The sequence below is a fragment of the Panthera pardus genome, unplaced genomic scaffold, assembly GCF_024362965.1.
Source record: "Panthera pardus isolate Hobbes unplaced genomic scaffold, ASM2436296v1 HiC_scaffold_10, whole genome shotgun sequence".
Taxonomy (NCBI): Eukaryota; Metazoa; Chordata; class Mammalia; order Carnivora; family Felidae; genus Panthera; species Panthera pardus.
In genome coordinates, this window is record NW_026526655.1 from 6,579,602 (window position 1) to 6,696,526 (window position 116,925).

The following is a 116,925-nucleotide window of genomic DNA, read 5'->3' on the forward strand; positions in this document are numbered from 1 at the left end:
ATAGGAAAATTTCATAGCCTAAAGATGTCAATCTTTCTCAAATTAATAAAAGCATTTTATGTAATATAAACATAGCCCTAATGTTTTCATTTTTATTTTTGGAACTAGATTAAGACCTTTTTTTTTTTTTATTTTAGAGAGAGAGTGAGATCAGGGGAGAGGGGTAGAGGCAGAGAGAGAGAACCTTAAGCAGGCTCCATGCTCAGCCCGACTCAGGTTTAGATCCCACAACCCTGGGATCAGGACCTAAGCTAAAATCAAAAGTCAGATGTGGGGGAGGGGCCAAGATGGTGGAACAGCATGGAAGGTTTTTTTGCATCCCTCGTCCCTAAAATGCAGCCAGATCAACACTAAACCATCTTGCACACCTAGAAAACTGATTTGAGGATTAACACAACAATCTGCACAAACTGAACCACAGAACTCGGCAGGTATGCGATGCACAGAGGTAAACTGGGGAAGAGAGAAGCCATGGAGGGCAGGGAGCTGTTTTTGCTTATGGAGAGAGGACAGAGACGGGGGGCAGGGGGAGAATATGGGAAAAGCACCCCCCCCCAAAAAAAATCAGCTGGAGAGAAAGTAGAAGACTGGAAACATCTGCAAGGGACTGAACAAAAAAGGGAAAAGGAGAAAGGAGAAAGGAGAGGGTTTAAATTCCATTAAGACTCTATAAATGGGGGGAGCGCAGAATCTGAAACTCTGCAGTTAGATACCTGGTGGTGCTCTGGTGGCAGAGGCGAATCCGCAGGAGCAGAGAGCAAGGTCCAGGGGTCCTTGGGCCACACAGGGAGTGGTGGTTCCCCTCCTTGAAGGACATTTGGTAGAGGCTGTGAGGCCTCCCCACCAACAAAGGTCCCAGTGGACCCTGGAGAACAACCACATTCACTGGTGCTGGAACGAGGACGTTAAGGGTGAAGCCCGGCACCAGATGTGTGTTGTGATTTACCACGATCCCTGAAACGATCACCCAAACTTTTTCTGGAGCAAACTGGCACCCAGCCACAGTCTCTGGGCATTGGCAGCAGCATGGCCCCGTGAACGTTCCTAGGGGCAGGCCAGAACCTGGCCACTGCTCAGCGAGAACTTCCCCCAGATGGCCTGAGCAGATCAAAGCCACAGTCCCTCAGAAGTGAGGGGCTGGGAAGCACAACCCCATCTGAGATCAAACTCAGCAGGGAGGTGCTGCATGCAGCCTGACAGCTTCCCGGATGGAAGCTGAAGACAACGGAGGGGTGCTTGATTGCCAGTTAGGGAGAGCACAGAGTTCTGATACTAGAGACTGGGCAGCTGGGCGATGGCACTTTCACCCCTCCCGTGCATGCTCATATATGCCTATACGTGCCACAGCAATCCATCCCAGTCAGCTAAACAGTGGCATCTATTGGAGAATGAAGCCATTACACTAAGTCCCTCCCAACTAGGCCAACACAAGTCTCTCCCCCTGCTTAGTTTATGAATATAAAGTGCTTCATAGTTTGACTTCTAGGGGAAACTGGATGTAATTTCGATCGTATTTTATTCTGTTCACTGGTCCATCTATTCAGTTTTTTTCAATGTGATTACAATGTACTTTCAAAGTACTTTTGTTGCATCCACACGACTCCTGAAACAGAATGCTATGGGCACCAGTGACAGTCACAACAAAGTTTATTACAATGAGAGGCAAGGCCGACCGATCGGGACCAACACTCTTGATACGAGTGCGGCCCCGAACAGCTGGGGTACAGAGTTTTTAAAGCTGATCACATCATTTTATCATTACCTGGGAACAGAACAGAGAAACAGTTCCCAGATGAGTTAGAAACAGTTGCCGAATGAGGTGTTTAGACTTTCTGCAACCAGTGGATCTCCTTGACCTTGTCTCTGATGCTCTTTTCTTTGAGCTTCTGTTTCCTACATTGGTGAAGCCTGATTTACAAGAGTATGAAGCGTGATTTACAAGAGTAAAAACAAGGCTGTTATCTTTTGACCTTCAGTGTCAGAACAAAGCTGTTATTTTTCAAGCTGAGCGTTAGCCCTACACTACAATTTAACCCTTACACTTTCACATTGAAAGTAAGGGGATGGAGAATCATCTATCATGTTAATGCCCACCAGAAGAGAGCTGGAGTAGCCATACTTATATCAGACAATCTAGGTTTTAAAATAAAGACTGTAACGAGAGATGAAGAAGGGCATTATATCATAGTTAAGGGGTCTATCCACCAAGGAGATCCAACAATTGTAAACATTTATGCTCCAAACATGGAACACCCAAATATATAAACCAATTAATCACAAATATAAAGAAACTCGTTGATAATATTACCATAATAGTAGGGGACTTTGACACCCCACTTATAGCAAAGGACAGATCATCTTAACAGAAAATCAACAAGGAAACAATGGCTTTGAATGACACACTGGACCAGATGGACTTAACAGATATATTCAGAACACTTCATCCTAAAGCAGCAAAATACACATTCTTCTCGAGTGCACATGGAACATTCTCCAAAATAGATCACATACTGGGACACAAATCAGCCTTCAACAAGTATAAAATGATTGAGATCATACCGTGCATATTTTCAGACCACAATGCTATGAAACTTGAAATCAACAAGAAAAAATTTGGAAAGATAACAAATACTTATAGACTAAAGAACATCCTACTAAAGAATGAATGGACTAACAAAGAAGTTAAAGAGGAAATTAGAAAGTACATGGAAGCCAATGAAAATGATAACACCACAGCCCAAAACCTCTGGGATACAGCAAAGGTGGTCCATAAGAGGAAAGTATATAGCAATCCAGGCCTTCCTAAAGAAAGAAGAAAGATCTCAGATACACAACCTAACCTTACACCTTAAAGAGCTGGAAAAAGAACAGCAAATAAACCCAAAAACAGCAGAATACAGGAAATAATAAAGATTAGAGCAGAAACAAATGCTATCAAAACAAACACACAACAAAAGAAAAAACAAAAGCAAAAACAAAAAACAGTAGAACAGATCAATGAAACCAAGAGCTGGTTCTTTGAATGTACTAGCAAAATTGATAAACCACTAGCTATTTTGATCAAAAAGAAAAAGGAAAGGACCTAAATAAATAAAATCAAGAATGAAAGAGGAGAGATCACAACCAACATGGCAGAAATACAAACAATAATAAGAGAATATTATGAGCAATTATATGCCAATAAAATGGGCAATCTGGGAGAAATGGACAAGTTCCTAGAAACCTATAAACTACCAAAACTGAAACAGAAAGAAATAGAAAATTTGAATAAATCCATAACCAGCAAAGAAATCGAATTAGTAATAAAAAAAAAAAACTCCCAAAAAAACAAGAGTCCAGGGCCAGATGGCTTTCCAGGGGAATTCTACCAAATATTTAGGGAAGAGTTAACACCTATTCTTTTGAAGCTGTTCCAAAAAATAGAAATGGAAGGAAAACTTCCAAACTTATTCTATGAAGCCAGCATTACCTTGATTCCAAAATCACAAAGACCCCACTAACAAGGATAACCGAAGACCAATTTCCCTGATGAACATGGATGCAAAAATCCTCAACAAGATACTAGCCAACTGGATCCAACAATACATTAAAAGAATTATTCACCACAACCAGGTGGGGTTTATACCTGGGATGCAGGGCTGGTTCAATATCCGCAAAACAATTAACGTGATTCATCACATCAACAAAAGAAAGGGTAAGAACCATATGATCCTCTCAATAGATGCAGAGAAAGCATTTGACAAAATACAGCATCCTTTCTTGATAAAAACCCTCAAGAAAGAAGGGATAGAAGGATCATACCTCAAGATCATAAAAGCCATATATGAACGACCCAACACTAATATCATCCTCAGTGGGGAAAAACTGAGAGTTTTCCCCCTAAGGTCAGGTACAAGACTGGGATGTCCACTCTCACCACTGTTATTCAACAGAGTATTGAAAGTCTTAGCAAAGGCATCCAAATCGGCCAGGAGGAAGTCAAACTTTCACTCTTCGCAGATACTCTATATGGAAAACCCAAAAGATTCCACCAAAAACTGCTACAACTGATCCATGAATTCAGCAAAGTCACAGGATATAAAATCAATGCACAAAAATCAGTTGCATCCCTATACACCAATAATGAAGCAACAGAAAGAAAAATCAAGGAATTGATCCCATTTGCAATTGCACCAAAAACCATAAAATACCTAGGAACAAACCTAACCAAAGAGGTGAAAAATCCATACACTGAAAACGATAGAAAGCTTATGAAAGAAATTGAAGAAGACACCAAAAAATTGAAAAAGATTGCATGCTTTTGCATTGGAAGAGCAAACATTGATAAAATGTTGGTACGACCCAAAGCTGTCTACATATTCGAAGCAATCCCTATCAAAATAACACCAGCAGGAGGAGCCAAGATGGCGGAACAGCATGGAAGTTTTTTGTGTGTCTCGTGTCCATGAAATACAGCCAGACCAACGCTAAACCACCCTGCACACCTAGAAAACTGATTGGAGGATGAAAACACAACAATCTGCACAACCCGAACCACAGAATTCAGCAGGTACGCGGCGCGGAGAGGTGAACTTGGGGAGAGAGAAGCCGCGGGAAGGGAGGTGCTTTTGTGGGTGGAGAGAGGATGGAGACGGGGGGGGGGGGGGGGGGGGGGGGGGGGGAAGACTATGGGAAAAGCACCCCTCCCCAAAAGCAGCTGGAGAGAAAGTGGAAAATGGGAAACGGCCACAGGGACTAAACTAAAAAGGGAGAAAGGAGAGAGTTAAAATTCCATTAAGACTGTAAACAAGGGGAGCGCAAACGTTGCAACTCCACAGCACGATACCTGGCGGTGCTCTGGTGGGAAGGGCGAGTCCCCAGGAGCAGAGTGGGGTCCGGGAGGTTCTCGGGCCACACGGGGAGAAGCGGTTCCACTGCTGGAAGGGCATTTGGTAGAGACTGTTGAAGCCACCTGTTACCAGCAGACCCCAGAAAACGGCCACATTCGCTGGTGCCGGGGCAAGGTCGTGAAGGGTGAAACCTGGTGTCAGAAGTGTGTGGTGCTTTTCCATAATCCCTGAAAAGCTGCTGCTACGCTATCTCGCGAATTTTTTCTGGGGCGGGCTGGCACCTGGCCGCAGTCTCGGGGCACCGGCAGCTGCAGGGTCCCAAGCGTTCCTGGGCGCAGCTGACATTCGGCCATTGCTCATTCGGCCGGTGCTCGGTGAGGCCCTCCCGCAGAGGGGCGGGACGGGTCAAAGCCGCGGTCCTTTGGAAGTAAGGGGTCGGGGAAAACAGCCGCGTCTGAGACAGGGCTCGGGAGAGAGGTGCTGCCTGGGACTAGGTCACGGACAGCGAAGAAGCCGGGAGTGGACGAAAGCTGAAGACAGAGGACGGTTGAGCGATTGCTGATCGCAGAGAAAAGTTCGCATACTAGAGACTGAGGAGCTGGGAGACGCCATTTTCAGCCCCCCGCGCATGCGCATACGCACCTAAGAGCGCAGCTACCCTCCACCCCAGTAGGGTAGCAGCGCCATCTAGTGGAGAACGGAGCCAATACACTGAGCCCCACCCAGTTGGGTCAACCTCGCTCTTCAAGAACACAAGTCTCAACGCCGGCTTAGTTTATGGACTATAAAACGCTGCATAGTCTGGCTTCTAGGGGAAAACGAAGTAATTTCAGTCCTATTTCAATCTGTTAGGTCCATCTATTCAATTTTCTTTCTTTCTTTTTTTTCTCTTTTACACTACTTTTCTTTGTCTTGAATACAAAAAGAGAAAAAATTCATTTTTATTTTCAATTGTTATTAAAATATTTTTCTTTAATTTTTCTACTATAGTTTTTACTTTTGTGTAAATTTTTTTCAAATTCTATTTTACTTCCATCATTTTATTTTAGTCTACTTCAGTGTATTCACCTTTTCAAATTTTCAAATGATTTCTTTTTTCTTTTTCTTTTTCCTCTTTTTCATTTCTTTTCTTTTTCTTGAATGCAGAAAGAGAAAAACTTTATTTTTACTTTCAATTTCTATTAAAAATATTTTTCTTTAATTTTTTTACTATATTTTTTGCTTTTATGTAAATTTTTTCAAATTCTATTTTACTTCCATCATTTTATTTTAATCTACTACAGTGTATTCACTTTTTCAAATTTTCAAATGATTTCCTTTTTTTCCTCTTTTTTATCTTTTTCATTTCTTTTCTTTTTCTTGAATACAGAAAGAGAAAAAATTCATTTTTATTTTTTATTTTTATTGAAAATATTTTTCTTTAATTTTTTTCTACTAATTCTTTACTTTTGTGTAAACTTTTTCAAATTCTATTTTACTCCCATCATCTCATTTTAGTCTACTTCAGTGTATTCATTTTTTCAAATTCTCAAACAATTTCCTTTTTTTTTTTTCTTCCCCCCCCCCTTTTTTTCTCTAATCTGTCGAACCACTTTCAACACCCAGACCAAAACACGCTTAGGATCTAGAATCATTTATTCTATTTCTGTGTGTGTGTTTAATTTTTTTAATTTTAATATTTTTTAATTTTAATTTTTTTACCTCACTAATTCCCTCTCTCCCTTCAAAATGACAAAATGAAGGAATTCACCCCAAAAGAAAGAGCATGAAGAAATGACAGCCAGGGATTTAACCAACACAGATACAAGCAAGATGCCTGAACCAGAATTTAGAATCACGATAATAAGAATACTAGCTGGAGTCAAAAATAGATTAGAATCCCTTTCTTCAGAGATAAAAGAAGTAAAAACTAGTCAGAATGAAGTTAAAAATGATATAACTGAACTGCAATCACGGATGGATGCCACGGCGGCAAGGATGGATGAGACAGAACAGAGAATCAGTGATATAGAGGACAAACTTATAGAGAATAATGAAGCAGAAAAAAAGGGGGAGATGAAGGCAAAAGAGCACGATTTAAGAATTAAAAAAATCAGTGACTCATTAAAAAGGAAAAACATCAGAATCATAGGGGTCCCAGAAGAGGAAGAGAGAGAAATCGGGATAGAAGAGTTATGTGAGCAAATCATAGCAGAAAACTTTCCTAACCTGGGGAAAGACACAGACATCAAAATCCAGGAGGCACAGAGGACCCCCATTAGATTCAACAAAACCTACCATCAACAAGGCATATCATATAGTCAAATTCACAAAATACTCAGGCAAGGAGAGAATCATGAAAGCGGCAAGGGGAAAAAAAGCCCCTAACCTACAAGGGAAGACAGCTCAGGTTTGCAGCAGACCTATCCACAGAAACATGGCAGGCCATGGCATTCTCCTTCAAAATAGAAGGAGAGATAAAAATTTGCCCAGAGAAAACAAAAATTAAAGGAGTTTGTGACCACTAAACCAGCCCTGCAAGAAATTTTAAGGCAGACTCTCTGAGGGGAGAAAAGATGGAATAAATAAATATATAATATATATATAAACATATATAATATATATTTATACATATTATATATATAAACATATATAATATATATATTCATACATATTATATATATATTTATATATATATTATATATGTGTTTGTATATATACTATATATATTTATATATATATAGCAACAAAGATTAGAAAGGACCAGAGAACACCACCAGAAACTCCAACTCTACAAGCATCATAATGGCAATAAATATATATCTTTTAGTACTCACTCTAAACGTCAATGGACTCAATGCTCCAATCAAAAGACACAGGGTAACAGAATGGATAAGAAAACAAGATCCATCTACATGCTGTTTACAAAAGACCCACTTTAGACCTAAAGGCACCTTCAGATTGAAAATAAGGGGATGGAGAACCATTTATCATTCTAATGGTCAACAAAAGAAAGCCGGAGTAGCCATACTTGTATCAGACAATCTAGACTTTAAAATAAAAACTGTATCAAAGAGATGCAGAAGGGCATTATATCATAGTTAAGGGGTCTATCCACCAAGAAGACCTAACAATTGTAAACATTTATGCGCCAAATGTGGAGCACCCAAATATATAAATCAATTAATCATAAACATAAAGAAACTCATTGATAGTGATACCATAATAGTAGGAGACTTCAACACCTCACTCACAGCAATGGACAGATCATCTAATCAAAAAATAAACAAGAAAACAATGGCTTTTAATGACACACTGGACCAGATGGACTTAACAGATATATTCAGAAAGTTTCATCCTAAAGCAGCAGAATGTACATTCTTCTCCAGTGCCCATGGAACATTGTCCAGAATAAACCATATACTGGGACACAAATCAGCCCTAAGTAAGTACAAAAAGATCAAGATCATACCGTGCATATTTTCAGACCACAATGCTATGAAACTTGAAATCAACCACAAGAAAAAATTTGGAAAGGTAACAAATACTTGGAGACTAAAGAACATCCTACTAAAGAATGAATGGGCTAACCAAGCAGTCAAAGAGGAAATTAAAAAGTATATGGAAGTGAATGAAAATGATAACACCACAACCCAAAACCTCTGGGACACAGCAAAGGCGGTCATAAGAGGAAAGTATATAGCAATCCAGGCTTTCCTAAAGAAGGAAGAAAGATCTCAGATACACAACCTAACCGTATGACTTAAGGAGCTGGAAAAAGAACAGCAAATAAAACCCCAAACCAGGAGACAGGAAATAATAAAGATTAGAGCAGAAATTAATGCTATTGAAACAAACAAACAAAAAAGCAGTAGAACACATCAATGAAACCAGAAGCTGGTTTGTTTGTTTGTTTGTCTTAATTTTTTTTTAATGTTTATTTATTTTTGAGAGAGACAGAGACAGAATGCAAGTGGGTTAGGGGCAGAGAGAGGGAGACACAGAATCCGAAGCAGGCTCCAGGCTCTGAGCCGTCAGCACAGAGCCCGATGTGGGGCTCGAACCCACAGAGCTGTGAGATCATGACCTGAGCCAAAGTCAGGCGCTCAACCGACTGAGCCACCCAGGCGCCCCCAGAAGCTGGTTTTTTGAAAGAATTAACAAAATTGATAAACCACTAGCCAGTTTGATTAAAAAAAAAAAAAAAAGGAAAGGACCCAAATAAATAAAATCAAGAATGAAAGGGGAGATTACAACCAACACAGCAGAAATAAAAACAATAATAAGAGAATATTATGAGCAATTATATGCCAATAAAATGGGCAATCTGGAAGAAATGGACAAATTCCTAGAAACATATACACTACCAAAACTGAAACAAGAAGAAATAGAAAATTTGAACAGACCCATAGCCAGTAAGGAAATCAAATTAGTAATCAAAAATCTGCCAAAAACAAGAGTCCAGGGCAAGATGGCTTTCCAGGGGAATTCTACCAAACATTTAAGGAAGAGTTAACACCTATTCTCTTGAAGCTGTTCCAAAAAATAGAAATGGAAGGAAAACTTCCAAACTCATTCTATGAAGCCAGCATGACCTCAATTCCAAAACCAGACAGAGATCCCACTAAAAAGAACTATAGACCAATTTCCCTGATGAACATGGATGTAAAAATCCTCAACAACATATTAGCCAACTGGATCCAATAATACATTAAAAAATTATTCATCACGACCAAGTGGGATTTATACCTGGGATGCAGGGCTGGTTCCAAATCCACAGAACAATTAACGTGATTCATCACAGCAATAAAAGAAAGGACAAGGACCATATGATCCTCTCAATAGATGCAGAGAGAGCATTTGACAAAATACAGCATCCTTTCTTGATAAAAACCCTCAAGAAAGTAGGGATAGAAGGAGCATACCTCGAGATCATAAAAGCCATATATGAACGACCCAATGCTAATATCATCCTCAATGGGGAGAAACTGAGAGCTTTCCCCCTAAGGTCAGATACGAGACAGGGATGTCCACTCTCACCACTGTTATTCAACACAGTATTGGAAGTCTTAGCCTCTGCAATCAGACAACACAAAGGAATAAAAGGCATCCAAGTCGACCAGGAGGAGGTCAAACTTTCACTCTTCGCATATGACATGATACTCTATATGGAAAACCCAAAAGATTCCACCAAAAAACTGCTAGAATTGACTCATAAATTCAGCAAAATTTCAGGATATAAAATCAATGCACAGAAATCGGTTGCATTCCTATACGCCAACAATGAAGTGATGGAAAGAGAAATCAAGGAATCGATCCCATTTGCAGTTGCACCAAAACCCATAAAATACCTAGGAATAAACCTAACCAAAGAGGTGAAAAATCTATACACTGAAAATGACAGAAAGCTTATGAACGAAATTGAAGAAGACACACACACAAAAAAAAAAAAAAGAAAGGAAAAAGATTCCATGCTCCTGGATAGGAAGAACACATATTGTTAAAATGTAGATACTACCCTAAGCAATCTACATATTCAATGCAATCCCTATCAAAATAACACTAGCATTCTTCACAGAGCTAGACTAAATAATCCTAAAATTTTTATGGAACCAGAAAAGACCCTGAATAGACAAAGCAATCTTGAAAAACAAAACCAAAGCATGAGGCATCACAATCCCAGACTTCAGGCTATACTACAAAGCTGTAATCATCAAGACAGTATGGTACTGGCACAAGAACAGACACTCAGATCAATGGAACAGAATAAAGAACCCAGAAATGGACCCACAAACTTATGCTTTGACAAAGCAGGAAAGAATATCCAATGGAATAAAGACAGTCTCTTCAGCAAGTGGTGCTGGGAAAACTAGACAGCGATATGCAGAAGAATGAACCTGGACCACTTTCTTAGACCAGACACAAAAATAAACTCAAAATGGATGAAAGACCTAAATGTAAGACAAGAAGCCATCAAAACCCTCAAGGAGAAAGCAGGCAAAAACCTCTTTGATCTTGGCCACAGCAACTTCTTACTCAACACGTCTCAGGAGGCAAGGGAAACAAAAGCAAAAATGAACTACTGGGACCTCATCAAAATAAAATCTTCTGCACAGCGAAGGAAACAATCAGCAAAACTAAAAGGCAACCGACAGAATGGGAGAAGATATTTGCAAATGACATATCAGATAAAGGATTAGTATCCAAAATCTATAAAGAACTTATCAAACTCAACACCCAAAAAACGAATAACACAGTGAAAAAATGGGCAAAAGACATAAATAGCCACTTCTCCAAAGAAGACATCCAGATGGCTAACAGATGCACGAAAAGATGTTCAATGTCACTCATTATCAGGGAAATACAAATCAAAATCATGATGAGATACCACCTCACACCTGTCAGAACGTCTAAAATCAACATCTCAGGCAACATCAGATGTTGGTGAGGATACAGAGAAAGACGAACCGTGTTGCACTGTTGGTGGGAATGCAAATTGGTACAGCCACTCTGGAAAACAGCATGGAGGTTCCTCAAAAAATTAAAAATAGAACTACCCTACGACCCAGGAACTGCCCTACTAGGTATTTATCCAAAGGACACAGATGTGTTGTTTCAAAGGGGCATATGCACTCCAATGTTTATAGCAGCACTATCGACAATAGTCAAAGTATGGACAGAGCCCAAATGCCCATAAACTGATGAATGGATAAAGAAGATGTGGTATATATATATACAGTGGAGTATTACTCAGCAATCAAAAAAATAAAATCTTGACATTTGCAACTACAGGGATGGAACTAGAGGGTATTATGCTAAGCGAAATTAGGCAGTCAGAGAAAGACAAATATCATATGACTTCACTCATATGAGGAATTTAAGATACAAAACAGATGAACATAAGGGAAGGGAAGCAAAGATTATATAAAAACAGGGAGGGGGACAAAACCTAAGAGACTCCTAAATATGGAGAACAAACAGAGGGTTACTGGAGGGGTTGTGGGAGGGGGGATGGGCTAAATGTGTAAGTAACATTAAGGAATTTACTCCTGAAATCATTGTTACACTAACTAACTAACTAACTAACTAACTTGGATGTAAATTTTAAAAATTAATTAATTAATTAATTTTTTTAAAAAATGCTCAACTGACTGAGCCACCCAGCCGCCCCTACACAAGACAGTTTTTAATTTTGTGAAAGAGAGTAAATTATGAGACTCACCAAGAAAATTTAGAAAAGTAGTGAGTATGGGGCTTGCCCTACCACATATTAAAACCTACTACAAAGCTACTATAAGCAAAATATGATACTGGCACATGAGTAAACAAATAAATTGACAGAATAAAACTGAGAGTTCAAAAGTAGATGCAAGGGCACCTGGGTGGCTCAGTCGGTTGAGAGACCAACTCTTGATTTCAGCTCAGGTCATGATCTCACAGTTCATGGGTTCAAGCCCCACACTGGGCTCTGCCTGTCAGTGCAGAGCCTTCTTGAGATTCTCTCTCTCCCTCGCTCTCTGCCCCTCCCCCACTCTCTCTCTCTCTCTCTCTCTCTCAAAAAAAAAAAAAAACTTTAAAAAGTAGATGCTTAATAAATATGGAAATTTAAAATATGATAAAGGTGCACTTCAGCTCAACAGATGAAGAATGGATTTTTTATTAAATGATGTTGGGACAATGGACTATCCATTTAGAAAAATAATGAAGTTAGATCCTTACACCACGTAAATTCCTCACTGTAAAAAATATAACTATGAACACTGGAGGAATTAAAAACACTAAAACATATTAAGGAAAAAACTTTTCCAAGGTCGTCAAAAACAATGAAAGTCTGAGAAACCTGTCACTATCTAGAGGAGCCACTAACTATAATATTTTATTCTGGAGGTATCTTGGAAAAAGAAAAGGAAATTAGGTAAAAATTAATGAAATCTGCATATAATACAGACTTTAATCATAACTTATCAATATTGGTTCATTCGTTGTGACAAATGCATCATAAACAGAAGTTATTAACAATAGGAACCTGGACTCAAAATATATGGGAGTTTTTTCAACTACTTTTTGCAACTTTGTTGTAAATCTAAGTCTATTCTAAAATTAAAATTTTATTTTTAAAAAAGGAGACTCCACAGACTGGGAGAAAATATTTGTGGAGCATATGTCTGATAAAGAACTTATGTACAGAATATATAATATATACAGACATCATTAGTCATTACAGAAGTCAAATTAAAACTATAATTTATTTGCAAACCTATTAGCATGGTTAAAAATTTTTTTAATTAATTTATTGTTTCTAATTTTTATTTAAACCTAGTTAGTTAACAAACAGTGTAATATTGGTTTCAGGAGTAGACTTTAGTGGTTCATCACTAACATATAACACCCAGTGTTCATCATAACAAGCTCCTTCCTTAATGCCCATCAATCATTTAGCCCATCCCCCCACCCACCTCCCTCGACCAACCTTCAGTTTGTTCTCTATAGTTAAGAGTCTCTTGTGCTTTGCTTCCCTCTCTCTCTCTCTGTTTTTTTTTTCCTTCCCATATGTTCATCTGTTTTGTTTACTAAATTCCATGTATGAGTGAAACATATGAGTTATTTGTCTTTCTCTGACTTATTTCACTTAGCATAATACCCTCCAGTTCCATCCACATTGTTGCAAATGGCAAGATTTCATTCTTTCTGATGCCTGAGGAATTATATATAAATTATATATAAATTATAGATATATATTCTTTCTCCCTTCATCAGTCAATGGACATTTGGGTTCTTTCCAGAGTTTGGCTATTGTTGATAACGCTGCTATAAACATCAGGGTGCATGTGTCCCTTCAAATCTGTATTTTTGTATCCTTTGGCTAAGTACCTAGTAGTGCAATTGCTGGATCATAAAGTAGTTCTATTTTTAACTTTTTGAGGAACCTCCATACTATTCTCCAGAGCGGCTGCACCAGGTTGCATTCCCACCATCAGTGGAAGGTGCATCCCATCAGGTGCATTCCCACCTTTCTCCATATCCTCGCCAACGTCTGTTGTTTCCTGTGTTGTTAATTTTAGAGCATGGCTGAAATTTGAAAGATGGACCACACCAATTGTTGGTGAGGGTGCGAGAGAGCTGGACCTCTTGGATGCTGCCAGTGAGAACTTGCCATAGTTTGGCAGTTTCTTGGGAATGTAAACAAACATACACCTGCCATATAACCCCAAGTTTGCCATTCCTAGGTATTTATCCGTGAGAAAAGAACGCATACTTCCTGAATTGCTTATATTTTCCATTTTCCATATATGGTGAAGTTTTGACATCTTAAAAAACCTTCTGGCTGGGGAGACTACCCCTTCCCACACTTTCACTAGCACTAATTCTTAGAGATAGCAACGTGCCCAGCCCAGTGCGTGCCTTTAATATCCAAAGTAACCAACCTAGAACCATAGCAGGCAATATTCCCCTGCCATAATCATCCCAGGGCTAGAGACCAGGTAACCAAGGAATACCCCTATAGCTTATAGCCTACCAAAAGTATTCAAACTAGGCAGTCCTAAGCTGTTTGCCCTGCCCTGCCCTGCCTTGCCATTCCATGGCCTGGGTCCTCCCCTGGATCTTCTGCCTCCTGAACAAACCCGGTACTTCCCCCACGTAGCCCTGCATGGCATGCCTGTTGTCTGTAGGACTTGTGAGTATAATACACTTTGTTTTCCTGAGCTTCTCCTGTGTCTCCTCTTGTGGCCGCACCTAAGGGAACACCATATAAGAGGACGCAGAACTCTGCCATACACAAACTGGCATATCGTGGAGTCATTTCTAGAGCCCTGTATCATGAGCCCTGGAGGGTGAATGGGGTCATAGCTGAAACGTCAACAATATTCTGGTCTCAAGGCTGTTGAACACAATACGCGACAGTGTTATGAGATACGGAGCCCTACGATCCCACAGAGGACAGTTAGATCCAAAACCCTCTGTAACTTCCTGACACTCCTGGGAGTTGCACATGCCCCCTGCATGCTTTCACTAAGATCCTTTGTGTTCTCTTCCAAGACTTTGACACCCTCTAATACTTATATCTGATAAAATATAAAATAAAAGCTACATACAATCTAATGCTGCTGCTGCTGCTGCTGTCTCACAGGGGCAGCCCTGCATGCCCGCTCAGTCTAGTGTCTGAGAACTTTGTCTTCAGTGCGCGGCCACAAGTGGCCCTCTAACAGGGACCAGAAGAGTCTGACTGGTTCCTGGCCACGTACCTCGTCTCTCAAGTCCGAGGAAGGGAAAGGACGTCCACTCATCCAGGTGGGAACTATGGCACTCAATGCCTGCGATGAGATGATAAGAGCATCCCTAATCTCTTCTGTTCCAATCAGGCGTGCAGAATCCCTTGTCTTCTTGTTTCTTTTACTTTCTCTTTCACGTCTGAAATTCTGCTCCTGCTCATCTGTCCAAGCTGACAGGCTTGAGCTCTTTCTCTGCCCTCTGGCCTTTTATCCGCCTCCAGGCTTCTTGGCAACACCTCAGCTCTTCTGCCTTCCCCTCCCCCTCCACCTGTTTCTACATCATCTCAGGTGCCACCTGCATAACTCACTCCTCTGCCATCTGGGTGTCTCTGGCACTGTGGGTTCCTCCTCTTTCTTCCCCCCACTGTCCAGGAACAAAGAACACCCCCTTGCACCTACACCGCCCACTTCAGATCTCCCCACCAATGTCCCGGGTAAAAATTGACAATGGTGAACAAATTTCTTGATTTTTAAATGGACACAAATGCAACATATTTGGTATTGTATTTAAAGTAATTTAAGTTTGTTGGTTTAACTAAGACAGACCTGTCTTTCGAATTATCAACATTAAATGTAAACCTTTTTCCACCTATGTTTACTGAAGGTCAAATAAGCTCGTGTTATCCCTGTTGCAATTTGTTAACAAAAAGATGACTTAAAATGATGGTTAATTCTGTCTCAAAAGTTTTCATGGGTAATTGTTGAGATAGCTTTCAAGGTTTTTGGTAACCTGAAACTTTACGGTTTTGTTTGGATGATACACTAGATTAAATTCATTGGACATTTAGGCCTTTTCCAAATTGGATGGAATGCTGAAACACTGATTATTAAACATAGGTTTGTATTTTTAACTTATTGCAGAAAGACTAAGGATATTTGCATCTTCTAAAAAACATGCTTTGTGCTTAATTGATTCAGAAATTTGGCATCTAAAAAATTCTAATGCAGCAAACAGTTCACTATTTCACTGGAGACTAAGGTTTCTAAGAGTTAAAATTCTGCCAAATGTAATTAAGACTGACGGAAATAAGGAAAGCAACTCTGCATGTAGAAAAGAAGGAGATATGTAAAAAAGATATAAGAAATGGGAACACATTTTTGTTGAAGATAAAAGAAAGTAATTTTGTCCTAAATGAGACTGGCTATTTGGAGAGAAATGGCTTGGGACAAAATCTAAATGCAAAGGAAAGTTGTAGACGTTTCATGAAGGGAAATCTTTGGGAAAACTTTTTTATATGTGGTTCAGATGGACTAGGGTTGACTTTATGAAGCATGGAGCCATAAAGCCCCTTGGAAATATTGGCCCAATACCTTGCTTACTGAGTTCCCAGCAGCCTTACAAGGTGATAAAGAATGGCACTTCCTGGCAGGTGCAGAAACCTCAGGATATCTTGGTAACCTCATGAAGAGAAATTCACCCAAATCTACAGGTATTGCAGTCACGTCTGATGGCAAGTATTTGGCTTGGCTCCTGGCCTGGAGAGACTACTAAAAGTTCAATCTAGAGATTCCTTATAAAAAGTTCCAGCAAAGCAAACATTAAAAGATCTATATGACCAATCACTGTTCTTGCTAAGCTTATGTAAACAATGAGGCTGAGTTTGTTAAAAACTGAACTTGTCCTACAAACAAATTAGTCTTGATTTGGCTGTCTCTGGAAATGAGGGTTTTTAGAGAGAAAAACTATATCTCAATAATGCACATTTATGGATGTTACATTCTAGTTCTGATTGTCTTTAAATGTTTGTTGTTTGCCTAAACTAGACAGCTTGAGGTAAACTTCAGAAAAATATCCCCAAACTCACAGATAGACAATCTTTGTGCCCGTTGCTCTATGGGCCATTCAAACAGATCACCACAGACATTTGAATCACAAGACCCCCCCCACAAAAACCCCAAGAACCAAAAACCAAAAAACAAAACCATCTAATTACCTCTGCCTACTCACATGCCATCTGAGGATGCTTCAATACTGACATCTAAAACTCTTCTCGCTGGCAGACACTGGGTTTATAATTTTGCTCTAACCATTAACCCCTATTGTTCTTGTTTCTATTAAAGTGTCTCTTACTAATTACTTGATTGTTTACTAAACAAGACAGTCTATATGATGGTTAACACCACCTATTACACAATGAAGGCCTTAAATGATTCTCAAAATAACATTCTATTATTAAACACTAAAATAACTCAAATGCATTAAACAGCCCTACAAAATAAAATGGCATTAGATGTTTTAAGTGCTACACAACACGGAACTTGTACTCTCATAAAAACAGAACACTATGTACACATTCCAGATTACCACAAGAATACGTCTAAGGTTTTAACTGACGAGTATATAAATCGGTCCTTTAAATGATCCCTCTCTTTCCTTTAATAATTGTTTAAACTCCTAGACTAAAGAAAAATTTTTGCAACTGTCAAAGGACTCTTGTTTGAGCTTTTTCTTTTTGTTATTTTAATCAGGTTTTGCTGTTTTTTCCCATGTCTCTCCACCTGATGCCAAGACTCCTTCACTGGCACAACTTCAAGCCAACAGATGATCCTTTTGGCTCAAGAGAACACTCATATATTATCAAGTCTAGATACAGCTGCCTGAGCCTTTCCTAACTCCTGTTAAATTCTCAACTGGCCAACCTTGGCCCATAGGTAGGGACATTTCTACACCCGCTATTCAGCAGAAAGAAGCTAAAGAGGATGAGACCTTCCACGGTTGACAGCCTTAAAGATTTAAGGGTCAAGGTTGTTCAGGGGGCAGAAATGATGAGGGAAACAAAGGCAAGAGAAACGTAACACAAATCAAATCTCCTTATAGCTCGCACCCCACTGATACATGCAGAGTGTGACCTTGCTCAAAGAACTCATGGCTGCCTTACTTCCTTAATGTTTTTGTTTTTTTAGAGACTAAAAGTAACCTTATCTTAACATTAGCTAGCCCCTCAAGATCCTGAAAACCTTGCTTTCAAATTCCTTAGAGACTTATGCTATCCCCAGCCCCCACTTGATACAACAAGTCCTGGGATCAAATACATCGATATCTTAATCGGGTACTCGATTCACCCCTAAATGTCTCCATTGATAACCTAAAAACTAGGTTACAAAAACAATTACGAGAGCTTCAACGGGAAAACCAACAAGCAGTGATTGATGTTGTCAATGACTTTTCTCATTAGATCAACCCCAAAAACTGGTTCTCTGCGTTCAATCTTCATTCTTGGTTTACTACTATTATAGTATTAGTCATGATTTTGTTTCCCATTGCAGTCTTCAAAATGATGATGTCTGTCTGCTCCAAATCACCTAAGGTGTTCTGTGTCGATACCCAGATGCTCGCCCCTTCCTCTGCAACCCCTGTTCCTACAACCAAAAGACAAAAGCGGGGAGACGTGGAGTTATTGCTAGAGAATATATTGTGATCCCTGGAGGGTGAATGGGGCAGTAGCTGAAACGTCAGCGATGTTCTGGGCTCAAGGCTGTCGAACGCGATAGCGTTGAGATACAGAGCCCTATGATCCCACAGAGGGCATTAGATCCAAAACCCGCTGTAACTTCCTGACACTCCTCGGAGCTGCACGTGCTCCCTGCACGCTTTCACTAAGATCATTTGTCTTCTCTTTCCATACTTTGATACTCTCTAATACTTATATCTGATAAAATAGAAAATAAAAGCTACATGCAGCCTACTGTTGCTGCTGCTGCTGTCTCCTGGAGGCGGCCCTGCATGTCTGCTCAGTCTAGTGTCCGAGAACTTTTTCTTCAGTGCACGGCCACAGCATGTGAATATTCACAGCCACTTTATTTGCAGTGTAAAGAGCTGGAAACAGCACAAAGGCCTATCAGCAGGTGACTGGATAAACAAATTGTGGTATGTCCATAAATGAACTGCTTCTCGACAGTAAAAAGGAATGACTTCCTGATACATGAAAGGACAACTACTCTTTTATCCTAGTATTTCAACACACGGTCTTGTCCTCTCCACTTTGGTGACCACTGGCCCACTCTGTATAAAGTGGGCATAAATGGGGGCGCCTAAGGGGCTCAGTCATTTAAGTGCCCAGCTCTTGACTTCAGCTCAGGGTTCGTGAGTTCAAGACCCATGTCAGGATCTGTGCTGACAGCATGGAGCTTGCTTGGGATTCTCTCTCTCCCTCTGTCTCTGCCCCTCCCCTGCTGGCTCTCTCTCTCGAAATAAATAAACTTTTAAAAATTAAAAAAAAAAGTTTGCACAAATGTTTTCCACGAGGTCAACAGGTGGTCGAAGACAGTGGCTTTCAAAGAATTTGGGTGAGGATTCACAGAGATAATTTATATATAACATTCAAACAGTACACAGATATGGATCTCCTCATGACTCTGTTTTTTTCCATCTAATCCCATCCTTTGCTATTTCTTTTCTTTTCTTTTACCTCTGTCTCCTTTTAAATGCTGATTACAATCCCCTCTGGATAGATTTTATAACCCACTAATAAGACATGACTTTCAGTTGGAAAGAACCTTTTTTAAAAATTTTTTTTAATGTTTTATTTTATTTTTTGAGAGACAGGGAGAGACAGAGCATGAGCACAGGAGGGGCAGAGAGAGAGGGAGACACAGAATACAAAGGAGAGCCCAGGCTCTGAGCTGTCATCACAGAGCCCGATGTGGAGCACAAACCCACGACCCGTGAGATCGTGACCCGAGCTGAAGTTGGACACTTAATCAACTGAGCCACCCAGGCGCCCCATTGTTTGAAAAGATTCTTATTTATGGCACCGCATAACAAATACATTGTACAGTAAATGACACGGTGTAGATAAGGAAACTCATAATATGTTAAATAAAACTATAAGTTTTTCAGGTCAGGGTCTTTTACCTGATGCCAACCATTTGGGGCAAAAATCCCAGAGTATTTGTAAAAGTAACTATGAACCTTGACAGAGCTGGCCTTAAGCAATTACTGCTTGTATCTGTTACTATATCTGTGGGATCTCTGTGCAGTTTCTGGCCGGGGTGGACCTCTAGGTGTGGTGTCATTCCACTGTATTCAGGATGCCCTGTTGGAGAATGTCTGTGGGCAGTACCCAAGAGGAAGAAAAACTTCCACCCAAGCGCAGAATCAGGAATCTTGGGGGTTGGACCATAAATCGACTAACCTGGTGTTCCCCAATCCATGAACCCAAAATTCTCCATCCTCTCACACCCAGGTCCCTGCCTGTCCCCTCCCTAATAACAGCACTTAAGATCTAGTTCCTGATCAGTAGGATCTATGGAAAAGGCCTAGGTACAAACATCTATCCCAGCGCTGTCCCCTAGAAATACAACATGAGTTATATACATAGTTCTACATTTTTTAGTAGTCACATTAAGAAAACAAAAGGAACAGGTAAAATTAATTTTAATCATATATTTTACTTAACCCAGTATATGCAATATATGATCATTTCAACATGAAATCAAATAGGAATGAGATGGGTTTTTTTTTTATTTTTTTTTTAACGTTTTATTTATTTATTTATTTATTTTTGAGACAGGGAGAGACAGAGCATGAACAGGGGAGGGTCAGAGAGAGGGAGACACAGAATCTGAAACAGGCTCCAGGCTCTGAGCTGTCAGCACAGAGCCCGACGCGGGGCTCGAACTCACGGACCACGAGATCGTGACCCGAGCTGAAGTCGGCCGCTTAACCGACTGAGCCACCCAGGCGCCCCTAGGAATGAGATGTTTTATATTCCTTTTTTCATACCAAGTCTTTTAAACCCATGCTGAATGGGGAGCTTCCTTGGGATTCTCTCTCTCCCTCTTTCTCTAATCCCCCTACTCTCTCTCTCCCTCTCTCTGTCTCTGTCTCGAAATAGATAAATAAACTTAAAAAAAATTAAAGTATTAACTTTTAAAACATCCTTTGCCACTATTTAAAGTTTTAGTGAAGAAAAGATTTTAGATGATTACTTGAAAACAAGTATGTAGCTTTGTACCTCTGCCCATTGCCTGGACGTCCGGCCGACACGTCAGCTGTTCAACCCACCCTGGAGACAACCTGTTCCATCTGTAGACATCCCAGACTTTGGGGAAGCTCTTTCTTATGAAAACAACTCAAAAACTTCTCCCTGGTCCTGATCTATATATTCTGGCAGTACAGATTAGACTCTAATGGCATTCAGATGCTACTTCACTAGCTTCTAAAATTTAGTCTATCCAACTCTCGATTTCCCTACATGACCTCTTCCTTCTCTTCCCAAGTTTCCAGGCTCAGTAATGATATTTCCATCTACCAAGTACTTCAGGTCACAAAGTGTACAAGCCCCACCATTCGCCCTATGTCAGACAGGGCTCAATCAGAGAAGTGAAGCCACCAAAGATATATATGGTCAAGGATTTGTTACAGGGAATTGATTTTATACTAAGTGGGAGCTGGTTGGACGATTTCTATAAACAGTCCTCATGTCTGATGCTGGAGCTTAAGGACAGCAGGGTGGGTCTTCAGAAGGGGTGGATGGGCGTGAAGTGAGGGAAAGCAAAGACAAGCTGGGACACACAAAAATGGGCTGAAACCCAGAAGAAGGGACTAGAAACCTGCAGTGTGCTCAGTGCCTCCAGCCTTGATGACCGGCGGTCCTGCAGGAGAAGCTCACGCTCTTCCTCACAGAGCTAAACACACCCGTTCAGGTGTAGGAGGAGCCAGGGAAGGAGCTCACAGATAGGCGACAACTTGTGGGAGCCACAAAATCACCTGTCCTGAACATCCGCACATAAGAAGACAATAATGGCTTCTGTCTCCCTTCCACCCTGTAATTTCAGGCAAAAACATCGGGGACACATCCTAATCAGGAATATCCAAGGAAGGGAATTCCAAGAAATGAAATCCAGCCTGACCCACCTGACTCATTACAAAGCCACCACACAACCCATCGCCGCGTCCCGTCCTACCTCCAAAATAGATCTCCGATCTGCCCTCTCTCGACCTCCACCTCCACCATTCTGCCACCATCACTTGCTTGGATGCCAGGAGTAGCCTCCTGACTGAAGGTCCTGCCTTCAGTCTCACCCTGCAGACAGAAGCCAGAGGGGTCTTTTCCAACATCGATCACTAAGCTATCTCTTGCATAACACCATTGAATGCCTTCCCTTGGCCAAAAGGTGCTGCATGAGCCTGGCTCCCATCCACCTTTTTTAACCAACTCCACTTATTCCCTCCACTCAGCCTCCTTTCTGCATCTGGAACACGACAATTTCTTTCCCAACTCAGGACCTTAACATTTGCTTTTCTCTCTGCCTGGAGTCATCTTCCCTGGGCTCTTCATTTGTTAGCTCTCTTCCAAGAAGTCTACTCTGAGGACGACATCAGAAACAGCCCCCACCCTCATGCCAGCCACTCACTTTGTCACATCCCTCTATTGTCTCCCTGGAGCCACTTATCACCGTGCACAGCTCTCAAATAGCCTTTTCTCAGTTTCCTCCACTCAAAATTGAGCTCCATGAATGTAGGCACCTCAATATGTCAATCTTATTAATATTACATCTTAGATATCGAGCTAGCCCTGTGCTTGCTAGTGAATGCTTATTAAATATAGTTGATGCTTAGGAAATATTCATTGGAGAATGAGTGAAGGAATGAATGGAAAAATAAAGGGCAACTCATCTCTCCTTGCCACCCTACCCTACCCCCACCGTGCTCTTTCATATCACTCGGTCTCATAACACCTGTTGCTGTCTGATGTGATCATGTTTGCTAGCTTTCCCAGTACTCTCGGCGGCCCAGATAATGTCAGCTGCAGCGAGAGCTGACCTGTCAGGTGTGTCCATCGCTGGAGGCCAGCACACCTGCAGCCATGCCCAGCACCCACAACCGCCCAGAGCGCACCTGCTGAGTGAAGGCTGAACTGTAGCGTGTGGGCCTGATCTGTGCAGGGGCGTGGAAACAGGAGATCAAATCTAGTATGGGGGAGCAAGAGCTGGCAGGACTGTGGTTTGAATGGGGTGGAGTTATAAGGACGGGTGTAGATTCAAGAATGGCTTCTGGGTTTCTTGCACAGGCAGAGGGAGAGGTGATGGGATCACTCACTAACACAGAAGGGAAGTCGATGGGGGCAGGGGGAATGGGGAGATGGATTTAGATCCAAAGGTGTCCGCGAGGTTTGTAATTGGAGGGTAACTGCTGCAGGGGCGACAGGGCAGATACGGCGCAATCCTTGAGCTGGAGACACTGACAAAATGATCATACGTGACTTTGCGAGATTCACGGCTTACAGGAGTGTTACATATAATCCCAAAGGCTTAGTGAAAGAAAATGTCATGTCGTGTCTAGAGAGATGTGGAAAACTTAAAGGATGAGTCAGGGTTTGAGATGGGTTTTCATTGGAAGGGAGTGAAGGGAGGATCTGAGAGGACAGATATCCCTCACAGAGAGGACAACGTGAAGCAGGTCACGGAAGCAAGAAAGCAGCACATCTGGAACACTTTAAGTAGAAAACAGGTGAGTAGTGAGAAATACAGCGTGAAGGGTGCTGGGGCCACAGTGAACTGCGAACAATGAGGAGTTTCTAGAGTAGACACTGGGGAAACGCTGAAGCTTCTCGATAGGAAGTGTGACCTCAGGGTGGGTCTCCTAGCGACATGTAGGATGGGATGGATGAAATGAGATTCCACTGAAAAGGCGGTCATCCTAACGCAGGTGAGGCTCAGGGAAGGTCTGATGGGCAGAGGGGGAGCATAGGAAATGAACGAAGTATTGTCCAGGCAACACAAATGGTCGGGTTCATGGACAAAAGATGAAGTTTCAAATATAGCTGCAAGACTCTGATGCTGTATGAGAAGGATGATGGTGTTAAGAAATCATTCATTTATTCAACAAATATTTATTAAAAGCCTGTGATGAGCCAGGCACTGTTGAGGTGGCTGGGATACACCTCTGCGGAACCGAGAGCCTGTGTCTTCACGGAGCTGACCTTTAGGCGTTCATTCTGGGTCAGGGAATGGAAGTTTGAGGACTATCTACTTTTAGGAAAAGGAGGATGAAGCACAGCAGACAAGGGAGAAGGAGTCAAAGGGCAGAATATCATAGGATAGAATATCATGGAACCAGGGAGCAGAGTCATGAAGAGGAGGCTATCAAGGGGGCAAGGTTACCCAGTGATGACTGATGATAACAGGGAACGGCCATTCCCACTGTGGTTTCCTAATCTAAACCTTTAGCTTCCTCCCGCTGGTCCTCTGCCTCTGGTTCTTCCTCTACGAACACTCCCTGAATAGTGCAGCCACACTCATCTCCCTAAAATGTTCCAAGTACAGGGGCACCTGGCTGGCTCAGTTGATCTCTGGGTTGTGAGCTCTTGATCTCTGGGTTGACTCTTGATCTCTGGGTTGTGAGCTCAAGCCCCACGTTGTGTTTCGAGATTACTTTAAAACACTAAAATCTCAAAAAAAAAAAAAAAAAAAGTTCCAAGTACAAATCCCTTAGGATTTACTTTGACACTGCTTTGCCATTTTATCTATCACTATTGCTGTTCTCAATCTCTCAGACCTTCCTGCTGATGTAAAAACGGTGTTCTCCCTGTCTTCCTCGTTGATTCCTGGATGGAAGCTGGATAAGAGAAAGATGCCAGAAGTAGAGCCTGAACAGGCTATTGAAATAGTCCACACTGAAAGTCTCCAAGGGGACGAGAGGGAAATTTTGAGGTTTTTACGTACTCCTGGGTATGCTACTTAGAGTTGGTACAGACAAAATAAACACTGAGGATGTCATAAAGGTTTACGGTTATGTGAAACATTTTTCCGTGAAAGAGCGTGGCAAACTTGAAGCCCTACAGTTTCCAATGTGCAGGTAACTTGGAAATTAGCCATGCCAAAAGATTAGTTTGGATTGCGAAAAGCAGTCAATATAAGCTCTTAAAACGTGAACGCACGCGTGGCCGGCGGACCAAACTGACCCGCGCACCCCTGAACAGATGGCATCTCCAACGTAGCCCTCCCACCACGACTCCAGAACTCTGCGGGCAAGAGACTACATTGCCCATAAGGCGCCGCGCGGCGGGCCGGCGCTCTCGCGGGGCGTCCTGGGAAGCGTAGTCCGCGCGTTGCATAAATCCCTCACGCTCCGGGCCGCGGGGCAGCTGCCCACGCAAGCATGGCTGCGCGCAGTAGGGGCGCGTACGTTTGTTTCGACCGTGGGTCTGGGCCGGCTCGTGGGGCTGGGCTTTAGGCAGTAAGTGAGGCTGGCGGCCGGGGTTCCCGGCGTGGGGACGTGGGAGGCGCACGGACGCTGTGGGTGGCACACCTGAGGACGGCGAAGCGAGGGACTGCCCGGGCGGCCTCGGGACGCGGCGCCCTCCTGGCGTGGCGTCAGCGGTGCGCGGCCGCGGGGACCCCTGTCTCTTCGCGCCCCTGGGCTCCGTGGTGGCGTGCAGGGCCTGAGGGCCTGGCCTCGGGCCCCGGCGTGGGGGAGACCGGAATCCAGACCACGAATTCGAGGCCGGACGTTCAAGTTCCATTTTTTTTGTGCTTTTTTTTTTTTTTTTTTTTTCTTCTTCTGAGGAACGGGTTGAAAAGGAATATATTGCATTTCAGCGCTTCCTGTCCCTTAGCAACTGTGCTAGGCACTTTATATTTCTCATCTCCAAGTGACCCTCCTCCACTCTCGAGGTGAGACCTTGAGCGGGTCCTGTAGGTTCCCAGACCTAATGTTGGCATCACTGGATACGTGTTGGGGGGGCCTTTAGGCTCGTTGGTTTTAATGGCAGTTTTTTCTCCCAGTGAACCTCCTTCCCGCCCTCTAGCTTTGGGACCATGTCCTAAACTGCCGTAGAGATGAATTTGTTCCATTTAATTCCTTCGAGTGGCATAACTTGGCACAAGGAGTGTGAGAAGCTGAGATTTCAGGAGGTGGTTGAACGTCCCCAGGCCCTTATTAACTCGCAAGAGTCTAGGATTGGCTTTGCCACCCCAGCAGTAGGTAAGGGTTAATGAAGGGTTTTCTCTCTTTTTTCACTAGGGATTCCAGTATGCCTTTTTACTTTTTTTATATACATGTTTTTGTTTATTTAGAGAGAGAGAAAACAAAACGTGAGTGGGGGAGGGGTGGAATCTCCAGCAGGCTCCAGGCTGATCGCTCAGGGAAGAACCGACCTGGGGCTGGATCTCATGACTGTGAGATCATGACCTGAGGCGCAGTCAAGACTCACATTGAACTGACTGAGCCACCCAGGTGTCCCTCAATATGCCTCTTTTATTTAAAAAAAAAAAAATTTTTTTTTTTTAACGTTTATTTATTTTTGAGACAGAGAGAGACAGAGCATGAATGGGGGAGGGTCAGAGAGAGAGGAAGACACAGAATCCGAAACAGGCTCCAGGCTCTGAGCAGTCAGCACAGAGCCTGACGCGGGGCTTGAACTCAAGAACCGTGAGATCATGACCTGAGCCGAAATCGGACACTTAACCGACCAAGCCACCCAGGCGCCCCAATATGCCTCTTTTAAAACAGCTATTATTTATTGCGAGCCAAACCCTATGCACCAAGTGCCTTTCTTAAATTCTCTCAATTGGTTTAAAGGACCTTGAGTGATAGGTGGTATCCCATTGTATATCTAAAGAACACAGGTTAGGTAACTTGCCTGCGGTAACACAGGCAGGGTGTCCTAGCAAGGATGAGAAAATCCAGGTCTTGCAGTCTCCAAAACCCCAAACTACTGGATAAATTTTGTAAGGAACGATTTAAAAGAGACATTCCCAAGCATAAGATAGGGAGGTGTGTGGAAAATGTGTTTTAAAAATAAAAGCATTTGTATAACCTGTCTTTTTTTTTTTTTTTTTTTTTTTTAAAGGGTAGTATTTAGTGTCACGATGTTTGGGGATCTGTTTGAAGAAGATTATTCCAGTGTGTCAAATTATCAGTATGGAAACGAGAAGAAATTAAAGACCAAGGTTTTGGAGCCACCGGCTCCTAGAGAATTCACCAATTTAAGCGGAATTAGAAATCAGGGTGGAACCTGTTACCTCAATTCCCTTCTTCAGACTCTTCATTTCACACCCGAATTCAGAGGTATGCTGTGTTACATGCATTTGATTAGTCAGTAATATGTACCCTTGTCTCTACTTGTAATCAATTGTGCAAAATTACAAAAGTATCTTAAAGTTGTATTCCACAGCATGGGTGTATTACTGCTGCTGAAAGACGTAAATTGGTAATTCTCTCTAGAGAAATGTGAAGCTTACATTATCTTAAATATATTCTGTGTGATCACGGTAGTTTTTAGTAACAAAAATAAGACGATGAATTGCTTTTCTGATTCCTATAATTTAAAATACCACATAAAGACAATTTTGTCGTGAGTGCCAGCCTTCATTATTGTTATGCTATTTGTATTTTTAAAATAAAAAAAAAATTTTAATTTCACTAAAGTAATAAACACTCAAGTTACCTAAAACAATTAAATCCTGCCTTTTGGAGCAAGGACGGGATGTCCCATTATTTATACAGTCCACAAACGTTTATGTGCAATTCTGAAATCCAGAATATTCCAATAACCTGGTCTGAACTTGTTTAGCCTCAGAACCCAACCACATGTGAGGCCGTTTATAGTCTTAGCTGTCTCACTTGGGTGGATATTCATACATTTATTCCAGGAATGTGAACTCCTTAATTAATGGATACTGTTTATCCCAGATCCTTCTGGGGATGTAATGTTAACATATATATAGCTTTCTTCTTATTACCTTTCTCAAAGCTGGAAATTCCAAAGACCCAAGATGTTAGACAAGGGACTATGTGCAAGGAACAGAAACACACTCAATTAGGTCAATTAAAAGGGGGGTTTACTACAAGAATATAAGGGAATCTCCTTGAAACCGCTTACAGGGAGCCAGCCTGACCTCACTGGACCCTTGATTTCTTGCCACTGTATTTCTCTTTATGTTTGTACCATTCCCATCTCTGCAAACTAGCTTCCTCCACAAGGGTCTTAGTCTCTTGGTTTCAATATGAACATTACCTTCACGTGGCCCCTACTGGGGCCTTGAACCACACAGCTGCATGACTGTGCCTCAGCTCTCCACAGTGTCCCCTCATGCTGAGGACAGACAACCTGGCTCATCCTGTGTCCAGTATCTCATCCCCCACTTCCCATCAGTACCGAATTTAGCAAAATTTTTTGACATTTTCTGTTGCTTCTTAGCTTGGAAACACTTCCTGCCTCCAGAGATTTAGTAAATATTTACCATCATCCCCTTCCCAGGGCCATTCTAATGGATGAAACTGCATGTGGGATTTCAGAGTGAAGCCGTTTGTCCTTGGCTCCATCTTGTCCGTAAACATATCTCCCTAATGTATGCAGTTATTCCACCATTAGAGATTTTCAGCATAAATTTCAGCAGATTCCTAGGAGATTAAAAGTCTTTCAAACTTTAATACAGTTGCAGTAGAAAAGTAGCCTTGAAAAGAGACTGAGGAAGGTGATTGGTGGCAGGCAGTCCAGGTCATAGAGAGGGCACCTGAGCAAAGATAGGGCTGAATGGAGATGGCCACTGAGCAAAAGCCCAGGCCATCTTATTCTCAGCAAAGGAGGTCACTGGCCAAGCACATATCTTAGTGTGGACCGTGCATTCCTTATACGGCTTAGCATGGATCCTGATGCCGACTGAAGAGGAGATACAGTTTTAGAAGGGGTAGGAATTGGCAGAGTACTGGGGGGAGAATAATTTTGGAATCTTCTGGCACAGTACCTTGAGTAGGGCTGGATTGGTTTCCACTGTACTGGTTCAGGGTGACGGAGAGTAGTGGGAAATGATCGTAAAAGTCCTTGTATGGTTTTATGCTTTAACCTTTAGATTGGTAGCTCGTTTCTTCCCATTTCCTGCCTGGAGCTCAGAAGGAGTGTAACATTCGTAATAGTAATCACCTGGGCAGCAGTGGTCTGCAGAGGGAAACAAGACCCATCCCATCCATTCTCTCCCTGGAGTAGATCAAAGTGTCCTAGTAGGGGTTCCCATGTGGTTTGAATGTCGACTTCCCATAAGATTCAGATATGCCCCATTGAGCGACATGCCTAGACTTGGGAGTATAAAACAGTTGTGGAGACTAGCACTCCAGGTAAGGTCACTACCATCTGTTACTACCCTTAACACAGAAAAGACATTGTTATACTAAAAACGAAGGGTGTGATCTCAGAGATCAAGGTGGTCTTTCTCTTCAAAGATGGTTGAAAGCTTCACATGTGGCTTGTAATGAACATGTGATACTTTTATATATTGTATGTTTCCTCATGTGGCTTTTGGGACCCACTGCCATAGGCAATAGAAAACCCTCAAAGATTTCTGATATTACTGTTTGTACTTTCATAAGCATCGTTTTCCTTGTGTAGATCTTCCCTACTGAAACCTTAGCATGCCACTTTATAGAGTCAGTGGTTAAAAGTAATGTTATCATGGGGCGCCTGGGTGGCTCAGTTGGTTAAGCGTCCGACTTCGGCTCAGGTCATGATCTCGTGGTCTGTGAGTTCGAGCCCCACATCAGGCTCTGTGCTGACCGCTCAGAGCCTGGAGCCTGTTTCAGATTCTGTGTCTCCCTCTCTCTGACCCTCCTCCGTTCATGCTCTGTCTCTCTCTGTCTCAAAAATAAATAAACATAAAAAAAAAAAATTAAAAAAAAAAAAGTAATGTTATCAGGAAATAAAATGTATGGAGTCACAGTATAAACATTGCCACAATCATACTTCAGAATCTCTAACTGATTTTATTTACTGGAGGCTTTGGCTTTCTAAAACAGTTTTCTAAAATGAAATAATGACGTTTCTCTATCACTGATTCTACCTTTTTGTTTAGAAGCCTTATTTTCCCTTGGCCCAGAAGAGCTTGGTTCATTCGAGGATAAGGATAAACCTGATGCAAAGGTATTAAATCTGTGATTTACAGGTGTTTTTGTGGGGTTTTTTTTTTTTTTTGGAGTATTGAGGAAATTTTTTTTTTAATGTTTATATTTATTTTTGGGACAGAGACAGAGCATGAGCAGGGGGAGGGGCAGAGAGAGAGGGAGACATAGAATCCAAAGCAGGCTCCAGGCTCTGAGCTGTCAGCACAGAGCCTGACGCAGGGCTCGAACTCGTCAACCATGAGATCATGACCTGAGCCAAAATCGGAGGCTCAACCAACTGAGCCACCCAGGCACCCCTGAGGAAATGTTTTTCTGAGTAAGGAATTAAGTTCCTTGCTCATAGAAATCCATAATTTTATTAATTACTGAATATTAATCTTTATTTTCAGAAAAGTGATTTGGCTCATACACCGTACTGGTAAGGGAATCTTCCTCCCCAAAAAGAATTATTTCTCCAAATATAGTGCTGGAGCGGCTTTATAGACACAACCTGATCAAGAAGATATTCGCAAATGACCCACACTAGCCTACCAAAAAATCTACCTAATACTCACATATGTAACGACAACAAAACTTAGACACTGGTGCTGTTTTAATTTAGTAGTCTGGAAATAAACCACGTGAGGAATTGGTTTATTAAAAGTGCATTTCTAATCGTGTCCCTCCTTGCCTAAACACCATTCAGAAGTTTATTGCTTTCAGGCTAACATCTGCACTTCGTAATAGTAGTCTTCTGTGATCCAGCCCAGGTCTTCTGAGACCACCTGTGTTGCGAAGAGGCAATTTTTACCTATTTCCTTTTCTTCCCCATCTCCTGCACGTCATACTTTGTAACATGTAATAAAAATGTGGCGGCAATGATGTCGGATTGCCATAAAGGTGTCTAAAGTCTTACTCTCACTTTAGATACTTAAGTCCAGTCTGCCCACGAGGCTCTGAGCAACATTCTCTGCCTGCCCTAACCCGCCCCACACCAGATAAAGCAGGAAGCAGGTGAGGTGTCCGGACTCCAGAGTGAGTGAAAATCGTGACTGGAAAATTCCCCATGGGGAGTGTGTCTCTGAGAGATTTTAGAGAGGGAGCGAACTAGTAGAGACTGAAACCACTGTGAGTAATCGGGTGGTTTCTTAGAACTATTTGGGTGTTAGTAATGATCGTGTACCGTGTCGAGGTAGAAAACTCCAGATAGCTAAAGCTTTTTGGATTGAATTAGAATCTTAATAAAAAAGTGAATCTTAGTTCACCCCGTGTAATAGTTATAAACTTCCTCCTGATTGAAGTGAATGGACTAGGAGAAAGGAGAAAACTGGTTTGCCGTTCTTTTAAAGCTCCCTGCCCCCACCGACACTTAAAGGACCTCATTTAGAGATGCACACCTCATTTGCTTCTCTTTCAGGTTCGAATCATCCCTTTACAGTTACAGCGGATGTTTGCTCAGCTTCTGCTCTTAGACCAGGATGCAGCGTCCACCACGGACCTCACTGACAGCTTCGGGTGGACCAGCGATGAGGTACGAAGGTCAGCTTCTCCAAGGAACAGAGTTATCAGCAATAAAGAGTAAATGTTGGTTTAATAACAGTATCTGACTTCCTTTCATTTTGTCTTAGGGTCTCAAGAAATAGATGAAATATTTGCTTTTCACGTTCAATAATTACAAGCCAGAAATCTATTTCTAGACACTTGCTCTATGCGAGATTTTATGAATGGGTGTGATTTGGCTTCGGAGAGAGGGTTGTGGACGCAGGGAGAGGACACAGGGAGACTTGTACAGTCCCTGTCCTTTATATAGTCTAGTTGAGATAACGGTGTCTATTACATGGAAATTCTCATTTATGTAACAAATTGCTAACCAGCTTAAAAAGCGGCCGGCAGCAATTCTGTCTACCTTGATGACATGCGTTTGTGTTTGAATCTGGGTATTCTCATTGGAACATTTGCTTCAAGGAAAATGGTGAAAACATTCTTAGCTGGTCTTTTCATTTTTCTGTCCTGCTTCCCTCCTGACTCTTCATTTTCTTCCCGTATCCTACTGTGTGTGCACGTTCTCTCGTTTTCTGTTGGAGTTTCTAAAGGGTACTTCACTACATGCAAACACGAAACATGTCAGCAGCGAGTAAAGGTGCTTGTTGTCGATATTGATGAGCTGTGATTTTTTAATGGAGTAGATGTATTCTTACAAGAGACAGGTGTGGGAGACTATTGCAGAATTTAAAGAGGCAATGACCAGAAAAACGTAACATTGCCTTCAAACATAAACTTTGAACTGTGGTCTTCTAATGACGAGCAACTCCTAAACCAGATGATGCTGTGAGGTTGAAGAGGTACGGCTTGGGTTTTGAAGTGAAGTGGGGTATTACGCAGTTAAGTTTCTGGGTTAGAGCAGGCGCTTAGGGTCAAGTCCTTCTTCTTTCCTTGTTTTAAAAATGACAGCTTTGTGGGACGCCCGGGTGGCTCAGTCAGTTAAGTGTCCTACTCTTGGTTTTGGCTCAGGTCATGATCTCTCAGTTCGCGAGTTTGAGCCCCACATCGGGCTCTGCGCTGACAGTTGCAGACCCTGCTTGGGACTTCTCTCCCTCTCTCTCTGCCCTCTCCCGCTTATGCTTGCTCTCTCTCAAAATAAATGAATAAACTTAAAAAAATAATTATTATAAAAACATTTAAAAATGACCACTTCGTTGAGCTGTAATTCACATGCCATAAAATTCACTCATAAGGGTACGAGTCAGCAGCTGTTCAGTATGTTCACAGACTTGTACAACCATCACTGCGGTCAGCTTTAGAACGTTTTCACCACCCCAAAAAGAAACCCCATACCCATTAGCAGACACTCTCCCCCCAGACCCTGGCAACCACTCATCTACTTTCTACCCTTATGGATTTGCCTGTTCTGGACATTTCACAGAAAGGGAGTCATACAATATGTGATCCTTTGTAACTAGCTTCTTTCACTTAAAGCATGTCTCCGGTTTCGTTTGTGTTGTTCACATCAGCACTTCATCCATTTTTATTGCCAAGTAATACTGTACAAGAGGGATATGCCACGCTGTGTTTCAATCTAGTCATCTGCTGATGGATTTTCCTTTTAGATCATGAGCTGCCACTGAGTTGCTGATTTCATACTCTTAAAGCACTGAAAACATTATTTATTACTTTCTAAATAAAACCTCTCAGGAAACCCTCTAGGACTGGTAGAGAGGGACTCTGAGGCACCTTTTGCAGCCTCAGAATTATTCAGAAACAGAGCCTGCACACTTCCACACGGTCCCTTCAGAGCCAGTGATACTGGAGAAATTTACATGCTCTAGTATCTCAAAAAATCAAGAAAAAAGATCCTGAAGCCCACTTCTTGCTCCAGCTTTCATCCACTTTATCAGCTTCTTTTCACTCCCTCATGGTCTCTACTTCTGCATCTTTCATTTGTCCCTCTACCTCCTTTCTACCTTCTTGTCCAAGTCACTCATGACATCCACGGGCCAAGTTCCAGGAGACACTTCTCTGTTCTGAGCGGGCTCTCGAGAGCACTCCCTGCCTGCGCCCCCCCCTTAACGCACCAGCTTCTGCTGCTTCCTGTGACTCTCCCCCGGCCCTGGCTCTTCCTCCTCTGCTCCACTTCTGAGTGTTGGCGTCCCCTTGGCTCTGGATTATCAGTTGTGCTTAAGGCGCTCGGTGTGTTCACACACAGCTGCATGACCCCTGGTGGAGTGAAGCAAGTTGCTTCAGAATTTTTCTCAGCGCTGTGTTAGTCGGTCTGCATGTGCAAACAGTAAATTCTGGTTCTTTTCAAATGCTGGTAATTTGGATCCCCTGATGTAAGGGAGATTTTGCTGTGCATGCACTGCCGGCTCTTATACACTGCTCTGTGCCTGCTGTGTTCTCCCTCCTCTCCTGTGGTGTGGCCGTGTGTGGTTTCCCACAAGAATGAAAGCACTTTCCAGTTTTCAAGTGAGTTGAGTTATATGTACACACTGAACACCCCTGTTCATGTTTTCATTTTGTAGTGAAAGTAAAAACAGTGGTGATCTCTTCACCTGCTCTCCGTTTGCTTAGCCCAGTCATCCTTGTATTTGATCAAGGCTTAACTTTGGATTTCTAGATAAATCTTATGTTTTGTAACTAATACCACTTTAAAAATCTGTTTTTAAAAACCTGAAGCACAAAATCACATTTAAAAGTTACCTGTTTTATAGGAAATGAGGCAACATGATGTGCAAGAACTGAATCGAATTCTCTTTAGTGCTTTGGAAACTTCTTTAGTCGGGACCTCCGGCCATGACCTCATCAATCGTCTGTATCACGGGACCATTGTTAACCAGGTTGTTTGTAAAGAATGTAAGAATGTCAGTGAAAAGCAGGTGAATATATATACAAGAGTGTTTTAGTAATAAGTTATATCATAAATTATAATTCACATAATTAAATCTGTGATCTGTAATGCCACATGAGGATTAAAGCGTTTGTTACTAGAAATAACTTTATCAGTTATTTTCTTTTACTCCACCTACACCTAAATCCTGAGTTTATGATTCAGATTTCTTCATATAAACTAAAAGAAGCAAATATCTTAAAACGTAGCTTTAATCTTTTCTTCAGTACTCTAATCTTTAGAAAATAGATTTGGGGAATGTTTATAGGTAGAGATCTGTGGCCTCATGAGCAGACCCAATTTCATGGTTGGTTGGAGTATTGTAACAAAAGTTAATTAAGGAAGTGATAGAAATAGAGAATACTAAAGAATGTTTACATTGACAAACACCTATAATTAAATATTGGATTTAGTTTATTAATATCCTTTAGAAAATTCATTTGTATGTGTGAGCTTATGTTGTCCATTTAATCTACTTGAAAATTAGATATTGGAAATTTGCTCCTGTAAATATAATGTCTCTGCTTGCTTTATAAATCTTACCCAGCACATAGTTGCATCACTGAACAGTTGTCCCTTAATAGCCTCTTTTTATTATGGCAAGAGTTCTAGAAAATTGCTGTATTTGACTGTATGAGTAAAATATTAAATGCCATTTTCTAAATGTTGCATTAATTGCTTCTTTGGATATATGTATATATTCTTTTCCTTTTTTTTAATGAAAGAGTTGGGGTAAAAGAAAAACTTTTTGGTCCTTTTTGCCTGTGCTGATAGAGGATTTGGTCAGCTTAATTTGGAAATATTAAGACGTTGTGTGTCTTTGGATTACCATATGATTGACTTAACTACACTGTAATAATTCACAAAATAATTTTAAGACATAATGTACATGAAGGCACCTAATAAGTTATAGACATCAACTTTTCCTAGGTACATATTATAAACTACATATAAATGTTGCTTCTGTTCCTTTAGATTTCCACCATGAGCTAGTTAGTAGTTATTTTACAGTCCCTGTAATCCCTTAGGGCAATGCTGTTACACCCACAGAACTATGTATGATTGAAATTGATCAGATTTCACGTGTTTAGAAGTTATAAGTTGCAATTGAAATGTAGTTACAGCAGACTTGACAGACTGCTGTTTGCAAAATACTGTCCTCTTTTCAGAAAAATACCTTTTTATGCTGGCTCAAAATAATTAATTTTCTTACAACTCCTGTAAACCAGCCCTAGCAGAGATGAAGAAGCGGGGTTTACATTAGAGGGTCCAGCCCTGCCTGTGCCGTTCTAGCCTAGAGACGAGACAGAACTCGTAAGCACTGAACACATACGCTTCTCAGTCCAGATGTGTGTTCAGTGGCTTATTTCCAACTAAAGTAAGTTTTACTGTAGCTGCCGGGAACTTACAGACTAGTTCGTGACATATTTTAGGCCAAATTACAGTTTGATTTAGGGTAATATTGTGTGATGAATTTCACAGTATCCAATCAGGCCATCTGTCCCCTCATACTACATCCAGTGTTTTAGGGAAAAGTTATCTGTTATTCCCAACATATGTAGGAGTTGGTGATGTGTTTGTGAACCACTGTGAGATTGTTTTCTTTCAATATGACATTCATGTGTGTTTCAGGAAGACTTCTTAGATCTCACAGTAGCAGTCAAAAACGTATCAGGTTTGGAAGATGCACTCTGGAACATGTATGTAGAAGAGGAAGTTTTTGACTATGACAACCTGTACCACTGTGGGACTTGTGACAGGCTGGTTAAAGCAGCCAAGGTAAAGACAGACACCTGCCTTCTCTTGGGCGCCCCCTCCGCACTCGGCAGCACCAAGGTTTGTCAAGTGAAGCCAACTTGCGTGAGAAAGTGTGGAGGATACACAGGAAGCCCCTAATTGCAACCGAGGAGTGAAAACACCTTTCCATTCCACAAATCTGTATTTTAATTTTTTACAGTAAAGCATTTTTTTAAGTTTTCAACCCAACAGTTCTCACAACTTCTTTCCCTCCCAAGAAAAATATATCTGTACCTCAGCATTTCTTAAAAACACTTTTTTTTTTTTTTTTTTTTAAATAGACTGCCCATATCCTTGCTTTTGGCAAAGTACCACTAGGAAGAAGGCGGTATGTTTTTGTTTCTGCCAAAAAGCTCATTGCGCTTTTCTTTCTTTGCCTCCTGCTGTGACAACAGACGGCCTCATTTCCTGCACATGTGGTTATTTTACGATATTGACAGATAACACCTCCCTGACTCTAGCAAATCGAATAAGCCCTTTCCTCCTCCCACAGAGGAGGGAAATACTCAGCCAGAGTGCTTCCTTTCTCACTGTGGGGATGACAGGAGGGCTAAGCCTTAGTGACTAAGCCACTGCTGCCAGATGATGCCATCGGCTGCCCGGTCAGTGGTTACTGAGCACTGGCTTCAGGAGCCACCACCGAAGATGGGTCTTTGCAGGTATTTTGTGTGACAGAGAGCACCATCCCTAGAGCTGACAGTTACTAAATTTTCCAACAAAATGAGGACTGATTTCGATAACACAGAATACTGATTTAGCTCCTGGAGGTTGTAGGTGAGAATGTAAAAAACAAATGAAAAACGAAAAACAAACTCCACGCCTGTAGCTTTTCACAATAGGATTTGAAACCAGTGCGAATGTGACATTCTTTAGTATGCATTTCCATCCAGCCTTTGCCTTTTGGTGACACACGGAGAGGTTCATTGTTTTGCTTATTTATTTGGTATTTCACCTTTGGTATCACAACTACAGTCTAGTAAAATAAATATAAAATTCAGAGGATGAAAGGTCTCAGAAAGATACATAAACACGTTCTTTGTTTTGGTTGAACTTAATTAGCACATTAGTAAAACAAGAACCCTGAGCTCAACAAAAGCAGTTCTTGTATGTCAGTGGTATGTCATTGGTTTAATTTTTTTTCAATGGAAATTTTTTGATCTTGATATTTTTTAAATTGCATCCTAAATTTCAGTTTGGTCGTGCTACCTAAATTAATGTAGATTTCCTTATTCTGAGCACAGTCACTTTTCTCAGCCTTGTTGTAGATGAGATACTCGGGTTTTTTAGGTGTATTTTTTTTTTTTAAACTTCTTGGAAAATCTGCCATGTCATGTTGCCATTTTCTCACTTAACTTTTTTTTTAACCCCCAATTTGTGGAATTGTCTTAAATATATTTTTAAGAACGTTAGATATTTGTATGTAAGGATGATAATACCATTAACGATGATTTAACAGATGAGAAGGTTTTTTTGCCACCCCCTAGCCAGCATACCATTAGAGCTAAGACACTGGGGGGAAGCTGATGACTTTAAATAAAAAGCAGCTTCATTTAGTGCTTTGTCTTAAAACAAGGAAACAAAAATATTTTTTTTATCTGCTTTAAAGGGCATTCATTATAAAACCCCAATCATTGGGTCCTTTGTCCTGGGCAAAGGAGGAAGGTGAAACGCCAGGGCTCATGCAGGGAGGGAGCACTGTTAGAGTGGGGAGCACCAGTTACAACATGTTTGTTGGACAGCTTTGATTTTGGGATATCCGCGCTAAAAACATGAACTCGGGTTGTAACTTTTTAGTTGTAAACATAAGTAAGTGATAAATCACCTTTGGTCCCATGAAATAGATGAGTTCACGTCAGCTGAATTGAATCCAAGGTGATGAATTTATGTGATTTAAGGACATTATTTCTCTTAAAACTGCATCATGGGTTGCCTTTTCAGATCTTAAGATATCTTACATATTCTTTTCTATAACTCTGCTTTTTAAAAAACTGTAAAAATTTTTCTTTTAACAGTCGGCCAAATTACGTAAGCTGCCTCCCTTTCTTACTGTTTCATTGTTAAGATTTAATTTTGATTTTGTGAAGCACGAACGATACAAGGAAACTAGCTGTTACACGTTCCCTCTCCGGATCAATCTCAAGCCTTTTTGTGAACAGGTTTGAACTCTTTTATTTTGAAATTTTTTCTTTTACCCTGTCAGGATTTAATCTTTATCGGCCTGGTTTTCAGTTGACTTACTGCAGAATCTTTCAACCTGGCTCTGTTAACATTTTGAGTTGGGTCATTCTTTGTTGTGAGGTCTATGTCCTATGCATTGTAGGATTTTAAGCCGCATCCCTGGCCTCTACCCACTAGATGACAGTAGCATCCCACCCTCCCACCCCACCCCTAGTAGTGACAAAAATGTCTTCAGACCTTGCCAAATGTCCATGTCGCCTGGAGGGAGAGGGTTGGTAAAATCAGTCCCAGCTGAGAACCACTGGTTTATTACAGTCCTTTTGAATTTCTGAAGTATGGTTTGTTCTCAGTTCTTTTTATTAAACTCTCCTTGGAAGATCTTTGAAAGGAAAATTTAAGAACGAAATTAGAAATGACCCTACGTTAGGAGAGATTACCATTAATTAGTACTTTGCTATTTGGATTTAGTTTACATGAGATGCAGTAATGAATTACACATGTAGAAAGTGAACAGGTAATGGGAACTTCGCTAGAGTTGATAATCCTTGAGACACATAATTTAAAAACAAATTATTACAAGCAACCTACTTTATAAGCCATTTTAAACTATTGTCTATATAATCACTATACATGCCAACATCAGAGCCACGAGACTGCTGTGTTTCTTATTTACAAATCATTATATGTTCATTAAGACCAGGACATTTATTAACTACTGAATTTCTATGTATAAAAGTAATATTTCATTTATTCTTAAATTCAGATGGGCCTTCCTCTACTTCAAGCCTAATTTCTGAGCTTTTTGGGTTTTATTTTATTGGGACATACGGAATGAACAGTTTTTCCAGCATAAGTTAATATACTTGTCCCCCTCCATTTACTGCCTGAATAAAACAGGATAATTGAGTTAATTCTTTTTTTTTATTTTCCAGTTTTACTGAGAAATAATTGATAGACATCACTCTGTAAGTTGAAGGTGTATAGCATGATAAGTTTTGATTTACGTATATTGTGAAATGATGGCCACCACAGGTTTAGTTAACAGCCACTGTCTCCTATAGAAAAACTTTAGGCCCTTTTTAAAACAGTAGTTTGTCCCATTATTTTAACATGCTTTGAAATAACAGAAGTGAAATAGGTAAAACATTGAGCACTTAGCTAGGAAATTGACCATAATTTTACTTTTCGATTTCTATATTAATGAAAAAAATTATCACTTTGCATCTATTTGTATCTCTCATCTTTTGCCTGAACCAGAAATACTACTTTCCAAGTAAATAAGTTTCTCAGATAATTGGCACCTTTCAAGTAAACTATCAATGTTTATGCTCTTTTCTCTTATAGAGTGAATTGGATGACTTGGAGTATGTTTATGACCTCTTTTCGGTTATTATCCACCAAGGTGGTTGCTATGGAGGACATTATCACGTGTATATTAAAGATGTCGATCATTTGGGAAACTGGCAATTTCAAGTAAGCATAGAGATTAGTTTAGAAGTATCTTTGCACTTTTTCCCTTTTTTGGTCTTACTGTTTTGGTGAATATGACCTTTTGCCATTTATTATATGTATCTACCCTAGAAAATTTTTATAGGGAAGCAAAGTTAATAGTTAGAAGTTTTAAATTTTTATTTCTAAAACGTTTCATACAGAAGAAAAACCAGCCTAGTACAAACACTTTCTATATACTCTTCACCTGGATTCTTTAGTTGTTAACAATTCACCAAATTTGGGACACCCGACTGGCTCAGTAGGAAGCACACGTGGCTCTTGATCTCAAGATCCCCACGTTGAGGGTAGAAATTACTTAAAGAGGGGCGCCTGGGTGGCTCAGTCGGTTGAGCGTCTGACTTCAGCTCAGGTCATGATCTCACAGTTTCTGAGTTCGAGCCCCACATCAGGCTCTGTGCTGACAGCTTAGAGCCTGGATCCTGCTTCAAATTCTGTGTCTCCCTCTCTCTCTGCCCCTCCCTCACTCGTGCTCTGTCTCTCTCTGCCTCTCAGAAATAAAGAAAACTAATTAAAAGAAAGAAAGAAATTACTTAAACTTTAAAAAACAACAACAATGGAGCACTTGGGTGGCTCAGTCGGTTAACCTTCTGACTCCTGATTTCAGCTCAGGACACGATCTCGCAGTTCGTGAGATCAAGCCATGTGTCGGGGTCTGCGCTGACTGGAACTTGCTGGGGATTCTCTGTCTCCCTCTCTCTCTCTGCCTTTCCTCCCTCCCCGCCGCTCCCCAGCTGGCCTTTTCTCTCTCCCTCTTTTTCAAAAATAAACAAACATTTTAAAAACAAGAGCAATTTGCCAAATTTGTGCAAACACACAGCTAACATCTTAGGAGTGCTGAACCATTTGAAATTAAGCTGAAGACATTAGGCCCCTTTACTCCTAAACACTTGAGTATTTATCTCCTGAGAACAAGGATGTTCCCTTACACAAGCATAGATCACAATCAGAAACTTTAACATTGAAACATTTCTACTCTCTAATAAAGAGTTTATATTCAGATTCTACCAGTTGTCTCTTCCGGATCCTTTACAGCATTTCTTCCCACTCTAGCGTCAAGTGCAGGTCCCACGTTATACTTAGCACATCTCTTAAGTCTCCTTTAATTGGTAACTGTTCCTCGGCTTTTCTGTCTTTCATGGCACCGACCAAAGATGATAAAGATTTTCTTCTTGTATTGTCTTCTAAAAGTTTTATAGTTTTGCCTTATATATTTAAAACTTCTCAGTCTTGCGGCACTTGGGTGGCTCAGTCACTTAAGCATCGACTTCGGCTGAGTTCATGATCTCACAGTTCGTGAGTTCGAGCCCCACGTCAGGCTCTGTGCTGACAGCTCAGAGCCTGGAGCCTGCTTTGGATTCTGTGTCTCCCTCTCTCTCTGCCCCTCCCCGCTCACTCACTCTCTCTCTCTCTCTCTCTCTCTCTCAAAAATAAACATTAAAAAACTTAAAACTTCTCAGTCTTCCCAGAATGGTTTCCTGTGAATGGTGTGTGACTTTTCCCCCCATTTAGGTATCTGGTTGCCCGTTCCCATTTATTGAATAATCCATTCTTTCCCCACCAATCCCCAGTGCCAGTTTTGTTCTGTCAGCTATTTGCGTATGAGTCCATTTGGGCATCTATTGTGTTCATTGTTCTTTTTTCTGTTGGTAGGCAGATACCACGTTGTTAATTTCTGTAGCATTATCATTAAGTCGTGATCCAGGCAAGTCTCCCTGTATGTTGTTATTCTTCAGGAGTATTGTTACTGTTTTGGCCTTTTACTCTTCTGCAGACATTCCTAGAACCAGCTTGTCAGTATTCTCACACATGTACGCACCTTCTCAGAAGTAGTAGAGTTTTGAATCTAGATATGTAAACCAGATAGATCTTTTCATATTTTAGAGCTTCTTACAAAAAAGCTTTGTAATTTTCTTAAGATGTTCTGAAGGAAAGCACTAACTGAAGTCTTAGTTCCAATTAATTGCAGTGGGAAAAGTAAGGTGTAACACACCAACCCCAGCCTCTTGGCCAGCTTTCTAACGTGTAACTAGAACACAGTGAAATGTCAGTATGTAAGTTACAAGCCATCATGGTAGGAATAGGATGCTTATGACAGCTTCCTGACGATCAGACAATTGGGGTTGTTCGTGAATAGTTGGCCACACGCAGTGGTATCGCTTCTCTTGGTGCCAGCAGTGTTGCAGATGCACGTTCTACCTGTTGGTGTTTGCTTTCCAGAGCACCTGTCTGCATTTCTGATGCTCTGTCAGTTGTACTTGGATATTAAAAAGCATTTGGATGTTTAAAAAGTCACACTGTTCCACCAAGAAGATGTTCTGTGGGGCTGTGGCCGTACTTTGTATTTCTTGGACTATTTGTGGCTAGCATACGAAATGCAATTACCATTAGTTTATTGATTTTTACAACCAACCATCTCGCTAAACGCCTCTTATATTGCAGACATGTTTGGAGAAGGACTGGTTTGTGTCCCCCTTTCCGGTCCGTTACCTTCCATTTCGTTCTGGGCCGAGAGCGCCACGGAAGCATCACTCTCGGGTGCTTGTGCCACGTTTGCCAAGACGTTAGGTGTGGGGCACATCTGCCCTCATCTGCTCTAATTCAGCCCTCAGTGTGTCCGTACTTAGTTCGCGCCGATTCTTATCACACTACCTTTCTTCATGCTGCTGTCTTTAGTGTCCGGGGTCCCGTAGCAGAGACCTCTGGTTCTCTAAGCAGCCGTTCTCCCCCCACCCTTTTCAGACGATTAAATTAGCTCAGTTCCCTTCTCTCTAAAAGATGATGTTGAAGGTTTTTCTTAGTTTCTGATACAAGCTTGAGGACAGATCCAATAAATACCGGGTTGTTCATTTATTTTTTTTCTCTTTGCCTTGCCCGCCGTGGTCTTGACTTCTTTTTTCCAGCTCCGCCCTCGTCTGTGTAACCTTGTTTTCCAGTGTTGCCCTGTCTCTTCAGTCCGAGAGAGCACTCCCACTTTCTGCACCGGTCAGATGCCAGGGCAGGGAGCGTGTCTCCGCTCCCCTCAATACCCACCGCAGATTTTCTTCAGCCGCTGTCTGATTTCCGGCATTTTTATAGTTGATGAGATTTATCATCAGTCTTTGTTCTTCTGCAGTTTCATTTTCAAGTTTATCGTGGAGGTCACACACACAGGTGGACCCCTGCAGTGCTGCGGTAGTGCGTCTCAAGCATCGATTCTGTCTTCCGTGTCTTCGTTTTGGGTTGTGCTTCCTTGGATATCCCTGCCCTTTTGTGTTCATTTCCTCAGAGTTAATTAGCTCTTTTCTAGCATCATTGGGCTCTTCTCCTGGTTCTGTTATGTGACTGGGGAAGAGAGACAGGCATTCTTTCGTTTGGTTTTGCTCTCTGCACTGCCTCTCTATGCTTGACGCTTTGTTACTTTAGCAAGGTCTTTCTTGGGGCTTAAAGAACAATCAGAATGCTTCCCTTTGTGCTTGGTATATTTTACTATTCATGCCTTCTATGAAGCATCCCGTTTGTTAAATTTTTTCCTTTGTTCTTTCAGAATCACTAGTTTTTTCATCCAGAGCTTTGTGATGTTCAAATAATGATTAATGCTTTAAAAATTTCAACCTCAATACGTACATCTGCACACTGCTTATCTTTGTATTGCCATTATGCTGAGAGACTGCTTGTGCCTAGAGACATAGGATTCCAAATATTCTAATCATAGCTACATGTTCTTTCTGCTTATAGTTTGGCAATTTCTTCTTCCTTTCAAGGAGCCGTTCCCTGCGTTCATGGAGTTCTTTAGTAGCTGCTGTCTGCAAAGGAATAACTTTCATGACCAATCTGACATAATTTTCCTGAGTTTAAAGTCAGCTTTCCAGGGGTGCCTGCCTGGCTCAGTTGGTAGAGCATGGGACTCTTGATCTTAAGGTTGTAAGTTCAAGCCCCACGTTGGGGGTAGAGTTTACTTTAAAAAACAATAATTATGTATTATATGATATAATATAGTATAGTGTATAAAGGCAACATTTTAGTCTCCTTAGTGTATCTAGAAGATGATCCCTTTTCTTCTAGTATGGAGGCCATTCACTGCAAAATGTGACTCTAGATCTGGTTGTAAAAAGGAGCCTGATCTTTGCTTTCTGCTTCCTTTTTTTTTCCCCCCTGTTTATTTTGAGAGAGAGGAGGGGAAGGTTAGAGACAGAATCCTAAGCAGGCTCTGTGCTGGTAGCACTGAGCCCAACATAGGACTCAAACCCACAAACCGTGAGATAATGACCTGAGCTAAAATCAAAAGTCAAATGCTTAACCGACTGAGCCACCCAGGTGCCCCTGCTTTTTGCTTCCGGAGAGACCTTTTGCTTCATTGATGGTTGTTGACATCACTTTGAATATTACCTTGCACATTTGAAGAAAGGGGTCAGAGAAGCCTTCACAACAACTCCCAGTAGGCAGCCCAGAGCTAGTTCCTACTGTCCGGACAAGGCCAAGGTTGGACACTGGCAGAGTGGAGGAGGACTGGGCCTAGCCTGTCGGTTACCCACACCAGCGAGACACGTAGGGGCAGTGCTGGCCTGCCTTTCCTCTTCTACCATTTTTAAACCTCTTATTCTTTAGTCATGTCTTTAAACATATTATTTTATTATTCTGATAATTGCAGTATCTGAAGACTTTGTAGGTCTGCTTGGATATCTACTGCTTCTATTTCCTTGGGATTTTGTTATTTTAGACTGTAGTCTTGCTTGATTGGTGGTTTTTTTAAGAACATGATTTACTGGAGTAATTCATGGGCTAGGTTGAAAGTGCCTTCCTCTGAGAAAGATAAGTTTTTGTCTCTACCACATGCCTAGGGTCCCTTCCAACCCTTAACTTTGACCTAGTGGTTTTGGAGCCATACCATGTGGGCCACAAACCCAAGCGGGGACTTGTGATTATAAATTTAGAGGAGGTGTTTTTCTGCCTTCATCTAGTATCAAAGTAAAAGCAAGTTTCTCATTGTTTTTTATTGTGGGGTGGATTTGTCTAGGCCATGTTTATACTGAGAGGGTGGCTCTTTTCAGGTTTCTAGCATTTTGCTGAAGTCTGTCTATGTGGTATAATTAAAAAATACATATTTATATTCTGTCTTTGCCCCAGGTTCCTGGAATAGAGCTTGAAATTTCCTGAGTGATAGGCTTGTCTTTTGTTATTCATAACGAACCCCTTTCAACCATACCCGAGTTCATGCTAATGGGGTGACTCTTGGTGGGAACCTAGATACCTTCGAAATGAGGGCTGATCAGCAGCAGAACCAACCACATGCTTAGAGGGTTGGTGTTTTTAGCCCCAGTCCCTGACCCGGGGAGGGGCTGGTGATTGAATTCAGTCCATCGGTAATGCCTGCATACTGAAACTTTGATTAAAATTCTGAAGCAAGGAGACTAAGGGAGCTTGTGGGCTGGTGAACACATCCATGTGCAGGGAGGGTGCCCACCCCGACTCTACAGGGACAGAGGTTCCTGCTGTACTCAGGACCCTTCCCGACCTCACCCTGTCCACAGGGTGTACAAGTTCCTGAGTTCTGTGAGCTGTTCCAGGAAATTCTCAAACGTGAAGTGGGGGTTGTAGGAACCCTAGAATTTGTAATCAGCCAGGCAAAAGCACAGGTGGCCTGGACCCTGCGCAGGACCCCGTTTGTGGCTGTTGTCTGAAGTGGGGACAGTCCTGTGGGACTGAGTGAAGTTCGTATCAGAACTGGACTGAATTGTAGGACACCCAGATGGTGTCAGAGAACTGCAAAACTGGTTGTTTGGAAAACCAGTCATTCAACTCCGTACTTTTGGAGGTCTTGAGGCTTTGCCTCCCAAACCATGTCCTGTATGAGCATCAAAGTGGAAGCTGCATCGGCCAGGTTGGACGGCTGGAGGCCTCAGCTCTGGATTTCCTCCCTGGATTCCCGTTTCACTTTTTCCCTCAGGATTTCCCTGATACTCTCTTGCTAATTCAGTGTGTGTTTTAAAAAGATGCCTTTGCTTTTTATTGTTGAGTTTACTTTATCCAGCATTTTTAGTAATTGGTAAAGATGATTATACTTAATGTACCATATTGTTTTACTCTTTCTGTATTTTGGTCTTGTGTTAATTGTTTAGGTCTATTTGTATTTATGGTTTTAAGTCAAATCAAAATGCTTTTGCAAGATGGCATGTACCAAAAATTCAATCAAAAAAAATACCTTATTTTGATATGTTCCCAAATAACTTCATAGAATGGGGTGAAAACTTAAGACGACTGGGAAATAGAAGGGAGCCTGAAGCTGAGCTTGCTAGTGATTCACACACAACCTGTCAAGATTTGTAGGGTGCAGCTGGGGTGGTGCTTACTGGGAGAATGTCAGAACCTGCCGAGCGTGTGTTGTGCTGGAGGCTTATCTCATAATTCCATTTGCAGATAATGATCTGCAGAGATTAAGTAGCTTATTCAGGATTATTCAACCAAAACTGGAATTCAGAGCCAGGTCTGCCTGATTCCAAAGTATATATAAGTTATTACGATGCTGTTACTATCCCTTCTCCCTCTTGAAACTTCCGTGGCACAAACATTTCTCTTTTGTTAGTTACCTTTTAAGGGAGTAATGATAGAAACCTTTTTATTGTTTTCCTTTCTAGGAGGAAAAAAGTAAACCAGATCTCCAGAATAAAGAGGAGATTGACGATGATCCATTGATAATTCTAAAAGCAATCTTACTACAGGTAGAGTTTATATTTTCGTGTGTGTATATTACAGACATGCACATAGATACATGAAATTTCATTGATAGAACTGATTCTGGTACTGTTGACAGTCTTTTTCCTTTGGGACATTCTCTGTGTCTATTTTTATAATTTTTTTATTGGAGACTTTCTGGTTATAAAAAAATTCATATTTGTGGTAGAAAATTTGAGAGAAAAAATACTAGGAAATATATCAAGATAATAAAAATATAAATCAAATATCCAGTTATTGTTAATACTTTGATGTATATTTTTTACATTCTGCTTTTTCTCTGTGTTTATGCATATATATATGTTGGGATTGGGTTATGGGGTTTTTTGGTACTACTGTCCTTTTGAATGGAATTGGGATTCACTTTACATATTGTTTTGGAATTTGCTATTTTCCCACGTTACCCTTCCTAATGCCTGTAATACCTGAAGTTATGTCCTCTTTTTCATTCCTAATACTGATACGCTGATAATACCTCAAGTCTGTGACTTTTAACGTTTGCTTAGTGCTGTGTTGTAAAGGTGGTAGGTCTCCTTTTACGTATTTATTCATTCCTGTGAACAATTTTTCTTAATTCTTTACCACGGACCTAGTCTGAGTCCTTTAACTGCATTGGTCTGTGGCCACTGTATTAGTTTGCTAGAGTTGCCGTAACAGAATACCACAGATTGGGTGGCTTAAACAACAGAAATTTATTTTCTCACAGCTCTGGAGGCTGGAAGTCCAAGATCAAGGTGCCGGCAGGTTTGTTTCCTCCCGAGGCCTCTCTTCTTGGCTTGCAGATGGCTGCCTTCTCGCTGTGTCTTCACATGGCCTTTCCTCTGTGCATGTGCATCCCCAGTGTCTCTGTGTGTCCATTATTTCTTCTTCTTATAAGGACACCAGTCAGATTGGACTAGGACGCACCCTAATGACCTCATTTTTAACTTAATCACTTCTTTAAAGGTCCTGTCCAAATATAGTCATAGTTGAAATCTTGAAGGTTCAGGAGTCAATGTATGAATGTGGGGGTGGGGAGGGGGTACATTTCAGCCCCAAACAGTCACTTCCTATTCCCTTTTAGAACTGGTTTATATCTGGAAACATTCAGAAAAGATATTGATAATCCTTTTTTGCGCTTAAATATCTCTTATAAACATCCCATAAAATATCAGGAATTTACCAAACCTCAGAATACTCTTTGGATATTGGCTCCTTAAATGTTTGAACTTTGGCACAGGAAAGCGCAATTCAGGTTTTCTAAACTGAGGCTTAATCTACTTGTAAAAAACTTTTTTTATTTTAAAGTAGTTATGGTTAATCCACTTCCATGTTCAGCTGTCATAGGCACATTTAATTAGATATAATCCTATTGGCCCCTTTGAACTTGTAAATGTTACATTTACATCTCATCAAATTTACCTAAATGATCTTGTGTTTCTTTCACAAGGAGGAGAGTAATCTGATTCCTGTTGATCAGCTGGGCCAGAAACTCTTGAAAAAGATAGGAATATCTTGGAACAAGAAGTACAGAAAACAGTATGGACCACTGCGAAAGGTAATACATGACATCTGTATAGGAGGTCCCATCCCGGGAAATTTTATTATGATCGCTTTGCAAAGGAAATTTGAATTAGGTGAAAATAAAATCACTTTTTTTATTTAATGGTTAAAATTCAGTTAAGTTACTTATTAAGTTATCAAATCAAATAATTTATAGAATCAAGAAGTAAGCAGAAAAAGAAGGGCTTGTAATACAACAGCATCATCACAAGTGCCCTCCTTAATGCCCGTCACCCATTTAGCCCATCCCCCACACAACACCCCCTCCAGCAACCCTCAGTTTGTTTTCTGTAGGTAAGATTCTCATGGTTTGCCTCTTTCTTGTTTTCATCTTATTTTATTTTTCCTTCCCTTTCCCTGTGTTCATCTGTTTTGTTTTCTTAAATTCCACGTATGAGTGAAATCATACAATATTTGTCTTTCTCTGACTGACTTATTTCACTTAGCCTAATATACTTCAGTTCCATCCACGTCGTTGCAAATGACAAGATTTCATTATTTTTGATGGCTCAGTAGTATTCCTCTGTGTGTGTGTGTGTGTGTTTGTGTTTACACCACATCTTTTTTATCCATTGATCAGTCAGTGGACATTTGGGCTCTTTCTGCAGTTTGGCTTTTGTTGATAGTAGTGCTATAAACATTGGGGTGCACGTGCCCCTTTGATTCAGTATTTTTCTTATCCTTTGGGTAAATACCTAGTAATGCAATTGCTGGGTCATAGGTTAGTTCTATTTGTAATTTTTTGAGGAACCTCCATACTGTTTTCTAGAGTGGCTGCACCAGTTTGCATTCCCACTGACAGTGTAGGAGGGTTCCCCTTTCTCTGCATCCTTGCCGATGTCTGTTGTCTCCTGAGTTGTTAATTTTAGTCATTCTGACAGGTGTGAGGTAGTATCTCATTGTGATTTTGATTTGTGTTTCCCTGATGATGAGTGATGTTGAGCATTTTTCATGTGTCTGTTCGCCATTTGTAGGTCTTCTTTGGAGAAATGTCTATTCATGTCTTCTGCCCATTTCTTAACTGAATTATTTGTTTTGGGGGTGTTGAGTTTGGTAATTTCTTTATAGGTTTTGGATACTAACCCTTTATCAGATTTGCAAATATCTTCTCCCATTCTGTGGATTGCCTTTTAGTTTTGTTGATTATTTCCTTTGCTGTGCAGAGGCTTTTTATCTTGATGAAGTCCCAAGAGCTCATTTTTGCATTTGTTTCCCTTGCCCCCAGAGATGTGTCTAGTTAAAAGTTGCTATAGCCAGGGTCAAAGAGGTTGCTGCCTGTGTTCTCCTCTAGGATTTTGATGGTTTCCTCCTCTCACGTTTAGGTCTTTCATCCATTTTGAGTTTATTTTTTGTGTATTGTGTAAGAAGTGGTCCAGTTTCATTCTTCTGCATGTCGCTGTCCAGTTTTCCCAACGCTGTTTGTTGAAGAGACTTTTTTCCATTAGATATTCTTTCCCACTTTATCAAAGATTAGCTGACAACATAGTTGTGGGTCCATTTCTGGGTTCCCTTTTCTGTTCCATTGGTCTGTGTGTCTGTTTTTGTGCCAATACCATTGTGTCTTGATGATTACATCTTTGTAATACAGTTTGAAGTCCAGAATTGTGATGCCTCCAGCTTTCGTTTTCTTTTTCAACATTACTTTGGCTATTCGGGATCTTTTGTGGTACCATACAAATTTTAGGATTGTGTGTTCTAGCTCTGAGAAGAATGCTGGTTCTATTTTGATCGGGATTGGGTTGAAGGTGTAGATTGCTTTGGGTGCTATCAACATTTTAACAATATTTGTTCTTCCAGTCCATGAGCACGGGATGTTTTTCCATTTCTTTGTGTCTTCAATTTCTTTCATAAGTGTTGTAAACTTTTCAGAGTACATATCTTCTACCTCTTTGGTTAGGTTTATTCCTAGGTATCTTATGGTTTTTGGTGCAGTTGTAAATGGGATTGATTCCTTGATTTCTCCTGCTGCTGCTTCATTATTGGTGTATAGAAATGCAACAGATTTCTGTACATTGATTTTATATCCTTGCAACCTTGCTGAATTAGTTCTAGCAGTGAAGTTCTTGGTGAAGTCTTTCAGGTTTTCCACATAGAGTATCCTGTCATCTGTGAAGAGTGAAAGTTTGACTTCTTCCTTGACAATTTGGATGCCTTTTATTTCTTTTTGTTGTCTGATTGCTGAGGCTAGGACTTCCAGTGCTATGTTGAACAACAATGGTGAGAGTGGACGTCCTGTTGTGTTCCTGAACTTAGGGGAAAAGCTCTCAGTTTTTCCCCATTGAGGATGATACGGGTCTGTTGTATATGGCCTTTTATGATGTTGAGGTATGTTCCTTCTGTCCCAGTTTTCTTGAGGGTTTTTATCAAGAATGGATGCTATATTTTGTCAGATGATTTTTCTGCATTTATCGAGAGGATCATGTGGTTCTTATCCTCTCTTTTATTAAGGTGTGTATCACGTTAATTGATTTGCAGACACTGAACCACCCCTGCAGCCCGGGAATAAATCTCACTTGATTGTGGTGGATAATCCTTTTAATGTACTGTTGGATTTGTTAGGATCTTGTTGAGAATTTTTGCATCCATGTTCATCAGGGAATTGGTCTGTAATTCTCCTTTTTAGTGGGGTCTTTGTCTGGTTTTGGAATGAAGGTAATGCTAGCCTTATAGAAGGAGTTTGAAGTTTTCCTTCCATTTCTATTTTTTGGAACAGTTTCAGAATAGTAAATATTAATTCTTCTTTAAATATTGGGTAGAATTTCCCTGGGAAGCCATCTGGCCCTGGACTCTTGTTTTTTGGGAGATCTTGTATTTCTGATTCAGTTTCTTTGCTGGTTATGAGTCTATTCAAATTTTCTATTTCTTCCTGTTTCAGTTTTGGTCATTTATATGTTTCTAGGAATTTATCCATTTCTTCTAGATTGTCAAATTTGTTGGCATGTAATTGCTTATAATATTCTTTTATAATTGTGTTTCCGTGGTGTTGGTTGTGTTCTCTTTCATTTGTGATTTTATTTGTTTGGGTCCTCTTTTATTTTTGATAAATTTGGCTAGGGGGGTTATCAGTTTTTTTAATTCTTTCAAAGTACCAGCTCCTAGTTTCATTGATCAGTTTGTTCTGCTGGTTTTTTGGTTTCTGTATCATTTGTCTCTGCTCTCATCTTTACTTGCTGTTCTTTTTCCAGTTCTTTTAGGTGTAAGGTTAGGTTGTGTATTTGAGACTTTTGCTTCTTGAGGAAGGGCCTGTATTACAATATATAATACTTCTTATGACCACCTTTGCTGCATCCCAAAGGTTTTGGACTGTCATGTTTTCATTTTCATTTGCTTCCATTTATTTTTTTAATTTCTTCTTTAATTTCCTGATTAATCCATTCATTCTTTAGTAAGATGTTCTTTAACCTGCATGTATTTGAGGGCTTCCCCAATTTTTTCTTATGGTTGACCTCAAGTTTCATAGTGTTGTGGTCTAAAAATATGCATGGTAAGGATCTCAGTCTTTCTGTACTGGTTCAGGCATGATTTGTGACCCATCATGTGATCTCTTCTGGAGAATGTTCCATGTGCACTCGAAAAGAGTGTGTATCTGTTGCTTTAGGATGAAATGCTCTGATTATATCTGTTAAGTCCATCTGGTCCAGTGTATCATTCAAAGCCTGTTTCCCTGTTGATCTTCTGCTTAGATGATCTGCCCATTACTGCAAGTGGGGTGTTAAAGTCTCCTACTTTTATTGTGTTGTTATCAACAAGCTTCTTTAAGTTTGTTATTAATTGATTTGTACATTTGCTTGCTTTCAAGATAGGGGCATAAATATTTAGTAGTTAGATCTTCTTGTTGGATAGCCTCCTTTATTATGATCTAGTGCCTTTCTTCATCTCTTATGATAGTCTTTGATTTGAAATCTAGTTTGCCTAAGTATGGCTACTGCAGCTTCCTTTTGATGTCCGTTAGCATGAGAAATGGTTCTCCACCCCTCACTTTCAATCTGGAGGTGTCTGCGGGTGTAAAATGAGTCTTTTGTGAGTCAGCATATCGATGGGTCTTGTTTTTGTGACCATTCTGATACCCTGTGTCTTTTGATTGGAACATTTTAGTCCATTTACGTTCAGAATAATTATCAATAGATATGAATTTAGTGCCATTGTATTACCTGTAAGGTTTCTGATTCTGTGGATTGTCTCTGTTCTTTTCTAGTCTTGGTTGCTTTTGGTCTCTCTTTCCCTGCCTAAGGGTCCCCTTTAATAATTCTTGCAGAGCTGGTTTCGTGTTCACAAACTCCTTTAGTTTTTGCTTGTCTTGGAGGCTCTTTATCTCTCCTTCTATTCTGAATGACAACCTTGCTGGATAAAGGATTCTTGGCTGCATTTTTTTCCCATTTAGCACATTGAATATTTCCTGCCACTCCCTTCTGGCCTGTCAGGTTTCTGTGGACAGGTCTGCTAACCTTATGTGTCAGCTCTTGTAGGTTAAGGACGTTGTGTTCCTAACTGCTTTCAGAATTCTGTCTTTATCTTTGTGTTTTGCAGGTGTTACTGTGGTATGTCTTGATGTTGACCTGTTTTTTGCTGATTTTTTTTTTAACGTTTATTCATCTTTGAGAGACAGAGAGAGAGACAGAGCAGGAAAGGGGTAGAGAGAGGGAGACACAGAATCCAAAGCAGACTCCAGGCTCTGGGCTGTCAGCATAGAGCCCAACGCGGAGCTTGAACTCAAAAACTGCGAGATCATGACCTGAGCCCAAGTCGGACGCTCAACCGACTGAGCCACCCAGGTGCTCTGAGTTTTTTTGCTGATTTTTGAGGGGAGCTCTCTGTGCCTCTTGGACTTGAATGCCTCTTTCCTTCCTCAGATTAGGGAAGTTCTCAGCTATAATTTGTTCAAATAAACCTTCTGTCCCTTTTTCCTGCTCTTCTTCTGGAACCCCTGTGATACGGATATTGTTGCACTTTATGGATTGCTGAATTCCCCAAGTCTGTATTTGTGATGTAGTGGTTTTATTTCCCTCTTCTTTTCAGCTTCATTATTTCCATAGTTTTATCTTCTGTGTCACCTATTCGTTCCCCTGCTGCTTTGATCTTCCTTGTGAATACATCTAGTCAGTTTTGCATCTCAGTTAGCATTTTTTATTTCAGCCTGATTTTTAGGTCTCTTATCTCTGCAGCAAGGGTTTCTCTGGTGTCTTCTATGCTTTTTCAAGCCCAGCTAGTATTATTATGACTGTTGTTCTAAATTCTTGTTCAGATATATTGCTTACATCTTTTGTGAGCAAATTCCTGGCTGTGGTTTCTTCTTGATACTTCTTTTGGGGAGAATTCCTCCACCTTGCCATTTTGTCTAGGTTTCTGTTTTTTGCATGTTACAAAAGCTTACATGTCCTGCTCCTGAGAGTAATGCTGTGTTAAGAAAAGGGGTCACGTCCGGGCTGCCCAGGCCTAGCGCTTCAGGAAGCGCTCCGGTGTATGCTGTGTGCTCTCTGCTTTGTGATTTGGCTGCTCTTTCCCCCAGGTCAGTCCTACGTAGAGTTCATCCTTGTTTGCAGTGGGGAGCATTTGGACCTTTAACTAGGTGTGCTTTGATTTGTTTGTTAAAATAAGACTGATTTTTTTAAAAAGCCTGATTCAAAAAAGGAAAAGGAACAAAAAAAACAAACAAAAAACTGTAAGCCTAGTTCCAAAAAAAAGAAGGAAAGGGGAAAAAAATAAAAAGCCTGATCCAGACAACAAGAAAAGGAAATGAAAAAACAAATGAACAAATAACTATAAGCCTGATTCAAAAAAAAAAAAAACAACCTGGTCCTATTTCCCCCAGAACTGAAGGTGATGCTTCAGAGCACTTTATGTTCCATAGACTTGGTGCATGTGGAGCTGGGGGGCGTGCTGGTCCTCTGGGGGAGAGTCTTGTCGTGCTGGCTCACAGTCAGACCTGCCCTAGTAAAGCTGCACCTGCAGGGGCACCTAGGTGGCTCAGTCAGTTGAGTCTCCGACTTTGGCTCAGGTCATGATCTCATGGTTTCAGAGTTCAAGACCCACATCAGGCTCACTGCCGTCCGTGCAGAGCCCGCTTCAGATTTTCTGTCCCCCTCTCTCTGCCCCTCCCCCACTTGCACTGGTTCTCTCTCTCTCTCAAAAATAAAGCATTAAAAAAAAAAAAAAAAAAAAAAGATGCACCTGTAGGGGACAGGGTGTGTGGTTTGGTGTAAGCAGTTGCACCTTCCGCTGGTGGGGGCGCTGTGCTGGCCTTGCTGGCAGGCCGAGAAAGATGGTGTCACCTTGCTCTCTTCCCCAGAGAGGAGAGGGGAACTCACATCTGCCACTGTTCAGGGAGTCCTCACAGACCAGCGAACAATCTCCCCTTCTGTGTCCCAGGTTTCTGTCAGAACCCTGCTCTCAACCCTTCTGTGCCCAGGCCGTCAACACACAGCCTTTGGTTTATCTCTTGTGGTTATCTTTGGCACGCAGCTAGGATGCGGAACTCCAAATTTTAAAGGACCCTGCACACGCTGGATCCACTCCCCTCCAGGGAGCGTCGCATTCTTGCAGCGCTGCGCCTGGTGCCGGCCTGTCCCAGAAAAGCAGTCGCACGACCGAGCAGGTGCCTGGAGTTTATGGTGAAGCACAGCAAAAAGCTGCGGCCAGGTTATCTACCCTCTGTTTGCACCTTTGTCCCCTGGTGCTGAACGGCTGCTCAAAGGCGCCAGCCAGGTCTTTTGTCCTTGAAGAGGCAATATATTCTCTTCCTAATGCACTCCAGGGAATGGAACGTTCTCTCCCAGTATAACCTGGGGCATCCCCACACTCCACTGTCCTCTCCCAGGCCTTTGCCCTCCTCCTCCCCAGGAGCACAGCTGCCCACCGAGATCAACTCCTGTGAATGCTGTAGACTTTGATAACCTCCAACTTTGAGTTCCACTCTGCAGAAGCTGCTGATATAGTCCATTCCTCCTGATTCCCCAGTCACTGTGTTTGGAGGAGTGCTTTTCTTGCACGAACCCCATGACGTCTCTCTAACCCCTCTCCCTTTCCTCTCCGCAAAAAGGGCTTCCTCCCTTCCGTGCACCACAGCTCTTCTGTCCCCTAATTCATGTCACTGCACCTGCACCTGCCACATTTTCTCCCTCAAGATGCGCAGAATGTTCTCTTAATCCTCCGATTGATTTTCTAGGTGTGAATTCAGAATCATTTGATGTTGATCTAGCTGTTTTCGAGGAACAAGGCAAGGCCAGGTTCCCCCTACTACTCCACCATCTTAACTCCCCCCACCCCCCAGGTTTTCCTTTAAAACAATTGGGTAAGGGCCCCTGGGTGGCTCAATTAAGCTTCCAACCTCTGCTTAGGTCATGATCTCATGGTTCGTGGGTTTGAGCCCCACGTCGGGCTCTGTGCTGACAGCTCAGAGGCTGGAGGCTGCTTCAGATTCTGTGTTTCCTTCTCTCTGACCCACCCCCCCCCTTGTGCTCTGTCTCTCTCCCTCTCTCAAAAATAAATACTAAAAATTTTTAAGAAAACAAAAAATAATTGGGTCAGTGTCTCGGTATTTTACTCTTGAGTATGATATTAGTTGTGCAGATTTTTAAAAAATATAAATACCCTGGGGCACCTGGGTGGCTCAGTCGGTTGGGCGTCTGCCTTCAGCTCAGGTCATGATCTCATAGTTCGTGAGTTCAAGCCCCACATTGGGTTCTGCTTTGCGCACAGAGCGCCCTTTAGATCTTCTCTCCCCCTCTCCCTCTCCTCTTTCCTCCCTCCCTCCCTCCCTTTTCCTCTCTCTCTCTCTCTGTCGAAAATAAACAGAATACTTAAAAGAAAAATATAAATACCTTTTGTAATTTTGAGGGAGTTAGCTTTTAATTCATAGTTGACTGATCATTTCATCTTGAGTAGAGGTTGGATTTTATCAAATGTTGACTCAGTTTTGTGGGGTTTTTTTGTCTTGTACACCTTTTTTTCTGTTAATGTGATGAATTCCATTGATTGACCTTTGTAATGTTAAACAAGTCTTATATTTCTGAGAATAATCCCACTTGGTCATGATACTCTCTATATTGCTGTCTTCATTTAGCTCATATTCGGGATTTTCGTGTCTGCATTTATGAGAGATACGAGTCTTGATTTTCTTTTTTTTGGAAAGTCTTTGTCAGATTTTAGTATCAAGGTTATATAGGACTCAGAAGTTGGAAAATACTCCTTTTTTTATATTTTTGGAGGAATTCTCTCAGATTGATAATTTTTTTCTTAAATGTTTGATGAAGCTATTGAGACCTGAAATTGTATTTTATTTAATTCCAGTGTAAGTAACATACGGTGTTAATATTAGTTTCAGCTGTGCAATATAGTGATTCAACAGTTCCCTGTATTCTCAGTGTTCATCATAAGTACACTCTTAATCCCCTTCACCTGTTTCACCCATCCCCCCAGCCACCTCCCCTCTGGTAACCACCAGTTTGTTCACTCTCATTAAGAGTCTGTTTCTTGGTTTGTCTCTTTTTTTCCTTTGCTCATTTCTTCTGTTTTTTGTTTTGTTTTGTTTCTTCAATTCCACATGAGTGAAATCGTATGGTTTTTGTCTTTGACTGACTTCACCTAGCATAATAGCCTCTAGCTCCATCCATGTTGTTGCAAAGGCAAGATTTCATTTGAATAATATTCCGTTGTATAGAAGTACCACATCTTTATCCATTCGTCTATTAATGGAGACACTTGGCTGCTACCATAGTTTGGCTCTTGTAAATAACACTGCAGTCAATACAGGGGTGCCTATATCCCTTTGAATTAGTGTTTTCTTATTCTTTGGGTAAATACCCAGTAGTGTGATTACTGGATCGTAGGGTAGTTCTGTTTTTAACTTTGTGAAGAACCTCCATGCTGTCTTCCACAGTGGCTGTGCCAGTTTGAGCTCCCACTAACAGTTTACGAGGATTCCTTTTTCTCCACATCCTCGCCAACACTTGAGATTTTGATTTTAGCCGTTCTGACAGGTATGAGGTGATATCTCATTGTGGTTTTGATTTGCATTTCCCTGATGATGAGTGATGTTAAGCATCTTTTCATGCATCTATTGGCCATTTGTATGTTTTTGGAGAAATGTCTGTTCGTGTCTTCTGTCCATTTTTAATTGGATTATTTGGTGGGGTTTTTTGGTGTTTGCATTATATAGTTTTTTAATATATTTTGGATATTAACCCTTTATCAGAGATATGTCAGTTGCAAATATCTTCTCCCATTCGGTGGGTTGTCTTTTAGTTTTGTTGGTTTTCTTTGCTGTGCAGAAGCCTTTTATTTTGATGTAGTCCCAATAGTTGATTTTTGCTTTTGTTTCCCTTGCCTCAGGAGACATACCTAGAAGGATGTTGCTACAACCAGTGTCAGAGAAATTACTGCCTGTGCTCTCTTCTACGATTTTTATGATTTCAGGTCTTACATTTAGGTCCTTAATCCATTTTATTTTTGTGTATGGTGTAAGAAAGTGGTCCAGGTTCATTCATCTGCATGTGGCTGTTCAGTTTTCCCAGTACCATTTGTTAAAGAGACTGTCTTTTTCCCATTGCATATTCTTGCCTCCTTTGTCAAAGGTTAATTGGCCATATAATTGTGGTTTTACATCTGGGCTTTCTGTTCTCTTGAGACCTGAAATTTTTTTGGAGTAAGGTTTTTTAATTATAGTTTAAATTTGTTTTATTGTAGAGTTCTTTAGATTTTCTCTTCTTGCATTATTTTGGAAAATTTTCTTGTTTAAGGAGTTTGTTCCTTTATCTGTGATGTCAAATTTATTAGCATAAAATTATTCACAATATTTTGTGTTTTCTGTAGTGTCTATAGAACCTGAAGTTGTTTCCTTTTTTTCATTCCTAATATTAGTAATTTGTATTTTCTCACTTTTTTCCATCAGTCTTGCTTGGGGTTTACCAGGTTTATTAAACTTTTTCAAAACCTTTTGCCTCTTTTGATTTTCTCTATGGATCATCTCTTTTCTATTTCATTGATTTCTGCTCTTGTTTTTAATTATTTCCTTCCTTTTTCCTCTGGGATTTAATTTGATCAACTTTTTTCTAGTTTCCTGGGTTGGTATCTGAGTTGCTTTTAACCTTCCTTTTTTAAAATGTTTGTTTACTTATTTATTTTGAGAGAGTGAGCGAGCATGAGCAGGGGAGGGGCAGAGAGAGAGAGAGAGAGAGAGAGAGAGAGAGAGAGAGAGAGAGAATCCCAAGCAAGATCTGCACTGCCAGCATAGAGCATGGAGCACAACTTGGGGCTCAAACCCATGAACCCATGAGAACATGACCCGAGCCGAAATCAAGAGTTGGACCCTCAACCGACTGAGCCACCCAGCCGCCCTTAAACCTTCCTTTTAATAGATGCTTTTAAAGCTGTCAATTTCCTTCTCAGCACTAATTTAGCTGCAGCCAAATTTGACATGTTTTCATTATCATTCTGTTCAAAATATTTTGTAATCTCCCTTGTGGTGTGTGTGTGTGTGTGTGTGTGTGTGTGTGTGTGTGTGTAAATGTGTTGCTTAATTTCCAGATATTTGGGGATTTCTTTTTATCTTTTTGTTATATCCATAAATTGATTTCTAGTTAATTCCATTGTACTCTTGAGAACATGCTCTCCCTGATTTTAATTCTTTTGAATTTATTGAGATTTGTTCCACACCTCAGAATATGGTCTGTGTTGCTGAATATTCAGAATTTACCATAAAAGTTATTTTCTGCAGTTGCTGGATATATTTTGTAAATGTCAACTGTGTCACTTTGGTTGATAGTGTTCTGTTTTCTTCTCTGTCCCTACTAATTTTTCTGTCTTTTGGTTGTGTCTTTTGGTTTAAATATCCAGCTACAATGGTGGATTTCTCCCTCCCCCTTTTACTTTGGACAACTTTACTTCATGTACCCTGAAGTGACACCATTAGGTGCATACACATTTTGGATTTTTATGGCCTGCTGACATACAGTGCCCTTCCTTTATCTCTGCTAATATTCCTTGCCTTGAAATTTACCTTGTCTAGTATTGATGTAACCTTGCAAGCTTTTTTATATAAGTGTGTCTCTTGCAGTGTGAAGTTGGCTCTTTTTTATTTGGGATAATTGTGATTTTTAAGTAATCTCTCCTTTTATTTAAAGCATAATTTGTTAGCATAAAGTTGTTTGAAGTATTACCGTGTTACCTTCTTACTGTCCATAGGATCGGATGTTCCCTGGTTCATTTCTGATCTTGATAATTTGGGTGTTTCGGCTTTCTCTTTCATCAGTCTTGCTAGGGGTTCATCACATCTGTTAAACTCTTTAAGAAAGTAACTTTGTATGTGTTGATTCTTCTATGCTGTTTGTTTTCTATCAGCTAATAGTTTGATAAGTTTCTTTTAATTAGAATGTGTAGTCCATTTGGTTTTAATGCATTAATATGGTTGAGTTTGAATTTACCATCGAGGTATTTGGTTTTTATTTGCCACCTGTTTTTTGCTCCTTCTTACTTACCTTTTAGATTAATCAGGTGATTTTTAGTATTTCATCTTTATCTCCTCTGTTGGCTAATAGCTGTATTTCTGTAGTTTTTTTATTCTAGGGATCATATTATACGTAAGTTCGTATTACCAATTACAGATTCATGGCACACCACTTCATGAACAGTGTAACATGCTCACAGTGGTGTAATTGCATTTCTGCTGTTGTCTTATGTTTTACCATTACAGGTAAACTCCACTCTACGTTATTTATTTTTATTATTATTAAATTTTGCTTTAAACACTCAGGCAGCTTTTTTTTTTTTTATGTTTATTTTTTTGAGAAAGAGACAGAGCACGAATGGGGGAGGGGCAGAGAGCGAGGGAGACACAGAATCCGAAGCAAGTTCCGGGCTCTGAGCTATCAGCACAGAGCCCGATGTGGGACTCAAACTCAAGCACTGTGAGATCGAGACCTGAGCTGAAGTCGGAGGCCTAAGTGACTGAGCCACCCAGGCTCCCCAAGCAACTTTTTAAAAAACTGAATGAAAAAATCGTGTTTTATGCTTATCTATTCTGGTGTTCACTGGTTCTTGCACATTCAGCCGTGCATCTGGTATCACTGCCCTGGAATGTAATAGAACTTCAAGTCTTTTGAGAATGTCCCTCTTCGAGTCTTGGTGAAAATATTCTCGGCTCGTTTGATTGAAATTGTTATTTTGTCTTCAGTTTTTTTAAGGGATATTTTTGCAGGATATAAAATTCTGGTTTTATAGGTTTTGTTTTTTGTTTTTTCCTTTCAGTACCTTAAAGGTGACACTCCATTATGTTTTGGCTTCCATTATTTTGGTTCCGTGACTTGAACGTAATGTGTCCTTTTCTCTGCCAGCTTTTAAGATTTTTTTTCTCTTTCTTTGATTTTTAGCAGTTTATTTTTTTGTTATTTTTAAAATTTATTTTGAGAGAAACAAAGTGTGAGTTGGAGAGGGGCAGAGAGAGAGAGAGGGGAGAGAAAATCCCAAGCAGGCTTCACACTGTCAGGGCAGTGTTTTATGGCTAAGCTGAAACCAAGAGTTGGCCCTTACCTACTGAGCCCCCAAGGCCCCCCATGGTTTTAGCAGTTTAACAATAATGTGTCTCAGTATGGTATTCTTTGCGTTAATTGCTTTGTATTTGCTAAGTTTTTTGTATCTGTAACTTAAAGTCTTTCTTCAGTTTTGGCCACTGGTCTTCTTAATTTATCGTCTGCCCCATTATCTCTCTTCTTCTAGGACTACAGTTACATATGTATTAGAACATTCTGGATTTCCTCACAGATGTTAGATAACTGGGGTTTTTTTTTTCTTTTTCTGAAAATTTTTACCTCTCCTTCAATTTGGATAATTTACATTGCTTCATCTTCAAGGTCATTGGTTCTCCTGCTATATCTAGTCTTCCATTAAGCCCAGCTAGTGAACTTTTTGTTTAGATACTGTGTTTTTCAGCTTTAGAATTTCCACTTAGCTGTAATGGAGAGTGTCCGTTTCTCCACTGAAACTCCCTATCTGAACCCACTCTGTTCATCCTTTCTTATAAATTAAATACATTTTTTTTTGTTTTGTTAAAATTTTTTTAATGTTTATTTATTTTTGAGACAGAGAGAGACACAGCATGAACGGGGGAGGGGCAGAGAGAGAGGGAGACACAGAATCGGAAGCAAGCTCCAGGCTCTGAGCCATCAGCCCAGAGCCCGATGCGGGGCTCGAACTCGCGGACCGCAAGATCGTGACCTGAGCTGAAGTCGGACGCTTAACCGACTGAGCCACCCAGGCGCCCCACATTTTTGAAAGTCTAATTGGCTTTATTAAGCTATATAAATTAAGTATTTGTAATAATTTCTCAGTATCATAATGTCTGGATCGTTTCTGGGTCTATTTCTATTAACTTTTTTTTTCTCTTGTGAATTGACCGTGTCATCTCTTGATTATGAGAAACACTGTCCTGTTTGCATGTCATTTAGTCTTATATTGCCTATGGGTGCTGTTCTCTAAAGAGTTTCACAGTATGTCATACCAGGCTGTTAAATTACCTTTGAATCGTCTTGATCCTCTGGTAGCTTCATTTTACAGTTTGTAGGGTGGGCCTATTGCAGTGTTGCTGTTAGTCCTGAGACACGCCTGGTCCTCCCTCTTAAGACAGAGGTTGCCAGAATATGGCCACTGCCTGTTTTTGTACAGCCCTGAGCTAAGAACTCTCTTTGCATTTTTAAATGGTTATTTATTTTAAAAAGCTATATAGGTGCCCACATAATGTCCTCAAGTTTGCCTCTTAAGTTCACAAAGCCTAAGGTGTTTACTGTCCAACCTTTTACAAGTTTGCCAGCCCCCAGCCTAAGGTATGGCCCTTCTAGGATTTCAGTGGAAAGCCTGAGATGTTTGTCATACTCCTCTAACTTGCCAGGACTTTAGTTCCACGTTCTTCTATCCAGCAGCAGGATGCTAAAGTCTGTGCTCAGATAGAATCTACCAGCTGTTGCTTCCTGTGGGGTTTTGTGCATCTTGGATTGTGCATATACTGTTCAGAAGTCAGCCAAGGATTCTAGGGGGATTTGGAGTAGATTTGAGGCTCCTTTATACGGCTCTTTCACTTTCTAGCCTCTCTGGCATGTTCAAATTCTGTTTCCTTGGCTCAGTAAGACTCCTGCCCTTTGCTTGAACCCCTCTACCGCTACAAACTGGGAAGCAGTAGGTTAATGTAAAACTCATCGAGTTTGCTTCCCTTTGAAGGATTATGTCCCCTGTTTTATGCCTGTTTTTGGTTACTCTCCGAACATTTGTTTTCATTATTTTGTCTAGAGTTTATCATTTCTTATCAGGAAAGTTAGTCCAATAAAAGTTCTCTGCTGTTACTGGGACCAGATTGTGCCAAGTTTGAGGCTTAAAAGAATTAATCCTCAATTATTAAACAAAGAAAAAAATGGCTAACCAGAAAGTTCATTACTCCAAGTTTTCCAACTGTTATTTGATTGTACCTAAACAAATCAGCTACAAAACTCTTTTACTGTCTTTTATACACAGTGTTAACAACACTGTCTGGGTCATATACTCATTCCCTTCTGTTGGTGATACCATCCTACTTTGATGAGAGAGTTGGCATTGCTGCACATTCATTCTTCCAAGTGGAAAATGAGAGAGTCACCTTTCCATATTGACTGATGGACTAAGCAGATGTTGTGCATACCTCCCAGGTGGTTTCCTGCATAAAGTAACTTCGTGCTGTGAGGCAAGAAGACGCAAGGCCACACAGCAATCAGGCAGTGAGAAGGGACAAGAGTAGGGCTGAAAGAGGGGATAGGCAACGAGGAAAGAGTGGTTTTTTCTTTCTACCCTTTAGCGAGAACTTGATTAATAGTTTTTAGGATTAAGACTTAAGCCTTCTGTGCTTTGATTGCCTGAGCTAACCTGTCAGCTTCCTGGACAGGCAACATTCAATTTAGTCCATGTTAAATGACAATTTCAGCTTATGATTATTACTTTATTCCTTTATTACTTTATTCCTTTATTACTCAGACAGAGTTTGTCTGAGTCACTAGTTTTGAAATTCTCTTCCGTAACGTTTCACTGTTGTGATTGCCTTTGTTTTATGCTCTGTTTTTATTCTGTTTGAAACATCTCAAAAGTGTTTGTTCTGCCTAATCTATTTTAGTAAAGTACTTTTCAAAACTAGTGTTATTGAGGTATAATTAAAGTATTTTTTGGCTTGTGGCACGGCAGCTTTCTCCCTTGATGTGACTATTAGACTGTTTAAAGGAGAGCACTCTGATTGTTATTAAATGTCTCATCAGGACTCAAACGGATTTTTTTTTCCCTTCTTAGCTGGGTAGGCCAAAAATAAAGGTGAAGTTCAAATATTTAGTCACAGAAAGGAAGATGTAGTTTTTTATTTAAAAAATATTTTTTTTATTAACCTTAGTATTTGTTTTTTGTCTCTCTGTAGTTCTTACAGCTTCATTCTCAGATATTTCTGCTCAGTGCAGATGAAAGTACAGTTAGTCTCTTGAAGAATGGTTCTCTCCAGGCTGAGTCCGATTTCCAAAAGAAGGATCAACACCTTTTCCAGATGCATACTTCAGAATCCCCAGGATTAAATGACAGAAACTCCTGTCCCCACTGGTTTGATATAAATGATTCCAAAGTCCAACCAATCAAGGAAAAAGATATTGAACAGCAGTTTCAGGGTAAAGAAAGTGCCTACATGTTGTTTTATCGGAAATCCCAGTTGCAGAGACCCCCCGAAGGTATGGAAAGAAAAATGTTCTATTTGTTTAAGTTGATGACGTTAGGTATAAATATTTAATGCTGTTTGAATTTTTACCCTTTTAAAAGAAAGTTTACTCTTGGGCACCTGGGTGGCTCATCGGTTAAGCATCCGACTCTTGGTTTCAGCTCAGGTCATAATCTCACGGTTTCGTGAGTAGGAGTCCCACATGGGCTCTGCAGTGACAGCGAGGAGGGAGTCTCCCTCTCCCTCTCTCTCTGCCCCTCCCCCACTCATGCTGTCTCTGTCTCTCAAAATAAATCAATAAACTTAAAAAGTTTACTCTTGGGGCACCTGGGTGGCGCAGTCAGTTAAGCGTCCGACTTCAGCCAGGTCACGATCTCGCGGTCCGTGAGTTCAAGCCCCGCGTCGGGCTCTGGGCTGATGGCTCGGAGCCTGGAGCCTGTTTCCGATTCTGTGTCTCCCTCTCTCTGCCCCTCCCCCGTTCATGCTCTGTCTGTCTCTCTCTGTCCCAAAAATAAATAAAAAACGTTGAAAAAAAAAATTTAAAAAAGTTTACTCTTGGAACATTTTTTTAAATTTTTTTTTTTTAACGTTTATTTTATTTTTGAGACAGAGAGAGACAGAGCATGAATGGGGGAGGGTCAGAGAGAGGGAGACACAGAATCTGAAAGAGGCTCCGGGCTCTGAGCTGTCAGCACAGGGGCCCGATGCGGGGCTCGAACTCACGGACCGCGAGATCGTGACCTGAGCCGAAGTCGGCGCTCAACCGACTGAGCCACCCAGGCGCCCCTACTCTTGGAACATTTTTAAATATTTTCAAGATTAACAGGAGGAAACACATTATGCAAAAGATATCTAACAGTCATTTTATAATTATATATTTGTATTTATTTTTTCTCCTTTAATAATATGAGGCCATAGTTAGTGTTTCAAAATCGGGTGCTTGGATCACATAATGGGTTCTTGTTGTGTGGACTGACTTGCTTGTGATTGCCCTGTGCTTAGGCTTGGCTGTGTCGTTTGGCCATGTGTTTGTTGCCTTTGAGTTGTAAGGGGCCCTAGTCTTGTTTTCATATGTCCCCTTTTTACTTCTTTTTTCCTTTCCCTCAAGATAATTAATGTAGTCTCTGAGCAATTGAAGTATCTTCAAAACATTCTTTGTTAAACCTTCTAAGACAGCTCATAAGACAGGGAGGTTAAACACTGAGACCCACAGTGATACATTATTTTAAAGTGTTTATTTGGGGGGGTGGGCAGAGAGAGAGAGAATCTAGTGCTCTGTCAACATAGGGCCTGACGTGGGGCTCAGTCCCACAAACCGGCAGATCGTGACCTGAGCCAAAATCAAGAGCTGGACACTTAACCGACTGAGCCACCCAGGCCCCCCCACAGTGATACATTTTTAATTGAAAGCACTAACATGAATCAAAGTGTGTAGACTTTGGTCACTTCCCAAAGTCCACTCAAAAGTAAAAATCCTAACCAGGGAAGTTCCTTGGATTGAGGCAAATCTGTGGTTGCAAATGAGGACACTGTTCTTAGAGAATGAAAATAGTAATCGTTTTTATAAAGAACAAGAAGAGAGCAGTTACCAATTTGCACATGAGTCAAAGGAAATAAAATTTCTGGATCTAAAACTGTTACACAGTTATTCTGTTTAACCAGAAATTCTAGGCTTTATTTTTTTGAAGGGGGAAAAAATACGGTAATGGTTCTGATAAAAATACTGTGCAGGCAAAATTCACAGTTCTAGAAATATATATTAACAACAAAAAAGAACGTGTTCAGATGGAGTATTTCTTTTTCCCCAAATTGAATTTTAGTATGTGTGTGATTTGACTAGGTACTAAATGATAGTTTTCTAGTTAGCTTATGAATTGAATAAAGATCTGGCTGAAATCTTAATGGACTTCTGGGGGGAGTAAAGGGATGGAACATGGCAAAATGATTCTAAATTCACCCAGAGAGGTGAGTTAACGGAAACTGACGCAGGACCTACTGAAGGGAATTTACTCCATCAGTAAAAACCTGTTTGTAAAAGCTCCAGCAGTTAGACAGCACAGTGCTTAATGTGGAGAGGTGGGCAGATCACTGGAGTAGAGCTAGCCCAGATACCCGTCCAGGGTTTTTAAGGTTTTAACCCGTGGTAAGGTAACTTTTCAGCTAAAGGGGAGGAAAGGGAAATCACTCAAGAAATAGAGCTGGAGGTAAGCTACTAATCACTTGAATTAGCAGTCAGTGTAATCAAGTGACTGTATTCGTCGCTTGAATGAAATTCGAGTTCCTTTAATGTTTTTGTTAAAAGGGAACCTTAAAATGTATAAGCATATTTTCTTTTTCTTTAATTTTTTCAATGCTCATTTATTTTTGAGAAAGCAATGGAGTGCAAGTGGGGGAGGGGCAGAGAGAGAGAGAGAGAGAGAGAACGAGAACCCAAAGCAGGCTCCACGCTCTGGGGTGTCCACACTGAGCCTGATGTGGGGCTTGAACTCGTGAAACGTGAGATCCTGACCTGAGCCAAAGTCGTTCGCTTAACTGACTGAGCCACCCAGGCACCTCATATATTTTCTGATCTTAAGGTAGAGAAGACCTTTCTAAGCTTAAAAGGAAAAAAAGAAAATTTAAGGAAAAATGTTACAAACATTTAATAATCTAAAAGGCAAATGACAAGCCCTGTGGGAAACAGGAAAATATAGGACATTTATTTCCAGTCTGCAGAGTGCTCTCGTGTATATTCCATTGTGCTTAATAGAAAATTGGGAAAAGGCTATAAATAAGCAAATGTACAAAAGAAGAAGAGCAACCAATAAAGTGAAGGAAAAACAAATTCAGCCTAACTCATAATCAAAAACCAGGCATTGAAACGGCAGTGAGACGCCACTTTTTTCCTGCCAAGTAAAATGTTTCTGCTAATCTTGTTCTCGATAGTTGGCACTTGGTCTGGTTAGGTATATAAAGTAGTATAACCGATTAGGTTATGTGTATTTAAAAACCTTAAACCAGTAATTCTACAAATTGGTCTTGAAATAATCAGAGTTGCGTATAAATATTGATGTTCAAAGATGTCAGAGATGTTCGTTACTCCCATTATCTTATAATAATGACTAGAAATCACCCCAATGTCTAACAGAAAAGATTGGTAAGATTAATTCTGCTATTTATAGAATGGACTACTGTGCAATCATTTAAAACTTTGGAGAAACACAAATGTGAAATGAAAAAGCATGTAACAGATTTGTTAAATACAGTGCCAGTCACTTTAAATAAGCGTGTGTATGTGCGCACATGCGTGTGTGCACGTACAGACACGTTGCGCAGGTACATAGAAAGAGACCAGAAGTATATATAATAAATTTTAGGAGTATCTCTTGGGAATGGGATTACAGGTGATATCTATTTCTTTTATATTGGAAAAATACTTTCCAGAATTTTTGCAGTGACCAGTTACTACATTTGTTGTCAGGGAGAAGATAGTGGGTGTTCTTTTTTAAAAGTGTATTTAAAGAGAATCAAAGCAATGGACTCCTTCTACTAGCTTGGCTTAAAGAGCCATGTATCTTTCATTGGTCGTAATGTTTTCGGTTTTCAGATGGGAGAGCTTAGATCCATGAGAAGTTCGTGTTCACAGAGATAGTTAGTGCAAGCTTTCCTAGCTTCCAGCACTTTCTCCTTTTCTCTGCTACCAGGTGTCCAGCAACCAGAGTTCGTGTAGTCAGCCCAAGTTAATGACGTTTTTTCCACAGCTCGAGCCAATCCAAGGTACGGGGTTCCAGGTCATTTGCTGAATGAAATGGACGCGGCCAACATTGAACTGCAAAGAAAAAGGTGAGTTTGACCTACTTTTAGAGTTCAAATGGTTTTTCTGGAGAATGAGGATCTAATTTAGGTCTTAAGTATTCAATCAGAAAAATTAAAAAGAAAAAAAAAGTCAATTAATGCCAGTGTCTGTGTAGCTGCTGAATTTTTATAGTGAGAGTATCTTCTACTTTGAAATGATCCTTCTCTGTGACAGCGAATGCAATCATGTCACACGAATGGCCGTTGCTGAGTAGGGATGAAGCCTGGGAACACTGGAGAACTTGGTAAACACACAGGACGCTAAATGAATTGTATCCTGGCCTGTCAGGTGGTGCTCTAGGTACAAAGAGCCCGCTGTGAAAATCACCCCTCCTTATTTTAGTTGTGGAGAAGTGACACGTAGTGACAGAAGACCGAAGGTGGGTAAAAGGAAGGAATGTGGATTCTTCAAACTCTCTGGCAAAAACCCGTAACGGGTTATCCCAAGCACGGTTTGTGAGAACTTGATGATTTCCTGTTCTCTTTTGAGGTGTCAGCTTGGACCCTGAAAAACTGGATCTTTAGTTGCTCTCTGACAGGGTCAGTGGGGTATTGGGTTAGGGAAGTGGATGTTCTCGTGGCCTCCACGTGGCTGGCTCATTATGTAGCAGGGATGTGTTCAGCATTTTTATCATTGACTTGAAGCTGGGGGGAGAAAAGTGGCAAATGGATTGAATGGCAAACCGCTGTCAAAGGAAATCAAGACACTAAAAATATACAACCTAGAGTAAAACATCTTGAACAGGAAAGATAACCTGCATGAAGGGGTGCACATTAGCAGTGGGTGTTCAGAGCAACAGCAGCAACAACGTAACGGGTTTAGCCAGCCAGCACTAAGCTTTTTTATGTGACCATCAGAAAAGTTAGTGCTGTCTTTGACCACATTAGTAGAATTGTGTCTGGAGAACCTGAGCAGTGGCCTCACCCAGCTCTCCCTTGGCCAGATTGCCAGGAGTGGAGTAGCCAGCACTGGCCTTAGGGGAGCCGAGCGGATTCAGAGAAAAGCAGCCAGCACCAGGCTGCAGCTGAGGACCTTCGACCTGGGGAGAGTAGACTCTGGAGGATCTTGAGATCCACTCTGAATATTTTACGGAAGAGTCTACGGGGTCTAGTGAAAGTAAGGGTGAGACAGAAGTTTAAAAATCTGGCACTTAACGCACTCAGGAAGAGGTTTCTAGCATATTTGTAACTGTAGTCTCAGGGTTGGAAGATTCTGAGCGTGGATACTTTTTCAGAATAATATTGCACAGTGTGTCTTAAAATTCGTTTTCCTTGGAATTCACGGTGGCAGAGCTGAAAACTTGCTATTCATTGAGAGACTAAAATGAGTTACTTTTGGAGCATGGAGGAAAAGGACATTAGTGATAATTAGGTAGAATAAAGAACTTATTTATATTGTAAATCAAGTATTTTTGTTTGGGGATGAAACAGTGTTACAAAAACTTAGCATTTGTGTATTTTTTATGCCTCTTTAAAGGGCAGAATGTGATTCTGCAAACAATAGTTTTGAATTGCATCTGCACCTGGGCCCTCATTATCATTTCTTCAATGGGGCTCTGCACCCGACAGTCTCTCAAGCAGAAAGCACGTGGGATTTCACCTTTGATAAAAGAAAAACTTTAGGAGATCTTCGACAGTCAATACTGCAGGTAATTTAGCCCTGCTTCCTCTTACTAATTTAGACATTAAGGTCCGTCTCAAGCTGGACTCTCCTTTTCAAAAACCCTGTTTGGGAGACAACTATTTCTTTTGCAAAGCCACTTAAAATCCTACAGCTGCCACTTCATGAGGGTTGCCCCAGATGTTCTCTCTGTGTACATCTTTCAGAGAGGCTTTTCTGCATGCCGAGACCCACACTGTCCTGCCAGCAGGTTTTCAGGGGGAGAATCAAGCCTGGTATATTTTATCTGGGGAGAAAGAGTATAAGACTGTCCCTTTTTTGGAAAATTATTTGTTAAAAGAGGAGAAAAAAATAAAGATGAGCATGTTGCCCAAAACCAAGAGCTAAGCGAACAAAAGCATCTAACACTTCTCCCTTCCCTAAGTAGAGCGGAGCGTTTTGTTGTTTTAAATTTTTTTTAAGAGAAAAAAAAATTAAGGAAAAAGAGAAAGCCAGACAGTGCGCAAGCAGGGGAGGGGCAGAGAGAAGTGGGGAGAGAGAATCCCAAGCAGGCTCCACACTTGTCAGCACAGAGCCCGATGGGCTCAAACCCATAAACCGTGAGATCACGAACTGAGCCGAAATCAAGAGTCGGATGCTTGACAAACCGAGCCACCCAGGCGCCCTGAGAATAGCATTATTACTAAAGCTTTTCAGTGAAGGAAAATCGCTCCTGGTGTGCAGTACAAACGAGCCTTGTCGTCCGTCATTTCCTCTGAGTAACCGGTCCAGGTGTGCTTTACTGAGAACAGTGCTGCTTACTTTACTTCCAGTGCCTTCATGTAGATCATGTCCTCTGGTTCTTAATCTCACGGCAACCCAGGGTAAACTAACTCCATATTACAGGTGCAAAAATTGTGGTTTGGGGACATCTAATGGCTTGTGTACGGTCGGGCTTCTGGTTGTGGTAGAACTAGGCCCTGGTCTCCTTACTCTTTCCTTCCTTTTAATCACACCTTTTCACCTTGTGCTACTTCCTACTCATACTCAAGGAAAAGGGAAATAGAAAATGTAGGCATTAATTTCTTGCAGGAATAAATGAATTTTCTGAAAAAATGTATCAATTCCCAGGGCACCTTGGTGGCTCAGTCTATAAGCATCTGACTCTTCAGCTCAGATCATGATCTCATGGGGCTCTGTGGCAGCGTGGAGCCTGCTTGGGATCTCTCTCCCTCGCTCTCTGCCCCTCCCCCACTCACGCTCCCACTCTCACTCTCTCTCAAAATAAATAAAATAAAAAAAACACTTATCAGTTCCCAAAATTATTCACTTTCTCTTGATTTTCCTCTTGTACAAAGAAAAGCAGGCCAATGTCTTTTTTAACTTTAGTGGATTTGAATGATATTTAAATGTTGGATTCGTATCAGGATTTCTGAAATTTCCTAGTGTTTCTGAATTTTTGCATTAAAAGTTCACTCCTGAGCCAGTCCAGGCAGTGTTGTTACAGGTAGGTTTGGGAAGGGGACCCCGTCTAGGGGGACCTTTCAGATCGAAAAGACCTCTTCACCTTCGTAAGTTTCAAATTTGCTGCAGTCTGCTTTCTGGTGTTTTAAGTGCACATCTCTGTTATTCTGGAGGTAAGACATTGGCAAGAAGCTGCAGGGTTGACTCAGTTAACTAATCACCTGTAAAGAGGAGATTTCTTTTTAAGGGAGCTACCTTGTGGTATTGTGGAGAGGAATGAAGTAGGACTGACCCTTACAGGCGATGTTATCCTGGTGAGATGACCAGTCCCCAGAGTCTTAGATCTAGAAACTTAAAAAAAAAAAAAAAATCCATGGTGATACTATTCTGTAAACTGGCAATGCTACTTTTTGAACTTATAGTGGGAAACATTCCTTTCAAGTTAACAAAAATGTTGGTGTGTGCTTTTCCCTGCACAGTGCTAGTGAAACGAATGATTCTTGCTCTTTGGACAAAGATTTTTGGGCTGGCATGCTGTCAGTGTGCCTTCCCGAGGAAGTGGCCTTCCCCGTGAATTAAGTACAGTCGTTGGGGTGGTCATCACATTCACTGCGTATGCAGCATTCTCCGGTCGCTAATGGCTGAGATTAGCCATCTTTGGATTTGGCTTATTTAGCAACGAGTGATGCCTTCTTGCCACATCTTTGGTGCTGGGTGGGATGGGTGTATTCATTCGCTAGCTCCCCGTTTCATCTAAACACATGTAAAATTGCACAGTGTGATTCTTCCACCTGGAAATGTGAAATTAATGTTACTTCCCATCATTCTGTTTTCTTCCACTAATATTCTGTAGCTGTTAGAATTTTGGGAAGGAGATCTGGTGCTTAGTGTGGCAAAGCTTGTTCCTGCAGGACTTCACGTTTATCAGATGCTGGATGGTAAGATAAACAACTGAAATACAACAACTCATCGCATATATTTATATTTTGATCATCTCCTCTGTGATTGTCTTCTCTTAGCCGGTCTCTCCCCCTACGTGCTACTTCCTTAACTAGGCTATCATCACATTGTCGGTTTTCAAAGAACTAATTTATCTGATTTATGTTCTATGTGAATTCTGCTAGCATAGACGTGGTTTATATTTTTTTTTCAAATTAAGGGCACCTCTCCACCAAAACAAGTTTTTGAGAGGCTTTGGATTTTTTTTTTTTTTTTGTATTACCACAGATTTTGTAGCAAAGCAGACAAAAATACTTTGAGAACTTAAAAGTATTTGCTACCTGTGAATAACAACAAAACAATAGTAATAGTAGCTGCAGTGACATTTATTTTGGACTTCACTGTGCTAAACACTGAGATAAGTTTTCTGTAAATTGTATCCTTTGATTTTCACAAAATTCTTTTATCTCCATTTCCTAAACAAGAAAACTGACGCTTGGGGACGAGGCACACAGGACAGATAGCTAATTAGTGCTGGGTCCCGGGCCATGTGATGCTTAAGCTCACTCCTGTACGGTGTTCATTACGGTCAGTGCTTCCCCTGCTCTCGTGCTCGGGAGGCTTACATAACAACAGTGCAGAAATGCTTACATAAAATGGAAAAAAAAAAAACAACCGTAAGAGTATGATGAGAAGAATACAGATAAACGTAACATCGGGACACCTGGGTGGCTCAGTCAGTTAAGTGTCTGACTTCAGCTTGGGTCATGATCTCAGTGTCTGTGAGTTCAAGCCCCACGTCGGGCTCTGTGCTGACAGTCAGCTCAGAGCCTGGAGCCTGCTTTGGATTCTGTGTCTCCCTCTCTCTGCCCCTCCCCTGCTCGTGCTATGTGTCTATGTCCCAAAAATGAATAAATGTTTAAAAAAATTTAAGATAAAAGTAATAGTAAATAATACCAGTATAATATTATGACTGCCTTTTCCTTAATTTTCCTTTATGAGAATGCTTTTTCAAACAAATATTTAAGTGTCTCAGGTTTTTGTTTTTGTTCGGTTGTCTTTGGTGATCATGACAGATGGTCTCACTGATGGCCTCTTCTTCCTAGGAGATAACCTGACACTGTGTGAAATGGAAATTGAGGATGGGGAAGACATCTTTGTATGGAATGGGGTGGAGGTAAAAACACATTAAAGAAATATTTGTGATGGTTCTGTTTTTTTCAGTTGTTGAATAAAACTTTATTCAGCATATGTGAAGGCAGCTAGATTTTAGAAAAAGTCTGAAATGTCTGATAAATTGTAGGTATAATCAGTGTTAGTTATATGCTAAAGAGACGTTTATTGAGTGCCTCCATCGAGCCAGATGTTCCATTCAAAAGTAAATAGTCCTTCATGCGTTCTGTGTAAATAATTGTATTGATCCGGGTGCTTAAGTAGGGATCTGTGCATATTCCCTGAGGGAGTTCAGACGGGGGCAAATACTTACACTGAGTTCTAGGAGTTACCTACAAGAGCAGAGTGAGTTTTCTAAGTCAGGAAAGGGGCAAGGAGCCTCTCACCCACTCGGTGGACTGCCCTTGGTTCATCTCCTGTATTTCCAAGGCTCTTTTTCTGTTGTTGTTTTTTCCCCAAGGCTTTATTACCACTACTGGGGACTTGTCCGTCTCTGTCTCCACTCCAGATTTGTCTCCTAGAAAGTAAAAAATGGCTAAGAGAAAGTTTCAGTGGAAAAATCTAGAGTTGTTCTTCTGATATATACAAGACATTTGTGAAAACTGTATTTCACTTGAAAAGAAAAAGAATGAGAATTCTTCAAGAGTAGTCTTTTACTGTGTTGTTCTGTTGACTGGATCGTGGCAGATAGAAACTATACTAACACTTGTCTTGGTATCATCGTAGGTTGGTGGCATCCACATTCCAACCGGTAGCGACTGTGAGCCTGTGCTCATAAATGTTCTTCATCTCGCAGCAAGCAGCCAGGGGGAAAAGTGTCAGCAGTTGGTAGAGGCCCCACATGTGTTCCCATCCAATGCAGAAGTGCGGGCTGTGCTCACAGCCTTGGCAATGCCCGTAGCCGTCCTCTTCGTCAGCACCACCGACTCTGTCGGGGAAGAGAACTGGGTCGCCATTCCTGAGGAAGATCTGAAGAAGACGTTCAGAGAACAGGGCCTCGGGAACGGGAGCTCGGTTCTCGTTCAGGAGTCTAAAGATGATAAGAGGTAGCTTGCTGAAACATAAGAGAATTCCTTTTTAAGGAATTTTAATTATAGTTTTTCTATCTCTTAGAACTCTAAAGCTTTATTTTAATAATGGTAAGAGTTCAGTATTTTCCTTTTGTTTCTAAACATCGTGTTCTGTGCACCGTATACAGGAGTGTTCTGGGTTAGGCAGCTTGGAGGAAAGATGATACTGAAATGGGTTTTTTCTTTTTAAATTTTTCCAGTAAGTATGGTCGATAATATAGGTGTAGATGAGATATAGTCTAGTTTTTTATAAAGCAGAATCTTCGCAAATCAGTTCTGATTAGCACTCACTACAAAACCGAAGGCACATTCTCACAAAGTTCCTGAATTTTTTCATGAGGAGGATATTAAGATACAGCTAAATTTGTCCATTTTGTCACAAGTTTCCCAGAAGGCAACTCCAGTTTTCATCATAATCCTTTTTCTGACTCCTGAGACCTTCCCATCTGCCCAGATATGGCACTTAATGTGGGGAATTATAACTTCGGTCCCCATGAGTCACACGGATGCTCCAAAGTGCCGCGTCTCTCCGTTTGTCACCCACGTCGGTTGTGGTGCTTTTCTGTGGTCAGTGCGTCCTGCACCGTCACCCACCAGCTTTCCGTCTACTGAGGACTTGAGGTTGCCAGCAACAAATGAGTTCGCTCCTTGACCAGTGCCGCGAATATGCTTACATTACAGGCTCCGTATTATCAGTAATGGTGGCCGTGACACAGGGCGCTCGGAACTGCTTTTATTTTGTATTACATCTATCACTACCACTCTTTGGGACGAGTGTTTTCCAGGCATTTATTTCCACACTTTGTTGATTTAACTTAAAAGTTTATTATACGTTCCTTTATGAAAAATAACATATGTGTGTTAGGACTTGGGGAACGGAGAAGCGAAGACCGAGCCTCCGTGCCCTGGGCCGGCTTCCCTGGTGGTTCCAGGTGCAGGTCTAAGCGCTCTGACACTTCTCTTTGAAAACGGTGGCAACACACAAGACGAAAAACGTGGCACCAGGTTATTTGTATGAGCCAAAGAATAGTTGGAGTCCTGAATACAGACCCTGTAGACCTACTGCCTAACGCTGCCCTAGAAGCATAGTCTGCTTTCTTAAAGCCACCTCCGTACGCCCTGGTTACCTGCAGTCAGTCACGTCAGAGATGCCTGCGGAATTTTGGAAATAGTGCATAAGGGAAAGTGTTAATTTTCCGATCCTTTCTGATCTGTAGAAGTGCTGTGTAAAAACCCATTTTTTTTAAATGTCTTTTTCCCTACAGTTTGCTGCTCAGACAAGGGAAATGGTTCACTGGTGCGACTGAGACCAGCTGGCTCCAAGTTCAAAACTTATGCGAGGTGGAGTCTGAGGAGAAGCAAGTTAAAATATCAGCCACTGTGAACACAGTGAGTAGGTTACACTTCAAGTTTGGAGGACGGTTTTCTAGTTGGACAGAATTTGACATGGAAAGCAGTACCCGAAATCTTCAGGACAGTTGTCTCAGTGGGCTTCTAGATCTAAAGAAATCAACTTTTGGGGGCACCCAGTTGGCTCAGTCAGTAGAGCATGCGACTCACGATCTCAGGGTCATGGGTTCAAACTCCCATGTTGGGCGTTGAGCCTACTTTAATAAAAAAAAGGGAGGGGGGAGGAAGTCAACATTTTATTACTAACATTTGATTACTGCTCGTTTACCTGTGTCAGTGGCATATTTATTTCAAGAAAATATGGGCCGTTTTTTCCCTCTAGAGGCTGGAGTTAGAATATAGGATTTGCCTATTTAATTCGTTCATGGAATCTGCCGGCTTCGATAAATATAAAATGTTGTTTTCCTATGACCTTTTCTCTCTTTTTTAAACCAGGCATGTATGTTTCACTTTTGTGTTGTGTTGTTGTTGTTGATCTTCATTTGCTCTGCATTATACTCCGTGCTCCGTATAAAGCCAGCTGCTCTTCAAAGCAATTCTTCACTTTTCCACTTGAAGACCGTGACCCTCATTTCCTTAAACATCATTCCAGGAAACCTCTTTTTTTATATTCACATATTCTCAGTTCATTGAGGTTTTTTATCTATAACATCAAAAGAAACCTGTTAGAATGTTTTCTTTAAATACTCTAATTTCTTACGGTGCATTAATATTTGTTGGTACAGTAGAGGGGACAGGATAAGGCTGGTGCCCTGAAGCTCGAGAGACCTGCCATCCTGACCCTAAGTGAGGACTTTGGGAAGTCCTGGTTATTCAGTCCTTGTCCCTTCTTGGCACCTTCTGGGGCGCTGCTGGGAGGATCCTGTCCGTGATCGCTGACATCACTTTACCGCTGAATTTCCAGTTTTATGCCCTAGAGGCAATTAGCCTAAACCAAAAAGGAAAAAAAAAAAAAAAAATATATAGATAAAATTATTTAAACAGATTTAAATAGTGCCCTTGGATTAGCACTGTACATTTTTATATTTTCTATGCTCATTGGCCCTGAGTTCGTCATTCTTAACATAAACAAATACCATTAACTTTGTTTTCTTTTGTTTGCTCTCATTAAAAAGGTTAGTGGGTTTTCAGCTTTTTGCCTTTGTAGCTAGAATTGCTTTAAGTTTTTCCATAAGTGTCTTCTTTCTGCCCCAGTTAACATCAGTTTGGTAAAATCTTAACTATTAAGATCTGAGTTTTTATTTTTAACTTGGTAGAAGATAGAAAATGAATTTCAGGGATAGAAAAAAAAAATCTTTTTTCAAGTAGGCCGAAACCCTGCCCAGTAACTGGTAAGGCAGCTAACCTGTTGACGTGCGCACTGATGACCTCATGCTGTCCCCTCCCGTTGTTCTCCCGCAGAGTCACTAGTTCATTTCTCTATTTTAGGTGGTGTATGAGATTCGAATTAAAGCCATAAAGGAATTAAAATTAATGAAGGAACTAGGTAATCATTTACGTTTGCTTTCGGGTTTTGGGGTTTAATTTAGTTTTGTTTTGATTTTTGGTTGAAAAAACTGTGGGAATACAAAAAGTAATTCAGGAGTGCCTGGGTGGCCCCAGTCAGTTGACCGTCCGACTCTTGATTTTGGGTCAGGTCGCGATCCCAGGGTCGTGGGATCAAGCCCTGCGTTGGGCTCCGCGCTGAGCATAGAGCCTGCCTAAGATTCTCTCTCTTGGCCCCTTCCCCCAGCTCGTGCATGTGTGTTCGTGTTCTCTTTCTCTCTCTCTCTCTCTCTCTCTCTGTCTCTGTCTCTGTCTCTGTCTCAAATAAGTAACAGGGAAAATTCATGCACCTACCACACAAAATGGACAATTGTTAACATTTTGTCATGTGTTTATTGTTGTTTGAAACATTGCAAATACAGTTAAAATTCTGTGTCCTGCTCCTCAGACCTAGTCCCTCTCCCTCCCCAGATGCAACCAGTGTATCTGATTTGGGTGTGTGTCTAGTGTGTGTGTTCGTATTGTACTTCTATATTATGCTTCCACATAGAGATGTATGTGTGTATTTTCACATTTAAATTAATTCTGTCATACTGAATATAACATTCTGAAACCCACTCTTCACTCAGCATTAGGTTTTCTTTAACAGCTTTATCGAGGTATAATTTACATCCTATGAAATATGCATTTTAAGTGTCAGCGATGATTAGTAAATGTATGGAGTTGTACAGCCATCAGCACAGTCCAGTTTCCAGACATTTCATTGCTCCAAAAAGATCCCTTATGCCGGGTGCCTGGGTGGCTCAGTTGGTTAACCACCCGACTCTTGATTTCGGCTCAGGTCATAATCTCACAGTTCGTGGGTTCGAGTACTGCACTGGGCTCTGTGCTGATGGCGTGGAGCCTGCTTGGGATTCTCTCTCCCTGCCTCTCTCTGCCCCTACCCTGCTCTTGCTCTCTCTCTCGCTCGCTCTCTTTCTCTCTCTTTCAATCTCAAAATAAATAAATAAACTTAAAAAAAAAAAAAAAAAGATCCCTCATGCACCTTTTGCCTTCCAAACCCCGACAGCCATTCGTCTACTTCCTGTCTCTGTAGACTTACAGAGACATGTGGTTTGTAGTCCCTTGTGTCTGACTTCTTTCACTTAGCATACCATTTTGAGGTTTATCCATGATTGAGCATGTACCAGAAGTGTGTTCCTTTTCATTGCTGACTAAATACTCAGTGGTACAGATGGATCACGTTTTGCTTATTCATCTACCAGTTGATATACATTTGCATTGTTTCTAGTTTTAGGGTTTTATGAATAATGCTACTGTACACATTTCCATCCAAGTCTTTGTGTGGACATGTTTTCAGTTCTCTTGGGTAGATATATAGGATTATAACTGCTGGGTCATATGGCAAATGTATGTTTAACTTTATAAGAAACTGCCATACTACTTTCCAAAGTGGCTGAATCATTTACATCCCCACTAGCAATGTATCAGCATTGCTGTTTGTCCATATCCTTGCCAGTGTTTGTAAGTATCTTTTTGATTATAGTCATTCTAGTGGATATGAATTGCTATCATTGTGTTTAATTGATTTTCCTAATGCAGCAGTTGTGAGCACTTTTGATGTGCCTACTGTCTATCTAAAGGATTCTACTAAAAAGGTACTAAAATTAGCAAGCTTAGCAAGAAGTCAGGATTAATACACAAAAGTCTGTTGTTTGTTTACTAGCAACAAAAAAAATGGAAAATGAGATTAAGAAAACATTTACAATAGCATGAGATATCCTGAAAAACTTGGGGATAAATTTAACGAAATATGTGCGAGACGTATATATATACTTACGACAAAAAAATTTTGTTGTGAAAAGTCAAAGAACACCTAAATAAGCGGAGCACTGTATCGTGTTCTTGGGTCAGAAAAGACGACATTGTTAAGAGGTGAATTCTCCCAAAATCGATTTGTAGATTGAATGCATCCTCCTCACTCAAAATGCTATTGAGTTTTGCTTGTGTATGTGTGTGTGTAGAAACTGACAGGCTGATTCAATTTACATGGAAGTGCAAAGAACCTAGAGTATCCTGACAGTTTGGAGGTGGGGGTGGGGAACAGAGTTGGAAGAGTTACCCTGTCTGATTTCAAGATTCAGTCCAAAGCTGTAGGCATCAAGACAGTGGGTGCTGGCATAGGAGTAAACATAGGGCAGCAAGCTGCCTAAGCCTGTAACCTGTTTCTTTGCAGTCAGTGAGCCGAGAATAATTTTCATACTTTTAAAGGACTCTTTTAAGAAGAATGTGGAATAGAGACTGTATGTGGTTTTGAACTTAAAATATTTATATTGGGACCACATTGAGAATCCAGAAATAGGTACAAATATGTATAGTCCGTTAACTTTTTTTTTTAATGTTTATTTATTTTTGAGAGCAAGAGAGAGAGCATGAGGGGGGAGGGCAGAGAGAGAGGGAGACACAGAATCGGAAGCAGGCTCCAGGCCCCGAGCTGTCAGCACAGAGCCTGACGTGGGTCTTGAACTCAGGAACCACGAGATCATGACCTGAGCCAAAGTTGCATGCTTAACTGACTGAGCCACCCAGGCACCCCTAATCCGTTGACTTTTAACAAAAGAGCAAAAGTGTTTCCCTGGGGAAAACGAGTATATTTTCAAGGTAAGGTGCTGGATACTCTAGCTTTGCCTTATATCATGTAAAATACTAATTCTAAGTGGATCATAGACATAAATGTTGAAACCATTTATATACAATTTCTAGGAGAGAACTTATGAGAAAATCTTTGTTACTTTATCATAAGGAAAAGATTTTTTTAAATCAGGACTCAACAGGCACAAACCATAAAAGAAAAAAACTAACAAATTGGCAATATTAAAATTTAAAACCTCTGTATTTAAAAGACATTTGAAAAGACAGGCCACAAACTGCGAGGAAAACAATTTGTGTAACACACATTTGACAATAGACTTGCATCCAGGTCACGTAAAATGTGCTTGTACCGTAATCAGAAGACAGCCCAACCCCACATTGGGAGGACGCTTTACAAAAGCACGTCTCTCTGTGGATGACCGGGAAGCCCGGGGAAGGATGCTCGGTGTCATCAGCCATCAGACTGCAACCGTGACAACACAGCACACCCAGCGGGATGGTTACGGTCACTGGCAAACCCGGTGTTGGCGAAGATGTGGGGCTTGTGCAGCCCCCGCTTGGTGCTGGTGGGGGTGTAAAAGCGGTAGCACTTTGGTAGAGAGTCCGCTTAGTATGAATTTGAACGTTCACTTATCCGTCCTAGGTGCTTACCCAAGAGAACTCAAACCTACCCTTACAAACACTATACAGTGTTCGTAACGAAAGCGGGATACAGTCCAGAAGCCCACGCGCCAGTGAATGGGTGAGCTCACTACAGTGTAGCCTTCTAGAGGGATGCCGTTCATCAGTAAGAGCCGCAGACAACCACCACCTGCGGAACATGTAGACTCTCGGAGTGCAGAGCAGAAACTAGGCACGGAAGAGTTCGTATTCTTACGCTCCCATTTACATGAAGTTTTCAAAAAAGAAAACCTAAGCTGTAGTTACAGGGGTGGAAAATCGGATTGGGGGTGGAGGTTGACTGCAAGGTAACATGAGGGGTTTGAGGGAAGTGGCTAATCTAGCTCCGTTTGCAGGTGGTTGCTCACTGTTTAAATCGCACTCTTTGTACACGTAAACTGGATGTGTTTTATTGTAACCTGCACCTCAAATTGAAAGCATTTGGTTTATTAAAATGAATACTTCACCCTCTTCCGTGAAACCGGCCTCCCTTCCTTCACTCTTGCTCCCCTCCAAGCCGCTCTCCATTGAGCAAGTGATCTTCTTAAATGGATGCGAATCCGATCGTATCACTCTGCGCCCAGCTCTCTGGAGCCTCCTTCTCCGCCCTCTCCTCCAAGACCTGGCCTCCTCTGACCGCGGCCTCCGACTTCTTTCTGGTCCCCTCCTCTGCTTATTCACAACACACTCCCCGTGCTGGCTTTCTGGGTTTCCAGTGCGCCAGCTGTGCCGCACCTCACCCAACTTCTCAGGGCTGTCTCCTCCCTCAGCTCTGTCCCCTTCCCTCCTCTTCACTCACTTCACTCAGTTGCCCCAGCAGAAACGTTACTTCCCGTCGTCCCAGAACACGCGGTCTGCACTGCTGTCTGTTTTGTCCTAATACCCCGTACCTCCCTTGTAGCGCTGGGGCCCTACCTGCACCCCTTTCCCCAGCAGCCGAGCCTCTGAGCACAGGCTCCATAGCTGTTCCGCTTCCCGCCGCACCGTCCGCTTCTAGAGTGGGTCTGGCACATAGGCGATGCGGCTCGTGGAATCAAATGGGACTATTTTAAGGAGGTGGTATTTAAAATGCATGTTTTTAAGTTGAAGAACTCTCCGTAAGCTGTTTCAGTTGTCAAGAAACTTGTGTTAGAATTGTTTGCTAGCTTCATATTACCACCGTGTAACATGGAGAACTCCAGAATTTCAGAGATTTGCTGTGGTTTGGCAAGAGTGTGAGCTGGGAAGGCCCATGCTGTTCTTATCCTCCCAGCCCCTTACTCATATCTGGCTATTTAAGAATTCTGTCTGGACTCAAAACCTGGTGGGCTCCTCCCCACAAAGCAGGAATCCTCACCCCCACAAAAGTAGGGGCCTAATCCATTTAATAAGCATAAAAGTCACTTAATGTATTTTACACGTAGGCAGTGGGCACGAATGTCAGTTACCGTGGCTCATTACATAACATCAGCCACCCGGCAACATGGTTCAAATGCCAGCTACACTGGACATTAACTGAGTAATTGCATGAACTACAAACTTTGCTACTCGCCCTTCATTGCACAGATCACTGCTTAAACAGCAGATGTGCCTCATGATCAGGGATTTATCTCACCGCAGCACAGCGTGCGATCTGTCCCCCCTTCTGTGGCGACCTGTGCGCTTTCTGCAGTAATGGCTAACCGATCGCTCCACAAAATGAGGGTGCAGCCAAGAAGGTACACAGAGGGATAGCAGTAGCTAACCGTGGGCACGATGGCACTGTGCAGCTCTAGAGACCAGATGTGCAGCCAGAGGACGTGAATGAATGTGAGGAAAGTGGTTGTGACAGAAAGGATGGCGACATTCCAGAGGACGTGGTGCTGGCAGAGAACCTCACGTTAAAGGAGCTCCTGGAGGGGCACCTCAGTTGTTTAACCGGCCAACTCTTGATTTTGGTTCACATCATGATCCCACGGTTTGTGAGTTCAAGTCCCGCATCGGGCTCTGCACTGCCAGTGCCATGGGATTCTCACCGTCTCCTCTTTCTCTGCCCCTCCCTCACCCAGGCTCTCTCTCTCAAAATCAATAGATAAAAAACTTTAAAAAAAAAAAAAAAAAAAGGAGCTCCTGGAGGACTTCATGAGGTTGAGCACAACGTAGGAAATTTTGGAAGCAGACCCAACTTAGATTATGAACGTTTGCCAGGGGATAGACCAGATGCCCCCTCCGGATTGTAAGCTCTCCGACAAGAAGAGAGCCCTGTGTAAACTCGTCTTGCTATGTTTTTTACAAAAAAAAAAAAAAAAAAAAGTATTCTCAGGGTCTCTAGTGTTTTAAATATTAGTTTTACTATTTGTTTTAATTTCACTATACACTCATAACCAACAGAGATTTAAATGTTTTTTGTTTTTTTTTTTTAATTTTTTTAACGTTTTATTTATTTTTGAGACAGGGAGAAATAGAGCATGAACAGGGGAGGGTCAGAGAGAGAGGGAGACACAGAATCTGAAACAGGCTCCAGGTTCTGAGCAGTCAGCACAGAGCCCGACGCGGGGCTCGAACTCACGGACAGTGAGATCGTGACCTGAGCCGAAGTCGGACGCTTAACCGACCGAGCCACCTAGGCACCCCTTTAAATGTTTTTTTTAACAACAGTGCTGAAAGGTCACAGGACGTCTGCAGTGGCCCTCATGGCTACTAGGCTGGCTTTGCACAGTTTCACCTTGACCTGCACTCCCTCGGTGCTCGCTCCCGCGAAGTGAACGCTGTCTGTACTTGGGGGGTTTTGTCTTGTAGCTCATTGTAGCTTTCTGCTAATTAACACAGTAGAGCATCTCTCCTTAGTTTGGTTTGGTGCACTAACCAGCTTCTTCTTATTTTTAGCTGAGAACAGCTGTTTGAGACCTATTGGTAGAAACGGGAAGCTTCTCTGTCCAGGTAAATCGCGGGAGCCTTCAGAACCTACGCACACTCGTGCCATCGGTCCTTCTTAACACTTAACTTCCGGTAATGGCTTCCAGTGCTTAACATCCTTAAATTTACCTTTTGGAAACTAATTTTTAGGACATTTTATGGTCCCAGTGCCATCTTCACGTGTTACAGAAAAAAATTCAGACACTTCTGTCGTCTAAAGGAAAACGCCTGCCTTTCTGATAAGCTGATCCTCATTTTAGGCTGTTGTTTTGATCGAGTCCTATCTTTCTAGTTTTATTGTCAAAGTGTTTTATTTGTGTTGCTCGTTTTATCGTGAGAGCAGTTGTGAAACAGTTTTTGCTCTCGCCTCTATAATGCATCTTGTCATTCGACTTAAATAATCAATGGCGGTCACTACAGCAGCTTTAAATGTGGAAGAGGCTGGTCCATCACTCATGAATCGGTGGGGAATATCTCGCTTTTAATCCGTGTAAACAGTGGCTCACAGATAGCTGCCTCTTACTTCTTAGCATTGTCGTACAGATAACTCTAGAGTGTGGAAATTGAAAATCAAACGTAACTATCATATAGGTAATCTTTTTGCATGGAGTGCACCTCATTTTTTTTCTTTCTTGACACTGTTGATTTTCAAAGAAATACTGATTTCAGTATGTTATTTTGCCCAAAGAGGTAGGAATTCATAACACTCATCATGTTATCCACATTCTTTGTAGTGCCAGACAGCTACACCGTGAAGGAAGCGGAACTGAAGATGGGCAGTTCATTGGGACTGTGTCCTGGGAAAGCACCAACTCCCTCCCAGGTACAGAATCAGCCTTCCCAGAGTCAGAACTTCTTTTTCTTTTTTTAAAGTTTATTTGTTTTTGAGAGAGAGAGAGCGTGTGCAAGGGAGGGGCAGAGAGGCAGATACAGAATCTGAAGCAGGCTCCAGTCTCTAAACTGTCAGCACAGGGCCCGACGCGGGGCTCGAACCCAAGAACCACGAGATCATGACGTGAGCCGAAGTCGGACACTTAACTGACTGAGCCACCCAGGCATTCCCAGAAGTTCTTAATTTCATAATTCTTACCTTAACTACTGCAGCAGTAATTGTTTTTCATAGAAGTTTCTTTCTTAAATGGTACCTTTTATGTTAGGCATACATCCATATGGTTCTTCGTGTTTAAATCAAGAATATGCTGTCAGAGTATATTCATAAAGTTCTTTTCCTGTGAAAATTTTGTGTTAAGGGGGGCCTCTAAAGTTGAGTGGCCACCTACTTGAATCTAAAATGCACCCTTTTCCCCCCACGTTTTGACATCCGTGAGATTAGGATCCATCTTAAGATCTGTAGCATCTGTGATTGCTTCTGACACTGTTTCTTTCTTAGAGGTACAGAAAGGAATGAGTAACCGCCACGGCTTCTTAGATTGAATGAAAACAGCGTATTGATCTTGCCCCGAATTACTCTCTGCAGGAGTCTAATGGTCTCATAGCAGTTCTCTTTTTAATCAGTATTCATTTTCTGTGTAAGATATTAGGTCGACCTTTGCGAGAAGCCCTACCTTTTTTAATAAACTTTTATTACCATCCAAAAGTCAGTGTCCTTACTGTTAAGACTGTATCCAGGGAAGCTAGACTCCTGTCAGGATCCCTGTGGTTCCTGGAGCCACTTCATTAGTGCCCAGCTCCCTCCTCTTTAATTCGTTCCTCCCCTGAACTTTAGCACGTCGGAGTGCATGACAAGCTTGTGGCAGGGGAATGTGACAAGTAAGATTGAGTCTGAAAGGAAATGAACTGACAGATCAGATTCCCTGGACAGAAAACAAGATCACAACCAAATAACAGAGAAAAAACCCAGCTAATGCTTACAGTGTGTAGCAAATCCTTCTGAGGAGTGACTGAGAAAGAAGTGAAGATCATAGTGAAATAAATAATACCTGTGACAGACAAACATTGACATAATAGTACCTACAGGAGTAAAAACATTGGTGTGAAGCATCTTACGTTTCTAGGTGGTTGAGATTATTGTTTAAATTGCATCTTTATTTGTATACAGTATGAGTTTTTTATTAAAATTCCATGGGCCATTGGCTTGTCTTTTCTGGAAGAAAATAATACATGTATAAAATTGTAAAATTTAGATTAAATTGCATTCATTGATCTTAGCTGTTCCTGTTTTTCACTGTGGGGAGTGATGTTCAGCCTGGTACAGAGATGGAGATTATCATAGAAGAAACAATGTCTGCGAGAGATGTAAGTAATTTTACTATTTTTGGCGTGGGGAAAGGTCTGTGGGCATTTGGTCTAGGGAGCTGTGGGAACCCGTGTTTGGGTTTTGAGGTTAGGATTCACATAATATATTTTAAAGAATTCTGTGCATTCATTAAAAGAGTAATTTGGGGAACTCGGAAATTGGTGAGCCAACCCAAAGTTTTAAAATAAGATGATTATTTTTTTTCTTTTTTGATTACCAATAATACTTGTTTATTACAGAAATCTGGGAGGACTTTGAGATACAAAACAGGTGAACATAAGGGAAGGGAAGCAAAAATAATATAAAAACAGGGAGGAGGACAAAACATAAGAGACTCTTAAATATGGAGAACCAACAGAGGGTTACTGGAGGGGGTGTGGGAGGGGGGATGGTCTAAATGGGTAAAGGGCATTAAGAAATCTACTCCTAAAATCATTGTTGCACTATATGCTAACTAACTTGGATGTAAATTTAAAAAAATAAAAATAAAAAATCTGGGCTATGTAGAAATGGATTAAAAGAAAAAATTAAAACCTCATTATCCTTTATCTCACTAATGTTAACATTTTGGCATATTTCCTACTGGTGTTTTTAGGTTATATTCATACATAATGGCACGCACACTTCATGAATGTGTGCGTGTATAGGGTAAAGCAAACGAAGAATTATATTAGCGTCACTAAGAACTAGGACTTTCGGTGTTGGAAAATGGAAACACACATAACATTGGTGTAGTTGCATAGAGCCCGCACTCCTGAATTTGGATCAGAAGAGACAGAATGATCTTGGTGTTTTTTAAATTTTTTTTTCTAGCTCAGTCCCCTAGAACAGCTTAGACACAGTGACTGGCCAGGCGGGAGTGAGCCCCAGCGCCCAGATTGCGATTACTAAATACCATTTCCTACTAGAAGGAATCAGGGCTTCTGGAAGTAGCCATTGGTTCTGTATCTAGGTCAGGAACATGTCTGGTGAGCCTGGAACGTCTTGTGCTCACAGAAGCAGTAAACTAGCAAAGACTGCTGGGAGCAGCAGAGAAGTTCCAGGGCCACCTTGGAAGAGGCTGTTGCTAGTCATAGATAAGACCGTTGGAGCTTTTGTAGGAATGATCGTAAAGCTGATGAGTACACATACCACATACATAAAATTCATGAGTTGAGAATGATCCTAAAAAGACCGTCTGCATTGGTTACACAGAGTGGACACAAGTGAGCCATAAGGAAAGGGATCGAGCATTCTTCCCCTTTTTCTTTTGGAGACGATACTGCAGGGTAACCAAATAGGTAATGAGAAGGTTTTTTTATAGACCTATCTCAGCTAATAAAATGAAGAAAGAATTTTAGACTGTCACAGTTTTTTTTTTAACTCCTAGAGAATTAATGGATCTAAACAATGATCCTGAAAGACCACTAACAACCTAGACATTATAGAAGTTCCAAATTGATACCCATGCTCTTCTGGGAAAAAACAACAACAACAACAACAACAACAACCAGAAAAAAATAGTGGACCTGAGCTTTTAGGTCTGAGGAGCAGTGTATAAGGAATAAGGGGACAGAGGGATGTGTTCCCGCACCACAGGGCTACCATCTGCACAGTCCCAAGGTGGAAAACCCCTCTTCATGACATCGGTGGCAGGATGAGGTTAAAAGGGACTCGGAAGACTTAGGGGGAGCAAGGGCAAACCACTAAAACTTAGTCACGGTTTAAGAGAAACTCAGGGAATGTAGGGACGCCTCTGCTGGCTGTCGGTGGAGCACGCGACTCCTGATCTCAGGGTCATGAGCTCTTGCCCCACGTTGGGCATAGAGCTTATTACTAAAAAAAAAGGAAAAAACGGGGGAATGTGAACACCAACTGGGTGTTTGTTATTAAGGAATTCCTAAGTTTTTCAGATGTCATAATTGTTCTCGGTTCACGTTTTTTTTTAAAGAATGTTCATCTTTTAGAGATGAGTACAGAATATTAATAAATGATACGATGGCTGATATTCTCGCTTCAAAGAACCTGAGGGGAGTATGGACACACCAGCTGGGCCAGGGCAGGCATGGAGATCGGGGGCTGGGTGTAGGCGGTTCGTGTTTACCACCCCTGCACGTGTTTGAAATTGACCGTGGCAGAACATTTTTTATTTGTTACCTTTTGTTACCTGCTGTAAATATTCTCTCAGTTTTTCATTTGCCATGTAGCTTTTTGGTTCTTTTTAACTTCAAAGAAAAGAAACCACAGAACTTTCCAAAGTAGCGATGTGATGTGCGTATCTTTCCGCTCTCTTGAACCCGCTGCAGGCAGACTCCTACCCTCTGTGTTGCTGTGCCCAGGGAGCGGTTCTCACTTGTCATCTTCCTACTCTCCATGGCGTTTGACATGATTGATGCCTCTCTGTTCCTGTTTTTTCTTTAACGTTTGTTTATTCTGAGAGCACGAGCAGGGGAAGGACAGAGAGAGATTCCCAAGCAGGCTCTATGCTCAGCATAGAGCCCGGTGTGGGGCTCGATTTCACAAACCTTGAGACCGTGACCTGAGCCGAAATCAAGAGTCGGACACTTAACTGACTGAGCCCCCCAGGCGCCCCAGTGACTCTGTTCCTTGAAACACTTTGGTCACTTGCCTCAAGAGACCACAACTCGTCAGAATTTCCTTCGCCTCACAGGCCTACCCCTTCACAGTTTGCTTTATGCTCTTTTTTCCCCTCATCAGCACCCCAGCGCTCAGTTCCTAGACTGGACCTCGCCCCAGAGCTCCATGCTTGGGTATCCAGCTGCTGCCTGCTTGTCTGATCGTCATCCCAGATCACCACACCCCTGCTCTGTACACCTGTCCTCTCACCTGTCTCCGGGCCTCACTCACCCTTCCAGCTTCTGTCGGTTGATGGTAGCGACTCCATTTTTCTACTTGTTTGCGCCAAAACACCTTGGAGTCGTCCTTGATTCTTTTCTTTATTTCACATCCGGGTCTTCAGGAAGTCTTTTTGGTTCTACCATCAAAATTTATCTAGGATCTGGCTACATCTCATTCCTTCCACTGCCACACCTTGGTCAGCTCTCATCTAGATTATTCCAACCGCTTCCTGATGGATCTTTGTCTTTCCAGCCTTGCATTTCCCAGGGTCTGTTTCTACAGAGGAGTTGAGTGATCCCTTTACTGTATTCAAAGCCCTTCTGTGCTTCCCTGTCTCATTCAGAGCCACGGCCAGAGGCCCTGAGTGTTCACTCTGCTCAGCCACATTGGCCTCCATGCTCTTCCCCAACACGGCCTTTACATCGGCCATTCCCCTCCTTAGAACACAGCTAAGGTAGATGTCTAGCTGTTTGTATTTTTGTTTGTTTGGTGGTTTTTTGTTTTGTTTTGGGTTTGGTTTTTTTTTTTTTTTTTTTTTTTGAGTGTGCACACAGCACACGTGGGTTGGGGAGAGGCAGAGAGAGAGGGAGAGAGACTAGCAGGCAAGCTGCACGCTCAGGGTGCAGGGTCGTGGGATCGTGACCTGAGCTGAAATCAAGACTCCGAGCCCCCAGGCATCCCTGTTTGTGTTTCTTAAATAATGCCTGTTGTGAAGACCGCAGTTTGCTTTGCAGCTTCGCCCCATTCCCTGTGTGTTAATGTGATGTGTTCTCATTGTCCTCCTTTTCTAAACAGTCTTTGTTATTTTTAGTCCTACAACTACTCGGGGACTCCCTGGGGGCGGGTTGGGCAGTGCTAAAGATCCTCCTTGGTCACCAGCCTGTGCTAGTCCCTCAGAAGTCACCATTGTCTTGGGAAGGTGTGATCTGACCACACCCGTGAATGTGTGTCCTTCCAGACTTTGGACATGCACGGACCAACATGGGGAGGTGTGTGTGTGTGTGTATGTACAGAAGAGGGGCTGGTCTTCTTCGCATGGTTTCTTTTATATCATAAATGGGATCACGCTGCATGTATTATACTAGAATTTTCACTTCAGATATTTTAAAGATCTTTTAAGACCAGTGCATATAAATCTCCTGTATCCTTTTAGCTGTTTTAAGACCTCTGATAGCTTATTTAAATGTTCCCCTGTTAATGGATATTTTGATCCTTTGCTCTTTTTTTTATTCCTTATTCTTCCTTCCACTCTGGTGTAGTATAAATCACGTTTTATCTACTCTTTTGTTCTCAGTTAATTTGAGAATTTTTTTTCCGTCAGGAAGTTGGGAGTTTCTATTTTTTATTATTATTTAAACTCATGTTAATCACATCTCGCTTATTGCGTTGTGCTGTGGGGTCGCCACCTGCACAGATCTTTCTCTGTGAGTTTATAGGTGACCAGTGGTATTTCTTGAGTGCTACATGAAGACTAATCTCTCTTTGTAAGATTCAGTTCAATGTGTATCTGTGAAATCAGTCTAATCCTATCCAGTCAAAACCGTGGTGTTGGTCCTCACAAGCAGAAGAAGGTCACACTATAGACCTGGGTGCATCTAAGTCTCAGATGCAAACACCAGGAACTTGTTTTTCCCTCCTGGGTTTGCTCCAGCTCTTAGGAAGCAGAGCTTGCTTAAATCCTCTCCGTGGCTATGTACATCCTGATCTCTTCGGGAATTATTAAATGTAATACAAATAGGCGCAGGGTCCAAAAGGGGTATCTCTCACAGTACTGTAACTCAAAAACAGAAAACTAATGAACATGTTTTTTCTATGTGTGTCTGTGTGTGTGTGTGTTTTTTTTAAACAGTGTTTAAAGCTCATGCTGGAGAAGTCTGGCCTACCAGGTAAGTTACGGACCACGATGATGCAGTCTTATCTATATCCTTAGAATAAATTATCTGCAAGCCTAATGAAAGCTTTTCAGACATTTTTGGGCCAGGTCTGTTACACTTTACACCTCTGTGTGTACATAATGAAGTCTCCTGGTTCATATTTGCAAGCTCGAAGAAGTCTGGCTGTGGGTTAGCAGACACTGGCACAGAGACGAAGTTTAGGATTTATGCCCTCCAGAATTACCCAGGCTGTTCACTGATGGGTTTTTTTTTTCTTTTTAATGTCATGGATTCAGAATTTCAGCGCATTGTGCTTCATGCCAGGATTTTTGTGCTAGAGACTAGGGAATGTAATACAAATGAAGAAAATAAATCTTTGAAGTAGGTACCTGGGTGGAATCACGCGAGCCAGCTCACAGGGGCATCACGCAGCTCTTAGAGCATTTGTGGTCCTCAGACTTCACCGGAGGGTGACCTGTGGTTCCGGTAGCCGGGAGGGAAGCTGACGGGCCTGCACAAGGGGCCCTGTCCTCGGAGCTTACACTCCTGTGCGGGAACAGTGCCCGTTCCCGTCTCACAGGTGACAGACAGAGGCTGAGACTGGCTGCAGGGTTTACTCAGAGTCACATGGCAAGTAGCTGGGCCTCTCTGCCCACAGAACCTGAGTTCTTCCTTCCGGGTTATGCTTGGAAGTATTGGTGTTCACTTTCAGCTTCCTGGTGGTGTCTGCTTGTTGTTTTTAAAACACACTTAGATCAAGTTAAATATTGCTGTAATTCTTACTGTATTTAAAACTAGAACTAATGGCAGGAGAGGGTCTGCAAAGAACAGTATTGTAAGGACTCAAACCTGTGGCCTGTGCAGGTGAAGTAGGAGATCCAGGTTTCCTCCTTTGGCTGCAGCTTCTCTGGGTGGGTGGCGTGGCTCGCTCTTCACAAGACATGGCTGGTGCGTTTGTTTGTTTTTTCATGACCAGGATTTCCAGCTCTTGCTCTATTCAGCTTCCCTCTCCTCCTCAAAGAATTTCCCATTTCATCTCAATATAGGAAGCATATCGAGAGCCAGTAATCTAATTAAAGAATATTTTACATTTTTAAGTGTTCGTTTACAACAACTTCATTAAAATGCTATTTCAAAAACACTTTTTTTGTTAGATTAACTGATAACTGGATGGGAACAGTTTGTGCATGTTATCAGTTGCTAAGAGATACGAGCATATACTTTCAACCAAGACCATGAAATAAAACAACTTCATAATGATTTTAGAAGAGATTCTGTACTTGGGTATACGTGTACATATATGTGTACTTGTGTGTGATGGGTGTGGACATGTAAATAATACAGGTATAATGTAAATATTGTGTGATCACAGCAAGCGTTATTTCTGTTCACAAGTATGCAGATCTTAGTGGGATAGAGAGCAATCATGGCTGGAAGAGATCATTTACTTTAAAAGTTAGTAGTTATTAGACCAAATCTCATTTGATATTCATTTATCCAAAAGGGACATCATTGACAAACTCTTAAAATATACTCATCATTTTTTTTCATACTGATTTTGATTCCTTCACAGGAGACACATGGCATTTACGGAAAATGGATTGGTGCTATGAAGCGGGAGAGCCTTTATGTGAAGAAGTAAGACTATTTCTACACATTTTGTTCTTTAAAATGATTGTTTATTTTGTGTTTCATGCAGGACAGCTACCCCCCTCATGAATACATTGGAGAGAAAACTTTAATCTTTTTTTTAGGACACAAAAATCTGTACTTGGGTCTACTTTTACTTCTTTACTGTGGGCTTTTGAGACAGAGGGAAAATCTCAGCCCCGTGGGAATGTTTCTAACAGCTGTGTTAGTCCTCTTTTGACTTCAGAGAGTATGTCCCTAGAAATAATAGTTCCCCATTGAGAGACAGAGAACTTCAGAGAACAGAAAACATGTGAGCCGGTGAAAGAATGTGAAGCTACACTCTGAATTTGGAAACCTGAATATTTTAATCTCCGTTTCTCTGAACGTTAACGATGGCAGAATTCATCTTCCCAGCCGGTCACTTAGGCTTTGATCAAAACTGCATCTCAGGATCCATCCAGACTCTTCCGGTAGCCTTAGAAACAGTGTTATCACAGGCTAGTTGGAATCTGGTCAACCATCTTCTTGCTGATTCAGGTAGCATCAAACCATGGCTCTAAGGAGCCCCAAGATGAAGCTCTGTGAGAAAGCTTAGGCATTTGTGACCAGCCACTCTTCCCGCAGTCTGCCTCTGCGTGCTGTCTGTTCAGTGACAGGTGGTGGCATTGAACATCATCAGAAGGTTGACTCAAGCAGGTGGACTGGGGCCCTCCCACTGGAATACTCTTCGCTGTGCAGGGCTGAGCGAGTCTGCACAGAGAGTCCCCTCTGAGTCTTGGCCAGGAATCTGACTGCCCAGAGTAAGAAGTGGACCTCAGAGAATCTTGGGGACACACGGTTCGGATGTCAGAGAGCGTATCTGGTCATGTGGTCTCTGCATTTTCTTCTCTGTTAATTCCCACATCGGTATCGGTTCGTCTAAAAGCCATCTCCGTGTCCTCATGACTGGCTCCTCCTCCCAGACCTGCTGTTTCCCAGCCTGGTGTCGTCAGCCCACAGTGGCGCCTCCCCTGCTTACCTGCCTCCTTCGTATTTGGTCTTGGCCTTCGGAGACCTTTCAGCTCCTCCACTCCTTCCTGATTCTTCCCACCACTGGCTGCCTGGGCCAAGTTTTTTTCTTCTTTTTTGGCCTCTTACCTAAATTACACCAACTGGCTTCCCCAAGTCAGGTGTTCCCCACTTCAGTATGTCGTTCTGTGGCAGCCAGACTGGTCTTTAAACACCCTTCTCAGAAAACTTGAGTGCCTTTTTTCAAAGCACCTAAAAACTCCTTTATTTCTAGTTCACAGCCCTTCCACCTGTGACCCCCCCCCCCTCCCCCGCCCTCCGATCAGTTCCCTCTCCAACTGACACTCTAGTCGGCCCATCTCTCAGCTCTTCTTGGATTCTTGACATAACCTCTACCGTAACCCTTTTCTTCTCAGGAGAATCCCTTCTCTCGTTTCCTCCAGCTTTTTCCAAATCAAACCCATCCTTTAGGCTTAACTAGAATTTCATCCTGTGTAGCTCAGGCTCTCATCCTTTCTCATTCTGTCCACTTCCTCCTCCCCTAATCTTTTATGATACTACGGTTCATACCCGATAATTTAATACGTAATGATGTGCTGTTTTACAGCCTCCGTTTATTTCCTGTCTTCCCCCATAGCTGCCTTACTGTTTCTTTCTTTCTTGAATGGGTAGTAGAGGCATCTGGTGCAAAGAAAAGAACCTAATCTCTGTTCGTTGCTGTCAGAACTGATAAAGGAATTTCTTTCCCCAGGACGCATCCCTGAAAGAACTCACGATATGTTCTGGAGATACCTTGCTTTTAATTGAAGGGAAACTTCCTCTTCCGGTAAGATTTCGCTTCTGAATTGACATTTTATAAATCACAGTTACTGCTTTCAGATTACAAAGATGGTATATTCTCATTGTGGGGAAATGCGACCCATCACGAAGAGAATGATGAGATTTGGGGTAAGTTCTCTGATCAGACAGCTGCCAGATTCTACATCTTTATAGGTTTCCCTCTTATAAAACCAGTTTGTATACGATGTTATTTCCTACTTCTCATATTTCATTTTTTAACCTGACTACAAAATCCAAAAATAATCATCATAGTCAGTGTATGCCTTACCATGGTTTAATTCATATATATTCCCGTTTTAAATTTGTTAATACTTAAATACAAATCCTCCTTAAAATTGTTCCAGAGTCAAAATCAGCAAGTCAGAAGGTATGAACTTTTACAGACCAGACACTGTCTGTATCTTGCCACGTTGCTTTCCCAGAAAGCTGCACCACATTGACATCCCTAATCAGCCACATCTGAGAGCTCTTAAATAAACACTGCATGTTACCACTTTTTTTTTTTTAATGTTAGTGCAAGCGGAGGGGCAGAGAGAGGAGGACAGAGAATCTGAGGCGGGCTCTGCACTGACAGCAGTGAGCCCCAGGTGGGCCTTGAACTCACAAACCGTGAGATCATGACCTGAGCCAAAGTCAGATGCTCAACTGACTGAGCCACCCAGGTGCCCCCGTATTACCGCTTTTTAAGCTCATTATTTATTTGGTTATTTAATGTGGACACATGTAAAGGCAAAAGTTAAAAAAAAAATGATCCCAGATTCCAGCACTGAGATAACCATTTGGTTATGATTAGAAAATTCAAATACCATGGAAGGCCATAAAATGAAAAAGGTTTTCCCATATTTTTCTCCCCAGAGAGAGAATGAATTTACTTTCCCTTGCATATCCTTCCAAGAAAAAACTGATGCCTGTTTGTATGCAGAATGGTACAGAAGGATATGTGTGTTCCCTTCTAACGTTTACGTGAAGGGGGTCGTATTCTTTGCATTGTTTTACACTTGGTTTTTGTTTTTATTCACTTACTGTATCTTGAGGATCTCATATCAGCACACACCTTATTCTTCTGCATCACTTCTTAGAATTCTGTTTTATTCCATGACCTTTAAAGTGAACTTTTTAATGGGTAATATTCATAATACAAAATTTAAAGTGTATAAAAAGTGGGGCCAGGAAAAGTAAGCATCCCTCCTGCCCTCCAGCTGCTCAGTGCCCCCCCTCTGTAGGCAACCAGTTTCCACTGTATCCTTCCAGAAGTATATACTTTTTAATGCACACATATGCACACACGTGTGTATGTGTACATACGTAGCACATACATACATGTTTGTGTACATGCATGTTTTTCTTTACCCAAAAGATCATATGCAATTCTTTTTCTGTACCTCCCTTTCTTCATGAATATTTTATCTCCATATATATGTTACGTTAGTATACATACAGCTATTTGATTGATGGCTATGTAATATAGTCCATTGTGTGGAGGTACCGTGGTTTATCCATCCAGTCTCTTTTCAAGGATTTAGGTGGTTTCCAGTCTCTTGTTGATACAAATAACACTGCAAAAAATATCGCATATGTGCCATTTGCACGCATGTATCTACGGGATAAGTTCCTAGAACTGAAATCACTTTGTCAAAGGTTATGGCCTACCATAATGTAACCAGTTTGTGGTTTTTGCCACCGTAAACAGTTTGCATCTGTGGCTTTGTGTACGTGGGCTGATATATCAGCTTTATTTCCTGTAGTTTGTATATAGGAATCCAACTTAGAGCAGTAGGTTCTTCCTTCTTTATAAAGTTCCTTTAGGAATTTTAATGAGTGAAAACTGCTTCTAACAGGTGCATTGTACTAGTGGAGCTCTTACAATGCCTGAAAATATTTGTACAGTTTATTCTGTTAAATATTTTGTTGTCTTGTTTATACTTGTCATTTATTGTGGTAAGATACTACAAGTAAGTGTATCTACTAAGATACTTCTAAGCAAAGAACACTGGGTCCCAGTCATCCATCCCAAAGACTAATTTTTTTATGACTTTAAACTTTTTTTTTTTTTTTTTTGGGAGAGAGCAGGAGAGGGGCAAGGAAGAGAGAGAATTCCAAGCAGGCTCTGCACTGATGGCACAGAGCCTGACGCAGGGCCCGATCTCACAAACCACAAGATCACGACCTGAGCCTAAATCAAGAGTCGGGTGCTTAACCAACTGAGCCACCCAGGAGCCCCGATCTTAAACTTTTGATTGTAAAAACAATAAACAGATGTAGCGTATGGCAGTAATCTAAAAAGAAAAGTAATACATTCAGGAACGTTTTCTGTTATCAAGATATTTCTCTCTGTGGAAGTAGAAATTCACTCCATGCATGTACGTCACAGAAGTTAGAAATGCTCCATTCTTCAGGGTTTCCTGAAGGTGCCCATCTGGTGGTACCAGCCTGGGGGTCCCTCCGGTCATTGGAAGAGTCATCAGGACCAGGTGGACGGTACCCCTTCTCCAAGTGGGGTCTGGACAGCTACTTCCACCCAAGGTGAGAACAGAACAGTGGCAGCCGGTGTGTCCTAAAGAAAAGTAAAGTGACAAAGGAAGTATGTGTCTTCAGCGTAAGGCTGAAAATCGAAACCTGTTTATTCCATAACTCATGCCACGATAACACTGTCCTATTTTCCTACAGTGCTTTGTCACCCCTATAAAGTGCCGGCTCTTATTATCCTTATTAATCAGTGTATCAGATGTTTTCACCCCACAAGATCCTCATGAATTTAGCCCATTTATTGTAGCAGATTGGGACACTGAGTCTTTAGTCCCCGCAGGGGCTCCTCCGCGGCCCCCACGGCAGAGACCACACCTGCCGGCTCCCTCCTTCCTGCCTCCCCCGCCAGGTCCCCGCCCCTCACCTCTGACTTCTGAGAAGCCCGAGTGCGAACGCTGTTTTACTCTAAGTTGTTCTCCACGGACAGAATTGAGCGCGCACATCGTGATGAGCAAGAAGTCACTAGCAGAGAGCTGGAATGTGTCGTAAAAAGATTTTCACTTCATTACAGAGAAAACACAAGTTAATTTTCCTTGTAGCTAAATAAAGAATATATTTATGGTAGGACCAACTCTTTACATATTTTTTTCCTTTTGTTGTGTTTTACTTCATTATTTAGCTGTTCTAGTGCCTTGAGGTATTACACACTTAATATTTCTTTTTACCTTTTAAAGCCTCAGTACTGAAATTAACACAGATGAGTCACGTTGTTGTCTCCTTACTCTGAAGTCAGGATTATACGTAACGAGCAATAAAATACTTCATGTTGAATTACCTCTGAAATTGGCATTAAGTTTTTTTGTTTGTTTGGGTTATATTACATACGCACTAATTCTAAAAATGCTTTGGTGGTAGAATATTAATTACATAGAGAATTGGATACAAACTTAAAAAGCAGTGTCTTTCTCCATGAAAGTAAAGAAAAAAGTTTTTTTTTTGAATGTTTATTTTTGAGAGAGATGGAATACGAGTGGGGGAGGGGCAGAGGGGGGCGGGGGGCCAGAATCTGAAGCAGGCTCCAGAGTGCGAGCTGTCAGCACAGCACCCACCTCAGGGCTCGAACTCCGGAACCGTGACATCATGATCTGAGCCGGTCAGATGCTCAACCACCCAGGCGCCCCCAAAATAGTTCATTTTTTGATAGTCCTTCTATATCACAATATATGGGAAATATGTTTTCGTTCCTGAGAGTTTCCTAAAAGTATCTTCTGGTGGCATCAGCTCGTGGTGTACTTAAGACAGAAGAACCACTCACAAAGAGCTTTTTTACTTCATTTACTTAATCTGATATCTTACTGTGTATCAGCACTGTGCCCAGCAATCAACAAAGCAAAAATGAGTTTTAAATTTAGTTACCAATTTTTATGTCTAGAGTTTTAGATAAGAGAACATTTTGGTTTTGCCTTTTTAAAACAAATGTAGAAAGTCCTTCTTACTGTCAAGGAAATTTTAGTCAGTAGACATTTACTGGCCATTTACTATGTGGCGTCCACCAATCCCAGACACTGGAAAGACCGACAGGATAGATGGAGAATGCCTGCCCTCTGTGGAAAATGACCATTGTCTTGGGGAGACAGAGTAGGAAAGCCATACACACAAGAAAACAGACAAAACGTGTTGGGGTAAGTGTTACGAGAGAAACAAGAAGGTAAAATAGTAAGGGCTGAGGATCCTACCAGTAAAGTTCTCTCTGAGGAAGGAGAAAATGTGGAGAAGAATATTCTAGGTGGACATCACAAGCGTGAGACTCCTCAAACCCACTGCAGTGAGAGAACCGTGGCATTGTGCCCACAGCATCCTCCCTCCCTGCCAGTGTACCAGGCGTGGCCTCCTCCCTTCCCAAGTCCCCAGGGACCCAATTTGAGGAACTCGGATTCGTAGTTTCTCGAATGGAGCTATACTAACCCTGTCTGTAATATCAAAACATGGCGTGTATTTCAGAAACAGGAAGCGAACACACGGCAAAGCTCCTCTCTAACCTCCAGCTCTGTCCCTCGTAGGCGCTCCAGGTGACCTGTATGCAGAGGCTTCCCTCCGCCACGTGGGGGACCTCGAGATCTCAGAAGAGGCCACCTTGCTGGAGCTGAAGTCCCAGGTCAGACTTGCTCCCGTGGCGCACGTTAGTGGTGGCGTGGCTTCTTCCAGTGAGATATTAATATCTTCTTCTATTTCCTTTTGCCTCACTTACAGTCTGTTCTGATATGGCATGTGTTATATGCCATGTTCAGTGGTAAGTACCCAACAGGCGACTCACGCATATGGCTCAGACGGCCGCTGGTGTTTGTTTCTGCCACTGGCCTTGTGCCTTTCATTTCCCCCCACTCTGACAGGCATGCTGTGTGCTTTCATTTCAATTTGTCCTCAGTGACTTGCAGCTTATGTTCATTTTGATGTCTGTAAGGAAACATGATTTATTGAAACATCTGTAAAGCATTCACTTTACCCCTTTATTTACATTGTTTTTGTATCATCGTGATCCATGTGTTAAATGTTGTCCGTTGAAAGACGTGTTCTCCGTCTCCCAGGTCCAGACATCAGCTTTACGGTAGGGGGTCAAACTGGATACTGTATCATTTTCTTCTGTATTAACATTAGTAGAGAAAGGGCATTCGGTCCAAATGGAAAGGCTGGATTGAAAACAACACAAAATGCTTAAGAAGCATCTTACTGTTACTGGGCATCCCTTTCTCTTAAAAAAAAAATCGGGGTGTCCAATTGAGTATCAGTGGCTGATCTTGACTTTCCTGTTGTGTCCTCGGCATATGAAATAACCTTCCTCAGAAGCAGCAAATGGTCTTATTCCCATGAGGGACAGGAGGGGAGACTTTTTTGTCTTATATTGGATTGAGAGATCCAAAATTGCTGTTTTTAGATAAAAAATGAATACTGGCCATTTTATTTTTTATTTTTTTTTTAACGTTTATTTATTTTTGAGACAGAGAGAGACAGAGCATGAATGGGGGAGGGTCAGAGAGAGGGAGACACAGAATCTGAAACAGGCTCCGGGCTCTGAGCTGTCAGCACAGGGGCCCGATGCGGGGCTCGAACTCACGGACCGCGAGATCGTGACCTGAGCGAAAGTCGGCGCTCAACCGACGGAGCCACCCAGGCGCCCCAATACTGGCCATTTTATATACTACAACCTAAATCTATAAATAGTTCTCAGCCCCTGCAAAATTAGCGCAGAAGTTGAGGCCTACCAGTTGCATCCAAAGATTCCGAAACATTTCAAATTCAAGTTCTTTCACTGACTGAGGAAACTCTGAAGAACTACGTTAACGGTAAAGAAAGCGGATGATGAACCCCTTGCTTTCATTGGAGCTCTTGTGAGTTATACTCATAGAAATTAATTTCTAAGTTTCATTTTCTAAAACATGATTTAGAAGGAGCTTATGGCTCAATAGAAAATTCACTTATCCCACAAGCTGGTTTTCCTAGAGAGGAATACAACAGTAACTGGACTGATTTCATTCAAGCGATATCCCTGAGATTTTTTTTTTGATAGATTTTATCATTATGCGAGATACTCTTTCCCTCAGATGACATTGTGTAGGGCTTCAGTTTCGTCCAAAACAATACATGTTGCGGGAGTGCTTTTTCACACCATTGGAGAAACGTCTTGTTTCTTTTCTAGGCCATGACCTTGTCCTCCTCTGATTTCGTCATCCCGTCCCCAGCCTTCCTTAGAGCCTGGACCTTGGAAAGTAAGCGCCCCGGCAGGCTTTTACGGACCAACCTGCAGCAACTCAAGTAGGTTCCCCCTCGATACTCTGTCTTCCGTTTCCTCCACTGCTGTGGTACCAGGTGGTGAGAGGCCGGGGGAGAAGGCAGGTAGCCTGTTGTCAGGTAGACGCTTTGAAGCAGAAACTCTGGGCCTTTAGTTTGCCACATTAAGCATAAATGTAGCTTTGTGTGTTTTTACTGTGCTTCAGCTACCGTGAACAGAATTTTGAGGTTTTTTTCAAGCTTTATTGAGATATAATTGACATGTTAGCACTGTGTAAATTTAGAATGATTGCCACCATAGCGTTAGCAAACACCTGCATCGCATCACATAATTACCATTTCTTTTTCATGGTAAGAACATTCAAGATCTGCTCTCCTAGCAACTTTCAAATATGGGATACAGCACGGTGAACGGGAAGAGCTGGGCTGTACGTTAGAGCCTCAGAACTCACTTGTCTTCCTCCCGGACGTTTGGACTCTGTGATCAGCATCTCCTCTTTTCCTGCAGCCCTAGAAACCGTCACGTACTCTCTGTTCCTAGGAGTCCGGCCTTTTCAGATTCCACATATTTGTGAGATCGCACAGGATTTATCTTTCTCTGTCTCACTCACTCCACGTTACTCGCATAATGGCCTCAAGGTCCATCCATGTTGTCACAGACGATAGGCTGTCCTTCTTTCTCGTGGCCGAATGATAGTCTGTCGCTTACACGTATAGACACCACGTCATTGTCTGTGATGGACACTTAGGTGTCTCCAAATCCTGGCTGTTGTGAATAATGCTGCTGTGAATAGTACCTGTTGGAGATTTTGTTTTCATTTCTGTGCATACCCAGAAGTGCTAGGTCATATTGGCAATTCTACTTTTAATTTTTTGAGGAACCTCCAGAAGACTGGCTTCACCAATTTACATTCCCACCAACAGTGCACAGGGCTCCCTTTTCTCCACACCCTCGCCAGCACTTATCTCGTCTTCCTAATGCTGGTGGGAGGTGGCATCTCAGGGTGGTTGCAATTTGCATTTCCTTGATGAGGAGTGATGTTCACCTTTTCACGTGCCTTTTGGCCACCTGTAGATCTTCTTCAGGAAAGTGTCTATTCGGTTCCTCTGCCCATTTTTTTTACTGGACTGTTTCAGAGGTTTCTTGCTTTTGAGCTTTCTGGGTTCTTTCTTAACCCTTTATCACATAGATGATTTGCAGGTATTTTCACCCATTTCATAGGTGGCTTTTTCATTGACTGATGGTTTCCTTTGCTGTGCAAAAGCTTTTTAATTTGATGCAGTCGGTCCCACTTATTTTTGCTTTTCTTGGCTTTTCCTTTTGGTATCAGTACCAAATCCAAAAAAGTCATCGCCAAGGCCAATGTCAGGGAGCCTACCTCCTGTGTTTTCTTCTAGGAGTTTTGTGGTTTGTGGCCTTTCATTCAAGTCTTTAATCCATTTTGAGTTGCTTTTTTTTTAAGTTTGTATTATTTAAATACACCATATTAGAGCACTTGTCTCTGAAAATATCACAAATAAAAGATTTTTTTTTCTTGTTTCAGCAAATTAGAAGTAGGGGGAAATTTCTACACAGTAGCTGCTATGAGCCTGATTTCTTTCTTCCAATTTTTTTTTTTTCATTCTTTTTTTTTCTTCTTTGTCATGGAAGTAACAACATCAGGACGAGAACACTTACATGCATACATACGCTGTATTTTACAGAGACACAACAAAAGCGTTTGCGATAGAGTGTTGCAAACGCCACATCTCTTTCCTTTATCTCGTGTTCAGTTTTGATTGAAACACATTTCCTTACAACGCTTAAATATACAAAGAGTAAGTAGAATGTTGTTAAGGTAAAACACAGGGTGCAGACTCTGGCCAGTGCCCTGCTAATTGTTAATGAGAGTAGAAAGCAGATTTGAATTCTCCTCTTAATTCTCTTAATTAGCTTCATTAGTCATTTCCCTCCTCCCATGCTCCCCCCACCCAAGATGTGCCCCCCGTGGATCTTTTTTTCATTTTCTCTACAGTCTCTCCATCAGCCCAGGTTCGTGGGGTGCTTAATGTTCGTATTCAGTCATTTTAATACACCGGTAATGTAGGAAGGGCAGTCAGGTCTGACGGAGGTGCGGTGGCGTGGAGCTGGCACTGGGGCTACCAAAGCGACTGTCTACTGAAGACAACGTGGGGTTCACTGTGACGAACGCGGTCGGAACGCATCTGGCGTTACTCTGACCTTCCAGCATCCCGGGTCTGGCAGTAGTGGATGGCACTGAAGTGAACGTAAATGGCCACCGATGAGAGTTGTGGGTCTATCACGTCCACAAAATAAACTGCCACTGATGTAGTGAAACCGATCTCCTGGGACCACGGAAGACACTGAGATGATATGCATCGCCTCGGGCCCAGTTTGCGTGCAGGAATCGACTGTCCTTAAGCGCTGCAGGCTCTGCTGTTCCCGGATCACCGGCCATAGTCACTTGGGCACGGGACCACACCGCCCTCGGTGTAACAGGACAGGGCCGATGTCGCCGCGCTGCGCCCGGCCGCGGGGGCACGCGAGGCTCCAGCTGTGCCGGTAGCTGTCCGTGGCACAGAGCAGACAGCACGACCTGCTTTTCCCCTCGAGGTGGCGGCAGAAAGCGAGCGAAGCCGCTCGGCTTCCAAGGAAGAGTTTTTGAGCTGATTTTTGTGCGCAGCGTAAGAGAGCGATCGGTTCCGTTCTTTTGCACGTGGCTGTCTGGTTTTCCCAACACCGTCTGTTGAAGAGACTCTCCTCTCCCCAGTGCGGAGTCTTGGCTCCTTTGTTGTAAACTCATGGGCCGTACGTGCATGGGTTCATTGCTGAGGTCTCTGTTCTTCTCCATTGGTCTTTGTGTCTGTTTTTATGGCAAAACCATATTGTTTTGGTTACTGTAGTTTGAAATCGGGAAGGGTGATGTCTCCAGCTTTGTTCTCAAGATTGCTTTGGCTCTTTGGGATCTTTTGTGGTTCCGTACAAATTTTAGAATTGGTTTTCTGTTTCGGTGAAAAATGCCATTGAAATTGATAGAGATTGCATCGAGTCTATAGATATCTCTGGGTAATGTGGACATTTTAACAATATTCTTCCAATTCACAAACGTGGAATTTCTTTTCCACTTATTTGTTTCTTCAGAGAGTTTCTGTCATCAGTGTCTTCAACATATCAATCTTTTGCCTCCTGGGTTAAAATCTCTTCCTGCGTATTTTATTCTTTTCAATGCTGGTAAATGGGACTGTTTTCTTAATTTGTCTTCCTGATAGTTCAGTGTTAGTGTGTAAAACATTAAATGATTTTTGTATACTGATTTTGTATCCTGAGACTTTACCGAATTCATTTAATAGTTCTTTGGTGTTTAGGGTTTCCTATATATAATATGTCTTCTGTAACTGGAGACAGTTTTACTTATTTCTTTTTGATTTGAATGCCTTTTCTACTCCGTGTTTCATTGCTCTCGGAAGGACTTCCAGGACTGTGCTGAACGAGGGCAGCGAGAGCGGGCGTCTTCTTACTCCTGACGGTAGAGGAAAGGCTTGCAGACTTTACCACTCAGCATGTTAGCTGTGAGCTTGTCATATATGGCCTTAATTATGTCAAGTTGTGTTTTGTCTCTACTCATTGTGTTGAGAATATTTATCAGGAAAGGATGTAGAATTTTGGTCAAATGCTCTTTCTTCCTCTATTGAGATGATTAGATATATACCCTTAGTTTTGTTACTGTATCACATTGATTGATTTGCAGATATTGAATCACTCTTACATCCCTGCAATAAATTCTCCTTGATCATGGTGTAGGATTCTTTTAATGTACTGTTGAATTTGGTTTGCTAAGTCAGGTTTTGTATCAGGGTAAGGCTGGCCTCATAATAGAAATTTACAAGTGTTCCCTATTCTGTTTTTTGAAAGAGCTTGAAGAGGATTGGTATTAATTCTTGAAATGTTTATTAGAATTAACCAGTGTGGGGCGCTTGTGTGGCTCAGTCGGTTAAGCATCCTACTTCGGCTCAGGTCATGATGTTGCAGTTCGTGGGTTTGAGCCCTGCGGTGGGCTCTGTGCTGACAGTGTGGAGCCTACTGTGTCTCCCTCCCTCTCTCTGCTCCTCCCCAACTCATGCTTGCATGCTCTCTCTCTCTCAAAAATAAACATTAAAAAATTAAAAAAAAAAAACACACACACACCAGTAAAACCATCTGGTCCTGGACTTTTCTGATTCAGTTCCCTTGCTAGTAGTTGGTCTGTTCAGATTTTCTATTTAGTGCATACTAAGTCTAGTATGTTCCAAGACTTACCCATTTTTTTCCAGCCTGTCCAGTTTGTTGGCATCCATTTGTTCATAGTTGCCTCCCAAATATTGAGTGTTCTTATTTAGTATATTCTTTTGCTCAAGAGAAAACTTAGAATTTTCCCCCCAAAAATCTAAAAACTTAAATGTCACTCAATAGTATTTTGTTTCATTTATCAGGGAGTATAAACTGGGAAGGAAAACGGAGATCTGTCTAGAGCCCCTTCAGAAGGAAGAAAACTTGGGGTAAGCCATCCTATTCCATGTACATGTCTCGTCAGGTGGGTAGTTTCCTGAAAAACTTAACAATGTGATCAGTAGTGAAGGGTTTTTTCCCACTGCTTGAGTAGCATGGCAGCTTAAACCAGATTGTGTTCTGCAAATATGTCTGTATGTCTGGTGGCTGGAATTTAGAACTCAGTTTTCCATGAAAACAGTGAGTCACAAATGCATACTGACTCCGTAATGATCTCAAAGTGTAAGAAGCTGCTCATTCCCAGCTCTCACCAGTGCACTGAGATAGTGTGTTGTCAGACTGACTTAGCACAGCACCTGTCACTGCCCCCCCCACCCTACTTTTTCGTCTTCACAGTGCCTGACATATACGTACTGAATTGTGTGTTACTGGTCTCCCACTGCTGGGATGTAAGCCTTGTGAGAACACATCCTTTGTGTTTTGGTCACTGCTCTTGCCGCAGTAACACAAGTTACTGACAGGTGCGTCGTGGTCACTAATTATTGGATAAAGAAACACCCCTAAGGGGTCTGTAATCAACCTTCCTATTTCTTTTCTCATTACAAGAAAGTCTTTTAGGGGCACCTGGGTGGCTAGTCGGTTAAGTGTCCAACTCTTGGTTTCGGCTCAGGTCACGATCTCACAGTTTGTGAGTTCGAGCCCCATGTGGGGCTCTGTGCTGACAGTGTGGAGCCTGCTCAGGATTCTCTCTCTGCCCCTCCCCCTCTCACTCTCTCTCAAATAAATTAAAAAATATAAAATATTTTATAAGACCTTCTATCAGTATCATAAAATAGGTTGTTTCTACCTGATGTGATGGGAACACCATTCCTGCTGTTCGTCCTGCTGTGTAGTAACCAGGAGCCCTCCATCGACAGGACTTTCATTTAACCCCTCTGCGTTTATAAAAGTGCATCCTTTTTTTTTTTTAATTTACCATTTTTTTCAACGGTTATTTTTGAGTGGGAGGGGCAGAGAGAGAGGGAGACACAGAATCCGTAGCAGGCTCCGAGCTGTCAGCACAGAGCCCAACGCGGGGCTCAAACTCACGAACTGTGAGATCACGACCTGAGCAAAGTCAGAAGCTTAACCGACTGAGCCACCCAGGCGCCCGTAACAGTACATTCTTAATACAAACCATATGACCAGGAGTAGTTCCCTGGAGGGGGATTTCTGGATCAGATGGTATGGATATTTTACACTTCTTAAAAGTTAGGGTCCTTTCCGGGTGAGTTACACCAATTGCTGTTCCCACGGGCAGTGTCTATGAGTAGTATTACTTTACTTTGCCCTCAGTTGCAAGTATTCAGTGTTGGTTTGAATGTTTGCTAAACTGATAAATGAGAAATGGTTGTCTTCTCTCATTTGCTTCAGTTCGTTGATTGCTGGTAAGACTGGGTATTTCTCAAGGGCTTGTAATTATAAGCCATTTGCATTTTGCGAGTGTGAATTCATATATTTTGTGTGATTTTATAACGGGGTCATATGAAAAAGTGGTTTGTGAGTGCTTTCTCAGTGACACTGACCCTTGGTCACATCTGTTGTAAGTGGTACATGTCCCTTTGCAGACCAGGCCGTGCACTTGCTTGGACCCCCTCCCTGGTGGCTCCCTGTCCTTGACCAGCTCCCAGAGTCCCACACCCCCCCACCCCCAGCCTCACCACACCTGCACCCTCCCCGTGCCACTGCCCCCAGTTGTTCCCCCATCATGTCACCCCTTCTTTTGGTGAAAGCACCCACACAACAGAAACGTGTCACTTAAAATCCCACATGGTCTCAGCACCCTAAACGCCCAGCAGTTGTGCCCGCTTCTCCCCTCCCCACCTTCCAGCTGGAACCCCATGTCCCGTACCACCCCACACGCCCAGCTCCTCCCATCCTTCTGCGTTTGTCTCCCTGGGACCCTCTTCCCCACGCCAAGCCTTTGCTCGCTTCTCCCTGGCTGCCCCGCAGCAGCTCAGCCTTCGGGCACCTGTTCCATAGCTCTGTCTGGCGACCTCGGCACACTGGCCCGGCCCGGCGTGGGAGCTTCGCCCCGCTCGGGGCCGGATCAGCACCGAAGGAAGTCAGAGTAGGGAAGAGTATTAGAGGGTCTTGGAAAAACCAGGAGAGTGGGAGGGGAGGCTTCGCCCGTCACGCTCCCCCATGGTTACTGCGTTCTCACTTTGCTCGGTCTGACACTCGACTGTTTTCTGGCGCAGGCCCCACGACGTGGTGCTGAGAACACAGATGCGCATCCCCGGCAAGAGGGCATACGCCCCGCACGTGGACTTGGTGTGGGACACCGCCTGCGGCTGGACCGCCGGCTCCTTGAGGCAGCGCATTGCCCACTTCTGCTCTCTTCCCGTGGAGAAAATTGAAATCGCCAAGTACTTCCCCGAAAAGTTCGAGTGGCTTCCAGTCTCCAGCTGGGTAAAGTTGTGGGCCTTTCTCAGAGAGCCTGGGCCTCGCCGGTGTAGTCGCTAGGCCACGTGCGCTTTCCCACAGATAGGGAACTTAGTGAGAACCTGAGATTGACTTTTCTTTATTCAAGATGCTTGATTTCTCTATAGAACCAGCAAATTACCAAGAGGAAGAAGAAGAAAAAGCAAGATAATTTGCAGGGAGCACCTTATTACTTGAAAGATGGAGACACTGTTGGTATCAAGGTAAGTTACTTAACAGCAAATGTACCACTTCAGTAAAACACCAAGATCAAGTGATCTTATAGAGAAGTTGTATCAGTTCTTCAAGGCTCAGATAATCCCGTCTTCTAGAAATTGTTTCAGAGAATGGGAAGCAGAAGAGAGAAAGCCAGGCAGCTCGTTATGAGGTCAGTAGGACCTCATATCAAAACCTTAATCTGGGTTTGACTCACATGAAAAAAACGCTTTTGAAGTTGTGTCGTTCAGTGCGTTGCCGTAGGTGTTCGTAGGTTCCTGTATTAGGGGAAGACCTTTCCTTCCGTTCCTACTTTGCTCCTTTTCTTTTCATCCCGAATGAGCACTGTGATACCAAATCCCTACTGTGTCTGCACCTGTTGAATTAGCTTCACAGCTTCCCACCTCTCATCTGGTGTCCTGTTCCTACATAAGTGACAGAGCCACCTGGCTTGCCTTGGACAAACCTACTTTTCACACTATAATATTTCTAGGTTAAGAATTAGTCATTTCGATCCTTGATTTAAGAATTAACTTCCAGGTATTAAGTTGACTAAGGATTAAATTGCTGACTGATATTTTCACATCAAGGAACCGGTATTCCCTTACCCACCACTTGCATTCAGCATTGTAATAAACAGTGGGACCCTTCCCAAAGAACAGTAAATAAAGAAAAAATTGCGGGAGAAATAAAGGAAATTCTAAAAGGAAAGCATGAAACCGTTACATGCAGTTCTACAAAGGAGATTCAAGAGACTGTACAGATAAACCCTCAGATCAGGAGAGTTCAAAAGACTGCAAGGTCGGTATACATAAAACTACAAGGTACCCGGGAATGCATCCAGCCGAAAGATTTAGAAGACCTCTCCAGAGATCACAAAAACACTGAGCAGTATTGAAGCTTCAGTTAGGCACACAGCAATATTACACCTCACGGTACAAAGATAGCGGAATGCTTCCCGTGTCTGTGAAGTTAGTGCTGGTCAGTAAGAGACATAAACTCACGTGCAGGAGCACAGGGCAGAGAGCTGAGGTGTTTAAAGACCACGGTCCAGGGGCACCTGTGTGGCTCAGTTGGTTGAGTGTCCAACTTAGATCATGATCTCACGGTTCGTGAGTTTGAGCCCCGCGTCGGGCTTCGTGCTGACAGCAAGGAGCCTGGAGCCTGCTTCAGAGGCTCTGTCTTCCTCTCTCTGTCCCTCCCCCACTCATTCTCTTTCTCTCAAAAATAAACCAACAGTAGATAAGTAAATAAAAGACCACAGTCCGGGTGCTCACCTCACCAGGTACAAAGTGACAAGGGCAGGCAGGAGGGGGGCACTTGAAGCCACATTAAAAACGGATTATTCAGTAACTGGTACTGGGAAAATGGGTTATTCGTACAGGAGAAATTCTCATAAAGAGGGTCCCCAAATTTATTTGAGCTTCAGGCCCCGGAAAATCTGTATCCAGCTCTGCTCACACACCAGATACGTCAATATGAAAACTCAAATGTGAAACGCAGTGATTTCCAACCTTTAGAAGATTTAAGAAATCCTTCTTAACCTAAGTCATAAGGATTTTCTCAACATAAGAAACAAAAAGCACAGACCAAAAGAAAAGGATGGATAAATCTGTACTAAAAGTAAAAATTACAGGGGCACCTGAGGGGCTCGGTCAGTTGAGCGTCTGACTCTTGAGCTGAAATCAAGTCACCATCCCAGGGTCGTGGGGTCGAGCCCCACATTGAGCTCCGCACTGAGCGTGGAGCTTGCTTGAGATTCTCTCTCTCTCTCTCTCTCTCTCTCTCTCTGTAAACAAAGAGTAAAACTTTTAGTTCATCAAAGGAAATGACAGTGAAAAGGCAAGCCACAAAGAGGAACAAGATTGGTCACAAGGATGATGGTCCAGAATGTGAAGGACATGTGTAAGTCAGTTACAGAAAGACAGCCCGACAGGGGAGACCGGGGCGAGGATGAACACCCCCCCCCCCCCTTGGGAGGAGACTGGCCAGGAAACAGGGCCTTTGAGGTGAAGCAGCAGCCGGCACCGCCCGCCTCCGGCAGGGGCGCACGCGGGCTGGCACCGGAGACAAGTCCACGCCGGGCAGGACGATCTTGTGCGCAGCAAACCCCGGCCATTCCTAGACACAACCTGAATCAGCTCACACACGAGTGAGGAGACGTGCGGAGGGCTCACCTCAGCATAGGTCGGAAGAACTTCAGTGATCCTCAGAAAGGGGACAGATAAAACGAAGAAAGGTATTAACGTGGTGATCTAGAACACGGCAATTAAAGTCCATAAATCAGGGCGACGTATGTTAACGCGGACAGACCTCCAGTTACTTAGGGTTGAAAACAAAGTCACAAAGTGGTCATTTACAGGAAATGTAAAGCCTTGTAAAATGCGGAGGGTCCCTGAGGGTCACAGTCCTGGGTAGTAATCGGGGCGGAGGGAGGACGGCAACAACCAGGCTCACCTCCACGGAGCACTGGCCTCTGACGGGCGGGGGGGCCAGCGGCGGAATATGAGTTTTCCTTGGAAAACAAATGTGCAAATGTGGTCAAAGGTCAGTGGTGTTAACAGCGGTCACTGAGCAGCTTTTTCATCTACGCGGCACCGTCCACGTGCATACGTTCACCTCCGTTTTTCCCCGTGACCGTGGTAGGAGTAGGGGTCTCGGGACGCACGCCTGCGGTCTTGCAGGTACCGCTCTGAGGACGTGGACATCGGCCCGTTTCCTCTGTATTTCCTCTTACTTTGCAGTCAGCTTTTCTGTTTTTAAAAAGCACATCATACGCCACTTACCCGAATAAAGGTTCCTTGTGCAGCACTTACTGGAACAGAAATCGTATCGTATTTGTTACTTTTTCTCACCTGAGAGCTACTTGTAAAAGCAGCAAAACCCTCCTGCGTGTCCTCAGTATCTTAGCACGTAGCTGCCCCTCCCAAAGGCACACGACGGAGGTGGTCGGTCACACAAGACGGTGGCAGGTGGCGAGCGTCAGAATGGCCACTTTGCGCTTACACATGTTCCTGTGAGCACTGCTCAGGGTCAGAGCCGTGTGCTGTCACCCAAGTGATGTGTCCCCACGTGCTAAGCCGGGACGGGGGGGGGGGGGGGGGGGGTGGCCAGGGCTCACGGCAAATGATGTCCACGTACGAAGCTGATGGCACGTGCCAGGAGTGGAGAGGTCTGGTCCCTCGGGAGAACGTGGGGACAGCATCTGGGGACACCGGAGAGTTAACAGACGCCCACGGTGTCACTGTGGAGGTGTGCAGGTGGCCGCTGTGACAGGATTTCTGAAACAGCTGTGCTGCTGGCCGGGGAGGACCCTGTGCCTATGTCGTCCTCTGTCGGAGCCCCTGTGCCGGCCATCAGTGGGGCTGTGTGCTCGCTCAGAGGCCGGCGCGGCATTTCCACTGCTGGCCGAGCATATTTCCAGCACCAGCATGTCTTACGTTCGTTGTTTAATTTACGTCAATTCAGATATCCTTCTGTTGATGTATTTTTTTGCATACGTCTTAAAAGTAGGCTAAGAAGAGATCCGAAAACACTGTTCCTTCGTTATTTTGAAATGTAGAATCTCCTGGTTGAGGATGATGAAGATTTCGGTACCGTCAGAGATGACCTGGGAAAAGAGACACAGAAGCAGCTCGCTCTGGGAAAACAGAAAAGGTACGGCCAGTTTCTCTCACGCGGGCAGCATCCCCTCGAAGGCCCTGATGGCAGCTCTTCCCACCTGTGCTCTTGATCGAGGCTCAGACAGGGATCCTTCTCCGCTGTCCGTGCTTGTACACGCTCCTTTGGTCACCTCCTGACAGGCTTTCCGGGAACAGGGACACAGCCCGGGCGACATGGGCAACAAGTCACTAGGAGGAAACCCTCCCCCTGCACCCTGGTCTGGTCTCCCGCCTCCTCTCTGCCACTTGCTGGGCCTTTTCCTCCAGACGCCGGCACCCTTGGGTCTCCTGGACAGATGAGCACCACTGTCACAGAGCGGCTCCAGCCTCTGCCTGCCCGCTCACTGCCCTTCATCCAGCACCTCCCTGTTCACGCCAACCCCGCGCCCTCCCTGCTCTCTCCCCACTCTCCCCCCACTCTGCCAATATGGACTCTCTCGTTCCTCTTCATGGCGCTCACCTCTCCCCCCCACCCATAAACCAGGTACACTTACCAGAATCTGCTGGCATGTTCCATCAGTATTGATACTTGAGACTCCATGTGCCTGAACAGGGCTCTCACCCCCGTATCCGTGTCACCCCCATGCAGGCCCTATCAGGGGCACCACGGTCCTCCCGATCTGCTCCCTGCTTCCAGGCTCCTGAAGTCTGAGTCCTCAGTTGGCTTTTCCCTGTTCTGATTGCTTCTTACCCGAGTTACTGCCGCAGCCTTCGACGTAACCCACCTGCCCGAGCCCCTGCTCACCTCCTACTCTTCACCTCCTCCTACCCGTCCCCGCCTTGGGTACCGATGTGTCAGGCATGCTGCCAGGGGCACCCGGCGGGGCCGGAACAAACCACAAGGAAGAGAGGGCCAAGCGGGAGGCAGTGTCACTCTGGCACCACACCCGCAGCAGTCCACGGGGCTGGACGTTTCAGATCCTTGCGTCTGTCGATCTTAACACGTTGATTCAAAAGGTAAAGATCACTCTGCCATGAGACGTTTTCATCTGGCAGATTGGAAAAGGCCCCAAGTTTGACCCGCTGTGTGGACAACATGCAAAAGCCCATTGTCCTGACATAGGGTTGGTGAGGTGGGGGCAGGGGAGGCATAAATTGAGGTCCTCCGACTGAACAGTTTGTAAATACCTGTCCAAATTGCAAACACGCGTCCCTGTGGCCCGTCGTAACTTAACCCCAAGAAGTTGGAACGGGGGTGCCTGGGTGGCTCACTTGGTTAAGCTTCGGCTCAGGTCATGATCTCACGATTCGTGGGTTCAAACCCTGCATCAGGCTCTTTGCTGACAGCTCAGGGCCGGGAGCCTGCTTTGGATTCTGTGTCTTCCTTTCTCTCCACCCCTCCCCCTCTTGCACTCTGTCTCTCTTTCTCTCTCTCAAAAATAAACATCTAAAAAAAATTTTTTTTTTAAAAAGCTGGAATGAATTTCAGAGTCATTCCAAATCCCCCAACCCGGTGAGGCCTGTGGTGTCCACGACCGTGAGTCTATGACAGCCTCTCCTGTCTCCCGCAGCCAAGAAACCCTCCGTGTGCAGAGCAGTGACGTCTTCTCTGGTGTCAAGACGCCGGCCCGGCCCCGAGCACCAGAAGCGTCTCTTTCCATCCACGTCGGGAGTTTCAGATAGTGCGGGCAGCCAGCGACGTCCCCGTGGCCTCCGCACCCCAGCGGTGCCGGTACTGGCGGGTGGTGGGCATGGGCGCGCTGCTCCCCCCACAGCTCCCCGGGTGCTGCCGTGCGCGCACGCGTGTGGTTTTCCGCCTCCTGCGGACGGGATTCCAGACCCTCCGTTTATTACGGGCAGAGGGACGTTCCATCCCCGGCCAGACGAGGCGCGCTTTATCACGTGGCCGAGCTGCACCCCCACCTGGGGGGCTTGCACAGACCTGGCGGTGTCCCACAGCGGCTGGTCCCACGCTGCCCTTGCACCACACCTGACCCCGGCTGCCATCTGTATGAGAAAGTTCACCCGTTCCCCGTCAACTGCAGGCACGTCGCTACCCTCCGACGGGTCCGCCGTCTGAAGCACTCACGTTCTTCTGTCTTCACGGTTCAGACGAGGTTGTCCCCGCGTCAGCAAGGATTCTGACAGCTCAGCTCACGCCGACGGGCCGGCCAGGCTCACGCTGGGACACAAAGGGTGTTTCTGGCCCCCACGCGGCACCTGATCCCCCCCTTTGACCGGAGTTAAAACCGATTCTAAAGCGTTAGCTCTCTTCCCAGGATGAGGACACAGGGTGGCCTCCCGGGCTCGGTGGACGCTGCTGAAGAGAAGGAAGCCTCGGGTGTGGCCACACTGGTGGCAGCTCGGCAGCCCTGAGGTGCCCTCCGCCCCGTGTCGTCCGTGATCAGAGCCTTCTCGCTGCTGCTGCTGCTGCGAACACCAGAGCCTCCGTGTGTCCGGAAGCCCGGCCGCGGCAGACGGGCCTGGCGTGGGCTGATGGTCCCGAGTTTCTTCAAAACAGAAAACCTAAACCAGGATTCTGTTCCTCCTAATTAAGCTTGGCTAATAATCAAAGACCTCAGCGGTATTTGTGACAGACCTACATCTGTCCCCAAGCCGGCTGACCAGGACACTGGGACGGTGCACGCGGATTCCAGATGGGCCGGAGCAGGGTTCCCGAGAAGGTAACGTGCTCTCTTACCTCAGATGAGGCTTTGCGGCAGCTCTCGCCGCGAGGCCGTCGCCTCCCCTCCCTGCCGCCACCGCACTCGGTGGCTGGAGGTGGCGGGAGGACAGGTGCGGGCCAGCGTCCCGGCCGCGGCACGAGCCGCGTGTCCACAGAGCTGGCCGCTTCCGAGCGGCCTGGCCCTGCCCCGCTCCTAGCACGGTCCCAGCCACCGCGGGAGACCTGGGCCTCCGTGCGCGTGTCTGGCGTCGGGCCCCAGGGGCTGGATCTGCCCGAGGGTGTAGACGGGCTCCACGGATGCACCTTGCGCAGCCACCAACGCTAGACGTGAGGGGGGCCGTGGCCGGAAGCCCACCCCTCGGCGTAGAATCTGTTCCGTTCACACGAGTTCCGTGGTCAGTCCCTTCGTGGTAAGGTCATAAAATGGTGACGTAATAACTAAAAAGCTTGGCTGTGGAGAAGCCCGAGCCCTTGCCAGACGGTGCCTTCGTGGGCCCGCGGTGAGCCTGCCTGCCTTCCTTCTGTCCATCCTTCCACATGGGGGTGGAGTGGGGCCCCCGGGGGGGGGGGGGGGCTGTGAGACCTTGTTCAATAAACCATTCTTCACTGTCGTCTCCACGTCTGATGTGCACCTGCTGTTTCCTGCTCCACCCGCTTTTGTTCCCGGACCCACTTCAGAGGCTAAATGTTTATATTTAGAAATGCTGTCTCAGTCCTGCCTCAGAAATTTAAATTCTGGGGACTCCTGAGGCAGACTACCAGAAGAAACTGCAAGTTTCTGGAGAAGGGGCAGTGGTGGTTGCATTACAGAGAACAGTTCCACTAGGACATTTTTCTGGCAAAAGGGGAGGGCAGTGGGGCACCAGAATTTCCCGATGATCAAAAATCATGCCTTCGAAGATGCCAGTTTCTCTCTGGAACAGACTTCATCGCGAAGGACCAGAGGCCACCAACAGCCCCTCACATTCTGTGCTCTGTGACATGCCCATCCGGGGCACGGGTCAGCAAAATAAATTCACCACGGGTGTGTTTACATCCTGGAAATTCGCTCACCTCCCAAGGCAGAGTGTACCCGAGAGGAAGAGCTATTTCTGACTCCATTTCCTCCTGTGCCCCCACTCACCACGGCGGCCCGTGTCACTGGCTGCGCGGCGTAGTGGCCGGGACCCTTCACTTCCGGGTGACCGAACCCAGGCCAGGCTGGTTCGGGCAACGCCAGGAGCCCTCAGACGGGGCCGAGATCAGGCCCACAGAGGGGAACCGCTGGATGGTTCGGGGCTCACGGCGCCCCACCTGATACCCAGGATTCCTCCACCTACGCCCAAACCACACTCGCGTCCCCCAACCCCATCCCGAAGCAGGGCAGCTCGGTTACACGCAGTCCCTGCTCCCGTCCCACATCCGAGGTCTCCAGACTTCTCGCGGTTCGGCAGCTGGTGCCTAAAAGAGCCCTGGAAATCGGGGCGGGAAGCAGTCTACACGGGGGGTGAAGAGGACCACAACCAAGGCTCTCTCCGGAGGCCGCGAATGCATCGGGCAGGACCCGCGCAGCTAGACAGCGACCCGCGAGCTCCCCGTCCTGCCGAGGAGGCAAAGCCTCGCTCGCCCTGCCACGCTCCGACCTCGGGGTCAGCTGTCCCCGTGGGCACACCTGACCTGGACGTCGGAAGGACTCTCCTTTGGGGTGACGCCACTTGGGCACTCTTTCCTGAGTGTGCACGTCCTGGAGGCCTGGCACTGATGACCTTGGGGCCGAGCGACCGCAGGCTTTTGCCGGCCAGCGAGGGACCTGGCGACACGATTTCTGAGAGCGCTCGGAAGGCTCGTGGTCGATCTGCTTCCATCAACAGCGTGAGCGACAGAGCCTCTGACTCCCAGCCAGCTGCTTTTCCTCTGCGAGTTTTGCAAACCTGGTTCGCTTTTGGGATGAAAACCGTGAATGGGCGGTGCCTCAGTTCCTGCCTGATACGGACACACCGTCCAACACCGCAGCCCGGGCTGGTGGGGTCAGAGCGGCCTCCCCTGGTGTGAGCGGGCCCCCATCCAGGCCACGCTCTCGGACCCCGGCTGCAGAGAGGCCTCCACGCCCCCCAAACACCCGCCCCCTGTGCACACCAGTCTGCCCCAAAGCTTTCTTCGTACCACTTCACCCATCCCCGGGGGTCCCCCTTCTCTGGCCTCACACCTGTATAATAGGTGTAACTCGTGTCTATATGCTTTCGCTTTGGCCTTCCAAATACAAAATCTTTATGGGAGGAACGCTACAGGGATTAGGTTCAACATAGAGACAAGACATGCAGTTCTCACTCACATACAACAAGTGTGGCAGGTACAGGGAGGAGGTTGTCCAGGAGCTTCGTGGAGACCACGGAGGTGCGAGGAGTAGGCTTCCAACCTCGTGGCCCCGGCTGGCTGCTAGAGCTCCACCCATCAGGTCCACCCTCCAGGCCAGCAGCAGGAGGAAAAAGACAGGCATCCATGTTTTAAAGGAAACTTTCTGGAAACTTCAGTTAATATTTGTATGTCTTTCACCCAAGCTTGGTCACATCACTAAGGTCAACTGCAGAGGAGGCTGGAGAATGCGGTCACACTTGCAGGGGCGCATTTGGGCACAACGCGTCACCCAGATGGCGCGGGGATTCTGTTAGTGGGGCAGGAGACAGGAAACTGATGTTTATAAGCATCAAGCAGTGGCTTCTACAAATGCCGAGAGAGTCTGAGGTCTAACGTTCAAGATTAGATTACACGACAGAAGGGTTGGGACTTGGGCAAGCGGAGGCCTCGGGCACAAAACTTGAAGGTGCCCAAAAAACTCAGTAATCAAGACACAGCGGTACTTAATAACAACATTTTTAGAAATCAAAATTAATGCAGAAAAATCCATAATGAACAAAATATTAAAGTTTTAAACCAGGATCAATACAAGTTAAAAGTCCTGCCAGCCTAGGTATTATCTTTAGAACAAACTCCGAGTCCTGCAAGCACACGTCCAACCCGCCGTGCCGGCTGCGTCCCCAACGCCTTCCCTTAGCGGGGAGGACGAACTCAGTCGGGGTCAGAAGAAACCACGAGAATCCAAGTTCTCCATTCCATAAAGGATTGTCGGACACAGAAGGGGGGGGGGGGGTGCAAAGTGCTTAGATGTGCCTCAATTTCCTCTCTAGCCCCCCCGGCCCAAAGCTTAATTTCCCCCACGCCACCCTCCGCTATCATGGGGCGTAGACGTGGAGCTGGGAGCCGGCAGCGTGGCCCCAGTGCCTGTGCCAGAGGCCAGAGTTCAGGGGATCGAGGCCACCCGCCAACACAGAGCCACCAGAAACCAACCACCAGAAACAGTGCCCGGGGCCAAGGACAGCCCCTGGGTCACAGACGTCAACCTCCGGTACAAGGTCAGCATCCCCGGCAGCAGGTAAGGGCCACACCGGCCGACGGAACGCTGCCGACCGGGTGTTGCCAAGGGTCAGCTTGCGGCTGGAGGGCGCCCTTCCTCTCCCCTCAGCGACACGGGCCTCCCTCCTTCCGAACACCTGGAAACCACCTGAGGGAGGAAAGCAGGGCAAGGTACGTGCGTTAACGGAGGGACCTTCAGGCAGAAGGGACCCAGGGCAGAGTCGGCTGGTGACAGCGGCCCGCGGCCCCTCCCCCCGCACACCTGGCGCGGCTGGGCCCCCAGCTGGGCTTCCGCTTCCGGGTGGCCTCGGGAAACCTCACGCGCACTCGTCCGCGCTCCCCCACCCCGGCAGGAAGGTGACCGACCCCCAAGTGACACGTGGAGGGGGCCGCGGCCGGGGTCCCCGAGTGCCTGAAGCGCAACCCCCCGTGACTGTTCTGGGAACCAGAAAAACACTTGGTTTGAGCCACTGCACTCCAAGGCTTACTTGTTTAGGCA

The 116,925-nt window shown here is 43.0% G+C and overlaps 1 protein-coding gene and 2 long non-coding RNA genes across 14 annotated transcripts; 1 reads left to right on the forward strand and 2 right to left on the reverse strand.

Annotated features, from left to right (window-relative positions):
• Positions 1-18,199: 18,199 nt before the first annotated feature.
• Positions 18,200-22,362, reverse strand: LOC109264878 (uncharacterized). The gene is made up of 2 exons (XR_002078908.2): positions 21,989-22,362; positions 18,200-18,439 (listed from the first exon to the last, which is right to left on the reverse strand). It is a non-coding gene; the product is annotated as an uncharacterized LOC109264878 (long non-coding RNA).
• A 2,768-nt stretch (positions 22,363-25,130) lies between these two features.
• Positions 25,131-114,134, forward strand: USP40 (ubiquitin specific peptidase 40). 12 transcript variants are annotated; one of them, XM_053903524.1, is made up of 33 exons: positions 25,138-25,262; positions 25,592-25,699; positions 26,878-27,095; positions 29,873-29,940; positions 31,318-31,431; positions 34,109-34,273; positions 35,917-36,063; positions 38,094-38,237; positions 39,604-39,732; positions 46,383-46,466; positions 47,909-48,016; positions 63,434-63,734; positions 67,462-67,543; positions 69,033-69,204; positions 71,473-71,557; positions 72,665-72,735; positions 73,458-73,777; positions 75,067-75,190; positions 76,640-76,697; positions 82,853-82,906; positions 83,617-83,705; positions 85,052-85,138; positions 89,827-89,863; positions 91,425-91,489; positions 93,243-93,317; positions 95,728-95,854; positions 97,858-97,952; positions 99,492-99,607; positions 104,054-104,119; positions 106,310-106,520; positions 106,661-106,756; positions 110,311-110,405; positions 111,922-114,129. In XM_053903524.1, exons 3-33 carry the CDS (start codon positions 26,897-26,899, stop codon positions 112,031-112,033), a joined length of 3,696 nt encoding a protein of 1,231 aa, XP_053759499.1. In that variant the 5' UTR covers positions 25,138-25,262; positions 25,592-25,699; positions 26,878-26,896; the 3' UTR covers positions 112,034-114,129. The 12 variants fall into 12 exon arrangements, 10 of the variants coding, with proteins under 10 accessions (XP_053759497.1, XP_053759505.1, XP_053759517.1 ...); XM_053903529.1 differs by having other exon boundaries at positions 26,883-27,095; XM_053903522.1 differs by lacking the exon at positions 25,592-25,699 and having other exon boundaries at positions 25,131-25,262.
• Positions 95,634-96,842, reverse strand: LOC109264881 (uncharacterized). The gene is made up of 2 exons (XR_002078911.2): positions 96,222-96,842; positions 95,634-95,885 (listed from the first exon to the last, which is right to left on the reverse strand). It is a non-coding gene; the product is annotated as an uncharacterized LOC109264881 (long non-coding RNA).
• Positions 114,135-116,925: the final 2,791 nt, after the last annotated feature.

Excerpts from the sequence above, each read along its gene's own strand:
- USP40 (XM_053903522.1), top strand. The coding sequence starts at position 26,897 with ATGTTTGGGGATCTGTTTGAAGAAGATTATTCCAGTGTGTCAAATTAT. Across the intron at positions 29,941-31,317 it reads AGGATAAACCTGATGCAAAG|GTTCGAATCATCCCTTTACA; the intron begins GTATTAAATCTG and ends CTTCTCTTTCAG. Across the intron at positions 97,953-99,491 it reads TGCTGGAGCTGAAGTCCCAG|GCCATGACCTTGTCCTCCTC; the intron begins GTCAGACTTGCT and ends TTTCTTTTCTAG.